Source organism: Lepidochelys kempii, chromosome 2 (assembly GCF_965140285.1).
Source record: "Lepidochelys kempii isolate rLepKem1 chromosome 2, rLepKem1.hap1, whole genome shotgun sequence".
NCBI classification, from domain to species: Eukaryota; Metazoa; Chordata; order Testudines; family Cheloniidae; genus Lepidochelys; species Lepidochelys kempii.
Window position 1 is genome coordinate 159,079,327 of NC_136381.1, and position 143,462 is coordinate 159,222,788.

General features: G+C 41.8%; 5 protein-coding genes across 15 annotated transcripts in view; 4 read left to right on the top strand and 1 right to left on the bottom strand.

Moving 5' to 3' along the window:
* Positions 1–5,901: 5,901 nt before the first annotated feature.
* On the bottom strand, positions 5,902–29,481 carry CCDC127 (coiled-coil domain containing 127). Of its 4 annotated transcripts, XM_073332611.2 has the most exons (5): positions 29,268–29,481; positions 27,253–27,337; positions 26,322–26,393; positions 21,367–21,495; positions 5,902–12,201 (listed from the first exon to the last, which is right to left on the bottom strand). In XM_073332611.2, exons 4-5 carry the CDS (start codon positions 21,485–21,487, stop codon positions 11,531–11,533), a joined length of 792 nt encoding a protein of 263 aa, XP_073188712.1. In that variant the 5' UTR covers positions 21,488–21,495; positions 26,322–26,393; positions 27,253–27,337; positions 29,268–29,481; the 3' UTR covers positions 5,902–11,530. The 4 variants fall into 4 exon arrangements, with proteins under 4 accessions (XP_073188712.1, XP_073188710.1, XP_073188711.1 ...); XM_073332609.2 differs by lacking the exon at positions 26,322–26,393 and having other exon boundaries at positions 29,268–29,478; XM_073332610.2 differs by lacking the exons at positions 26,322–26,393; positions 27,253–27,337 and having other exon boundaries at positions 29,268–29,477.
* Positions 29,466–58,606, top strand: SDHA (succinate dehydrogenase complex flavoprotein subunit A). 2 transcript variants are annotated; one of them, XM_073332602.1, is made up of 15 exons: positions 29,469–29,593; positions 36,449–36,535; positions 36,944–37,105; positions 37,725–37,868; positions 39,711–39,875; positions 41,296–41,444; positions 43,219–43,343; positions 47,644–47,812; positions 48,753–48,948; positions 49,907–50,078; positions 52,540–52,658; positions 54,103–54,214; positions 55,616–55,746; positions 56,434–56,547; positions 57,521–58,606. In XM_073332602.1, exons 1-15 carry the CDS (start codon positions 29,525–29,527, stop codon positions 57,605–57,607), a joined length of 2,001 nt encoding a protein of 666 aa, XP_073188703.1. In that variant the 5' UTR covers positions 29,469–29,524; the 3' UTR covers positions 57,608–58,606. The 2 variants fall into 2 exon arrangements, with proteins under 2 accessions (XP_073188705.1, XP_073188703.1); XM_073332604.2 differs by lacking the exons at positions 55,616–55,746; positions 56,434–56,547; positions 57,521–58,606 and adding an exon at positions 54,912–55,601 and having other exon boundaries at positions 29,466–29,593.
* A 1,667-nt stretch (positions 58,607–60,273) lies between these two features.
* FH (fumarate hydratase) lies at positions 60,274–106,100 on the top strand. Of its 3 annotated transcripts, none has more exons than XM_073332606.1 (11): positions 60,376–60,466; positions 70,025–70,222; positions 70,934–71,068; positions 78,239–78,349; positions 79,558–79,734; positions 82,805–82,987; positions 84,125–84,290; positions 95,899–96,102; positions 97,397–97,524; positions 99,407–99,560; positions 105,909–106,100. In XM_073332606.1, the coding sequence occupies exons 3-11, from the start codon at positions 71,030–71,032 to the stop codon at positions 106,049–106,051; spliced, it is 1,305 nt and encodes a 434-aa protein (XP_073188707.1). In that variant the 5' UTR covers positions 60,376–60,466; positions 70,025–70,222; positions 70,934–71,029; the 3' UTR covers positions 106,052–106,100. The 3 variants fall into 3 exon arrangements, with proteins under 3 accessions (XP_073188706.1, XP_073188707.1, XP_073188708.1); XM_073332607.2 differs by having other exon boundaries at positions 60,405–60,466; positions 70,022–70,222; XM_073332605.2 differs by lacking the exon at positions 70,025–70,222 and having other exon boundaries at positions 60,274–60,466.
* Positions 106,101–109,153: 3,053 nt separating this feature from the next.
* On the top strand, positions 109,154–125,478 carry CHMP5 (charged multivesicular body protein 5). The gene is made up of 8 exons (XM_073332613.2): positions 109,154–109,331; positions 112,806–112,910; positions 114,236–114,282; positions 116,238–116,331; positions 116,411–116,482; positions 119,476–119,584; positions 123,679–123,791; positions 124,332–125,478. The coding sequence occupies exons 1-8, from the start codon at positions 109,263–109,265 to the stop codon at positions 124,380–124,382; spliced, it is 660 nt and encodes a 219-aa protein (XP_073188714.1). The 5' UTR covers positions 109,154–109,262; the 3' UTR covers positions 124,383–125,478.
* Positions 125,479–128,371: 2,893 nt separating this feature from the next.
* Positions 128,372–143,462, top strand: part of BAG1 (BAG cochaperone 1) — a 33,018-nt gene continuing 17,927 nt past the window's right edge. For 2 of the 5 annotated variants that reach the window (XR_012157411.1, XR_012157412.1), the window contains exons 1-6: positions 128,379–128,477; positions 136,492–136,620; positions 137,428–137,510; positions 139,261–139,374; positions 141,656–141,763; positions 141,940–142,091. Coding sequence is in view for 3 of the 5 variants with exons in the window: in XM_073332639.1 (XP_073188740.1) it covers positions 128,435–128,477; positions 136,492–136,620; positions 137,428–137,510; positions 139,261–139,374; positions 141,656–141,763; positions 141,940–142,011 (549 nt within the window). In the remaining 2 variants the exon portion in view is untranslated. Of the gene's footprint in view, positions 128,478–136,491; positions 136,621–137,427; positions 137,511–139,260; positions 139,375–141,655; positions 141,764–141,939 lie in introns of all 5 variants that reach the window. The other 3 variants (XM_073332639.1, XM_073332640.2, XM_073332638.1) reach the window with 3 other exon arrangements.

Consider the following 143,462-nt stretch of genomic DNA (forward strand, 5'->3'; position numbering starts at 1 on the left):
ATAAAACAACACTATCACCCAAGGGAGACAAAAGAAAACCTTTTTTCCCCGCAAAAAAACTACTGCGGTAGCAATTAAGGTTGCGGCTGGACAGAATTCATTCACTCAAAACCTTAAAAGAATGGAAATAAGTTAAAAGAAAAGATTAGTGTTCTTTTCCACTTTCACACTGCCTATACACAACACTGCCAATAACATATGCCCACACTCCACAAAGCTTTCATTTCCGTCTCCAACTGATACCAAAAAGCAATACACACCCAAGCTTCATCAAACCTGCACTCTATTGCAAAAGCTCAATAGGAGCCTCATATGCTTTCACATCAATTCTATCAACAGATCATCATATCTGACTGTCACACATTCCATGCACTTTAAGTTATTCTACCTTAATACTAAGGTTATGGTCATATTTCCTGTTATGGCTAAAAGTTATGAAATGTTAAATAGATTAAACACTACCAATGTATAAATGATGTTCTAGGAATCAGCATCTGAGAAGCAAGTGTCGCCAAAGGGCAGGTCCTAGAACGTTAGAAAATTTCCAAAAATGTCAAAAAAGTATGTGTCAATTTTGGAAATCTATCAATATTTAGTTTATGAATTCTGTTTGATACTGGGGGCTCTTTATTTGTATCTATGTCAGACTGCAGAATCCATTCTGAATTTTTTTTCCTTCTCTGTTGTCCTTTTACATGTATGTTGGACTGTAATTCCAATAGGTAGTGGCACAGGGCTAACAATAAAGTGTTGTTAACTTAAGTGCTCTCCAGTTGAAATGGAACCACCCTTAGACAAAAGGCTGGCTCTTACCCAAGAGAACTGATTTGTCAGGAGAGAAGTTGCCTGCAACAAAGCTATCTGGCAGGGGTCTGTGGTTACATGCAGAGAGGTTGATCAGGAGGTCACATGACAGAGGAGAGTTGAAGGTTCTAAAAGGGCAGGAGTTGCTCTTCCTTGGTTTTTTGGCCATTTTCACCAGCTCAAGGTGAGGAGAGCTGCCATTTCAATGAGGTTTTTACAAAACAAAGGTTCAGAGCTCAAACTGTGGTCCGTGGACCACCAGTGGTCCATGGACAGTTCCCTCTCAGGTGGCTCCACCAATTAGGTGCCTGGACCCTGGAGAAGACGCACATGTAAGGTGAGGTGGTGGCCTTGGGAGGAATAGGGAGTAGGCGGGAGGGGGCAGTGGGGCGAGAAGAGGGGGTGGGAGGAATTTGGGATGTGCAGGGCTGCAGCGGCCAGAGAAATAGGTGACTTTCCCCAGATTCAGGGCTGCAGCTGCCAAGGAGACACGGCCTTCCTTCCCAGCCTCAGCTCTGTGCCTGCTGTGGTGGGGAAGAGACCCCCCTCCTTCCAGCCCCAGCTTGGGGCCTGCCTCAGCAGAGGAGAGAGGGCACATCCATTGCATTAGAAAGATAAGACTACTGATATTAAAATATGAGTTGTGTGCTTTTATCTGTAGAACAAAAGAAGTTAATTATTATTAAGGTTTTTTTAGATAGTGTTTTTATCCAAAGCTCTTTACAATAGTTAGCTAACGGTACAAACAACATTTGGAAAGATCATGAAGTGGTCCACCAAGACACTCAGCAATTTTCAAGTGGTCCGCGGAAAAAAAAGTTTGAGAACCACTGGTTTAGAGCTTCTGTTAAAATTAACTCTAACAGCTGCACCTTAATCATAAAGTCACCGTAATGTCGGACTCGAAAGGATAAAAATAGCTGTGTAGATATTTGGCTTGGAGTCTGAAACCCATCCCCCCAACCTGGGCTTCAGAGCCAGAGCTCTAGCCTGAGCCTGAACATCTACACAGATATTTGTAGCACTGTAGCATGAGCCCTCTGAGCCCAACTCTGTGGACCAGGCCTCTGAGACTTGCAGCCATGTTTTGTTTGTTTGTTTTTGCTGTGTAAACATGCCCAAAGAGGTCTTGCAGTGGGTCTCCCTGTACACCTGTAAAACTGCTGCTGAGTCTGTAAGGGGAATTTTCTCTTCCCAGAATATATTATTCCCATATACAAAGTCCATATACTTAGTCATTGTGCAGGGGGTTGAAAATTTCACTCTAATTGCTTATCTCTTAGAAAATCTCAACTTGGCCAGGGCTATTAATAAAATTCTGCCACAGACCCTAAAATTAATTTCTAAAGAAATCCATGATTTTGGGGAAGTGTCTGGATTTAAAGTAAATTATGTAAAATCTGATATGCTAGCTATATATTTGCCAGATGCTAAAAAGTCATTCCTCTAGAAAACATTTGAGTACACACAGGCAACAAATTTTATAAAATATCTGAAAGACAAGGTGAGTAAGATAGCTTTTATTGGACCAACTTCTGTTGGTGAAAATAGACAAGCTTTTGGGCTTACACAGAGCTCTGCTTCAGTTTGTCTCTTTCACCAATAGAACCAATAAAAGATATTACCTCACCAGCCTTGTCTTTCTAATATCCTGGACGAACACGGCTACAACTACATTGCAAACATAAAATACTTGGGAATTCAAATCTCAAACAACCTAGAAGAGCTCTCTGACTTAAATGTCAAATCACTACTTCTGCAAATGAAAAAAGATCTGGAGTGCTTGGTTGGGAAGAATAACCACTGTTCAAAATGAACATTTTAGCAAAGATACCTTTCTTGTTTCAAAATCTTTCTCTGATCATCCCAGATAAAAATCCTACCAGGATTACAGAGGAATTTATATGGAATAAGAAAAGATCAAGAAAGAGTGAGTGTAGTCCTTTGTGCAGACCCATGAAACAGGGTGGGGATTAGCTGTTTCAAATATTCTATGGTACTGTCAAGCCAGCTACCTCAAAGCACTAATGGATTGCAGGCACACTAACTCAGCCAAGCGCTTCATCTGTATTGAACAAGAAAATTATGACGTGTGTAAACATTGCAAGGCTACCACGGAGTAATAAAAAAAAAAAAATCACACCCTCCAGAAATATATACATATCCTTTAGCAAAGGCTATTCTCTGGGTTTGGGATAGAACTATAGATAATATACATTCTTTTCTCTTGCTAAGGACATCCATTGCAAATAATCTGAAGCACTTAGAGGAGAGGAAAGTGAACAGGAACAGTCAGCATGGATTCACCAAGGGCAAGTCATGCCTGACTAATCTAATTGCCTTCTATGACGAGATAACTGGCTCTGTGGATGACAGGAAAGCAGTGGACATGTTGTTCCTTGACTTTAGCAAAGCTTTTGACATGGTCTCCCACAGTATTCTTGCCAGTAAGTTAAAGAAGTATGAGCTGGATGAATGGACAATAAGGTGGATAGAAAGCTGGCCAGATTGTCGGGCTCAACAGGTAGTGACCAATGGCTCTATGTCTAGTTGGCAGCCGGTATCAAGTGGAGTGCCCCAAGGGTTGGTCCTCGGGCCGGTTTTGTTCAATATCTTCATTAATGATCTGGAGGATGGTGTGGACTGCACCCTCAGCAAGTTTGCAGATGACACTAAACTGGGAGGAAAGGTAGATACGCTGGAGGGTAGATATAGGATACAGAGGGTCCTAGACAAATGAGAGGATTGGGCCAAAAGAAATCTGATGAGGCTTAACAAAGACAAGTGCAGAGTCCTGCACTTAGGATGGAAGAATCCCAGGCACCGCTACAGACTAGGGACCGAATGGCTAGGCAGCAGTTCTACAGAAAAGGACCTGGGGTTACAGTGGACGAGAAGCTGAATATGAGTCAACAGTGTGCCATTGTTGCCAAGAAGGCCAATGGCATTTTGGGATGTATGAGTAGGGGCATAGCGAGCAGATCGAGGGACGTGATCGTTTCCCTCTATTCGACATTGGTGAGGCCTCATCTGGAGTACTGTGTCCAGTTTTGGGCCCCACACTACAAGAAGGATGTGGAAAAATTGGAAAATGTCCAGTGGAGGGCAACAAAAATGATTAGGGGACTGGAACACATGACTTATGAGGAGAGGCTGAGTGAAATGGGATTGTTTAGTCTGCGGAAGAGAAGAATGAGGGAGGATTTGATAGCTGCTTTCAACTACCTGAAAGGGGGTTCCAAAAAGGATGGCTCTAGACTGTTCTCAGTGGTAGTGGATGACAGAACGAGGAGCAATGGTCTCAAGTTGCAGTGGGCGAGGTTTAGGTTGGATATTAGGAAAAACTTTTTCACTAGGAGGGTGGTGAAACACTGGAATGCATTACCTAGGGAGGTGGTGGAATCTCCTTCCTTAGAAGTTTTTAAGGTCAGGCTTGACAAAGCCCTGGCTAGGATGATTTAGTTGGGGATTGGTCCTGCTTTGAGCAGGGGGTTGGACTAGATGACCTCCTGAGGTCCCTTCCAACCCTAATATTCTATGATTCTGTGATAATCCAGATCTGACCCCTAATCATGACCCAGAAAGCTTTAAAAATGGAATATATATGGTTGGTCAGCTATTCAGTAAAGATAATTTTCTAACTTATTTAGAGATCAAAGCTAATTTTAATTGGCCTGCTCACCCATGGTACAAGTACTTTCAATTTAGGCATTATGTTTTTCAAATTTCTAGAAAAACTGAAATACAGAAAAAAATACAGAAAGCTAAATGTAATTGAAGCAAATGTGTCTGGTCAATTAGGAAACAAAAATCTATATAACCAATTTATATCAATCTTTACAGACAACTTTCCTAACCAAAATATGTCCATATATGATACACTGGGAAAAGGACCTGCACAGACACATTACCCCAGAGGAATGAGGAACGATGGAATGATCTGGAAAAGAGGACTAGCAATAGCTGTAGCACAACAACAGAAAATTTCTTAAATTTTCAATGGTGCCTCACACCAGTCAGGTTAAAAAATAGAGAGATTAAATGAGGATAAATGTTGGAGAAATTGTAGCGAAAGAGGAGATTTTATGAATATAAGGTGGACACGTCCAATCATTAGAGTGTATTGGGATGAAATCAGTAATCAAATATCACAAATTGTTCGGTATTTATTACCAAATGATTGTTTAGTAATTCTTCTGGGGTTTTCTAGCAGAAATGGTCACACAAAAAGGAAATGGAGAATTAATCTCTTAGCTGCTAGTAGCTGCTCAGCTACTGACAGCCACTCCTTGGAAAACGAAAAATAGTTAATTGTCTGCACAAGGTTACGCATCTGCTCCCTGATGGTATACGTACAGTTTACTTCAAGAAAGGTTAACCACATTTTCAAAAGCAGCCACCGACTTTGGATGCCCAACATGCGACACCTTGGACTGATTTTCAAAAGTGCTGAGCAAGCACAGATCTGAATGACATCAGTGGGAACTGCAGATGCTCGGCACTTCTCAAAATCAGGCACAAGGTGCCTCAAGCTGGACATCCAGAAACTGAAGAACCTCAAATTACTGGCCACTTTTGAAGATAAGGCTGTGTCAATACTTTGGATTACATGGTCCCCTCTATTACACCCTGTGGAGGGGAGCAAAATACACAGGGGCAGGAGGAAGAGAGCAGTGCAGTGCCTTTACTAATGCTTTCTTTTTCCCAGACCCCACCAAAGCCCTACTGCTTCAACTGCACAGGACTTGGACTCTGTTGCTTTGGAAGCTGGGGTCAAAAAGAGCCATTATGTGTGGTATACTGCCCTTTGGACCAGGAAAAAATCATCAACCTGGAACTTACTGCTGGTGGCGGCAGCCACTGCATTCCCCAGATCAACTCCCCTCACAAGCTGCATCCTCTAGAACTAGCTGGAGAACAATAATTCCATTCACTACAACTTTCAAGGCTTTAAAATTTGTTTTCATTCCACACTGTAATGAAAACAAACCCTTTCAAACATTTTAGTAGAGTGAAATTGTGTTGAAAAGGTCAGATTTTCAATTCAGAGGTCTCCCTGTCTCTCTGGAAATGACCAGAGACTTCTCCCTGGATCTCAAAAACCTTCCCATCAAATCAATACATCTCCATGAAACATTTTAGCTTAGACAAAACAGCATTTTTCAACAAAACCCATTTTGCTGAAAATGTTCCAGCCATTTCTAGCATCCTCCTCTGCAACTGACTCCTACTCATTGCATGGAAGATGTAACTTCAACTTTGGCAGTTCTAACCTGCAGTTTGGCAGTTCTAACCTGGTTTCACCCTCCTATGGTTTGTGTATCATAGAGACCAATGCCAACTGCAGTCCTCAAGAACACCACCAAACCTGGCAAGGTATTCCCTTAAAAATGACCCATTTGAGATACCTTTTAGGATGCAGCCCTTAATGTACATCAGTGCCCTTCTGATCAAAAGCACATAAACTGTTTTTATTTTCCAAGTCTTTATTTACATTTAATAGATGCACACACAGGTAGGTACCAGACAGGCAGAAGTTTGGGACAGCATTGTACACATTGAGTATATTTTCAGTATACACATGGGAAACTAACATTTTTCTAATTATAATACAATGCAAATTTCTGTTGTGGCATTGGGCAGTACTTTTTTTTGTTACCTGTTAGTAGGCTACCTGTGACATAATTATCGTCCTATTTTGATAGGTAAATATGAAGCCAGGAGGTGCACAAATAGATTGTTTTCAGAGACTCAGTGATTCATGAAAGCGAATACTTTGGAAAATCTCCAAGGACAGATAATGTGGAGATGGCACCTGCCAATATTAGATCCTCAAATTTCCTCAGAAACCATGTTTACTGGCTGCCTGTCTTTTTTGGCTATTTGTGTGGGTGATGACTAACCTGTTTGCTGCAGCCCATCCCTTTAATTTTTATTTAATGAGTATATACAAAATCAAAGGTGTGCATGGTAATGTACACAGTAAGTGAAGAAATGTTTCTGACTGTAAACTTATCACAGCTATATATGCTGCAGGGGAAGACAGCACCCGACAAAGAGGATTGCGGAAGGAATTTAAACCCAAACAATATACTTTCCATTTAACTCTGAAAAGAACCCCTCCCTCCCCCCATTATTTAATACATTTCCGTTAATATTTAAGAAACAGACACTTTTGAGCTTGATCTACCTGACAATGTGGCTAATTGTCTTACTTACAGATAACTAACCTATCACAAATAATGATTCACATTTTAAGCAAGCAACCACGTATGACAAGATGTATGTTTACACTGGCTCTCCCTATACCTCAGTCTATCGTACTGACTGCACACTCAGTGACATTGTCTTTCAGCACATGATGGATGCATTCTGGTCTCTGAACTCTTTGGGCCAAATTCTGCTCTAAGTTACATGGGCACTTCCTCTAGAAATCAGTGGAGTGTTCTGTATCATATATTGTAAAATATTAGCCCACCACGCACCCACAGGCACTTTGTTTCAATCTACCTACACTGGTCCAGAAACTATGACAGGGATACAGAAGGATTAGGCTAATGTTGATAGTAACTTCACCTCTAAATCCTCTAAATATCCCCAAACATAAAACCTTATTAAGTTTCAGATAAGGCTGCTGAGTGCAATACAAGAACCAATTAATTCATTCATTAAAAATAACCCCCCCCCCCAAAAAATCACAAGTGAGGGTTACATTAACAATTATGATACCAAATTTAATAGAAAAATTCTGCTCCTCCCTTAGATTCATTTCCAATATTTCACAGTAATAGCTCCTTTCTATAACGTTTTATGGATGAGCGTAGGCTGTGTGTCAAAACATGACTTACAAAGGAACTCTCAATGCATCTTTATCAATGAAGCTGCAATCAGCATCTCTATGATGTATGCAATCAACATACACATATTAGCTTATTCTCACAGTTTCTCTTTGTTTAGCTACTGTTATGTAATTGTCAGAATACTGAGGAAATGATGGAGTGGTGCTGGAGCTACGGACAGCTGGGAAGCTTAGAGGTGAAGACTCAGAGGATCTGGTCACTCTAGTTAGGTTGCATGAGAGAGGAAAGGCGTTAGGAGGCATTGTGGGACAGGCAAAGAAGGGACAGGGCAAGATACAAAAGAGGGCAGCAAGAAGACAGAGGAACTGGTATATTGGGCGAGTGTGACTGAGCTGAAAGGCTGTGGGCACTTTGTGTGGGATGGGTCATGGTGAGAGCCAAGGAACAGAGTATTTGGCAGCCCTCTCTGCCACCGCAAAGAGGCTTGTCAGTTCCCAATTAGACTGTTTTGGCTCACTGAGTCTGACCTTAACTAGGCTCACAGAGGTAATGCGGGCCCCCAAGGAGCCTCTGAACACTGAGGGTGGGTTGGGGTGATGTGGGGATCCATAGGAAGGAGTCAGGAGTATTGGAGATAGCATGAAGGGAGCTCGGGTGTGTGCGATCTTTGAGGGAGCATGGTAGTAGGCAAGTGGATTTATGTAACAAATACACTAACTGACTGGCTGAAGTGTTTTTCTCATGCCAGCTAATGTCATCTATTGGCAGGGATAAAATTGGCAGGGATCAATTTGGTGATGATTATTTGTTGCTTCTCTTTTTGTTAAAAGAAAAAAATTCCAAAGGGTTTTCAAAGTATCCTGTGCACAAGAGTTCAGACCAAACTATACAAGTGTCAATTTGGAGTATAAAAGCCTGTCCTATATCAAGAGATCAACCCCTCCACTGCCCCGCAAACAAACAAACAACCCCATGAAACAGTGCAGCAAAATGTTGATTTTTTTTAACTGTTAATTGAAAACTGTAGTATGACATAGTATGAAATGTTCTGAAAAAGATCTTCTTATACCCTACATTATATTGCAAATCAATTACTTCCCCAGATCAAAATTTGAAGCGCCAGGGACAAAATAAAGCTTACAGTGGAACGTCCAACACAACCTTATCTATTGCGAGAGAGAGAGAGAGTTACAAAAGTGCCTAAGAAATTTAGGAGCACAAGTCCCATTGAAAGTCAGTGGGACTTGTGCTCCTAAATCTATTATGTGCTTTTGGACTTCGCCTTTGAGTCACTGTCATGCCTTCATTAACTAGCCTAATGTTAAACAAATGTAACTATGAAGAATCTTGTATTGACAAAAAAAGCTCTACTTTACTAACTGGCATTTTGATACAATGTTGTGATGTAATCAATGTATTACGAATAAATTAAACAATGCCACAATTTAAATACTAATATAAACTGAAAAATGATTTGCCCTCTCAGCTCTATGTCCTCTTTGTAAATGGTTTTGAGTTGGTATCAGTGATAAAACTATAGAAAAATGTAAACCAAGATGACAAACATTTTTGGCCTTTTTCACAGAGGTAAAACAAATTTACAAAGCTTTAGTGTGTGTATTGGGTGTATATTTCTCATTTTTATCAAAAAAGGGTTATTTTTAACTTTAAGAGGAGAGATACCTACAATTAATAAAAGGGTCACTGACAGGATAAAAATATTGAAAACTGATATCCTTACTTAAGTTACAAATAACATCTTATTATTAAAACACAAAGAATTTTTTTAAAATGACACTTCACTCTTTAACTTAATTTTAAACTCCTCAGGGTGTGGACTGTCTTCATTCTTTATGTACACCAAGCCAAACCAATGGCAGTCTATCAAAACAGAAATGGATGCTCATTTATCATCTTTGTATTTATCTCAGATTTGACAAAAAAGACCTGGGCCCTGTCCTACATGGAGATCTACTAGAGTGTATCCCTCAGCCTGTGCTCTGTGTGGATGCAAGGGTCTGGGATAGTGGGTCCTGATATAGGATTGAGGCAGGCCCAAATCACTTCCACTCTGGATTTTAGTAGTTTAACTTTCAGGTTCTTATGAAGTAGCACAATGCTGTTAATCCATAGGAGAAAATCAAATCAAATTAAAACAAAAATGAAAAACCCACTGCCTGAGTACCTCAGGGGAAGTACAAAGGAAACCCCGGTATAGTGCATTAGCCTTTTGTATTTGCTCTGTCCCTTGGGAGGCAGCCAGAAATTACAGTGGTGTGCACAGTTATAAGAACACAGACAGAACCACTGGCATTTGGAAAATATCCATGGATATGGTCTTAGTTTCTGTAAATGACAGTTGTTACAAAACCTTTATTTTGGGTCAGATTTAGCCCAAGTTTGTCACTTTAGCATATTTCTTTTTCTACCTAACGTTAGACATTATGCTATAATGTATTTAGTCCTAGAGATCAGTAAAATTAATTCTGAAATAATCAGTTATTGCTCATCTTGCTGCAATGTAAACAGTATTTAATAGAAATTGACAATGATATAAACACTACAAAATCAATGTAAATACAGTTACTTTACTTATCAGTTACTGTAGATCCATTTTCCTTTTGCTCTTTTTTATGTAAGTGATTAATGTTTTCTCCCTTTGCAGAAGAGAACAAACATTTCAAGAGGCACTTTAAACAGGACAGACTTGAAAAATGAAAGCCTTTATTATTTTATTTTCTGCACTCCTCTGCTGTTATTTTTATTTGTCTGTGAATACATAATTTCTTCTGTTTAATTCTACAGTTAGGTCAGAATCCTGGGCTGATTACCCCATGACTGAAATACCCAGATGAGGGAAGCTGAGGAGGAAAATTCCATGAGAATTTCTTTTGCTCAGTTACTTCCCCAAAATCAATTCAGGTGATGGTTTTACTCCCTGCCCAACTCCTCACTGTGCATAAGCCAAGGTAATATAATCCCACACCTGATCTGGGGGGACTACTTGTAAGGATAAGAGAATTGTTTAGTCTCTGCATCCAGTCAATCCTTGAAATCTCTGCTGTGTGTGATGATGGCTTTTATGATGTGGATATCTGTCTACTAGAGATGGGCTTAAAATAATCAACCCGTTAGAGATCAGTCAGTCAAAGCAATAGGGCCTTCAGCAATACCAAGGTGGGCAAAGTCCAATCTGGTAACCTAGACCTCAAAGGAAAAATAAGTGATTAAATGTTTTACTTTTCCATTGTATGAATTCCCTTGACGTGGCAACTTTTAGATTACAACTCTTATGTAATCCTGATTTAAGACCAATCACGCCCTCATTTTTATTAACTTCAGTAAGCAGCAGATCAAAGTCCTTGTTTTTATTTTCGTTCTGTATTATTTTAAATAGCATCCTGTCTTTGTATTTCAAGCAAATATTTTTTTGTATAACGTAGCGTAAAGTGACGTATGCACATCAAGCTTGGAAGACCATGCAAATCTAATTTGAAAACATGATTCCACACTTTTTTCATTGGTACAGAGAAAGCATCTCACATCTAAATAATATAACAAGAAATCTCACTGTTACAGTCACTTCCGAGTACTTTCCTGAGAGTTTTGTTGCACTGCCATGCAGGAAATCAGGAGTTGGGAGCACTCTCTGCTAACCTGGCTGTGAACACAAAGTGTATCTTTCAGTTGACACAGTCTCAAGGTAAACTGCACTGCCTAGTGAGCATTTGTTGTTGGCCCATCAATGGAAAGGCACCAATAGTGGAGACACCTTCATGGATGGGGAGTACTGCAAATGTGGCTGCAATGAGGAGGGGGGAAAATATATGAATGTACTACAGGAAATTAGCATCTTTAGAATACCAGTGAGTCATCATATATTACATGTGCCATAGTACATGAAATGCCACTACTTTCCCCACACATCATTTTTCCAACAGGGCTTTCTCTACCCTCTTGAACTTTTTTAATTCAACAGTTAGTTCCCAATATCTGAGATAAAGCCACATTAGTCTTCCATTTTGACGCTTGTTTGTGTTCAGCACATTACCACAATATGTATCATACTTAAAAATATCTTTTAAACCGTTTTCCATTTCTATATCCACAGCAACAGGATCAGTTGCAGCTCTAACTAGCAAATTTTTCTCTATTTCTAGTCGCTGGTTTCTGGGCAGCACAAAACTGCAGTAGATATCTTGTCTTTCTAAAAGTGCTTCTTCAAATTCTTTTATTACAATATTAGCTCTCTTTTGCCATTGTGCTTCTTTTGCAAGACAACTCTGGTACAAGGCACCTGCTGCCCCTGAGCGCCGCAGAACCTGCTTTTCTTGCTCCAACTTTTCGTGTTCCTGTTCTAGAACTCTTCTTTCTTCTACTAATTTTCGACTCTGGGAGATTAGGGCTTCACGATAACTCAGGGTTCTGTTGTGTTCCTTTTCAAGCTCCAACTCCAAGTGAGCAACTGTGCGGCGATTTTCTGTGATTGTGTCACGATATTTTGATTCAAGATCTCTTTGTACAGATGTTAGTCTTCTGTAATATTCTTTTTTTTCTTTTTCTATCTCTTTCTGAGACTCTCTGGACCAGATCCAACCTGTCATACATAAAACAAATTCCATATGTAAACAAAATATGTACAGTATTGATAATCAAAATTATTGAAGTACTTCACAAAGAAGTTCTGTTGCTACTTTTAGTAGTAACTTTATTTTTTTCTCCCCAAAGACACAAAGGGTGAAATTCACTTCAGTTCAGATGTCCCACAAAACTGAGAAGTTGTATGGTCTATGTTATAGAGGAGATCAGACTTGATTATCAGAATGTTCTCTTCTGGCCTTAAAATCTATACATCTACATTTTTAAAACGTAAGAATGGCCATACTGGGTCAGGCCAATGGTCCATCTTGCCCAGTTTTCTGACAGTGGCTGGTGCCAGATGTTTCAGGGGGAATGAACAGAACAGAGCAATTTATCGAGTGATCCATCCCCTGTTGCCCAATCCCATCTTCTGACAGTCAAAGGTTTAGGTACACTGAGACCATGGGATTGTGTCCCTGACCATCTTGGGCAATAGTTATTGATGGATCTTTCCTCCAAGAATTTTTCTAATTCTTTTTTGAACCCAGCCACACTTTTTGCCTTCACAACATCCCCTGGCAACAAGTTCCGCAGGTGGAGTGTGAGTTGTGTGAAGAAGTACTTCCTTATGTTTATTTTAAACCTGCCTCCTATTAATTTCATTGGGTGACTCTGGTTCTTGTGTTATGTGAACGGATAAATAACACTTCCTTATTCACTTTTTCCACACCATTCATGATTTTATAGACCTCGATCATATCCCCGAGTCATCTCTTTTTTAAACTGAACAATCCCAGTCTTTTCAATCTCTCCTCACATGGAAGTTGTTCCATATGCATCACTTTTGCTGTCCTTCTCTGTGCTTTTCCTAATTCTAATATCTCTTTTTTGAGATTGGGCGACCAGAACCGCACGCAGTATTCAACGTGTGGGTGTACCATGGATTTATATAGTGGCATTATGATTTTTACAGTCTCATTATCTATCCATTGCCTAACGATTCCTAACATTGCTAGCTTTTTTTCCACTGCTGCTGCACCCAGAGCAGGCGTTTTCAGGGAACTATCTTTCTTGAGTGGTAGCAGCTAATTTACATCCCCATCATTTTGTCTGTATAGCTGGGATTATGTTGTCCAATGTGCAGTACTTCACATTTATCAACACTGAATTTCATCTACCATTTTGATATCCAGTCATCCAGTTTTGTGAGATCCCTTAGCAACTCTTTGCAGTCAGCTTTGGACTTAACTATCTTGAGTAATTTTGTATCATCTGCAAGTTTATCCTGCAAGTTTTATCTGGAAAAAGGGGTAAACAGTGAGATGGCTAAACTTGCAGACGATACAAAATTACTCAAATTAGTTAAGTCCAAAGCTGATTGCAAAGAGTTGCAAAGGGATCTCACAAAACTGGATGACTGGGCATCAAATTTTCCAGATCATTTATGAATACGTTGAACAGAACTGGTCCCAGTACAAATCCTTGGAAGACCTCACTATTTACCTTTTTCCATTGTGAAAACTGATCATTTATTCCTACTCTTTCTTTCCTATCTTTTAGACAGTTACAGATCCATAAGAGGACCTTCCCTCTTATCCCAAGACTGCTTTACTTTGCTTAAGAGCTTTTGGTGTGGGACCTTGTCAAAGGCTTTCTGAAAGTCCATGTACACTATATCAACTGGATCACCCTTGTTTACATGCTTGTTGACACCCTCAAATAGATTGATAAGGTATGATTGCCATGTTGATTCTTCCCCAACATATTATATTCATCTATGTGTCTGACAATTCTGTTCTTTACTATAGTTTCAACCAATTTGCCTGATACTGAAGTTAGTCTTACCAGCCTGTAATTGCCAAGATCACCTCTAGAGGCATTTTTTTTTTTTTTTTGGAAAAATTGGCCTTACATTAGCTATCCTCCAGTCATCTGGTACAGAGTCTGATTTAAGTGATGTGTTACATACCACAGTAAGTTCTGCAATTTCATATTTGAGTTCCTTCATAACTTGGATGAATACCATCTGGTCCTGGTGACTTCGTATTGTTTAATTTATCAGTTTGTTCCAAAACCTCCTCTGATATCTTAATCTGAGACAGTTCCTCAGATTTGTCACCTAAAACATATATGCTTCTCAGCGTACGTGGGGGAAGGAAGTGATGTTGAGGAAGCAGTTTAGGGTTTATAGAAAAGCTGTTCTGTGGCCCCTAACTTCAGAGCCTGAGGTTGGAGTTTTGTGAGTAAAAAAAACTTTCTTTGCCTCTCAGTGTGAGGTATCAGTTTGGGTCTTGGTGGTTACAGACCTCATCTCTCTCTCTCTCTCTGACTCTGGAGATGGGGGCAGGACGAGACACCTATCATCACAGCAGTAGTCCTGAGTTCTGTCAAGGCATGATGGTAAACAGGAGAAGTGTATAAACAATACCATTTCCACAGGACAGCTGAGAGCCCTGGAAAGAGGCTGTTCTGATAGTCATTCCTGGAAGAGGCAAGTACAGCCACTTTCTTTTATTTTTATGATCCTTTGCTTTGCAATGAATTTGAGGCAGAACAGAGGAACATCTGAATCAATATATGAGGCTGTGAGTATGTACTCCTGCTTTTATGGTCACACTGAAATAGACTCAAAGGCAAAATAACTTTCTGTTCACATTTTGAGGACATGCCTTTTTATTGTTCAGCCTGAGACAATCATGCTATGCTGAAAATTTATAGTTCTCCCCTCAGAAAGTTCATGGGTCAACTGTTCTTCAGTATTAGAATTCTGATCATCAGAAGTATTATCTCAGATATCAGAGATCAAACATAATTCCACTAGACTGATTAACCCATAAAAAATAGCACAAGGTCCAATCTTCCAAGGGGTCCACATGCAGAAGTCCCATTGATTTTGATGGGAGCTACTTGCACAGCACAATTAGGAACATAGGAGTTACCATATTGGATCAGACCCGAAACCCATCTCGTCCTGTATCTTGTCTCCAACACTGTCCAGCACCAGAAGTTTCAGAGGAAGGTGTAAGAACCCCACAAGGAAAACATATGGAATAATCTTCTCCCAACATTAGGTATCATCCTGTTCTCTAAAAGATTTGTTAGCATGATTTATAACACTGGATATTCTTTATGTCCATGTAAATGTCCAATTCCTTTTTGAATCTTGTTAAATTCTTGATCATACTGACTTCCACATACATTGGTAATTAAAAGGTGGAACTCATTGTCACAGGAAGCTTTTTTTATAAGTTTGAATTTGCCACCTTTTAATGTCTTCTTGTTCTTGAGTTATGATACAGGGAGAACAGAACTTCTTGATCTATGCCATTCATTACTTGACATATTTTTATCGTATCACCTGTTATTCATCCTCTTTCTAATCCCAATCTTTTCAATCTCTCTTCCTAGGAGCTTTTCCATGCCCTTAATCATTCTCACTGCCCTTCCTTGAACTATATCTAATTTTGCAATAATCTTTTTGAGATGGAGTACTGCACACAATATTCTAGGTGAAGCCACATCAATGATTTGTATAATGACATTATAATATTCTGCATATTATTCACCATCCCATTTCTTATGTGTCCTAATATCTTGTTTACTTTTTTGACCACAGTTATGCACTGAACAGAGGTCTTAATTGACCTGCCTACAGAGACACCAAAGTCCTTTTCCGGAGCTAATACAGTTAATTTTGAACCCTTTAAGGGGTATGAGTAATCTAAATTTTTCTCCCCAGTGTTCACTACTCGGCATATAGTTACACTGAACTTCATCTGCTATTATGATGTCCATTCACCTTTCTTGCTTAGGTTTCTCTGAGCCTAATACAGCCGTGTTAGTCTGTATTCGCAAAAAGAAAAGGACTACTTGTGGCACCTTAGAGACTAACCAATTTATTTGAGCATAAGCTTTCGTGAACTATAGCTCACTTCATCGGATGCATCTGATGAAGTGAGCTGTAGCTCACGAAAGCTTATGCTCAAATAAATTGGTTAGTCTCTAAGGTGCCACAAGTATTCCTTTTCTTTTAGAGTAAGTAATATGGCTAGTCTTAAAAAGATGATGTTTTGGGTCAATGAATAAAAGGGATCCATAAAAATATTGTCTGTTTCGGGAAGTGTAAGGAGATAGCTTTTTTTCAGGTTCAGCAATTATTGTCATGCTACACTCTTATAGCTTAAAATAAGGTTAAGTTACACGTACTCAAAGTTTGTTTAAAACAAAAGAAAGATTTATATCACATTATTCCAGGGGTTCCCAAACTTGGTTCGCGGCTTGTTCAGGGTAAGCCTCTGGCGGGCCACAAGACACTTTGTTTACCTGAGTGTCCACAGGTATGGTCGCTCGCAGCTCTCAGTGGCCACGGTTCACTGATCCTGGCCAACGGGAGCTGCAGAAAGCGGTGGCCTGGCCTGCCCCGCTTCCCACAGCTCCCACTGGCCGGGAATGGCAAACCGTGGCCACTGGGAGCTGTGAGTGGACGTACCTGTGGATGCTCAGGTAAACAAAGCCTCTCGCGGGGCTTACCCTGAACAAGCCGTGAACCAAGTTTGGGAACCCCTGCACTATTCTAACTTATGATCGTTGTTGGGCAGAGGTCCAGAATAAACAGTTTAGAAATTTCTCTACCTGCCTTTTCAGAGATTATTTAATAAAGGTGACTTGCAAAGGTGACTTCCCTTTCTTAAGGGAATTTGCCCTGTTTTGCTTCCTTCTGATGCATTAAAAAAATGTAAGGTTTTTTTCCTTTAGAAACTAAAGACAGCTTTAACTTTTTTTAACCTTAGAAATATCAGGAGCATCAAGTCTTATTAGCCCTGGAGAATCTCAAGGACGTACCAAGGATATTTATTCTAAGTTTTAACACCTTAAGGATTAATGTACTGAATGTTAACAAAATTTTCCTTTATTTATGCTATTAGTTACTGCAGTTAAGATGGTGTTAAAAACAAAAGTTTTTAAAAAGTCTGAGTCATTTCACTTGCTAAATTTTCACTATCACCATTTCACTAATTTTCTAGTCTTCACAAGAGGGACTTCCAGCCTAGACAGGCCTTGAATTTCTAACATTAACAATTTGCTTGGGGTGGCAGGGGACCTCAGCCCTTCTTCATACATCAAAAGACAGAAAAGGCACAAGTCTAATTTTTTAGCTTTTTGCAATTCCTTCCCTGCTAACTGGGCTGCATACAGTATTCTCGGCAGGCTAGCTATAGAACATTGTCTCCCTTCTTCAGTGAGTTATCTGAAACAGTACAACCACGCTATTGAAAGTAATATAACATATCTTTAGAGCCAGTCCATGGACATACTAGCTCCACCTTTTGTGGGTTCCCCCCCAGCTTGTTGGCACCTTGCTAATGTGTCACATGCTGCTCCATCAGCATGGTGCACTTGCAGAATGGAGCTTACTAAAATATTGGTTAAATTCCACTTGCAACCCTGACTGCCAAGGAACTGAGGGGAAAAATTGCCTTAATACTCTGCCTGTAACTTTCCACAACAGGATCTCATATCACAATACAAATATTGAAGAACTTGAGCATCACACAACCTCTGTGACGTAGTATTATCTTAGATATAAGAGGATGGATTAGATGATCCAGGAAGAGCTTTCTAGCCATAGGCTCTAAGTCTGATAGCTGCACACTCCAGTTTCAGGCTCATATTACTTTAATATCCAGGATTTCTTTTTTTAAATCCTTTCTTTACAAGGTACATACACCTAAAATCCATAGTATATAAATAGCACACATTTTGAAAACTCTGGTACCATTACTTACAGTAACTTATAGTCTCTACAACACTCATTAAAGCACAGTATCCTCAACAGTAAGATCATCATTAACAGACACTTTGGGGCACAGGAAACATTTCTATAATATGTGTACCTATGACAGATTACCTTTGAGGGAATATAAGAGTATTTTGAGCTATTTATTGTCCTTATTCTGATCAATTTACAGAGCCAAAAAGAAAGCAGTTATTTTTAAGCATGTAGGGAATAATCCTGCATTCCTTAAGCACTCAAAACCACCACTCAGTCAAGCAATACAGTACTCAAAGAATGCAGGGTCTGTCCCCAAATGTGAATTACTGTACAGGGCTGCTTAGAACTCTTATACAGCAAGAGACTGAAGTTTTCCACAAACAGAGCAATTTATTAGATAATTTTTCACATTGTAGTTTTATGCATTCTGAAAACATCCAAGATAAGTGCTGTTCACCACAGGTAAATAAGTTTTACAGTCAAACTGCTTGGGCAGGGTATAGCATTGTGTATGTGTCTAACACAATGAGGCTCCCCATCTCTGATTTGGGTTTCTCGGCACTATCACATTCGACTCAAATAGTCTGAAGCACAAGATAAAAATGTTATAACATGGCTCCCCTACACATCATCCACTTCACCAATATCTCAAACCTCCTCACTCAGTTCTTATACAGACAGACAGCTCCACACCATCTTATGCATGGAACATCCTTCCTGAACTGATCCTTAGGGGTTACTAAGCTGTCCTATTTCAAATCCTTCCTCAAGGCTCACCTCTGCGGCAATGCCTAGACGAAAACTGCTAGTTAACAATGGCTAGGTTACGGGACAACTGGTAATAGACTTTAAAGAATACAAATGTATAAACACAGTATTTATAAATAACAATTTTAATTATATTCCTCTTTTCCTACCATTCATGTCACTTCTAGCCCATATCCAATGGCTTAAGGCAGTGGTTCTCAAACTATGGGGCAGGCTTCTAAAGGAGGCGTGAGCTGTATGCCTTTTTTTTTTTTGGAAGAGCTCTGGCTGTCAGACCCAGGTGCCTGGGCTTGTGCACGCCCAGGAGGCAGGGATAAAGGGAGCTTTGCCACCTGGGCTTGGGCTCTCCTCCCTCCCCACCCCCTTACTGCCAGGCAGCCCAAGTTCAGGATCTCCTTCTCCCATCCAATTCCTCAACTGGAGGCGGTGAGGCTCTGGCTGTCAGCCCCAGAGTGGAAGCAACAGTAACTCAGAGGGCATTCTGCGCCAAAAAATTAAAAATTCTGCACACAATATTTTAAAATTCTGCAAATTATATTTGTCAAATAAATGTGGAGGCATGGCATTGGGGAGCACGGGCCATTGGCTGCATAGAGATGAGAGATCACTTTGCACTCTCAGCACTGAGGCTGCACCCAATCCTGATACAACGCAAGTACAGGGCCTGCCCCCAGAAACACCCCAGGGCCCTCCCCCTCTGCTCCAAGTGCACAGGTGGGGGCAGGCAGGCAGGCTCAGCAAGGCAGGATCCAAGTGTGGGGGGTTGCAGGTGTGGGTTGAGAGGGTTCTCAGTGGGACAATCTGGGTACGGGCGGCTCAGTGGGGGATCCAGGTGTGTGTGGGGGATCTGGATGCACAGAGGCTTGTTGGAGGGTTCTGGGTGCAATGGTAATGGGACTCTGCAGTGGGGTCCAGGTGAAGGTGGTTGGGGCTCAGCAGGGGGATCTGGGTGTGGGGGAGATAGAGATCGAAAGGGGGGGGGTCTGGGTGTGGAGGGGTCCAGATGCTGGGGAAGTGGGGTTGAGTGGGGTGGGGATCCAGGTGTAGCTGGTTGGGGCTCAGTAGGGTGGGAATCCAGGTGTGGGTGGCTCACTGGGGTGGTCCAGGTGTAGGGGAAAGGGGCTCGTCGGGGGGGTTCTGGGTGTGGGGTAGGGTGAGGGTCTGGGTATGAGGGGTTCTGGATACATGAGGGTTGGGCGGATGGGGGAAGCAGCTCTCTATATAGGAATCCCTCCCCTGCAGTTGCGGAGCGATGGGTGCAGGAAGTGCTTGTGGGTGGGTTTTGCACAGCTTCCTACAGACAGGGGAGAAACCTGGGGGGTAGGTCTGACCCAGCCCTGGATGCCATGCAGGGAAAGAGGAAGTCCTGTCCTCCCCAACCCAGCCCGGACTAGCAGCTGAGCCCAGTGCAGAGTAGGAGCCACCAGGTGGGTCTTCCCCCCAGTCCCATCCCCCACCCCACAGTGATTTACCTCTCTGCCAGCTGCCCTGGGCACCCAAAACATACTTCTGGGAAGGGTCACACGACTGCTCTTGTGGCTTCCCCATCAGAAAGCCATTTTTCTGGAGGGGAGCAAAGAAATCTGTGGGAGACATAACTTCTGTGCAGAATCCCCCTAGGCGTAAGCAGTGCAGAAGTAAGGGTGGCAATGGGGCACTAAGTCTGCTGTGAAAAGTGATAGTGACAAATATCACTTTTCACGTTGGCACCTTTACTTCTGTACTGTTGCTGGCACTGTGCTGCTTTCAGAGCTGAGCACCCAGCCAGCGGCTGCTACTCTCCACTCTGCCTTCAGAGCTGGTGGAGATATATATCCTGGGGTAGAGGGTGGGAGAGGGGGCGGAAAATACTACAGATACAAAGAAGGGAGGCCTGACCAAATAAGTTTGAGAGCCACTGGCTTAAGGGGTTTTGGACAAAGTCCTTAGACTATAAACACTTTGGGGAACGGACTACGTCTTCATGTGAAATTGCAATGCAACTAACACAATGGTGTCCTCATCTCTATTAGAGCCTCTTAACAGTATTTCAGTGTGTTATCTGATAATAATGAGGAACAGTGAGGTTAAATGACTTGCCCAGGGTTACTCAGTCTATGGCAGAACACAGGTCTCCTTCCTCCAACTCACGTGCCTTAAACACAAAACTTTCCACTTCCCTGAAAAGAGGCAAACTATGGAGGAGTAGAAAGGATGAGTGAGGGAAAGGGAAAGACTACCAGCCTACAATTTTTTTCCCAAAAAAAGAACAAAGGTAAATTAGCTTGTGTAGACAAATGTGTGTACTAGTATTTTTATGTATTAGCCTTCCTTTACCTGCACATACCAGTCCTCCTAAACATACATTCCCTCCCAAATATGGTTACTCACCCAATTCTCTCCTCTTCCTTCAAAGGCTCTGAGATGACCCTCCTCCAGCTAGTAAGGATGGCTGCATTTGGCTTTCCACTGGATTGTGGAAATGCCATTTCAAACAGCTGGACAGAAGAGGGGTTGCTGGAGCAGTGTATTGCTGCATGAACCTTTTGGTCCAGAGAACTCAGCAGCCAGTTCTGACCCCCCACACATGGCAACACATTGTATTTCCACTAGAATGCTGGGCCTGATAAGAAACATATAATTAATAAAAATATTACTTACGAAATGCAGCCAATCCCAGCATTGGAACCAACAAAGCATAATTCCATTTGTTTCCATCACCACCATTTTCCCTTGGATTAGGCTGGATATTCCAGTTTGGAGGATCATTTAAATTATTCATGGAGACACCTTTAGATTCACAGGGGGAAAAAAAAGTCATGTCAGTGGTACCAATGATTAGGGGAGGGTGCTGATAGCAGTAGGTAACATGGACATGTGCACCTATTAAAACCATACCTAATACTTGGTTCAGGATTTCTATTTCAGATTCTGGATCAAACTGGAACTAAAGAGATAGATTTTTAACTGTAAGGGTAATTAACCACTGAAACAGATTGCCAGGGAAGTGGTACATTCTCCATCACTTGGAGTCTTTACAGTATAGTCTACTTCAACACAAGCTATTGGACTCCGTGCATAACCACTGAGCATTCTATTACCTGTGTTATGCATACTGGTGATCAGACTAGATATCACAATGAACTCTTTTGGTATTAATCTTAATCTATCTATTCTTTGCTAATGAAATTACTTCCAGTCAGTAGACAAAGGGCCTAGCACCTCAGAAAGCCAATTTCACTCCTCAAGCATGGAAACAAGTACAATAACTAATCCATAAGGCCAGTACCTGTTCTTTGAGTCCCATTGCTGCTGTAACACATATAAAAACCCCACCAATTAATGATGCCTAAGATGGTGAGCAGGTGGAGATAACCGGCACTTTAGTAATTTTTAAAAACTTGAAAATGTCTTTTGTTGTGCTTTGGAGTAGACAACTAAAATAATGAAGCCTCAGTCCTACTGGTGGTCTCTGGACACTATGTTTGGCACTCTCTACCTCAAAGCAGCACCCTAGAACCTGCATATTCACCATCACATAATTATGATATGTTTTGTACAAAGTATGTCTTGTGAGGAATCATTTTAAAAGTCTTGATCTGTTGAACATTGATATCCTGTTGGATTGTATGTGCTATTATTGTATGTGAGGTTATGAAGTTTTGGTGTGTGTGTGTGTGCACGTGTGAAATATGTTTGAGGTTGGGAACACCCACAACCAGTCTTTCAGGTAAAGCAATGAAGTAGCCAGACAAGCTGATGGCCCATTAAAGAGAATCTACACTCCCAGTTACCATCCCAGAAGACTTCTGAGAAAGAGCATCGTAGGTAATGGAGAATGATTGACCAATGAGGGTGGACCCCCAGTCACAAGCACAGAACTTTCCAACAAGCTGGAAGAAACTATAAAAGAAGGGGAAGTGACATCATGACTTGGCCTCACTCCCCGCACAACTCAACATCTGGAAACACGTCCGGAGGACAAAGACTTTAAAAGCAGGAGGGTGGTCCCAGGCTGGAGGAGAGTTCCAGCCTGTGTATTGAAGTTTCCAGACTTGTTTGTACCATCTCTCAGGATGAGGCACTGCTTGATTCCAACCCCATTTACTTTATAGAACTTAAGACTGTGAATTTATTTTATTCCTTAGGTAACCAACTTTGATCTCTAGGCTTATTACTTATAATCACTTAAAATCTATCTTTCTGTAATTAGTAAATCTGTTTTATATTTTATCTAAAACAGTGTATTTTAGCTGAAGTGTTTGGGAAATCTCAGCTCAGTTTACAATGGCTAGTGTATGTCCTCTCTACATTGAGGGAGGGGTGGACTTGGTAATGAACTTACACTGGTCAGGCTTCTAACCAGGGCAAGGCGGTACAGTTCTGGGGTACAAGGCTGGGAAGCTGGGGGGAACTGGCTGGAGCCTCTCTGTTGTTGGTTCATGAGTGAGTGGGAGCATTCATGTAACTCGATTGGTTGTGTCTGTGAAGGGTAAGTGCAGTGCCTGCCACAGGTTTTAGCTTGCCAACATCATCACAGTGTGAGAAGGAGCCCAGTTGGGGGGGGGGGGGGGGGGGGAGGGAAGCTCAGCAGTCCCATAGTTCAGGCTGCACCCGGGAACCCTGTCATACTATAGTCATATAAATAAAAGTAAAAGCATAAATCCAGATGTTATAAGAGTTGCCTTTAGGTGGAAAACAAACTGGGTTATTGGTTAGTTTTGAGTTGCTTTCTTCTTGTAAGACCAAAAGTTTCAACTATCCACCCACCCTCCCTTCAAAAAACACAAAGCTGATTCTTCCTTTAAGAGTGTTGAAAGTAAGATGTGTATTCCAGGAATAATTAGCTACAAAGAAAAAAAAAATTGTCTATTGGTAAACTTATTTAAAACAGGGCTGCATTTGGCTCTCCATTGCAACACCACTCTTTTAATCAGCCAAACAAAAAAGGGGTTGTGGAGCAATAAGATCCTACCCGCTGCATCTGCAGTGCTCCATGAATCGGCCCAGAGAGTTTCCTGGTACAACATGAAATACAATTTAAAGTAGAATAGTGTGGAAGGAATTGCTTATACAGCGGAAGACCGTTAATTTACTGCTTGTGAAAGATGTGGTCTTAGTGGGAGTCAAATAGACAGGCAAGTCCTTTGTTCATCCGTGGAACAGGTGAGTCGTGGGTACTGGCATGTGAGCTCCTCCCCCCACTCCCCACCACTGACCCAATTTGGCCATTACATTGTACAGAATTATCAAGGGAAAAGAGAAGTTCATCTCCATGCTATTTCAGACCTATGTATTTCTGTGAAGATTGTCAACATGGATCACAACGGTATTACAGTACAGACCTGTTTACATGCGAATCCGCTTAAAGCACGGTAGCGCCATGCCTCCCAGTGCTACCTATTTAACACGCGAGACTCATTAATATGCGATACAGGAACTTGCTACGTTGAGCTACAGATTTACTCATTAACTCACTGACATAGAAATCGACAGGAAGTGCAGAGCAGAAACGTGTTGTACGTCTTTATCGATATTGGTAAAGACGTAACACGCACGCTTAGACATTGTCATGCTAGACAGATATATAATATATATACTACATTAGAAAATTTTAACTGTAGGCCTAATATAATGGCAGAGGGCAAGCGTCAGAGTTCCTACACTGTAGAAGAAAAGCTAGCTGCAACAGATGGAGTAAATAGTGGAGAAACCCAGGCCAAAGTTTCAAAAAATATTGGGATTGCCGAATCTACTCTCCGAGGATGGCTAAAAAACGAATCTAAACTGAATGGCTTTGTACAAAATATCGATTCTGCCATGGGTCTTAAACGAAAACATGTGCGCTATTCAGCAAAACCCACAATAGATAAAGCCATGCACACGTGGTTTGCTCAGAAAAGGCTGAAAGGAATGCCGCTTAAGTGGGCTAATTCTTCAAGCCCAAGAGACAAAATTTGGAAATTTAATGGGGGATGAATCATTCCAAGCCAGCAAGGGGTTTATAAGTCATTTTAAAAAGCGTCATGGCATAGCGCAGGTATCGATTTATGGAGAAAGCCGATCAGCCGATGAATTGGCCGCGAATGCATTTCCCACCGAGTTAAAATCTATTTTACAAAATGAAGACTACCACGCTGAACAACTTTATAATTGTGATGAAACAGCTTTATTTTCAAAACTGCTACCTGATAAGACTTTAGCCTTTAATTACGAGACACAGAAAACAACTGGATTTAAAAAGATTGTGTGACTCTTCTTTTTTGTAGTAATAAGATGGTCAGCCATAAGCTTGCCCCTCTTCTCGTTGGCCGCTTTCATAAGCCTCGCTGCTTTTAATCACCTCAACAGAGCCAAACTGCCAGTAATATACGCTAACAGCAAAAATGCTTGGATGACGAGACATTTTCGACGACTGGTTCCACAATAACTTTGTTCCAGCTGTTTGTAAGCTTCTGTGGTCAAAGAAACTCGAAGCCAAAGCACTTTTGCTACTTGACAATTGTCCAGCCCATCCTCCAGCTGAATCACTGGTATCGAGCGATGGAAAAATTCAAGTGCTATACCTACCATTCAACACAACATCAAAAATTCAACCTTTAGACCAGGGCATTATTCAGAATTTTAAGAACAGTTATTAGTGGGAGATGATTTTGGCGATCGTGTCATGCACGTCTTCAGGCATTTCCGAACTCCTGAAACAGTTAAACATGAAGGAAATTATTTATTTAGATAAAAAAGCTTGGGACGGAATAAAACAAAAGTCCATTGAAAACTGCTGGATGAAGGCTTTCGGTGATGCCTTTTCTGTCAAAGACGGCTCAGACTCGGAAAACTCCAGCAGTGGCACTGATTCAGAGCCAGACTTTGAAGGATTTTCGGAAGAAGACGTCCTACAAACACGCACACAGACAAAAGAGGATAAAGGTAAACTTCTCTTTCAAATGATAAAAGATTTTAGTTTGGATACATCGCTGGAAATCATTACCCGGTGGCTGGAGATGGATGAAGATTGCCCGACTTCAGAATTTCTGTCCGAGGAAGAAATATTAACGGGCTGCAAGGCTACATCGGACTGCGAAAGTGATGGCGAGAATTCTAATAATGCAGGCCTAAATGACAATGACGACGACAATGTCGTTGAAAATGTCAAAATTTCGCTCACAGAAGCCCTTATTGCTGTAGAAACTGTTGTAAGATTTACGGAGGAGCAAAATGCAGAAAATATCGAAATCATTCATCTTTGGCGAAAGACAGACTTCATAAGAAAGAAAAAAAACGCGAGCCAGAAAGAGCAGAAAACAACAGCGTTTTTTTCTAAGTGAATCATAAACACTTTTTTCAGCATGGCCCTCTTAACCCGCAGTCCGTTAACACGTGGTCATGATGGCTTGACTCCCGACAGCCGTACGTAAATGGGTCTGTACTGTATGTGTATTACTATAGCACCTAGGAGCCCTAGTCCTGGACCCCACTGTATTAGGTGCTGTACAAACACAACAAAATGATCATCCTGTCCCACAGCCCATACTGACAACAAATTTTAGATTGTATGTCCACTGAGAACTGGACTGCCAATGTCCATATCTGATAAAAGAAGCTGTGCAGTTACCCACCTCCACTCCTGCGTATTACACAAATATGATGAGTCGTTGTCCTCTCTTGTAAAGATGCCAAAACAAGTACTTCTTAAAAAAAATAAAATAAAATAAAAAAAATCATGTTTAAAAAAAAAATATCTTCAGAGTTTCAGGGGCTTTAAAATGTCTTTAAGCAAGTGTTTACACCACAACTCAGTTATCAAATATATGTTCATATTTTTTATTACTTCAGGAAAAGCAAATATTCTTCATGTTGAAGGACTGTTCTAAAAGATTAGATTTTTTTAAAGAGAAGTTCTATTGGTTGTAGAATATTTTTTCTGCCATTCAGCACCTCTAAAATGCCATACTTACAACACAACTATATTTAAAAGTATTCTACATTTCCTACTTAAAATGGAAAGTGAACTTGGCTAAAAGTGTTGGCACCAGCCAACTTTTAAATACCAGCAACGTTTTGTTATGTTAAATAATCATGATGCCGAAAAATCTTTACAAGGAAGAACTTTAGCATTATAGTATATCAGGGGTCAGTAACCGACGGCATGCGAGCTGATTTGTAATGGCACGCTGCTGCCTGCCGGGTCCCAGCCTCCGGCCCCGCTCAGCCCGCTGCTAGCCCAGATGAACGTTCGGAACCCCAGGCTGGCAGCGGGCTGAGCGGGCCAGCGGCGTAAGATCAGCATTTTAATTTAATTTTAAATGAAGCTTCTTAAACATTTTGAAAATCTTGTTTACTTTACATAAGACAATAGTTTAGTTATATAATATACAGACTTATAGAGAGAGACCTTCTAAAAAACGTTAAAATGTATTACTGGCACGCGAAACCTTAAATTAAAGTGAATAAATGAAGACTCAGCCCACCACTTCTGAAAGGTTGTTGACTCCTGTGGTATATCAAGAAAAAAACGAAAAATACCCCAGAACTTTGAGATTTACTTACCATCAATTTAACAGACTTAGGTACAACTTAGCCACTTGCCTAGAAAATAGGACACTGCAGCTTCTTTATTAAAGTCATTTTAGACCTAAAAATAAAATGATTGCTTTAGTAACCAGTTAATTTGAGAGATTAGGATTTTTAAATACGAACATTTCGTCTTTATTTAAAGTGATAATTGGCGAAATCAGATCTCTCTGATAAGATAGAAGTATAGAACAGGTTTTGCCGGTCTTGACAGAGATGGTACTACCTTTCTTAGAGCTTCAGACCAACAAGTCAGTCAGTCTTTCAGATATTTCAGACCTGTCCCATGATATGGAGTAGGGTCTGATTCTACAACAAATTCCTCTTTACAGAAATGAAAGGAGCAAAAAACCCCGCTGCAAGCAACTATAATTTTGGTTTTCCAAATCAAAGTCTATTATGGTGCAACTCATGTATGCAAGACTTTAGTACATCGGAGTTTGAGGGCTGTCTCTCTAGCACTGGGCAGGGATAACAGAGTTGGGTAGATGGATTTAGGACCTCTCCTCACATTCACCCCCCCCCCCCCCGAGTATAAGCATTTGTTTATTGTGTTAAAATACCTGTGGGCTATCTAGGTACTGATTTGGCCCCATCACTGCAAACCCAGACCACCCTCCACACTTTAAGTTTTCAGGGTAAAAGTTCCCCTCCGCATCTAAATTTCAGCCTCTCCACTTGTGCGCAGCTGTCTGGGCTCTCACCTAAATTCCCGACCAATTCATGAACAGGGAGAAGATTTGCCTTTTGGCGTTCGCTGGCCTATCTCACACACAGGGCCTGATCCTGTACATGTGCTCAGAGGCTGGCAACCACTGTGCCGCCTACATCCCTTGGTTACTCCTGGGGGAATCCTGCGCCACTGCACATGTGCAGAATTTGTGTCCCCTGCAGAAAAATGACTTTCTGACAGGAAAGCAAAGGGAAGCCACAAGAGTGGTCACGTGACAGTTTCAAGCAGTATGTTTCGGGTGCCCAGGACAGTCAGCAGAGAGGTAAATCACTGTGGGGCAGAGGTCAGGACTGGGGAAGACCTGGTTGGTGGCACCTACCCTGCACCAGGGTCAGCTGCTAGCATGGCATCCGGGGCCGGGTCAGACCCACCCCCCAGATTTCTCCCCCAGTTGAAAGAATCTCCCACCTTTCCCATCACTCCTCAGCTGCAGGGGGAGGGATCCCTGTACAGGGAGCTGCTCTCCCATCTGCCCAAGCCCCCTGTACCCAGACCCTCACCCCACCCCCAGAATCCCCCCCCTTAAACCTGGACCACCCCAATGAGCCACCCTACCAAGCCACCTGGATTCCCACCCTACCAAGCCCCAACCACCTTCAGCCGGATCCCCCTGCAGAGTCCCATTTCCATTGCACCCAGATCCCCCACAACAAGACCCTGTATAGCCAGATCCCCCCTGCACCCGGATCGCCCACTGAGCCGCCCGCACCCAGATTACCTCACCCAGAACCCCTCTCAACCCACACCTGTATCCCCCCCCCCTCCCAGGGCCTCCACGCTTGGATCCTGCCTGCCTCCACCTGGCATGGAGGAGTAGGGACCTGGGGTGTTTCTGGGCCAGGCCCGGTCCTTGTGTTGTGTTAGCTTTGCGTGCAGCTATCTAGAGGGGGAGCTGCACAGTGATCTCCCACCTCCGTGCAGCCAGTGGCCCGTGCTTCCCAGTGCCACACTGGAGCCCCCACGTTTATTTGGTAAATAAAATTTGCAGAATTTTAAAATATTGTGCGCACAGAGTTTGGGGGCGCAGAACGGTCCGGGTCCAGGTCCAGTGACGGGGCTGAACAGGCCGCGCGCTCAGAGGCCCACCACGGCCAGGCCGATCCGCGCGCGGGGTCCTGCGACCCCTGGACAGCCCCGGGCGCTCCCGCCCCCGCCCCCACGCGCTGGAGGCGCGGCCTGGAAACTCAGCAGCGCCTCCCGCCCCCGCGCGCCTGGGGACAACCCCGTGAGCGCCCCGGCCGCGGACGAGGAGACTCACCGCACAGACCCCGCCAGGCCCAGCCGAGTAGCCGCCGCCGCCACTTACCCGCCGCCAGCGGGTCCAGCCCCCACCTCCCCGGACCAGCCCATTGGAACGGGAGGGGGAAAGGGAGCAACAGCCGCGGGAGCCTGGTCGCCCGTCACACTATCCTCCCCCGGCAGTTGGTCTCTCCCGGAGGCTCGCTCCGGTAACTGCGCGGCCAGCCCCGCCCCAGCGCATGCGCAGGAAGTGACCGACTCTGCTGGCAGGGCGAAATGGCGGCGTCTGCTGGCGCGGCGTCGCGGGGGTTAGCGAAGCGGCTGTTCCGACCCCCAGCGGGAGCGGTGAGTGCGCCCAGCCTCACGGGCAGCCGGCCCCTGCAGAAGGGCGGGGTGTTGGATCGGCGTCTCCCTGCGTGGGAGCTGGTCAGCCCGAGGGGGCCTCTCAGACGGGTCTAACCCGCTCGCCTAGCGCGCGCGCGCGCACGTGGCGGCGGGGGGAGCCGCGCGCTGCCCCGGCCCCCCCCCTGCAGCTCCCCCGGCCCCCCCCCTGCAGCTCCCCCCTCCCCTCCGGGCAACAGACGCCGGCTCGGCTCCTCCTCCGCCGTGGCTGTGCTGCTGGGGCGGGGGCTGCCGTACGAGCCTCGTGCCTGAGCTCGCCTAGCCTGAAGATCAGACCTGATGTTAAAGCTCCCTCCTCCCCAGCCCCGTTCCCCCTCCGGGTGCCCTTGCAGCGAGAGGGGCCGGCCCAGCAGTCTCTGGCATTGGCTGCCCCCCCACCCCTCTGTTCGCCGCCAGTCTCAGTAGACGCGAACGAGATGGAGAAAGGGGTGGGGGAGAAAAGCGAGGCTCTGAGGGGTGAAGTGACTTGCCCAAGGTCACCCAGCTGGTGGGAGGCAGAGCCTGGTAGGGAACCCAGCCCTGGCAGCCCGCAGTGTGGTGTCCTGTCCACTGGTCCCTGCTGCCTCCCCTCTACCTCCTTTGCCTCTGTTTTAGCAGGTAGACAAGTGACACCTCTAAGGGTCTTAATTTCAAAGGCCTGTACAATCTGCTTCTGTAGTATCTTTTTGGGATTTGACCTCAGGTACCAGGGATTCAGTGGCAGGAATTTAGTTCTTGAGAAGCAGTGTCTTTTTTTAGCAGCCTTATTAAAAAAGTGGGTAGAGGAATACAGTAGTCACGATAGCATGTTAGTAGAAAGGCTTTCAAAGAAACTCCAGTATTCTCAAGGAGGCCAACGTGGCCTGGCTCTTTTAAATAGCCTGGTGTTTTATTAAACAACAAGGCAACGTGTCTGAGGTTTTATTGGAGTACGGAGTATCTCATCCGTTGCTTTAAATGAATTAATAGTATTTTGCTATAAACAAATATTTGAAAGTTACATACATTTAAAGTGTTTGGAGTGGGGTTGTTAATAAATGGACTATGAGCCGATAAAGCAAGGAATTATATATGAAAACAGATAGTTTCAGGGGATCTGGGATGCACAGTACATTTTATGCTTTTCATTCCCCCCTCACTTTCTTTCCTCCACCTGCAGTGAGCTAGTCCTTGTCTTATTTTACTCCATTGTCACACTGAAATTAACAAAGGCAGGGTAATTAGCCTTTTTATTAGTAGAAACTTCTGTAGTGAATGACCACACTATTACTATTTATTACAGTAGTACCTAGAGGCTCTAAGTAGGATTGGGATCCCTTTATGTGCTAGGAACAGTAAGTAACAAGATCAGAAACAGTCCCTGCCAAGACCTATTAACAACCTAAATAAACAGGGTGGTGGGGATATTGAGGCACAGAGAAAAGTGACTTGTGTAAGGTCTCCTAGCTCTCAGGCCTGTGCCCTGACTACAGGATTCTACTGTGTCTCCACTAGCCAGATTAGGAGATGGGTTTGGTAGGAAAGGCTGTTGAGTGTCAGATAGCTTCATCTAACTTTTCTTAAATTGTTTTCTACTCCAAAAGTTTCTAGATACTCTGGTTAACTGAAGATGTTTCAAAACATGTCATTCTGTTGTACCATAAATATTTATTTCAGTGACAGTTGTGGTTCTTGGAATTTCGCATTCTGAACAAGAAGTACAAAGAAGTACAGAGATGATTTCCAAGGGGGAAAAACTGATTTTAAAAAGGCTAAAACGTATTTCCTGACTTAGGTTCTGCCACTGCCTAAATAGTGGGGGCATTTTGCATAGGGATATGTGCTTAATTACAGTTTCAGTTTTGCTTTGCAGTTTTCCTATTGCAGTCAAAACTTCTATACTCACTCAAAACTAATATTGAAAAGAACTGATGGACCTCAGTGAGAAATATTGAAAGTGAGCCAGTGACTTGAATGCATTGATTTTTAAAGGTTTTATATAAAATAAATAGGAAGGAAATATGTGTCTTAATGTAGTGGTCCATAAATTTTTCCACTGAATTTTATGGAATTCCAAAATTTTGACTTAAGAGATATAATAAAGAGAAGCAGGCTGGCCTACAAGTCACTGCCTGTGCCATTCTGCCAGGCTGCAGAGGAGCGCCAAAAAAAGGCAAGGGCATGTGTTAGAACAGGATGTATGTTTCCTGCCTGTTGTTGGAGGATGCTTTCCTAGTTATTGCTGAGGAGTTAGGCTGGTTAAGCAGAGTCCTTTCTCTCAGCTATATGGGGGCAATCTGCCTTTCAGCTTGTCCCCTTCCTCTTCTTGACAGCGTCTCAGTACCGAGCTCAGAGTGCAAAGGACAAGCTGGGAGGAAAAAGTCTCCTGTGTAGTAGCAGGGGCAGCAACTTCCACCACTGGGTGGAACAGGCTGTGAGGAAGACTGTCCTCAGACCTGTTGGGAGAAGGAGGGAAAAAGTAGGCCGTCACATGTGGCAGTGAAAGGAGCTTGCTAGAAGAGGGGGAAAGATTGAATTGTAGTGTTTAGGCAAACAGGAATAATAAAACATTTTCAAGCCTTGCCTACCTTTCTCTAGTTGTTGCAGCTCTGCTGTTTTGAATTTACGTAATATCAAGGGAGCCAAAAATAATAAAAACCACAAGGAGTCCAGTGGCACCTTAAAGACTAGTGGTTTATTTGAGCATAAGCTTTCGTGGGTAAAAACCTCACTTCTTCAGACGCACGAAAGCTTATGCTCAAATAAATCTGTTAATCTTTAAGGTGCCTCCGGACTTGTTGTTGTTTTTGTGGATACAGACTAACATGGCTAATAAAGAATGTTAGTACAGTAAATTGGATACCTAGGGTGTATTGTATAATCTGTTATACAAAAGGTTACTGTATGTCTTAAAATCACAATTGAGTAACTAAATGCTCTTATTTGTACATATAATCTTTTAATTTGTTAAATTTACTTTGTTATAAATGAAACTTTACATAGTTTAATTTTTAAAATGGCCAAAACAAAAAATTCATGGGACATTAAAGTATTCGGTGTAGTGAAAAATGCATATTGATAATACTTACCTACTTCAGAACTAGTATGCAAATGTAACTCATGAAACTGATTATCACTTTTCCTGAGTATTCCCCAGGTATGTCTACACAGCAACTAGATATTTTTCTTTGATGTATAGACATACCCCCACACCCATTTCTACTTGTATGTATGACACACAAAGGCTTCATTATTTGGATTGTCCACTAACTCAGGATTTGTGCAGCCAGTGAATATGAAGTGAGATATTCTGATGAGATCTTCATCCTTGTTCTATAGGCTTCTGTGCAGCATGTTTCTGAACAAAGCCCCCAGTGAATATACTGCAGAAATGTTCATGCATACATTTTGCATCTTAAATAGGAGGAACGCTACCACAGCTATAATTTGTATTCAGAAATCTGAGCTTTAGCAGTTCTGATGAACAGGAAAATGTTGAAAATGAACCTGCTAAACGGTTCATTTTGTTATCCCATTTCTAGAGCCTTCTAAATCAGGGGAAAATATTATGAATGTTTGCAAACCATACAGATGGAAGGTCCCCACAGTGGTTAGGATTGTATTGACTGGCAAATAGTTTGAAAATCTACCTACTTCTGGAAATGCAAACTAAATGTTCCAAATACTACAGTGTGAGCTAATTGGCACATAATTGACTAAAAACTTAGGCCTGGTCTGCACTACAGACTTAGGTAGATGTCAAGGCAGCTTACGTCAACCTAACTATGTAAGCATCTACTACACTACGCAGCTTTTAATGACACGGCTGTGCCGCTACAGCCAAGCTGCGCCACTTAAAGGCGTGCAGCGTAGCTGCTGTTTGTTGGCAGGAGAGCGCTCCTGCCGACAAAGCGCTGTTCACACCAGCACTTTTCGTCGGTAAAACTTCGTCTGTGTGTGTGTTTTAACACCCCTCAATGACGAAAGATTTGTCGACAAAGTTCCAGCATAGACAAAGCCTAAAATTTTGCTCCCACTGACATAACTTACCCACTACTCTGCCTTAACTCCACCTCCACGAGAGCCAGAGTGTCAGTATCAATGTAGTTAGGTCGACACAGTGTCAGTGTAGACACTGTGTTACTTGCATCGACTGTTGCTGGCTTTCAGAAGCCATTTCTCAATGACAAAAACAAGGAGTCCGGTGGCACCTAAAAGACTAACCAATTTATTTGGGCATAAGCTTTCGTGGGTAAAAAAACCCACTTCTTCAGATGCATGGAGTGAAAATTACAGATGCGGGCATTATATACTGACATATGAAGAGAAGGAAGTGGAGATAACTCCTTTCCCTTCTCTTCTTATGTCAGTATATAATGCCCGCATCTGTAATTTTCACTCCATACATCTGAAGAAGTGGCTTTTTACCCACGAAAGCTTATGCCCAAATAAATCGGTTAGTCTTTAAGGTGCCACCTGACTCCTTATTGTTTGTGTGGATACAGACTAACACAGGTAAGTACACGGATACCTAACAATGACAGTTAATTGGTGCAAGCGCTCTTGGTGAGCATGTGCACCACTGGTATGAGCAAAGCGTAGATAAGGACAGGCAATGTAATTAGCGCGATGTCTGTACGCTGATGTAAATTATGTTGGCTTAATTTTGTACTGTAGAATGTGCTTAGTTATTGTGTCATGTAGCAAAGTGTTTCTGTAAAATAAGGATCTTAAACGTTTCAAAACTGCACGTATTGTGGGTTTTTCTTGAACATCAGGATTCCGACTGTTTCCAGCCTGCCCTAGACTTCAATGTTGGATGTGATGTTGTCAGCTAAGCCCCTGATTCTGAGGCAGAAGCTTGTGTTGGGATGTCATGTAGTTACAGTTCATTTGGATGTTAAAACCTCTAAAAGAAAGAAAATAGGTCAGTTAACTTCCTCCTGTGTTTTAGGGTATTAATACATTTTATAGTCTGGAGTCTTGAAAAATATTTGCATGTCACCTTTAGTAAAACAAAGCAAGAAATAAACTGGAATTGCTTGATTGCCAGTTATGAGTTTTCTTTCTATGCAGTAAAGCTGTGCTATCAATCATTCTGAGCAATAAACAAGGTAAAGTTATGTTATCTTTTATCTAAGCAAATAAAAGTACACAATAAAATATAGTGGAATACTACAATATAACTATATATCTGAAGCTAGCTTTTGGAGCAAAGAAAACGGCTGCCCTATGCATTTTACACTGAGAGAGACGGGGTGAGGTAATACCTTTTATTGGACCAGCTTTGTTCTATGAATGCAGAGGTGTTAACTGCCCACTTCATTTTGAATGGTTTCATACAACATGTGTTAACTCTTTATACTTAACAATCCCTGCCACTTTGTATTCAGCTATTCTTTTTCTTTGGTTTGGTAAATCTCAGTTCAGTTGCTTCACTCTTCCAAACCTAAATGACTACGTCTTATAGCCAAGGAACTAGAAACCTTTCATCTAGTTCATTAACATATAGCTAGTTAATGATACAAAAAAAGTGCAGTGACTAATGGGAGTTCCAAAGTTCATCCCCATAAAAATGTTTTTCTGAATGTCTTCTGATGACCTTGAATTTTTTTTTAAATATTTCTTTTACAATTCTTGCCTCTGGTATCAGTACCTCTTACCTTTCTTGTATAGGATGCATGTTATAGTGGCACTGAAGCACTCCTATCATTAAGCTTATGTCATGACATCTGTTTAAAGGTCACCCTTTAAGTCATTTAAATGATTTCACAATATCAGTCCATATTTTGGTTGCATTGTAGTTCCTGCTACTCAACCTCTCCTGTTCACATTGTGGATTGGTTCTGTCTTCCTTTGTGTGTGTGTGTCTTCTCAAGTTTGTATCTTTTGCAAATTTGGGAAGTGTAGAATTTCCACCAAGGAAAAACCTGACATATGTGGTGACTGTATAGGATGTAGAGGTGCTTTGGTTAATCAAAAATACTACTTCTAGAAGGTGGAAAACATAGGAATCTGAGCAGAGCTATAGAGAGCATTACTGTTTGAAATCTGAAATGCTTTGCCTTTGTAACAAAAGGAGATTTGTGGTTACTGATATTGGCATGTCCTACACTTGCCGCTCTCTGCTCCTCAGGTCTCTCTTCAGTAGTTAGACCTCCACTTAACCTGAGCTTGGGCACCCTTTCTTTGGCCAGACCTCATGTATATTACAATATATGCATAATACCTCCTAGTTCAGGTTCCTCCTGGCAAAAAAAACACCCCAAAACCCATTACTGAATAATTTAAAAAATAACCATCCACCCTCCCAAAGGTCTCATGCCTTGCTGTGGCCAACAAAATAAACTGAATTTTTGTTATTCTAGACAAAACAGTTTGAGATGACATTACAAAATAGTTCAAACTAATTTACAAAAGTGAAATAACTGATTTTTTTTTCATACTGTTCAGTCTCAAAAACCTTCTCTCGTTACCCCAGACTTAAAAACAATTGTCTGTCAGAGTATATGCAGATTGGTCTTGTTTTAGCTGGTTAGCATGAGTTGTGGAGAAGTAGGGGTCAACACAGGAATTACAGATATTGCTCTGTTTTTTAAATCTTGGGTAGATTTTGTCTCTGTCACAGCCTGTATTTAGGAACAAGCAGGACTTTCCCCCCTACAAATTATCCTAAAACTATATGAATTCAATATTCTTTAGAGATATGTACTAACAAATTACAGTCAGAAGTAAAGCATATTTGTTTTAGACATTGTGTAACTGGAAATTATGGGAATCTGGCTCATAAAACATCTGTAAAGTAAAACATTTTACATAATTTTGAACATGTTTCAACAGTGGCCAGCAGCTTGCCAGGCTCTTGCACGTAACTTTCACTTTACTGTCTATGGAAAGAAGAATGCATCTGCTAAAGTTTCTGATTCGGTAAGTTCATATTTATCTATGGGACAGTCTTCTTTCCTGGTGGTTCAGTGTATATTCTTAATGTTTCTGGAATTTGGAAGGAGAGACTAGAACGGGATTATCAGAGTTCTGGTTTCATGTATACTTTTTTGTTGAAGAAAATTTCAGTAGGGGCAGTGAATTGTTAAAATGGATCATGCGTTGACTTTAGTAATACGTACTGCATTGATTAGAACCTACTTAAATGATTCATTCACACTATGCTAAGCTTGTGATACGGGTAAAATCAGTGATATGCACAGTTTGAGAAACTTGCTATATATCCTCCAGTATACATTAAAAGAAAATGCATAAAGTAGTTAAACTGACACCCTGCTTGAGCTATAATCATTTGACTTATGATCTTAATGCAGTAATCTTTCTCCTCAGATTTCTACACAATATCCAGTAGTTGACCATGAATTTGATGCTGTCGTTGTGGGTGCTGGTGGGGCAGGTTTGCGGGCTGCATTTGGTTTGTCGGAGGCTGGATTTAATACAGCATGTGTTACAAAGCTGTTCCCTACCAGATCCCATACTGTTGCTGCACAGGTAAGAATTTAAATACAATTATGTTGACATTTAAAATACATAAAATCTGTGTTATGAAAATATTAGTATGGAATATTATGATTCATAAATTGACTAAATTTCAGTCCCCACATTATGATTAGTAAAAATGGAGATGAGGATCTAAGTAAAACAGTTTAGGAAAATTGTATATGTTTGACTTTTATTCTATGGCTTCCTTATTTTTTGTTGTATTAACATGCCACTCCATTTTATGATTTCAGTTGTTAAGTGTGTACAGTGTTGTAATATATTCTGCTGTTCAAAATGTTTTACCCTAAAAAGAATGAGATGTTAACCATTGGGAAGTTGATAAAGATTTATAATTTCTACTTTATAAATGAGAGACAAGGTGGGTTAAGTAATCTCTCTTATTAAACTAACTTCTTTTGGTGAAAGAGATGTGTTTGAGTTTACACAGTTTCTTCAGGTTTGTACGATGTATAAATAGCACAGCACATAAATTTGATTTTCAAGTAATTTGTCCGTTGTCTTAAATATTATTTAATATTGTGTGTTTTAATGGCATTGAGAAATGAACTGGCTTTTGAAATTGTGCATTTCAAATGTCACTTTGGGGAAATATATTTTTCATTTTCAGGGAGGGATCAATGCTGCTTTGGGAAACATGGAGGAAGATAACTGGAGATGGCACTTCTATGACACTGTGAAAGGATCTGACTGGCTGGGAGACCAGGATGCCATTCATTACATGACTGAGGAGGCACCTGCTGCAGTTGTAGAGGTGAAATTATTCATATTGAAGTTTATTTGAATTATAATTATCTGCAACCCAAATCAGTATCCATAGTGACATTTTAATGATACAAAAAGAAAAGGAGGACTTGTGGCACCTTAGGGACTAACCAATTTATTTGAGCATAAGCTTTTGTGAGCTACAGCTCACTTCATCGGATGCATGCAGTGGAAGATACAGTGGGGAGATCTATATACACAGAGAACATGAAACAGTGGGTGTTACCATACACATTGTAACGAGAGTGATCAGGTAAGGTGAGCTAGTACCAGCAGGAAAGCGGGGGGGTTGGGGGGAACCTTTTGTAGTGATGATCAAGGTGGGCCATTTCCAGCAGTTGACAAGAATGTCTGAGGAACAGCCCGGGGGGCGGCCCACGGGGCACGGAGAATAAACATGGGGAAATAGTTGTAAGAACGCTTGATAGAGATCTTGAAGGTGTTTCTCTGTCTGAGGGGTTGGAGCAAATGTGGTTGTATCGTAGAACTTGGCTGTAGACAATGGATCGTGTGGTGTGGTCTGGATGAAAGCTGGAGGCATGTAGGTAGGCACAGCGCTCAGTAGGTTTCTGGTATAGGGTGGTGTTTATGACAGGTTTCAGAGTGGTGTTTATGTGACCATCACTTATTAGCACCGTAGTGTCCAGGAAGTGGATCTCTTGTGTGGACTGGTCCAGGCTGAGGTTAATGGTGGGATGGAAATTGTTGAAATCATGGTGGAGTTCCTCAAGGGCTTCTTTTCCAGGGGTCCAGATGATGAAGATGTCATCAGTGTAGCACAAGAAGAGTAGGGGCATTAGGGGTCGAGAGCTGAGGAAGCGTTGTTCTAAGTCAGCCATAAAAATGTTGGCATACTGTGGGGCCATGCGGGTACCCATGGCAGTGCCGCTGATTTGAAGGTATACATTGTCCCCAAATGTAAAATAGTTATAGGTGAGGACAAAGTCACAAAGTTCAGCCACCAGGTTTGCCGTGACATTATCGGGGATAGTGTTCTTGACGGCTTGTAGTCCATCTTTGTGTGGAATGTTGGTGTAGAGAGCTTCTACATCCATAGGGGCTAGGATGGTGTTTTCAGGAAGATCACCGATGGATTGTAGTTTCCTCAGGAAGTCAGTGGTGTCTCAAATATAGCTGGGAGTGCTGGTAGCGTAGGGCCTGAGGAGGGAATCTACATAGCCAGACAATCCTGCTGTCAGGGTGCCAATGCCTGAGATGATGGGGTGTCGAGGATTTCCAGGTTTATGGATCTTGGGTAGCAGATAGAATACCCCTGGTCGGGGTTCCAGGGGTGTGTCTGTGCAGATTTGTTCTTGTGCTTTTTCAGGGAGTTTCTTGAGCAAATGCTGTAGTTTCTTTTGGTAACCCTCAGTGGGATCAGAGGGTAATGGCTTGTAGAAAGTGGTGCTGGAGAGCTGCCTAGCAGCCTCTTGTTCATATTCCGACCTATTCATGATGAAAATAGATACAGATATTAGACTGGAATGGTAAACTTTGTATAAAGAGAAACTCTTTTCTTTGTTGCCTTCTTGAGCGTGAGTGATAGGTTTATTAGTGTTACAAAGCAGCCATAACAGTAACTAGGGATGTAAATATTGTTTAAAAAGTTAACCGTTTAAATGATTAAAAATATTTCGTTACAACGGTTAACTGATTAAAGGGGCTGCTCTGGCTGGCCAGTTGGCTGGCCCGCAGGTTAACAGTTAAGGCAGATTACTTGGTAAGACTAATGCTTATTGGTTAACAAGTTAACATTTTACATCCCTAACAGTAACTTGCCTGTTGCTGAAGTCCACAGTTATATCTCTAATACTTTGTTTGGGCTCAATAGCTGGAAAATTATGGAATGCCGTTTAGCAGAACAGAAGAAGGAAAGATCTATCAGCGTGCCTTTGGTGGACAGAGCCTTCAGTTTGGAAAAGGGGGACAGGCTCATCGATGCTGTTGTGTCGCGGACAGGACAGGACACTCACTGTTGCATACACTGTATGGCAGGGTAAGAGACTGTGAAATGGGAAACAGAACTTGACTTTCATTTTTAACTAATGGCTACTATAGGGATTTAAAAATCTTGTTAGAAGTAATAGTGCTGTTACTTGTGGGCTCTGCTATATATGAGTTTAGAGTCAGCAAGGAATCCAGGAAAATTCCTAATCTTGATCCCAGGCCTCCTTTTTTCCCCTGGCATGCCTCTGCTTGATATCAGCGTGACAGAAACAGAAGAAGGCTGAAAAAAGAATCTGCTTTTCCTGCACTTCTTCCTGGAGAGAATGCATAGATAGTAAGCTCTGCTAATTTTGTGGCCAGAGGAAGCTCTCTCTTCCTTTTGCTGCTATGCCATGACACACTCACCTACTGCCCCTCCCCCCACAACCACTCATCCGGCCCTTGGCCAGTACCAGGAAGAGTTCATCTAAACCTTCTCATGGGCCAAGAAAAAACTGTGACAGAGCACCCCAACAGGGAAGTAGCAAGTAAGATCAGCCTCCATCTACCCTCACAGCAAGTATGGGAAACTAGGAGGGTAAGCGTGGTTCTGGAAATGCAAAAGTGCTACCATGAAGCTGCCTGAGCTTGTCTCATCAGCCTCTACTGGTGACCACAGCTCTACTTAATAGGTCCTGTCTATCTCCTAGTGCAAGGCCATAAAAGATGGAAATATCCAGAGTATCATTAAGAACTAGTAAGTGGCCCTTAGACCTAATTTCAGTAAGGACTTAACAGCCCATGTACTTTATGCGCTCTTTACAGAGGCTTAGCTAATTGTTCATCTCTATCCTGAGTGAGGCCTGTATGTGGAACCATAATATAGATAAATAGTATAGGGGCTGAAGAGAGATGGGGCACCTGCTTCTAGGTGCTGTCTGGTTCTTCCAGAGATGAAGAAAGCTCCCATAGTCCACTTGCCCAGCTGCTGGTATCTTTGGCCCTGTTAACACCTTAATATAGTGCTTGTAGTGTGACGTGAGCTTTCTCCAGGGTATTTGTGGGGTAATATGCTAGTGCATGGGACAGGAACTGAAAGAGATCAGCAAGTGAGACTCACCATATACCAGGTATTGTCAACTACACAAAGTAAACTGAAACATGGACTTTTTCTCATCTACCTTCGTTGTTACTTATACCAATGATAAGTACAACATTTTCAGATAAATTTGATGAGAGACTGTTCCTTTAAATGGTTTGGTAATTAAGAATGGCCTGTCCAATCTAAATGTTCTGTATTTTCTAGAATACCATTATCCTAAAAGAGCCGCAGACTTTCTGCATACAGGCTTATCTGGATAATAGTTTCCATGAGAACTGGGTCTGATTTTATTCCTATGTAACTAGGCACTTTTTAACAAGGCTGTGGAAAAAAAATTTGTTTAGCTTTTGCATGTTCCTTAACTATTGGAAAAATTTTTCTTTTCTAGTCCCTACGATATGATACCAGCTATTTTGTTGAGTATTTTGCCTTGGACCTCCTGATGGAAAATGGAGAATGTCGTGGAGTTATTGCACTTTGCATAGAAGATGGCTCAATACATCGTTTAAGAGCAAAGAACACTGTTGTTGCCACTGGGTAATGTGATATAAAATTATGCTGAAGTAAAAAAAACTAGAACCTAGAGGAGAGGATATGGGTGTCTGGAGACAAGGGTTTGAGTCCAAATTATGGTGTTGGCACACTGACCTTGCACAAGACATTTCATATGTCTCCATTTCCCCATCTGTAAAAGGGGAATAATAATCCTTCTACTTAAATCACATTTTACCTTTTGGGTGCAAACAGTATAAATGCAATTTAATTACTCCATTTAGGTTTAGTTCCATGCTTTAATATACTGTATTTATTTACTCAACCTTAACATTAATACTTTCATAATGTAAATTCACTACCCTGAGTTTAGCTTTACGTTCCAAAGCAATACTATAAAGCTAAATCTAGGGGCAGTTAGTGTGGGCTGGGAAGTAAGGGATAATCTTTAAAATATTTTAAAGTTGCATTATACTTTCGCTTTTACTTAATACTAGATGTAAACTGGCAGTGGCAAGACAATGTATCTATAGGGCCTACTGAGTAGTCCTCCTCCAGGAGATTTTTGTGCGAGGTAAAGTGTAGCCGCTCCCAGTGTGTCAAAATATATTCAGAAAATACAAACAGAAATGGATTTACTGCAGGGTAACCCAGTGGATAACTAAAAGACTAATTGTGGTAACCCATGTAATTTTGGTGCAACAATTACATGTGATCCTAATTTTGGGTAACTGATCTTCTCTGCCCTGTCCTCTTTTGTCGGTCCTGCCCTCTTCTGCATTAGTCTTTTATCTCCTTGTTAGATTTAGATCAGCAACTCTAGCATAAATGGAATAATACTGAGTTTGTGCAGAGAAGCACAGTTTGTGTTTGGTGGCTGCATAATGTGGGTGCCTTATATTAGGCCCCTAAATAAGTGAATTGATTTTTTTCAGAGATACTGAGCAATCACAATCCTGTTAAAGTCAATAGGAGCGCTGTATGCTCGAATCTCTGGAAAATCAAGACTTTTTTTTAATGTAAAAATGAATTTAGGTGCCAGAATTTATGCAATTGAGTTTAGACAAAACTTCCAAACTTTATTTCAAGCTGTGAAAATTGCACCTTAGATGTACAATCCTGGTTTTACATTATTTTTATCTCCCTTCGGCATTGTAGTATGCTGTTCCTGCCAGAAGTTGCTAACAGCACTGGTCTCATTAAACTTGTGCACTTGAGGTAGTGTCATGAGAATAAGAAACAGAGGAGAAATAACTTATCTTCCTGAAAGAATTCTGCATGAAGAAAGGCACCGTTTTCAGAAAAAAACACAGTTCTGGTATTTAATTGAGCAGAGCCAAATCACCTGACCCAAAGTAAAACAATGGGTGTATGAGGGGAAAATGGCATGTGACTCCTCTCTCAAAAAATTGACCCCATTAGTGGGACATAATTCCACTGACAACTTTTGAAAAGACCCCTAGTTAGCAATTCTAGAGGAAGTGTGGTGCTATTCCTCTTTCACCTACTAGCCTCAAGTTATTTTTCAGATATTAGTTGAGCTAGGTGATCCTCCACTTGATCAAGTTGCACAGCACACAACCTATCCATTTTGTTCACATTAAGCTTCTCACAAATTTAATTTAACCTAATGTGTGTGATAAATGAGTACAGTGGCTGACTGAATGCTATGCATAAAGTCCTCTGCTTTAGTTGAATTGTAAATCTGCCATTGTGCAAAGAATAAGCTAAACATCTTAATGAAATCTTACTGCTTCTCTACTGATTTCTTAAGGAAAATATTGCAGACAAATTTTAATTTTTGAAATGTTTTCTCTAGTGGGTATGGCCGCACCTTCTTCAGTTGCACATCTGCTCATACCAGCACAGGTGATGGTACAGCTATGGTCACACGAGCTGGCCTTCCTTGCCAGGACTTAGAGTTTGTACAGTTCCACCCTACAGGTACAGTATAAGACTAGAAAGGCACTCTTCGTTTTCTAGGAATTTGAAGTATTCAAAAAATAATATCTCTGAAATATTAAGCCTCACAGTTTTATAGTATTTAAGAGGTGTAGTATCTTAAGCAGGTTCAAAGCTTTTCAGCTCACCCTTAACATCCAGTTTCAAGTTGCAGGTTCCCCTGCAACATTTAGTATTGCAAGCAACTAAAGGGAGCAAGGAATTGACATTCATTAAACTTTTATTTAGATGTTTTTGTTGTCTGCAACTGTTGTAGGGAAAAATACAGAATCCTGAATTCAGGAGTCTTATGAAATAAAGTGGGAGATGCTTCAACTGTTGTATAAAAAGTACTTAAGTTGTACATTTTGGTATAAACTTACATGCAATTAATTTTGGGCTTTAAACACTCTACCAAATATAGTTACTTTATAAAATTTAGGTTCGTGTTTCAAAATTGTAATCTAATGCCTCCACTTGTCTCTAGCTTTAAAATAACAAAAATGAATTATTCCTTTAATTTTTTAAATCTTAGGTTGTACACTGCATTTGTTTCTTAATCCTGGGAAGCATTAGTGTCAAGAAATCAGTTGATAATTCCGAAAGAAATAAGATTAAAGTTCAAAAATACAGTATTGATTAAAGACATTCTAATAATTGAAGTCAAGATCTTCATAGTTAAGGATCTGCACACAAGTTTGCCTTTGATGTAGTGTCCATGCTCCTCATGATACTTGACCAGTGAACTGAATGTATATAAGCATACTTGACAGAATTTGATTTTTATTGTTTAAGTTTTGACTATTAATATCAATTTTTATTTTTAAGCACTTTTTTGATATTTTTTTAACAATTTTCCCAGTTGTGGGAAATTAAGGAGAGCCTTAGGTTTTGGGGTTAGGCCAGGGCTGCAGGTGGCTCTCTATGTGGCTGAGGGTTCAGAGAGACCCAGGTAGAAGGTGTAGGGGAGTCTGCGGTCTTGGTCCGGGGAGCAGAGATCTCTGTCCAGGGATGTAAGGAGGAGGTTGAGCCCCCTGCTGTAGGGAAGGCCTCACCGTTGCTGAATGGCTCTTGCTGGGGAGAGCCCTGCTGCCTGCCAGTGAGTGAGCAGGGCAATGACAACAGAGCTGCAGAGGGCTCCCCACAGGGCCAGTGACACTGGATCCCTGCCGGTGCAAGGTGCAGAGAAAGCTGTGATCCTGGCAGGGAGAGCAGAGGTTGCTGGCTAGGGCCATGACGACCAGCCCCCAGCTGCAGGAGAGGCCAACCCAGCTGCTGAGCGGTTCCTGCCTGGGAACAGCTTCTATACTCCTAGGTGAGAGGGTGCGGAGCCATAATAGCAGGACTGTAGAAAGCTGCCTGCATGATTGCGGGCTCACGACCTGAATCCTTGTAGGTCAGGGGTGAGAAAACTGCGGCCCATGGGCCGGATGCGGCCAGCCAGCCGTTTTAAGCTGGTCCTCAAGCTCCCACTGGGCAGTGGAGTCTGGTGAAATAAACGTTTACTGTGTGTCAGGTGAAATAAACGTTTACTGACAACTAACAATTTAAACTGAATCCTGCCAAGCCTGTTACAAGTATATTATAGTGCAGTCTTTGTGATTTCAGAAGGTGCAGGGACATAACTACTGTGTTAATTGGTTTGATATGTGAATTGCAGTGTGAGTGGGAAGGGGAAGGTATATTGAAATATTGTGGAGTCTTCCAGCAACTGCATTTTTCGGGTAGATGGAAATCTATTGGGCTGCCTCTTATACTGGAATTGTAGAAAATGTTTATGGAAGGTAAGAAACTAGCTGTTGGTGTTGAAGTGAGGGACAGTGTGTCTTTGGGACTATTGGTTATATGTAGTCATGGACCTGTACTTAATGTATGGGTAATGAAGGCTTATGGAAAGGTGGATGAGGTATGGTTACTTGGTCATAGCTTAGTAAAATGGTCATTCTTGGATATCTGGAGTGTGGGTGTTAAGTTTTTCTGGATCTTTGAATTTCCTAACTTTAAAAGGTGTGTTAACTATAATGTTATAATGAGATTTCATTGTGTATACATATGTTATATTTACCATCATTTATCACTTTAAGGCTTTTTTAGTCAAAGAATCTTCATAGTTTATTTAAGTTATTGAATTATCAATGTCAGTATTCCTTAAATTTGTTAATCAGCCAACACTTTCACTTCCCAGGATCACCCAGAGGAGTGAGATGATCAAGTGGGTCTTGCTAAGTTTGGGGAAAGAAAAGACAAGACTCACTAAGCTAATCTTTACTTCCTGGGTGACCCAGGGAGCCACAGAAGCATACCTGACAGGTTTCAGAGTAGCAGCCATGTTTTTCTGTATTCGCAAAAAGAAAAGGAGTACTTGTGGCACCTTAGAGACTAACAAATTTATTTGAGCATAAGCTTTCGTAAGCTACAGCTCACTTCATCGGATGCACTGATGACTGAATGCATCCGATGAAGTGAGCTGTAGCTTATGAAAGCTTATGCTCAAATAAATTTGTTAGTCTCTAAGGTGCCACAAGTACTCCTTTTCTAGAAGCATACCTGTTGCACTCCTCCTCCTTCCTTACAGTCGTAGTAGTGGAGGAGCAAAGATGTGGAACTGCAGACAGTCATAAAATCGTTGATCGTATGCAGCATGGTTTCTGAGTTAAGTCCTCAGACAACAAAGTGTTCAGAAACATTGAGACCTTGCAGAGTTTACAGGCTCCACTGAGACGCTGCAGATTTCTGTGTTTCACACGATCATAGTGAGCAAGTCCCAAAGTAACCACCCTTCCAGGAAAAGTGTTCAAAGGTACTAATTGCCTTTTGGGACAGATAAATAAAACAATTTGATTTTAGACGGTTTGAGGGATGATGTTCACAAAGGTCAAATTTAACAATTGAAAAGTCTCTGTTGTAACTCTTGTATGTCCAAATCCTGGCTTTTTTTAACTTTGCATTTGGTACAAAAATCCTTCTTTGGCAGGAGATCACAAATGTAAATTTTAGACCGTCTTTTTGAGGAGGAGGATTGAGGCCCAAGTGTGGAATATAATAGAAAACAATTTAAAACATTAACTTTGGAGTATTCAGTGGTGTGACTGTTCTCATGATAACAAGGACTGTGGGTCACCTTCTTACTCCCTGCCTCCAGGGAGAGGGAATCTTTCTTGTTTTGCTGGGTGTTCGCTCCCTGACACCTCCAGACTTTCAACAACTCAAGCACTCTTCTCTGTGCTGTGTCAGCCCTGTCTTCGCCTTGCAGGTTAATAATAGTTGCACTCAAATCCCAAGGCCCTTTGAATTTTTCTCCTGTGATATCCAGCTCCTGACACTGGTTACTCTCAGAAATTCTAGATTGTCTGTGCCCAAAGGTGCAATATATCCCAATTTACCAGTTTTACATTAAACCACTGCTTCCTGTAAACCACACAGCACTTGTGAGCACTTTCAATACAATGAGATGGTAGGTTTAAGAAAATAAGAATTTAACTAGAAATGAGAGAGTGGTGAAAACAAGTAGTTACAGTACAAAACAAAATAATAAAATGCTAACCTGGATCACTAGTGTATTTTCCCCCAAAAGTTCAGTCTATTATACAGCTGGGAGCTGGCTGGGTTCCCAAGAACCCATATCCAAACCTTCATGAAAGCAATCCAATTCAGAGGTTTTCCATAGTGGATTGGTCCGTAGCGACTTTCCCCACACACCGGTATACTGAAAGTCTTTTATCTTTATTCATAGCCAGGGTGATCCCAAGGCGGCTATAATGTTCCTTCTTACCTTCAAGTGGTTTCAGTCATTTGCAGTAGTCTTTGATAGTGGTTTTTTTTTTTTTTTTATTGACTGTTCTGGGATGTGGCAAGGGTAGACAATAGAACCTTGTATTACCTCACTGACTGACTTGGTAGGATGACAACTTCCTCTTGCTGGAACGGGTCATCAAGGAGACACATTACCCCTGTGACTAATTTTTACTCCAAGTCCATGAAGCATACTTTCAGTATAAATACGTTATTCTGTAAATATTATCTTTGTATACGTCTCAGAGTGATTGAGTCTTGACAAGTTACAAGCTTTTTATAGCCTTTTTTATGGATAAACATCCTGTAAGACATGTTTGATGTAGTGAGTTTGTCAGGTCTGAGGTGAGAGCTGTTTGCAAAGAACAGGGGACCTTATGCCAAGAAGTCTGTGTGTCATGGATGGGTCCATAATTAAAAAATACTTGTGTTATACTTCCATTCTTACAATAATTTGATTATAAAGTTGTCATGTAAGTATTTTATAACATTGCTACTTCCTGCTTTGCAGGTATCTATGGTGCTGGTTGTCTTATTACAGAAGGTTGTCGTGGTGAAGGAGGTATTCTTATTAACAGTGAAGGTGAAAGATTTATGGAGAGATATGCACCTGTTGCTAAGGATCTGGCTTCCAGAGATGTAGTGTCTCGTTCTATGACCATTGAAATCCGTGAAGGAAGGTTTGTTTAATTTTTCAGTGGCATTGTGATATGAATACATCTTTACATTTGGTTAAAGCAGATAGGGAGTTATATGATAGTTCATGGAAGTCTTTTGATCATTTTGAGCAGCCAGTTTTAATTGGTAGATTGCTGAAGATTTTACATATATTTCAGGCAAAAATCTTGAATTTGAAATCAAGCTCCCTTTTAATATGGTAATCAGAAAAGATCTCCAGAGTCTTTTTTGTTGAAGTCAAATTAAAGCGTTTAGGCCAGATTCTCAAAAACACTCAGGAAGCAGCAGCTCTCATTGAAAACAGTGGGAGGAGCTGTTGTGCTCTTGAAAATCTGACCCATAACTTTTTGGTATTTTGCTGAAGTCATAAGATACCACAGATGTTCTTAATATTCATTAGATAATTCATTAGATAATTTCTAAATGGTATGGTAATTACTTGTAAATTGCTATATCACCAACATCTTCGGAGGACGAGAAGACTTTATATTGAAGTTTTCTGAAAACTTGGTTTAAAATACACGAGTCTCATGATTATGGTAGGAAAGACAGTGGAGTAAGGGGAAAATTTAAAGTGGACACAAGTTGAGGAAGGATGTCAGTTATTTTTTTTCCTCTCTTCTGTGCTTCCAGATGCATCAGTTTTTCTAAACAGGATGCATAAATAGACACACAAATTTGGTCATGAATCAAATCTTAAGTTTTGAACTCCCAAACGATTACTCGAAACAGAATAGAAATAAAGTGACTTAAATTCTGAATTTTTTTTTTCTGGTGTTAGTGCTTCACATCACCATGCAGATGACTCGTTAAGGTCAAAGTCTTCCTAGATAGTTTTTAGATAATATGGTCGGGGTGCTTTTGAAATGGGTGCTTTTATATATAGAGAATTCTGCAGAGGCCAGTATTCTAACCTGCAACTCATGTTTCCTTTTACATTAGGGGCTGTGGCCCTGAAAAAGACCACGTATATTTGCAGTTGCACCATTTACCACCACAGCAGCTAGCAATGCGCCTCCCTGGAATTTCAGAAACAGCTATGATATTTGCTGGTGTGGATGTCACAAAAGAGCCTATTCCTGTTCTTCCTACTGTGCATTACAATATGGGAGGTATTCCTACTAACTACAAAGGGCAGGTAACTACCATAGATCAGTATTGTGAAACCATTTTTCTCTAGTAGAAAGGAAATGTTTGGTTCCTTGTAAAATTAGTGTGAACTGAGCATGCTATTAGATTTATATGTACAAGCATGTTAAATTACATAACCTTAAGAGTAAATGTTAAAGGAAAACTTGCAAAATATCATAATTTGGTTTGTCCTGTAAACAAGTTGTCAGAGTTCTCAGGTTGTTTGGGTGGAGCTGGAACCCTGTAGACAGTATGCAAAATATGAAATGTATTCTTTAAATATGCATGAAATCTACAGAATTTCTTTATATTAGCCATGTGAAAGCTTATCCAGATGAGGGTAGTACTGTATAGTTAAAAATGGATTATAGCTGGGCCTGAACTACAAATCATTAAGGGTTTAGGTTATGTGGATTATCTGTGCCACTGCTGCAATTCCTGCACTAAAATTGGTTACTTCAGTTTGCTGCTGTTTAAATGTCAATTTTAATGGCAACCAGTCCCAGCGTCAGCCAGAGTGAATCTGTGAATGGACCAGTCTGATTTATTGGACTAGTTCCTTTCAGTCAGTTTTTAAAATAGCTATAAAATCCTGCCTTGTGAATGTGGCCTGGCATTATAAAAGGTCCAGTGTTCTTCCCACTCTACTCAGAATTTTACTACAGAAATATTTTGGTGAATTGTAGTACTTTGTGTCTCAGAGATGGTGGCAAAACATAAGAATTAAACTGTTAATACTACATTCTTATATAGCACTTTTTTCAATTAATAAATTTTTCTCGTAGAGTCTTCCCCCCTTTTAAAATCTATCACTTACTATTTGGATTTCTTTGACTTCATGCTTTCAGGACAAATAAGTGACATTCAGAAACATTCAAATGAAACTTTGACACTGTACTACAAGTGATCTTTATTTTACAAATGAATTTGCAAACATGTTGAGTGAATTCCTTCTGAAATGACAGGTAATTACACATGTGAATGGCAAAGATCAAGTAGTACCTGGCTTGTATGCTTGTGGTGAAGCAGCCTCTGCATCTGTTCATGGTGCTAATCGACTTGGAGCAAACTCTCTTTTGGACTTGGTGGTCTTTGGTCGTGCTTGTGCTCTTAGTATTGCAGAATCATGCAGGCCTGGTAAGATTCTACAAGTTTAACTTAAATTGTATCAAGATGCATTGTTATAAATTCTCATCCTTAGAACACTCTCATATCTTTAACTCTTAGCAAGTAATTATAGGGCTATTAGCTAGACTATTAGAAAATTGCAGTAGCTTTTTTTATAACTGTTATACATAACATGCAGTGTTACTGACTGTTCAAGAAGTCACCATACTGTATCTAATTGCAGGAAAATATAATTCTGCCAAAGCAGCTGGAAAATACGATCAAGAAGCTTTTATCCCAAACCAGAAAAATTTAACATTACTAACGTTATCACAAGTTTTAAGAAACAAGGCCTTGCAACATACTGCATTTTGAGGTGGATGGTACAGTGCAGACTCATCTTATACTGTTTATTCTTATATTAAACTAGTCTGAGATGATGGCATTTGCTGTAGCCTTGCACATACAACATGTTAAATTTTTAGCGTTTAACATAATATCCGTTCCTTCGGGTGCATCTCAGTTTGCAACATAACTGAGAATTTGGAAGGCAATTTACAGATTGACTTAATACCTAGAACTTTCCACTGTAACTTCTATGATTCTATAGTTTGATCTGAAAGCAAATAATACATTCTAAAACTATTAATGCAGGTTTTGATTTTAATAATTTCTGATTTTGGGGATCAGAAGAACACTTTCATCTAGTTTCTTTAAAAGGATTAGCACAGTGCCCTTTATTTCTGGTTAGTTTACATGTGTAAACATACAAAAACCTGTAACTGAAATCACATCTACTGAAGTAGTGGGCTGGAGCTGAAGAGGGGTACATAGGCCAAGCTACAGAAAGAATGTGCACTCAAACTAGAAATCTGATTTGGATTAGCTCTTATTAAAGAGGCTTAATTAATACTATCCAGGGAGAAGAAATGGGATTTAAACATGGTTGTATGGCAGGCTCACTTCCTATGCTTCCCTGAAGTCTAGGACATTGTATAAATCCCAGCCATAAAACTCTGAGCATTAAGGTTGAGATTAAGTTAAATGCTAATAGAACACTTCACATTTAAAAACCCAGAACGTATCTAATCAAATATATCTAAATTAAGTCAAGAAATTCCTGTTAGTTCACAGGACCAACACTGACCTTAATTGTTGTCACTCACCCTCCCCATTGATAACTCTCCAGTACAAGCTGTAACTATTTAGAACTGTACCTGTTTCTCTGAGAATTCTGAATCCATCTACCATCTATAGGCTGGAGATCTGACTTTTCCCCACATGTTTCTTGTCAGCAATGATAACCATTGCATCTTCTCTGTATGGAGTAGAGATGACACTCTATCCTTATCTACCGCTTCAGTTTGGGCTATACCTCTCTTGCTCCCTCAGTATGAGTTTGAGACTTCACCAATCAGTTATGTGCTAGAGATCAGTTTGTGCCCTTATGTGCCTACATGTGGGTCCTGGAGCCCACAATAACTTATAAACCCTGGGAAAATTTGACCTTAGATTCCCCCTTGGGACCCAATACAGAATGTGAGTGGAGGGATGGCATACTTCTGTAACACTGATAAAACTTGGTTTTTCCTTTGTGACTATTGGTGAGGTGTTCTCTGACAATATGTGAAGTGTTATGAAGGATGATGTGGCCTTAAAGGCTGGAATTTTTACTGTTGTCTTTCTTCTGAGCTTAAGTTATATATTTTTTCAAACTTATCGTAGAATTGGCACTAATATTTAAACCATTTTCAAGCTGTAAAACACTGCATACTGAGTGGTAGTATGGAAAGTCTGTTTTGAAATGTTTTAGTTCATCTACACATCTTGGTTTATCTCCTGCCAAAAGTTAAAAATGCTATGTTTGACATCACAGTTAAGTTTAATACGTTGCAGTCTTAATTATTCCTTTGTATCTCAAAGTGCTCTATAAATGTAAATGAACTGAGCCTCTCCATCTCCATGAGGCAAGTAAGTAGTAGCTGCACTTTACAAATGGGGAAACTGAAGCATCGTACTGACAGGCTGTAACTTGATTGAGGTCACACATTAATTTAGTGGCAGACAGGAATGGAACACAAGTGATCTCACTTCACTGTTTCTAGTCACTAAACATGATTCTAACAAGTTCAAATGGAGAATAAACATAGGTAATTGATGTATCCTGAAGTTGTGTTTTCATATAAACATCCGAAGTAATACAAGGAAAGATATTATATGTGTGTGTGTGCATACCTTCTCTCAGAATAGAAGTGTGGTTTATTATTTTCCAGATACTGTCATCAGCAGCTTTTAAAAAAGACTAAGTTATCCTTGTCTATCAAGAAACAATGACAGGCTCTCTTATTTAGAGATAAATATAAAATAAAATATAAAAGAAGCAACTAAAAATAGTTATTCCTGTGTAAAATTGCCACAGGCTGAGGATCATTAAATCTTGATTTTATTGAAATAATTGCATAAGAAAACTGAAGATGTTTACCCTTAATAGGAGAATCGGTTCCCTCAATTAAACCAAATGCTGGAGAAGAATCTGTTGCAAATCTTGACAAACTACGATTTGCCAATGGAAACATAAGAACATCAGAACTAAGGCTTAATATGCAAAAGGTAAGGATCTCACTACCAATGACTGTAGCACAGTATCTTGAGATGAGGTTGATATTAAAATATACTATAGGTGTTTATGAAAACTGAGTTGCTATTTAGTAGAGCTGATGCTCAAACTTAGGAAAACTTTTTGACTGTATCAAAATCAACCTTTTTTCCATACAAAGATCCTTCTGCTCCAATCAGCTGCCCAAAAGATCATCTTTTTTCTTTAAATTAGGAATAAGAAATGCCACCTCTCTCCATTTGAAACAGTCACTCCTGACCTACTTTTTGTCTGTGACCTGATAAGAGAGAGACCTCTTTCTAAATGAAATACTTTGTTTACCATGGAGAATGCTCTGTTCTCCTCTTTGGCCCATGCTTCAAGCTCAGCACCTGATGGCAAATCCTAGAGCTCAGAAGTTCTGAATTGTTGTGTTATCCATAAGGGGTTTTCTTGTGTGCTCATCACTTAGTTTGGGCACCCAGAACCTAAATTCTTGTATCCAGAAGCCAAATCTATAATCATGTTTTGTAAGTATGTTCAGACAAGACTTAATTTGCAAAGCAGTCATATCATACACAGCTCTGACTGGTAGCCAAGAATGTTACTTCCTGTAGGAAATGCCCAACTAAAAGTTAAATGTAGACAAGGTGGGTGAGGTAATATCTTTTACTGGACCAACAAAGACATTACCTCACCCACTTTGTCTCTCTAGTATCCTGGGACTGACACGGCTACAGCAACACTGCATACATAAAGTGAAATGTAGTAAGACAGCCATTTCAACAGTGTTAGGAACGTAGGAACTGTCATACTGGATGTGACCTGAGGTCCATTTAGTCCCATATTCTGTCTCTGACCATATTATACGATTCAGAGGAAGGTATAAGAACCCTGCAGTAAACACATGTGGTATACTTTCCCTCACCACATTAGGTCTCATCTTGATCTCTACTAGAGATTGGCATAAGACCTAAAACGTGAGATTTAATATCCCTTCCAAACTTTTTTTTCCTATAAGTGGATATTGTTATCCATACATATATCCTATCCCATTTGGAATCTTGCTGGGGACAGGACTGGAGCAGAGCTTGGAGTGGAGCGGGGCTTGGTGGCACTCCCTCCCTTCCCCCTCGGGGGGCTGGGCTCATGCCCTGCCATGCCCCTCTCAAACATTCCTCTGTGCCCCCCTAAGGGGACCTCTGCTTTAGGGCCTGCAGAAGTGTATGAGGAGGGGGGATATTTGGCCCTTAGAACTATTTCAGACTTCCTGTTCAGGATGACAGTATGGCATTACTACACATACAGAATATGTTTGCAACCATAATGACCAGAAATTTTAAAAGAGCTTAAAATTCTGCAGAAATTGGTGAAGTTACAAGAGAAATTCTAATGGCTTTCTTGAAACTTCGTACAGTTTTTGGAAGTATACTATTTCTTAATTTTGATGTGTTTCAGACAATGCAAAGCCATGCTGCAGTGTTCCGAACAGGCTCAGTACTACAGGAAGGCTGTGAGAAACTCAGCCACATTTATCGTGATTTGGATGATCTGAAGACATTTGACAGAGGTAATGAGATATCGTTAGAAAATACTTCTACAGTGGTTTGTGTATTTGAGTATTTTCATTTTGTTACCTGTGGGTGTACTTATTTTCCAAGTGTTGAGACTGTGTGTGTGTGTAGTTCTACGTTGAAAGGTATTTTCAGCTAAAAAGAATTAGGTATAAAAATTAATTAGCTTGAGCCACAGTTTCAAAGCATTATTTGGTTGTCTTGACCATTGTGAATTTGCATGAAACATTTTAAAGAGATTTCGTTTAAATGTTTTAAAGAATGTGTGTGTAGATTAGAAAGTCAGGTGTTCATGAATGTGAGATTTTTGTTTTCTACTTTGTGTAGGCGAGCTAACACTTTTCAAATTTGACTACAGAAAATACCATTACCTCCCAGGGGACTTGTGTACCATTTTTTACCTCAAATACACAGAAAGCTATTGGAGTCTTCTCAATTTATTATAAATAAATCGTGAAAACGGGGTTTTTTCATGCAAGTGTAATATCAACCTGTTCTTATAACAATGTTCAGGTATATATGTATTTTAAAAACAGACATTGCACACACAAATCCAGTTTTGCTGAACTCTCTGAGGATTTAACCTTTTTCTTTTTAAAACAAATAGGATGAGTTTATTAAATAAAATGACAAGACATAATCATCTGTAAATTCTTTTTTTCCCCCTTTTCTGCAATTTGTCTCTTTCTGTAGCTGCTTTTAGAGATGTGCCTTAAACTGAATATTCGGAAGTGGCCCTCTTACAGGCTGTAGTGCTTGCCAAACACCAAGAAGAGGAAAAGCCTGATGTAGAACTTAGAACCTAGGGATGAGTGGCATGATGCCAGTGCATCTGTGATCCCTGCAATTGGATTGTACAGTATCCTAAAGAGAGGATGGATACAGGATGGATAGAGGATACCAGTAAAATTCTGCTGGAAAAGCTCTTTTGCCCAGCTACCCCCAAGGATTTTTTTTAAAAATGACCTTAATTAATTTTGCAGCCAAATCTTGTGATCTGAAACAAACTGCTTGAGTGTGAGGACAGAACTGTGTTTTGACACATAGCGTGCAAGATTCTACCTTGTTTTTGGTACACTCAGTCTTGAATAGTATGTCTTTTTGACTCAGAGGTAATTGAGTTTGGTCTCACAATTGTCTCTAGTAGTCACAGGCACATATCTCAAAGCCCCTATATACTTTTGCACAGTTAAGCAGGATTGTCAGTTTATGAAAGATGCAATACTGGAAGAGAGAGCTTTGCAGGCTGTGACTGAGATGTGCTGATAATTGCATAGTGAAGCTTGCACTGTGACTACAGTGCTCTGTTTCCTAAGTACCAACAAAAAGAAAAATTGAGCTGAAGTTCTTACAATTGTTGCTAGAATATTTTTCAAATTAGTGTAATATCTTGTTAGGTATTGTGTGGAATACTGACTTAGTGGAGACCTTGGAACTGCAAAATTTGATGCTGTGTGCTATGCAAACTATTTATGGTGCTGAGGCTCGGAAAGAATCTCGTGGTGCTCATGCCAGAGAAGACTACAAGGTGCTTATGTACTTTATAACTTCATAAATATGTTTTTCATACATGGGACCAACTTTTCTCAACAAACAAATATCTCTTGGTCTTGATCAATTGTACTTGAGTTTGGGGGAGTGATTTTTTTGTCAGTGTGCATTGTTTATTCCTAAAAGTCACATAAATTAGACTCTTATTTAAGAGAGTGTTTGTTTATTTTTAAGTGTTCCTAATGTTGGCTTAAAGCTTGTGATACTAGTTTGTGGTCTGAATTATGAGTAAATCCAAATGACCCTTTCACACCCCTTGATCCAGTAACCAGAGTCAGCTGGGTATTGATGTGATGAAAGCACAGCTCCTAGTCAGTCCTATTGAATCTTACTGTTGAAGTACTGATAAAGAAGATAAGAACAGTAATGATTTGGTCACTGGATACATAAAAAGGATTGAAAACCGTTAAGCATTATATGCAGACATCACTCTCTAGAATTTCCACAAACTTCCACAATCCTACTTAACTTGCTGAAACTCTGGAAATGATTTTAAAATAAAAGCAGGAACTGACATAAAATTTAGTAAAACAGCTTAATATTAGCCTACACTTGGTAAAATGCATTATAATCGGAAGAGACCTAATCTTGAAGGATATTATTAAATGCATTTGCAAACTGCAATTTCTGGTCTACAGCATGATACTTTCTTTTTACTGCTTAGGTAAGAGTAGATGAATATGATTTTTCCAAGCCAATCCAAGGGCAACAGAAAAGACCATTTGAAGAGCATTGGAGAAAACACACCCTTTCTTATGTGGATGTCAAAACTGGGAAGGTATGTTGGCTCTGGGCTTGGAGGGGTTTTTGTCCCATCCTGTTGCTGTCAGTGGGGTGGAAATTGCATGATTGCAGTGGAAATGAGTTGAAGTTTCTCCATAAAGTACCACATTCAGTTTTTCTAAATTACAACACTTCTGCTTTGAGTATATGAAGAACTAAATGTACAAGATGGTACAAGAGCCATTCCTGGTGACCATCACTGAATTGCTTTTTAGCAATTGACTTTGCACTTGGAGTAGGAATTGGAATAGTTTTTCAGCTTAGAACAGACTAGTTCAAAGTTCTTATCATTACGCACTGGTAATACATGTTTTGATGCTTAGCATAAATCATTTATGGAGTCAAAAAGAAATGTAATAAAAATCTGTGGTCTTACAAACTCCCTCCTGAGATGATCTACAGTATCCCTCCAATGTGAAATACTGAGGATCACCTCCCCCTCCAAGTGATTAACCTCTTTAGTTGGCCAGAAGGGTTATTGTTGAGTGACATGAGGCACTCTTCCCCCAAAGACACTGTGCCTCCAAATGCTCCAAGACCCTGCTGGCTCTGGAGGTAAGAAGGGAACTAGAAATAAATCTTGCTTATTAGAGCTGCTCAAAGTTTTATTTTTTATTTTATTTGAAACACTTTGATTTTAAAACATTGCTTTTTCACTAAACTCTTTTTTGCAAGTTTTTTTTTCCTTTTTAGTCAATTTTCTAGTTTTGATGCAGTACAAGAAATGGAAAAACTAAAGTTTTGTTTGTCAAAAAAATGTTTTTTGAGAAACTGTAGAAATTTGTTTTCTAAACTTTCCACAATACTGGCAATTTTTGACCAATTCTATTTTTTTTTATATTAGGGCAGTTCCAATTCTTTTTCATTATTGGGATTTAGCAGTAATTATGAATATTTTTCATGTTATCTTCTGGATTTGATGCAGTGGTTTGCTTTGCCTTAATTAAGACACTTTCTTATATTTGTAGGTTACTTTGAGATACAGACCTGTAATTGACAAAACTTTAAATGAAGAAGACTGTGCAACAGTTCCACCCGCTATTCGTTCCTACTAATGATGGTTAGCTATGTAAATCAGCTTATGTAATTATGTATATGTCTGCCAAAGCTTGCTGGTATACGTGAACATATTAAGTGTTCTCTTATTCAGAAAGCTACTGTTATGTTAGTGATGATTGAAGAATGCTGTCTAGAGATTTCTCACTCATACTCTGCTCGGTGGCTAGGATATCCCATTAAACCAAAGTGCACAAAGCTGTACGCTGATACTCTTTCATCCCTCTGTCAAAACATTTGAAGTGAACATACAGAACTAATGCCAAAATAAAATCTAAAACAGCCCTGCCTACTTTTTATAGTTTTTTTAACCTCTGGAGCTCTGCACATCAAAATAAATGCATAAAATTTATTTAAAAAAAGGGGCTACTGTAATGTGCTGCTTGAGACTTGCATTTCATGATTGGGTTGAGATTTAAAGTTCAGCTTCTAGGACAGTAACTTTGCCCTGTTACACATTATTTATTTGTTATAGTTGTGGGAACTGTAACTTTGAATTTCTAAACCTATGATTTAAAGCATCTATTCTGCTTGATTAGTGCACAATAGGGCTTTTTTATTTTTATTTATTTGAAGAAACCTGATTATTTTACTACAGTGCAAATTGTTTCCTTTGAGCAAATATTCTCCACTCAGAGGTAGACTGAATAATAAGCTGAACATATTCTTAGTCAAGTCAAAACCACTGGAAAAATTAAAGATTTATGGAATATTCCTATGGGGTATATATCTATGAGGATGGATAAATTAGACTGAATTCCCTAGAAAAGGACTTTTTGCTTCCTCCCTACCAAGAAATAAACAAAGGATAAGATTTATAGAACAGGGTTCTTCATAGCTTAACGTTGCTACAAAACATATACCATGCTTTATGTTAACAATATAAAATGAAAAACATACACTACAGAATTTCCTTAGTACACAAAAACATCTTGTCTGCTAATCTGGATGGGGATGACAAACATGAATATTGTAATTAAATACTGTTATGTATTCTGTATTTGCATGAAGAATTTCTTTTCTGTTTACTGACAAAAGGACTGCAGTGCAGTATATGTAATCCTTTAAAATTGAGTTATGAAACACTCCTTTACTCTTGATCAGCAGTTTTCAAAACTATGGGGTGGTCCTCTCAAGGGTGGGACGAACTGTGTGCTTTTTGTAAGAGCTCTGGCTGTCAGCCTGCGGTGGGTGGGGCTCATGCAGGAGGGCTGTGCACATCTGGGAGGTGGGGATAAAGGGACTAGTTGGAGCCCCACCACTCAGGCTCAGACTGCCCTGATCCCCACCCGCTAAACAGTTAAGTTATATGAAATAGATTATTTTCAGGAATATTAGCAAAATTTTTGCTACAACTGAGAACTTGGTAAACCCTGGAGCCCTGCCTCCTCTTAATTTATATTCAGCCATCTGTCCTTATCAGTACATATCAAATTATTCTAGTATCATGTGTTACAAGCACTTCCATTTTTTTAAATTGATTTTTACTATGATCAACATGGAAATATGTTGCTTGAAAGAAGGGATGATTCATCATAACTTAAAAACTTTTAAGAAAAAGGAAGGACCAAAGCCTTCTTTCACTTGCAGAGGTTAACTGTCCTTTACTCAAAGCCCAATCTTAAACATGAGACAGATTTTTTTTTCTACTTAATATAGTTTTTGCCTGTTGTCTAGCTCTCACTGGTTCCCTTACTGTGGCTGACATGCTGTCTAGTCAGATGTACTTCGCTTCTCATTGCAGCTCATGAAATGAACTATCTTGAGTTACTAGGTTATCTGTGCACATGGACACGTTGGCAGCGGGTCTGTGTATTGACAGGACTAAGATTTAATGAGTGGTCATGAAATGAGATTAATGTTAAAAGGAAGGGGCAAGTACACCCCGGGTAAAAACAAATGTCAATAAAGCAAGGCCATGTATACGACAAGGCACGACTGAGAAGAAAGACAGCTTCTTCTAGGTGCGTTACCGGGATGAGGCAGGAGATGGTGGAGGTGGTCAAAGGATCAAGAAAGGATTTATCGTTAGTTCTCTGAGCGCCTTAAAATTAATCCTCAGTAGCGCTCGTTGGCCATGGGACGCGGTGTCTTCATGGGAGAGAAAGCGCGAAGTTGCGATCCAGCCCTGGCGGTCCCGGCACCAACGCAGGGCTGTGTCCGGCAGAGCCAGGCGGCGGCGGCAGCTGCGACCGGCCCGAGGCCCCAAGCGGAGCCCTGGTGACCGTTGTAAGGGCGGCGGGCGTCACCTCACCGCGACCCGCCTCAACAGGCCCCGGCGCTGCTCAGGGGTGGCCTGCGCGGAGGCGCCATTATTTAATGAGGCGAAAGAGTCCCGTTCCTCGGAGCCTCATCACCCAGGGGTATCGTCAAGCGCTCGGTCCCCGGCGCCCTGCCCCGGCCCGCGCACAACGCCCACGCGCCACTCCCACACGCCTGTCGCGAGCGCTGCGCATGCTCAGCTTTCCTCAGACATGCGTAGTAGCCCTCCAAGAGCTGCCGCAGAGAAGGGGGGAATTGGCACCGGCCCCACCCGTTGTTGCCCTTGTCGCAGCTTGGCAATTGGCTTCCGCGTGGTTGAGCCCGCCTCCTGGTGCCCGCTCCCAGCTGTTGATTGGTCCGCGTAGAGGCGGGCCTTCCTTTCCCAGGGCACTCGCTGTCAGAACGTAGCTGTGCCCCGCCCCTTTTCCGGCCCCCGTGTCACGGCTTCCGTGCTCCCGCTCGCCATGTACCGCTCACTCCGGCCCCTTCAGCGCCTAGGCAGCGCGCGGGGGCTCCTCGCGCTCCAGCTGCCGCCGCGCGCCGCTCTCCTGTGCCAGCCTCAGCAGCGGATGCTGCCGCCTTGCGCCGCCGGGATGGTGAGGACGTGTCCGGGTCTCGCGCCGGGCACAGGGGGGAGGGGCGGTGACCTCTAATGGGGGGGAGGGATAGCTCAGTGGTTTGAGCATTGGCCTGCTAAACCCAGGGTTGTGAGTTCAATCCTTGAGGGGGCCATTTAGGGATCTGGGGCAAAAATTGGGGATTGGTCCTGCTTTGAGCAGGGGGTTGGGCTAGATGACCTCCTGAGGTCCCTTCCAACCCTGATATTCTATGATTCTAATTGCTGCCCCCAGCCGCCCCTCGCCTCCGGGCTGTGCGGGTGTCGAGATGAGGGCAGCCCCCCCCCCAGCATTGGGCTACGGCGCGGGGCGGGTCTGGGGGACCCGAGTTTGACCCTGGGCCTATTAACCCCCCCCACCCCCGCTGAGCTCGAGTCCCGCCGGGTCCGACACACCGGGCTTGGGAGAGCTCGGCTGCCGCTGGCGGAGCCTCGCCCTGAAGCGCCGGGACCCCACGGTGGTGGGCGGCCCGAGCCGCGCCCGCGTCCCATCACCGCCGAGCAGGACGCGGGACCCGAAATAGCTCGGCTGGGTGGGCCTGGTGCGCGCATAGGTCTTGCACCGCTGTTGCTGGCTCCGGCCCTTTCATCTGGCCCCGGGACATGGCTGGGAGAAGCAGGTCGCCGTGAAGATAGGCGTGGATGGAAAATGCGCTCATGTCTTTAGTAGCTCTTCCTGGGGATGGGGCACCCTCGGCCACTGAAAACCCTTTGAACTGCAATGCTCACCCCAAGCTGATAGTCTGTGCACAGTCGGTTGCAGTAAATGAGGGCTATGCTGCAGTCTAAAAACACACAAACTGTGCAAATCCGGGTTTCAGAGTAGCAGCCGTGTTAGTTTGTATTCGCAAAAAGAAAAGGAGTACTTGTGGCACCTTAGAGACTAACCAATTTATTTGAGCATAAGCTTTCCTGAGCTACAGCTCACTTCATTGGATGCATTCAGTAGAAAATACAGTGAAAACGGGTTTGTAAACCTGTCCATTAGAATTCTCTCCTGCACCTCCGGTTTCAGCTTCCTGTAATGTCACTTTCCAGATCTTCATAAAATTGTCAAAAGCTTCCAGGAAAAAGTGGGGAGTTAGGATAGGACATTTTTCCTAAAACAGGCTTTTTAAAATGTTGATTCTGTGTTTTTATGGTCTAATGGAGTACAAAGGACCAAACTTCCAAATTAACAAACCAAATGACAATATTCTGGACTGTGGGGGAACTGGAATTTAATCTTTAACTTAAAACAAACAGACATGTAACTAATAAACCACTGGCCTATTATCACTCTGATAATTTTGTTTGTGTATCCCTCCATATTTTCCTAGCATGTTTTTTTTTGAGTTAATAAGATCTAATAAGTAATATGCATCCCCTGAGCTGTGCCAGACAAACATATGACTTGTACTGTAAGACAAGCTTTTAATGTCATTCATGATATAGTTGACTGACAATATTTAAACTCTTATTAAACAGTGAGTGGGAGACACCAGTTGTCCAAAGCTCCATTCTGATTGGACCTTACTGTTGTCACATCTGTGCTCCAGCTCACAACAGGGTATGCCTGGGACCTCATCCCTCAATTTAAAACTTAAGTTTATCCCTGTTCCTGTGTTCGTTCTTGGGTAAGAGCAAAAAAGGACTAGTGTAGTTAAAATAGACTGTTTGTCATAACCTCTGGTTTGAAGTAACTAAAAAAAAAACCCAAAACACATACAGGTTTTAGCTGAAAAACCAGTTAGTTCTGTAATCAATATTCACTTCTGCCTTTCCCAAAACTACTTTTTCTCCTTTGTTTTTTGCTGCCTAGCTGCCTGAGGAATGGAAGTACTGTGAAAACCCATATAGCTCGCTGACCCTTTTTGGTAGAGGGTAAAACTATGTTAATGAGAATACAGTAAAATCTAAGAGTTTGGATGTCGTTTAATTTTCTGATAACTAAGCAGGAAGTTACAAAATAACTTCCTCACAAAAAGTAAAAGTGGAGGAGGAGCTCAAACAGCCTTCTGAGTGTGAATGGAAAGCTTTGTTGTTTTTGCTGATACAGACTAACACTGCAATCACTCTGAAACCTTTGTTTTGGTTTGTTTTTTACCCAAACATTTCTTGTAGCAAAGGTCTTCTGAAAGAGCACACTTCTTCAATCATAACTGAAGGGTTTTCACAAGAAGCACTTTGTTTAGTCACCTGAAGATAGTAATAATCATCCAGTTCTTGATTCCTTCCTTACACTGCAAAATCATAAAGATGTGAAGTAAAACTTAAGGAGCAGAAAATGTCTTTAAACTCTCAAACAAGTTGTATCAAAGATGGATAACTTCTCATAAATCACCTTTGCTAACTTAATTCACAAAAGAAAGTATGGAAAAATCTTCAGGGGCATAAGTGGAGCTAATGACATTTAAATATTCTTTAATTCTCCAAACTGTCACCTGTGATTTAGGACAGAAGAGAAAAGGTGTATATAATGGTTCCCTATTTTTTTCATTATTGGGAGCTACTTCTTACGCTGGAAGGATACATTGCAAACAAACTGCACTTTGTAAAGTTTTTTTTTGGGGGGGGGGGGGGGGGGGATGGGAAGGGAGGAATGAAAAATCAAAGAGCAGATACAAACCACTTCGAGATGTGCACTTTTCCTGGTGTCAGAAGACATGTACACCAATATACCTACACCCTGCCATGACTTTCTGCTGTTTTGCTACCATAGAGCTAAACTGCACATCATTTAAAGTGATATATTTTAAACTGAGGCAGGAAATGCAGCATTCCTTCTCTCCTCAGTTGAGTGCTACAAAATATACCTTTCTGGTTTCCAGACTTTCAAAAGTTGCAACCTGATAGTTATAATGTAAGCAACAAATAAAACTAAAACTTTGAAACCTTTTCTGTGTCAGAAGAGCAGTTTTTTTATTGTGCTTTGCTGCACAAATGCAGCATAAATGAAATGAGGTTGAAAGAAATCTTTCTAAAAACTGCTGCTTGTTGAAACGAATAGAATTTTTCACAGTAGGCATTATTGCGATTGTCCTACCCTTTTGAGTTCTCCATTGCATTATGGTGCAATAAGTTTTAACATCAAAATAGTTAGTCACTAGCTAAGAGCTAGAGGTACAGTTATGTTTACTTAGATTACTTAAGCTCTGAACTGTGTTTTTGGCCAGAGGACATGCGAGTAGGACTTTGACAAGCTGGGCTTTATTCTATAGGGTAGAGAATGTCAGTTCTGAGCTGTGCCTTGTAGGAGGCTTAACGCAGCAGGTTTAAACCTCCGTGACACAGAAAAGCTGGAGTAGGACTGATTTTAATCCTGAGCAAGGCTTGGTCTACACTACAGAGTTAAGTACAAGCATCTTACATCTACCTAACTCTAAGTGTCTACACTACAACGTTGCTCCCACCGATGTAAGTCACCCACTACACTGACCTAATAACTCCACCACTGCAAGAGGTGTAGCTCTTAGATCCAGTGTGGATTTGATTTAATCATGGATTTCTACATAAAAGTGCATTCTTTTTGGTTGTTATAATCTTAATACATATTCTTCACAACTTCACAAGATGTATGTTTCATTTTTAGAAGATACACACTGTACATTTTAAAGTGATTTATTTTGAAAACTTTTCAGGTTAGTTTTACAGCTATATCAGAAAATGAATGATTGGTTATTTCATTTACCAAAGGTAATTGAAGCAGATATTTATGAAGTAATTGGGAGGTGAACTATCTCCAATTCAACAGGTTAATCATTAATATTTGGAGGATTTTCTTGCCATGCTGTATTAGGAGGAGAACATCACCAGACAGACACTTAAATTGTTTTAACTAACTAAAACAACAACGTTATGTATTCTGGATTGTTTTTCAACAGCAAACATATAATATTTTAACAAAACAAGCATATGAATTTTTGAATTTAGTTAAACATTCAAGTTTTTTAAAATCAGGTTTTTGTTAACTATTTTAGTTAAAAACAATTTTAAATGAAATATTTTTTTTTTAAAAATGGACTGTCAGCCAGGTCAACATGAGAAACTTAAAATATTGGCTTCTGCAGCTAACTCAGTCATCTTCACTTGCATTTTCCTGTTTGTTCATAATCTGGAAAAGAAAAACAAGCTTTCCTGCTGTTTCAGGTCTCAAACAATTTCTCCATTTGGAATGAATTAGTCCAAAGGAAGAAAATATTCTTTCTACCACAGCAGAAGAAGCTACTGCTGTTAAAAGTGAGATTATCACTTCAGTCTCTGAATCCAAGTGCTTAAGTGACTTCCACCAGTTCACTGGTGTGACTTTCTTTAAAACATCATCAGCAAACATATATTTCTTGAATGGTTCACCCTTAGCTCTGAAGTTTATTATAGTTGGCATGATGGAGGGATAATTGCTGGATGTTCCTGTCATAGTCAACTCCTCTTTTTCAGCAGTTAAGGTTTGACCCTGGTACCAAGTATTGAGAATATTTGCAAGAAAATGAGCTAGAGATAGTACTCGTCCCATTCTTTTTTGTAATGCTTGTAATTTAACTCCGTCATTGCATATTTCTCTTTTTAAGATCTCACTCTGTTCCTTCCAAATTTCAATGGCGTCGGCAATAAAACAGCTATTTCCCTGCATTTTGTTCAAGGCTACAGAAATAGGCTTCAGGGTACTCAGCATGTGTTCGACGTTTCTCTTAAGCCCAGTGTTGAGAACTTTGGCTGTGACAGTGCCATCTATTTTTTCACGATTTTGTTCACAAAGTGTCATCAGATTAGGCCATATCTTGCTATAGTGCTCAAAACAGTCCACTACTGAGTTCCGTCGCACGTCTTGTGGGAGAGTTAGCTTGGTTCCTCCCACTTTTTTCAGAGCAGCTGCTACAAAGTGGTTGTTACAGAAGTATTTTGCAATTTCAGCATCAACCTTAGCCCTTCTTTCTGGAACACTGAAGTCTTTGGCTAGGAGGTGCATCAAATGAGCACTGTAACCATATATTATTAGACTGGGACTCTCTTCTAAATAATTTCTTCTCATCTTGGATACATTTGCAGCATTGTCTGTGACCAAGCTGCGTACTAGACATTTGAATTTTTTTTCAGTTTGTGTTAGCTTTTACTGCTACTTCTTGTAAGTATTCTGCTGTGTGTGCATTTCCTGATGTATCGATTCTTTCTGTAAGAAAGACATTCCCTCCTTTTGTTGTTACACAAGCACATACAACAGGATCGTTGTGGACATTGCTCCACCCATCAAGACTCAGGTTAACAATTTCACCCTCTAGACCTTTTGCACACTGCTCAATTTCTCTTTCTTACACTTATCCAGCAATTAGCAGATGTCACAGGCACTGTTGGGTGGACTGTATCCTGGTCTTACTGACTGAACCATGTTAGTGAAGTGTGGGTTCTCGATCATATGGAAAAGAGAGTTTGTTGCATAAACTAACTGAGCAATTCTTTCATCAGTTACCTCTTTTTGTAATCTCCTGGTTCTTATCACAGACTTATCTATGGTTGTTTCTAGATGATGGAGATTTTTTTTTCTTTTTGCTACAGGTGATATACTGTGGCTATGTGACATACATGATGTGGCTGAAACACTGTCATTGGCATTTAACTCTGAAACTATAGAAAATGATGGTGACCTTGAAGGTGGATAGTCTTCAGAATCCTATATGTTGAGGATGGATTCTCTTAATCAAAATAGGTCAATGCAGTTATTTAATTCTTACCATACTGCTCATTTAGTATTACTCATTGCATTCACTGACACTCAGTACTACTTTAAAGGTGAAATTGTAAAAGGAAGCTCTGCCTATTTCAGTTATTTATTTTTATCACAACTGCATCTATAATGATAGTACTATAGAGTAACTACTATATGTTTTGCTCAAACATGAGAATTCAAGAATAGTCCAGAAGGAAGACAGGCCGTGCTTAAAAAAGAAGTATGAAATAAAAAAAAAAGACCAACCTGAAGATCCTGCATGTTCAGACGTGTTCCTTTCATCATCTTCAACGCAGCTTCCTCCTGAGAAGGAATACTTCTCATGATGTTGTTTCATTCAGGCAACTGGGCTTTGCATTTCTTTGTTGCGCTGTTTGTATTTTGCACTCATGCCTGTTTTACCCACTGGAAGAGGAACTTCATTAAAATATTCCCAAACTGGGTCTCTCTTATGGCCGCTGCGATTATAGATTTTCCCTTCTAGTGAGAGAATGGTATGGTAGATCTCAAATCAATGAAGGCTACACTCAGAAAGACCTCAAGACTTCTGGAATATGCTGCTGAAACAGTTTCACTTTTGTTTCTACTGCCTGTCCTTCCCTTCTCACATTTATCTCCAGACTTCTTCTCCTTGTCCAGATCTATTCCGCCCCCAACAATCTTCTGTTCATTGAACTTTTTGAAACTTTGCACTTTTAGAGAGGTAAGGGATTCACTTTGTGTACACAGATTAGATAGAAAGATTAACCTAAATAATCTATACAGAAGCCCCTGGAACCCCATAAGATTGGGTCCCTAATCCATGTACTATTGGAACTCATTTACAAAACTTTTCTTAAACATGACATGAATATATTGCCTCATACTATAGAATTAGAATTTATATCCCCTATTCCATGATGAGATATCTTTGAGCTACTGTATAATGTATCTTAATTTAAACTATTTTTAGATCGGTTTTTTCCTCAAAAAGCATTTTATCAAAAAATCTGATTTAAGTGAAAAAAATTCTTTTTTTAAATCAATTATTTTTATCCACCCTGCTTAAATCAATGTGATTAGGGTGACGCAGATGTCTGTGTAGACACTGTGTTTCTTACATCTCCTGTGGTCTGGGATCCCTGTGTGGGGTGGGAAGGGGCTACAGCTGTCAGTGCCTCACAATGCCCCACACAGTTAAGGTGGCATAGTGTGAACATGAACCACTGCAGTAATTACTGTGGTGCCTGTACATTGACCTAACTTCAATCAACTTAATTTTGTAGATCAGACAAGGCCTAAATCAGCAAGCAAAAAATCTTGTTTTAAATAATGGATTTTAATCTTGTTTTATGTTTGCACTTTTTAGTTATTTTTCTTAAAGGAATTAAGACACTTTTAGATAAGTAATTATATAGCTTCACACGTGTATTCAGATTCTTAATTTTTATATTTGTATTATCTTAGAAAATGCTGAATGATTCATTTCTTATTTACTAGATTATTTTTCTTGTGATTTGTGTAAAGCTGCATTTGGATGGAAATTGGAAATCAATTAAGAATACACAAACAGTATTCAAAAAAATGCGTTGGTAGTTAACTAAAACTACCTTAAATGTGCTGGATGTATAAACACTTATTCTTATCAAAACATGTCTTACATTTAAAATTAACTGATTTATTAAACATATGAAGTATTAACGTAGTCAGTTGATTTTTTTTTCCTGTGCATCGTGTCCTTCAGGATTTTAGAAGTAGTAGATCACATTCTTTCACACCTCATTTTTATTCATAGATTGGAAGAGGAAAGCAGTTTTTCTGCTTTTTCAACTCCCCATTAGTTTCTCAATTTTGAATGAACTAGTAATTGAACTAAACTAGCTGAATAAACAGAAATGAAGAGAGTATTCTGTCTTTACCTGCAGAGGAGGCTATTTGCTGTCAAAAGCTGGTTTAGCATTTCAGCAAACTCTGGTTTTACATGCTTAGCCAGTGACTTCCACCAGTTTGTTGATTTGATATTCTTTAATACTTGACAGCAAATGTACTGCTTGAATATTTTTATTTAATTGATTTTAATATAGTAAGTTTAAACCTTAATATATGTTGGTCATAATTTCAAATTTAGTTTCAAATAGGTTTATTTTTAATAACGTATTTAATTTATTTAAATAAATAAAAATAGCATTTCTAATTTTTTTAAAAGTTACCGAATCTACTCGTTCATAAACCGAATATTTTTGGTAAAAAAGTGACGCATCAAAGAGCGGGGGTCAGCTTATAAACGGGTCTACATCAAAATTTGATGATTTTAAACTCTATGAAATCATTGAATTGAATATCTAATACATTGTCATTTTGTTTACCTGGAGCACCTGCAGGCGGCTCCATGTCTGCAGACGCTCCATGTAAACAAAACATCCTGACCTGCCAGCAGCTTACCCTGACAGGCCAGGAGCCAAAGTTTGCCAACCGCTGAAATATAGGGTCGGTTTATGAAAGGGTCATACAGTTTTTATTATTTTTATCTATCCATCTTGGGGGGTCGGCTTATAAACGAACGGGCTAATGAACGAGTATATACGGTAATTAATTTTTATCCATCCTGAAACAAATCACCCCAGCCATGCTTTTGTTATACCCTAACACAGAAGGCTGTTTGGCTCCCTTATGCCACTGAAGAACTGTCAGAAAAGATATAGTTGGGAGTGGGATCAGGACCTGAAGTTCTAAATAGTAGCATGCAGAAGGATAAACTAAATACTGAATGAATGAAATATATATAAATATGTTTTATACACCATGTGTATGTAGCCTGTGAAATTCACTGAGACAGGTTGCAGTCACACAGTGGACTTCTTAAAAACATTTACATTGCTTTAGGTGATACCATTTGTAGTTATACAAACATTAGGTTAATCCAGATTAACTCAGGAAGAAATTCTGTACCCCACCTCTTACAGATTTGCATAAATGAGTGTGCAAAATGGGGCGTTTTGCCTGTCTGAAGCATCTGCTGGATATATGGGGTACTGACTTGATAGACCAATAGTCTGGTTATGATGATACTTATATTTTGGAACACATGATAAAATTAGTCTTTGAATTGTTGAAGGCTGTTTGTCAAAAATGATAGAGTTAAACACTGGATGACACTTAAGTCAAAGAACTTGCTCCTTCAGTTATGATTTCATAAAAAACATATTTTTATTTGTGAAATGTGCATCTGATCTCAGTGATGGTTCATAGGTCAGTGGCCTGTTGGTTGTGGTCAGTCTTAGTTGTTAATTTTAACTTTCCCCATTGTTGACACTGGAACTTTGCAAGTTTTGAGAAATAGGTTCTGCCCCAGTGGAACTTGCAGTTCTTTATTTATCTAAAAGGTCATTTAGTTTAAATGACTTTACATCTTTGAGTATATCTGTTTCTGGTGACTAGCTGTTGGTATAGTGGTGGTTTCAGTATTAGATCTATATTCATTTCCATCAATTTTCTCGTGGGGATAAAGTTTCAAATTTGGCTGCTTCAATTAGGTGCCCAAATAGCATACCTGGGTATTTATGGAACTAAATACCAGTTAGAGATACTTCAGAGCTGAATTGAATATGCATGCCTGGCATGTGTATCAATACAGAGGATGAGTTTGGTCACTGTCCAAGTGAAGCGTTGGCTGTAGTAAGACTAAATATAGAAAATGTTCAGCAGATGATCGATCAAGCATGTATGTAAATGATCTAGGCAACTAGAGTAAGATAAAGAAAACAGAGGAACTAGTTTATACATAAAGTAAGAAGCATGAGTCTTCTTTTACATTTTCCTCAATAAAGGATTCCTTTTTCTCCTCTATGGCCAAAGAAGAAGTCAGGCATTATTGATTGAAGAGGATGGATGGTGCTTCCTTCAGAGAACATTACTGCTGTTCCTAGCTGAACCAAAGGAGTCAAATTGTGCCCTGCTTTACCTGGTGGAACCCCATATGGTTTTGGTCATCTCCCCAAAATTGAACGTTTAAAAAAAAACAAAAAAAACAACTTTAACTCTTCAATATACAAATAGGTCAGCTAAAATGTATTTGCTCCTGGCTACATAAAATATTGTAACAGAAGCATATTATATGCATTGAATGTTGTATGAAAACTTTGTTATGGACATTTTCCTCTTACTGTACAACTATTATTGTTAACAATAATAACATGCCTGTCTTAGGGCTTCAATAAAAATGGACCCTCTTGTCCCAGAGCAATCCTATTTTTTAGTCTGAGTTTTCTCTAAATACATGTCACATACACAGAGATCTGGATTTTGTACTTTTGTACTTTCTGCTTTTTTTAATTGAAGCCAACAAGACAGGTGATTATGCTTTGTGAGGTGAATTGGTAATTTGTTGACAAGAAGCAGATGTGTTCTTGGCTGAAAGAAACTGGATGCTTCATAAGGATGAATTATTCCATACAAAAGGCAGGAGAGGACTTGTCTCTCTCAAACCACTTACTACTGGTTGACAATGATCCAATATGGAATTATGGGATTAACCATATTAACACTTGTGACTCTTCTCTAGTGCAGTAAAGAGTGCTTCAAAACAAGAAAAATGTTAATAAAATTGCCTCCCAGTGGTTTCCATGTTAAAAAATATTTCATGGCCATCTGTGTGTGTCTGTAGCATTTCCCCCCACCCCCATTTATGGGGTTACCTTGTTTCGTTTTACTAGGTATTTATTTTCTTTCTAAATAAATTTGCTTACCTGTATGTTTTTCCCTCCTCAGGCCAGTCAAGACTCTTTTAGAATAGAATATGATACCTTTGGTGAACTAAAGGTCCCAAATGACAAGTATTACGGTGCCCAGACTGTGAGATCTACAATGAACTTTAAGATAGGTGGTGTTAGCGAGAGGATGCCAGTAAGTAACTTGAATCTACATTGATTTTTATTTTTTACAGTATAAACTCATTTAAACATAAGAATAAGTCTGTTTTCCTTATAGTCTTGTTAGGAACTAGTTAGGAATACAAGGTTAACAGTACCTTTCAGTTATGATTGGAAGGCTCAATCCTCATGTCAAGGTCTTGTTCGTCTTTGAGTGTTTGTGCATGTCTGTTCCACTGTAGGTGTGTGCACTCCTCATGCTCGGGTGTTAGAGATGTTTTCCCCTCAATGGTACTGGTCAGGATGGCTCAAGTTCCCCCACTGCTGCTGTCATAAATATAAAGGGAAGGGTAAACACCTTTAAAATCCTTCCTGGCCAGAGGCAAAACCCTTTCACCTGTAAAGGGTTAAGAAGCTACAATAACCTGGCTGGCACCTGACCAAAATGACCAATGAGGAGACAAGATACTTTCAAAGCTGGAGGCGGGGGGAGAAACAAAGGCTCTCTCTGTGTTGATGCTTTTGCTGGGAACAGAAAGGAATGGAACTTAGTAAGTAATCTAGCTAGATATGCATTAGATTCTGTTCGTTTAGATGGCTGAGAAAATAAGCTGTGCTGAATGGAATGGATATTCCTGTTTTTGTGTCTTTGTAACTTAAGGTTTTGCCTAGAGGGATTCTCTGTTTTGAATCTAATTACCCTGTAAGGTATTTACCATCCTGATTTTACAAAGGTGATTCTTTTACTTCTATTAAAATTCTTCTTTTAAGAACCTGATTGCTTTTTCATTGTTTTTAAGATCCAAGGGTTTGGGTCTGTGTTCACCTATGCAAATTGGTGAGAATTTTTATCAAACCTTCCCCAGGAAAGGGGGTGTAGGTTTTGGGGGGAAAGACGTTTCCAAGCGGGCTCTTTCCCGGTTATGTATCTGTTAGATGTTTGGTGGTGGCAGCAATAAAGTCCAAAGGAAAAAGGAAAATAGTTTGTACCTTGGGGAAGTTTTAACCTAAGCTGGTAAAAATAAGCTTAGGAGGTTTTCATGCAGGTCCCCACATCTGTACCCTAGAGTTCAGGGTGGGGAAGGAACCTTGACAGCTGCACACCACTGTATGCTGGTATAAGAAGGCAGAGCCACCACTGAGCCCAGTCACTTCCTTCTTACTGCCAGTAAGGATTGTCTGAGAGATCTCAGACTTGTTAACTCAAGTGCTTCCCTCACTTGTTGTAAATAGTTGCAGTTAATTATTGTAAGTTGTTCAAGAGTTTCTCAAGTATGTTAGTGTTAGGTTTCTGTTTTTGTGTTTTTTGGGACTGTTTTGTTTCTTTCAGTACTAGGCTCCATACTGAAATGATGCCTCACTTCCCAGGCTTTGTCTTGCAGCACATATTCAAAGCCCATGCCAGTCAATAAACCTCGTCCTGAAGCACCTGAAGTGCTTCGGTGAAGCCCACGTTAGTGACAAGTGTCATTTTCAAGGGCTTCAAACCCCATTTGAAAAAGGCTAGAGCAGCGAGGTTTAAGTGCTTGCTTATGGAAGCAGTTCTTGGTCTCCTAGCCGAGTCACCTCATGGGAGGAGCATCTCAAGTATTTTAGCGTCGGTATGGAGTGCTCCAGCAGATGTATTTTTGTCTCGTTGATACTGATTCCCAGTACTGAAGAAGAAACCCAGACATTCCTTGGGCTCAGGGTCTTGTTCATCAACCTTGGTACTGAAGCTAGAGGCAGGTGTGTGGCAGAGAGCCACACCAGAAGCCTCGCCTCATAAGAGGGGTTTGCTGCCTCCAGAGCCTGTGCCACGTCCATCAAGGCTGTCCTCTGAGAGACATTTAAGGAGCAAACAGTCAATGCCGTTCCCATCTACTCCAGAGGCATATGCTTCCGCAAGAGACTTGCCTAGCCTCTCGGTACCAGTTTCATCAGCACTGGAAATCATCCAACCAGTTCCTGCTCCTGTGGCTCACCCCTTACCGCACTGAGAGCCCCCGGTACCACTATCTAGATTTCCTCTCAAATCAGTTTTGTCTAGAGGGAATACTGCCATCCCCGGGTTCAGGATACCCCGCTCCAGTATTGTCTGCATCAGATCCTCCATTTTCGGAAGCCTCTGACTCCTTGTTCACGGACTTGGAAGTGTAGGCACTTACCCTCCTTCAAGGTCTGGGCTCCCTGGAGTGTCCTAGGACCTCACGTCACCATCTTGACAATCACGGGGAGGTCATTGTACACAACGGCACTGGGAACATAATTCACAGATACCTGACACTGAGTTGGGTACCAGGCGCCGTGAGCTTCCGGTACTTCACAGCCAACCAGGTCCTTCTGAGTAGCTTTTCCACTATAGATTATGGAGTTGCCACCAGTTGCTGGTTGCATCCTTGTCTTTGCACCAGACAAAGCTATTGATTCAGTGAGAGATTCATCTCCTCTGGAAGACCCCAGGGCCCTCCAAGACTTCCTGAAAAGAGTGGCCTTGGTGCTTGGCATCCAGGCAGAAGAGGTACGTGAGAGTTCTCACAAGTTGGTGGACATCCTAGTGTCTGGCACCCCAGTTAAGGTTTCTCTGTCAATCAATGAGGCAATAATGAAGCTGGTCAAGACTCTTTGGCAGACCCCTTCTTCCTTGGCTCCCACAGTAAAATGAGCCGAGAGAGAAGATACTTCCTTCCCTCCTAAGGGGTATGAATATTTTTACACTTGCCCTTCAGCTTTTCTTGTAATGGCAGCCACCAATGGGTGGGAAACGCAGGGACAACAAGCCTTCATGCCTAAGAGTAAGGACTCAAAAAGGCCTGACTTGCTTTGCCGCAAACTTCATTCCTCAGGGGGCCTGCAGCTAAGGATTGCATACCAGCATGCACTCCTGAGTTGATACATACATGCTCTGGGAGAACATTGCTAATTTCAAGGACAAATTACGAGAGGATTTCAAGCAAGAGCTCTCAGTAATGTTGGAGGAGGGTAAACTGGTCACCTGCACTGCCTTCCAGGACAGTCTGAATAGTGCAGGTTCGGTGGCTCAAACCATGGCATCATTGCTGTGAAGAGATGTTCATGGTTACAGTCTTCCGGACTACTAGCTGAAGTCCAACAGACCATATAGGACGTTCCTTTTGAAGGTCCTACTCTGTTCTCCGAGAAAAATGACGACAGGCTTCACAGCCTTAAAGATTGCAGGGCAACATTCAAATCCATTGGAATCTACAGTCCAGCAACGAAAAAGTATTTTTATCAAGAACCCTTTCAACCCCTTAGCTTTGCTCCTTGTTCCCAAATCCACCTAAGAAAAAGGGAAGGAGTTATAGAAGGCACCCTCCACTACCCTCCTGTTAAGTATCAATAAGTTCATCCCATCCAGCTGCCTCTTTCAAGCAGGCATTTTTATGGGGTTACATACCAGCGTCATCACTTCCATCTACTCCCCATTTTTTATTTACCAGTTGCTTGTCCCACTTCCTAAGTGCCTGGACCTACATAACATCAGTCCCAGTGGGTCTGCATATTAACCCCCCATAGTGGAACAGCGGTATGCCATCCAATTTCCTTTAGCCTTTCTTCCCCACACCTTCTCCACACTCCTCTTCAGGGTCCACTCTCACAAGATTACTCTTCAGTGGGAGGTCCAATCTCTTCTTCAGACAGGGCCCATACAGTAATTACCGTTGGGCTTCAGGGGAGAAAGCTTCTATTCCCATTATTTCTGGATTCCCAAGTCAAAAGGAGGTCTCAAGCCCTTATTAGATCTAAGAGAGTTGAATAAATTCCTGAAGAAAATAAAATTCCTCATGGTTAACCTAGCATCAATTATCCCTTCCCTGAAACAAGGAGACTAGCATGCCGTCCTCGACTTGAGGGATGCTTGCTTCCACATCACAATATGAAAGTTTCCCAGGTTCCTGGCAAATGGTCAACACTATCAGTTCACTGTACTTCCGTTCGGTCTGGCAGCAGTTCCACAATTATTCACATAGTGCATGGTGGTGGTAGCAGCTCACCTTCCAAAATTAGGTGTCCATGTGTAAGATTCGTTTAGCAGAATCTCAGATCCTGTCCAGCATATCCACTGCTCTATCCACAGTCAATGCTCTGGGTTTCCTAGTGAATCAAGAAAAATCAATACTGAGGCCTGTACGGACAATAGAATTAATTGGAGTCGAGGACTGCTCTATGAAGTCTAGGGCTTTTTTGCCACAAACCAGATTCAAAACCATTTGAGATCTACTACTTTCCCATTCACAATAGTGAGAAAATGCCTCAGGCTGTTAGGTCACGTGGCAGCACATACCTATATAGTGCAATATACCAGACTGTGACTTGGGATGCTGCAAACATGGCTTGCATCAGTATATGCCCCAAATTGTCACCACTTTGTTCAGGTGGTTCGAGTGGTTCGAAGCTAGCACTGTTGTCTCTGGATGAGTGGACAGACTCTCTAAAAGTTTGCATGGTAATTTCCTTTCTTCCCACACTGCCAAAGCCCTAGTTATGGATGCATCATCTCTAGCTTAGGGGGCTCACACTGGGTCCCCGAAGACTCAGGGTCTTTGGTCATCTCAAGACCTAGAGGCTCACATAAATGTCAGGGAGTTAAGAGAAATATGTTTAGCCTGATCATCTTCCTTCCCCAGGTAGCCCGGGCCGGGGGAGGGGGGCGGAATTATTGACTGACACATCTTGTCGACCATGTTTTACATAAATAGGCAAGGAGGGGCATGGTCAAACCAACTCTTCTAGGAGGCATTTTGCCTTTGGGACTTCTATGTAACCATTCAGTTCACCTCAAAGCTGCTTACCTCCTAGGGAAACAAAACACACAGGAAGATCAGCTGAGCAGGTCCTTCACCAATCAACACAAGTGGTCATTATGCCCATATGTAGCCAGATCCATCTTCCAATTCTGGGGATTCCCCAGGTGAACTGTAAAGGAGTCCCCTGAGGTTTGTGTCCCAGACAATGGAAGAACCAAATCATACCCAGTTACTTGCACTGGGTGGTTCCAGCAAAGGCCCTATTTTCTTCTTGCAGGGGGCCCCTACCCCTTCAGGCCTTCTTAAGTCTCTCCCTGGGAGTTCGCTGCACTCCCTGTAGGGTTGGGGTGAAGATCTCCTGGAGTGGAGTTCCCCCCGTGGTTTGAGGAGTTATGCCAGCAGTCTGCTGCTTGGCGATCCTGCTCCTTCCTCATCAGATGACTGCAGTTTTCTCCCCTTTAAATGCCTCCAGCCTATCATATGTGATTGACAAAGCCAGAAGGACAGGGCATATTTACCAAGCTATCTATTTGTCCACCTTTTTTTCCAAAACCTGATCACCATAAGCATGAAGAAAGGCTTCATTTGTTGGACATGAGAAGAGAATTAGTTTTTTACCTAGAGCATAGTAAATCGTTCTGTACTTCTACCCAGCTTTTTGTTGCAGAATTAAGGGCAATCCTGTTTCCTCTGGAGAATCTCCTCCTAGATCTCTTCCTGCATCCGTTTTTTGCAACCAATTGACTAACATGACCCCGCTATCTAGAGTACTTGCGCATTCTGATAGAGCACAAGCAGCTTTTGCAGCTTTCCTGGCTCAAGTACCAATTGTCGACATTTGTAAAGGAGCAACTTGGTCTTCAATTCACATCTTCGCTTTCATTACACCATTACCTGTCAGTCTAGAGACTATGCCAGTTTCAGATGGGTGTTTTACAGTCGCTGTTCAGGTAGACTCTTAATACCCCTCCGTAGCTGTTTATGGAGCGTCACAGTGGAATTGACATGTGCAATCACAAGAAGAAGAAAAGATTACCTACCTTCCTGTAAATTGTTCTTCAAGATGTGTTGCACGTGTTCATTCCACAACCCTCCCTCCTTCCCCTCTCTGTTGGAGCACATCCAGTATGAAGGAACTGAAGGGGGTTGGAGGTGGCTCTATGCTCTTATCCCAGCTTCCAGTGGTGTGCATCAACAGGGGGCGCTTGAGCCATTCCGACAGGTACCACTGAGGGGAAAATATCGCCAACATCTGTGCATAAGGAATACACACACCTACAGTGGAATGGACATGTGCAACATATCTTGAAGAACAACAGTAATGGAAAGATAGATAATGGTTTCTTTCATGGAGTGAACTGTTAAATCATTGAGCCTGCCCATAAAGAAATTACTGAAAAGCTATGTAAAACTTTTTTTAGTGATTTTTATTGTGGTACTTACCTCTAAGGATTTTTTAATAGCAAGTTTGAATAGAAGACTGGTTTTAGTTTTGCTCCAAATTTGTTTTATGGATTCTAAGCTTTATATAAGGCAGCGGTTCTCAAACTGTGGGTTGGAACTCCAAAGTGGGTCGTGACCCCCTTTGAATGGGGTCGCCAGGGCTGGTTTAGACTTGTTGGGGTCCGGGGCTGAAGCCTGAGCCCCGTTGCTCAGGGCCGAAGCCAAAGCCTGAGGGCTTCAGTCCTGGGCGGCAGGGCTCAGGTTGCAGAACCCCTGAGTAGGGGCTGAAGCACTTGAGCTTCAGCTTTGATCCCCCTGCCCAGAGTGGTGGGGCTCAGGCTTTGCCCACTCCCCCAGGGCAGTGGGGCTTGGGCGGGCTCAAGCTTTGGTTCCCACTCCTGAGGTCATGAAGTAATTTTTGTTGTCAGAAGCGGGTCATGGTGCAATGAAGTTTGAGAACCTCTGATATAAGGTAAACAGAATTATGCATAGTACCAGTTACCTTTATTAAATAGCTGGTCACTAAATAAAATGAAGTTCTTGTCCTCACTGGTTTTGAAGATTGCCTTCATACTATAAATCAATGTAGGTTGCCTCATTTTCTCTGTAACTGGACAAATTGAAACAATATAGTGCTAGGGTACCACACTTTTTCAGGTATATACTTGCATATACTTTGAAGTGAAACCTGTAATAAGACCCATCTCCAAGAAGGCAACTGATCCTCTCTTTCTGATCTGTAGGTATGAGTGTCACTTCAAGACACACTATATATCAAAACAGACTTTAAGTACAAAGGGAAAAAAATTGCAAAGTACTTCTTTACAATTTTTTTCTGCACTGCTTGGTCAAATTTCATTTCAGTGCATGTTAGCCATACAGCATATGTTGTCCTGTGGACTGCCTGATTGCCTCCTTGCTAGATTTAGCTTTGGGAGTTATACAAACGTTGTGACTTCCTGTATTTTCTATACCTAAAAGGTTCACATCTTTAAACATATTTGAAATTTCAGGTTCAAGTTATAAGAGCTTTCGGCATCTTGAAACGAGCAGCTGCTGAAGTAAATCAGGATTATGGTCTTGATCCGAAGATTGCGAATGCCATTATAAAGGCAGCAGATGAGGTAGGAGGAAAGTGTTCAAAACATCAGGCCTATACATCAAATTATTTCAGTGTAAAATAGCTTTCCATAGGAACAGATGATTCTGAAAAAATGCATGGATTCCAAAGCCAGAAGGGACCACCGAGATAATCTAGCTCGACCTCCTCAATAACACAGGCCTCAGACATTCCCCAAAATAATTCCAATAATTCCCCAAAACTATCAGGTCTTGATTTTCAAATTGCCAGTGATGGAGAATCCACTATGACCCTTGGTAAATTGTTCCAGTGGTTATTTACCCTCACAGTTAAAAATGTGTGCCTTATTTCCAGTCTGAATTTGTCTAGCTTCAACTTTTAACCATTGGATAATGTTTTACCTTTGTCTGGTAATCTGAAGAGCCCATTATCAAATATTTGTTCTGCTTGTATGCACTTATAGACTGTAATCACCCTTAACCTTCTCTTTGTTAAGCTAAATAGATTAAGCTCCTTTAAAGCCTGTTTTCTAATCCTTTAATCATTCTTGTGGATCTACTTTGAACCTTCTCCGATTTATCAACATCTTTCGCTTCCAGAATTGATATGGTAAAGCATCAGTATTGGCAAAGGGTTTTCTTCACAGGATTTGTGAAGCCACCTGTCTGACAGAAAGGAGAAGCTTTAGCTAGCAAGTGACACGTGTTACCAGGCTACTGATGTTGGGACTAATGTTCATAGTATGCCTGATTCTTTCCCTCTGTAGAGCCATATCACTAGGCCTTGAGGTTTCAGTGGAAGCAAGCAGCACAGGATCACTTGTGTTGGATCTGGATGACTGCTTTTCTGGCCTGATGCCAGTATAGAGAACTAGAAACTGGCTTCCAAATGCCTCCTATCCAAATTATATGCTCAACCTGGAATGTGCGAGCCCATGTAGAGGGACTGTACACCCATGAAACTTGATCTCTAGAAACAGCTGCATATCAGTATTTTGGAGATGATGATCCTGAACATGCTCAGCACCACTTGTGTCCCAGGGATGTGTTCAGTTCAAATGGGCAGTCAGGCCCCCAAGAGTGAATCAATCCTGTGATAAATCTTCTCACTAATTTCTGAATTGGGTAGTAGCTGATCAGATTATCCTTCAGTGGGGGATGCCTGGTTTGCCTCTAATCTTAACAAGCATCTGGGGGAAGGAAGCTCTGGTTGTATTGTTATAGAAATTAACACATTCTTATTTTTCTATAGGTGTCTGAAGGTAAATTAAATGATCACTTTCCTTTGGTGGTGTGGCAAACTGGATCTGGAACACAGACCAACATGAATGTAAACGAAGTCATAAGCAATAGAGCCATTGAAATAATGGGAGGTAAACTAGGAAGCAAGGATCCAGTGCATCCTAATGATCATGTTAATAAAAGCCAGGTCATTATACACGTTTTCAAATATTTTGGGGGGTTGTTTTGCCAAAAGTAACCCTTTCAAGTTGTGGTTCTTACTATAAAAATCCCAAAATTCTTCTGAGGTTACTATTTATTTTTATTTTTGTGTATTTGATACACACATGGCTTGTTCGGGTCTGAAGTTTTAGACCCATTCTTTGAAGCTTTTATTGAATTAAGTGGTGGATTAGCTGGATGTTAAATTACTGCTTGTTTGTACTTATAAAAACAGAATCCCTGTTCTGTGCATTTTGTTTTTTCCTTGTATCCTCTTTACTCCCACCGTTTTCTACTCCTGGGGGAATTCTCTACCACTGCACAATGTAGAATTTGCTCAGGATTAATGTTTGGTGCAGAATTGGTGCTGCAGAGCTGCTGGCTGCTGCTAGGGGCCACTGGACCCAGTAGAGCCCAGCTCACAATGCAGCAATGGGGGAGGCGCAAGTGGGCTACGGTTCCCAGGTTTGCTGGTCCTGCTTAGTCACGTGGTGTAGCTGGGCCCTCTCCCTGTGTGGCAGCTGCTAAAGCCCATGAGCTGTGCCCTTCTGGGAGAGCCAGGAGCAACAGCTGGGAGTTGCGGGGGGCACCGCTTTCTGGAAGCGGAGACTGAGGGGGAGAGGGAGGCCTGCTGTGGGGAGGGCGTGACTCGAGCTGTTCCAGGGGCAGTTGAATCTTTATATCATGCCCCCCAGCTAACAGCAGGTACAGGATGTCTCTGCCCAGGGGAACAGTAATTAAACTGTGTGGTGCAGAGCATGTGGTTGGCCTCTGGAGGAGAGGAGGGTGCGGATGTCTGGGCCGGGGGGGGGTGTTCCCGTGCAGCCCCCTCCAGCACCCCCAAATACCTCTCCCAGTACATACATCCCTCCAGCACCCTCCAACTGTACCTCTTCCCCTCTCCCTCTCCCCCCCGGCAGTGCCCTCTATTTGGGAACCTGAAATATGGTAATCCTATAGGGGCAGGGCAAAAAAAAAAATGACTAAAACAACAGCAGGGCAGAGTTTTCCCCCAGGATGTGCCCAGCTGGCATGTGTGACACACCCAGACTGAGGTGCCTGACAAAAGTATAACAGAGAAATGGAAACTGGGTTGTTGCAGAGGTTTCTTTAACTCTCTACTTCTGGGGGAATTTTTTTTGTTGTCCATATTGTTAGACATATTTGCTGATAGGTGTTTTGAAATTAATTACCAAAATAATTGTAACTGGTGTGATTTACATTGTATTCTTTTGACAAAATATGCAAAATTCTGCAGAATTTTAAAATATTGTGAATTTTAAAATTTTTTGGCATAGAATTGCCCTAGGAGTAATATTCAAAGTTTGTGTCATACTTGATTTCAAGCAAGGATAAACTCTGTTGGGGCAAATGTTAGCTTGACTTGTCTACGCTTAGGGACCAACAGCAATGTGGTTACCTAGATTGCTAGCCACCAATGGCTCAGACAGGGCTAATCCCAAGTATAGATGATCTGAAGTGATATTCTCTTCGGTAACCCCAGTAGAGAAGGACTGGAAGAGAATGGAGAATAAATTATTCATATCCCTTAGGTCTAGGGTTGAGCTGCTGTACATGTTGCATCTTTTCTGTTGATTATAGATGTAGGGCTTGAACTTCCAGGGTTGTTAGATTTTGTGAGCTTTCACATGCAGCTATGCTTGAATAATGATTAACTGCAATCAGGTTGCTAGCTATTTTGCAGTTGCAGATTAAATAAACTCTCAAGTCTGTAGGTCAGTAATTTGATGTCACTCATGCTTTGTCCTAGCACTTTAGGTTAAATTCCATGGCCATGAAAAAGTTGGCCCTTTTTCAATTGGTGTGGTGGGTGTAGCTAAGATAACTCCTTTGAGAGTTAAATATAATAGTGTAATGGATTGACAAAAATATCAAAATGTTGCTGTCTTATGGCTTTTTTTTGTTTATAATATTTCTTTCTTACATTGCGGTTTGACAGCTGCTGCAGAGAGGAGTCTAACGGTAGACTTATAGCAGTCAACTGTATGTAGATATTATGGAGGTCCATTACATGGTCCTTTCTCTCCATTCATATATTTTGGAGCAATGAAATAATTTAACAATGTTGACATTTGACATACAGTAGTTGACATCTGAGTTAGAAGCAGTGAAGGGAATGGGTCAGTTCATACCTCAGCTATTTTAGGCCATCTGCACACTGACATTGCTGCTTTGGTTACACTTTGTTTCCCATTTTGAAGGTTTTCTTAACAATTGTTGCAGCTAGAGACTTCTTTTAAATGAAAGCTGATACTTGGGAGAAAAGTTGAGTGGTGTGTCTGGTGTCTCTTCTCCCAATGAACTAGTTCTGCAGGTACACACTGTGCTTTGGGACAGACTGTGTTGTCATAAGAATACAGATTATTTTTTTTTAAAGTTACTGATAATTTTTAATCAGTTCATTGCACTTGTTACATCTTTTCTTCTGTACTAGTTTAAGCTACTACAGTAATTCTTTCCATTTCTCAATTAACTTATATTTGTGAACCATATTTAATAGCCACTTAATTAATTTTGCACTTGCTTTTTTTAAGAAGGAATTTCTTGGATGGTCTTGTGGCTAAGGCACAGGACTGAGATTTGGGAGGTCTGGGTTCTTTCTTGGCTTTGTCACAGGCTGACTTAAACACATCATTTAATTTCTCTGTGCCCCAGTTCCTCGTGTGTAATGAGGTTACTACTTTCTTACCTCATGGAGGTTTTGAAGGTAAATCCACTGAAGTGTAAATCTATTATATGAGCCACCCAGGTATTATAAAAAGAAAAGGAGTACTTGTCGCACCTTAGAGACTAACAAATTTATCTGAGCATAGGCTTTTGTGAGCTACAGCTCACTTCATCGGATGCATTCAATGAAGTGAGCTGTAGCTCACAAAAGCTTATGCTCAGATAAATTTTGTTAGTCTGTAAGGTGCCACAAGTCTTCCTTTTCTTTTTGTGAATACAGACTAACAAGGCTGCTACTCTGAAACCAGGTATTATAATGAACATTAGAGAAAAGCTTGTAAATAATCAGACTTGAACTTCCTTCACAGAGCTCAAATGATACGTTCCCAACAGCAATGCATATTGCTGCTGCACAAGAAGTTAATGAAGTGTTGTTACCCGGACTACAGAAGCTACAAGATGCACTTGAAGCAAAATCCAAAGAGTTTTCCCAAATCATAAAAATAGGGCGCACTCATACACAGGATGCTGTTCCACTTTCTCTTGGGCAGGTATAAAACACTAAGTAATATATAACTTTGTACAAAAATGTTATTCACTTGTTTGAAGCATTGTTGTAAATTAATGGAGGTAATTGTTAATTTTCATCATGGTACGTACAGGTGAAAAATTTGCTCAGCAATTGAAGACAAAGTATTGAAGGTCAACAGAATCTTAGTTCACAATATTTTATTATAGGTTCATATTTACTGAAAGTTAATGCACAACATTTCTTGGGTGTTTTGCATGCAGGGCTTCAAGAATTTTCTTTGATCATTGTGTGTTCTTTTAACCAGTGGATTTAAAGAAAAGAAATCACTTTGAGTAGACTATATCAAGACTGCACAAGTAAATGTAAAATATATTTAAAATGATAAAAGTAGACTGTCATATGGGTATTACGTATGCTTCTTTCTTTTCAGCCAGATGACCAATATTATTGAAGGAGTTTGGCTGGATAACTCATTAATGCAAATGTAACACGATCTGCAAAAATTCAAACTGAAAAAAAATAGTACAAATCTTTTTCTAATGTTTATGGTAGTAATAATAATGTTCAGAAAAGTGATTTTTTTTCAGTTGATGGTATCCCTTTATGGGAACAATGTCAAGCTAAAAATTGTGTTTGCAGTTATTTCTATTGCAGTAGCATCCAAAGGGTCCAGTCAGGTTTAGGCCTTATTCTGTAAATTCATAGAAAGACTGTTCCTATCCTGTACGCTTGCCCTTGCTGAAATAATTATTTAAACCATTTTCAGTTAAACTGATTCAACTTTGTGTGGCAACAAGTCCTAAGACTCCCTGATCTTGTAATCCAAACCTGTGTGGAATATGCTGACTCATTGCACTCTCTGAGTTGATTACAGGATCAGGGCCCAAGATAAGCAACCTCCAAAAGGTGAAAGGAGAGGGAAAGAGACAGTCTCTATACAGATGTATGCTGGTTGGATCTCCACATTTAGGTGCAGAACTATTTCCAGTACAAGAGCAGTCTGTTAACTTAACCTACTCCGTTTCATAGTAAAATTAGATAGACTATTGCTTAGATTTTATTTTTAAATAAAAGTGTTGTGATATTAAATTACAAAATACCAATTCTAGTCACTAATTCTTGGTTTTCTGTGTTTTGTTTTTTTTCCCTTTCAAAGGAATTCAGTGCTTATGTGCAACAAATTAAATATGGTGTGGCTAGGATTAAATCAGCCATGCCAAGAGTCTATGAGCTGGCAGCTGGTGGCACTGCAGTTGGTACAGGATTAAATACCAGGATTGGTTTTGCTGAGAAGGTTGCTGCTAAAGTGTCTTCACTGACAGGTAAGGATGACACAAAAGAAGAGATTCTTCTTCAAGTGATTGCATATGTGCATTCCATTCTTGGTGTCTGTGCACCCAGCACATGGCTGTCAAAAACTTTTTCCCTCAGCAGTACCCATTAGGTGGCTCGAGTTCCCCCTTTTTGCTGTGTGCCACTGCATGCAGGTGTAGAGGGCAGAGTCAACACAGCCCTCCTCATTTTCTTCTTACGGCCCAGAATGGTCATCGGAACCCTCTTCGATAGCAGAACAGCGCGCGCTCTCTCTCTCGCGCTCTCTCAGCTTTTGTGAATAGTAGTGTACATCATATAGTTAATAAATTTTAGTGATTTTTTTTTTAAAAATTCAGATTGTTTTTGTTGTTTTTCCCCATTTGAGGATTTTTTTTTTTCTGCATATGGTACCCAGGTCACTAGGATTCAAGCCATGTGCTTCTTGCTTGAGGCCTGTGCCAGTGAGCGACCCTCACAATAGCTGCCTGAAGTGCTTGGGTGAAACACACGTTAAAGGCCAGTGCCCCATTTGCAAGGAGTTCTAGCCTAGAGTGAAGAAGGATAGGGAGGCTAGGCTGAAATTCCTGCCGATGGAGGCGGCACTCAGGCTACTGTCAGACCTGTCCCGATTTGACTCTGTTCTGAGTGCTGCAGCTTTGGTGAGAAGCATACTTCTAGCTTCAGTTGTATCCTGGCACCAATCTTTCACTCATACTGAGGAACAAATATGAGACTTCCAAAGAAGACCTGGTTGGGGCAAGGTCTTCACTGTCTAAGTCTACTAAGATGGGCAAGAAGGTGTTGAGTAGAGTGCACCTGAAACCTCCTCCAAATCGGTGCCTTGGTTGAGACAGTTGGCTCTGGTGCCTCCGAGAACACTATAAAGCCTGGTGCCAGAGGTGGCACTGTCATCATCTTCCGTCCCTCAGGAGACTGTCTCAGTGCCGAATACCCTGGAGGCATTTGTGGCGGCAAAGAATCTGCTCTGCCTCTGAGTTCCAGTGTCACCATCATCCCAGGAGTTGGATCCCTCAGCACTGTTGTCCTATCTGGAACCAGTAGTTCAACCTTTGGTACTGCAGCTGCCTGCTTCCCGCACAGGTGGCCTTTTGGTACCATCCAAGGGGAAAGCCACAGTGACGACAGTGCTCCACTCATCACCAGGTTCTTGGCACCAGTCTCTGGCACTCACTGGATCAGCTCCTCTGTGATCAAAGGAAAAGAAGTCTTCGTCATTGGATTTGGAGGTGGGATTGTACGTCTCACAAACCAGAAGCAGGACCCCTGGTCTCCTCACAGATCCTCTCTCCCTCCTGAAGGCTCGCAGCGGTAAGCTGGAACTGCCATGAAAATGTGGCCAGGCCAGTGGGCTCACCCTGTATCAGTGGCCATCTTGGAACCCTTAGGGTTTTCCCCCACCTTCCCGATCTTCCCCTCACCGTGCATACTCAGTCCCCTCATCTAGAAGGACAGCGTCTGTGCACCAGGGAGCTCCATGTCTAGAGTCCAGTACCGAGCATCAAGAAGTCGTCATGGAGCCAGAGCAACAGCCTATAGAAAAGATTCTACCACCTCCAGTCTTGGCTTCCTCTTTGTCCTCTCCAGATAAAGCGTTTTTGTCAGGCAACTTCACCTCCTCCTGATGATTTTAAAGTTTATCAGGAGCTGTTGAAGAGCATGGCTGCAGATTTGGGTGTACAGGCTGAGGATGTCGGGGAGAATCATCACATTACCCAGTTGGCATTTTATCATCTGTTGGTCCCTCCAGGGCAGCTCTGCCAATTCATGAGGCAATGCTAAAGCCTATAAAGGCTCTATGGAAGATTCCATCTTCATTGCCTCCCACCTCAAAAAGGGAAGAAAGAAAATATTATGTACCCTCCCCAGGTTTTGAATACCTTTATACTCACTCACTAGTGGGCTCATTAGTTGTGACAGCAGCTAGTAAGAGCGAGCAACAAGGGCGCTAGTTTACCGTCCCCAAATCAAAAAATGCTAAAAGGCTGGACTTATTTGACGGCTTATTTTACGGCTGCATATTGGTAACCAATTGGCTCTGCTGGGATAGTATGTTTTTAATTTGAGGTTCCATGGAGATGTTCAGAGAGCTGCTTCTAGAGAATGCCAGGCAGGAGTTCTCTTCCCTGGTCAATGAGGGCAGACTAGTTGCGAGAACATCACTCTGGGCAGAGCCAAATGCAGCAGACTCAGCAGCTAGAACCATGGCTTCCATGCTCACCATGGACATCATCCTGATTGTAGCTTTCTGGTCTTCCCTATGAAGTCCAAAATACAATTCAGGACTTACCATTTGATGGTCCTTTTCAATTTTTAGACCAGATGGACAGCAAGTTTCTTGAACTTAAGGACTCTAGTGTCCTTGGACTTGTACACACCTGCCCCAGTCAGAAAGCACTATTGGCCCCAGCAGATGCACCCATATTCTGGTCCACCTCCTCAACAGGAGTTGTCCAAAAAGAGGTCCAGGGGTTATAGGCATATGCATCCCCTTTCTGCTGCTTCAGCTCCAGTTCCAGGCCCTTCAAGACACCCAGGAAGTACAAAGCATTCATTTTAATGGGCTGGTCAAGGTTGCCATGCCAGTCTCTGTGTCTCCAGACCCAAACTCCCTCACCTTCACAAACCATCTGTCCCGCTTCCACAGTGCTTGGTCCCAAATTACTTCAGATTAGTGGGTTTTGAACTCTGTGGAGGGTAGAATACACTCTACAGTTTGCTTCTATCCCTCCCTCTCCCTCTTCCGAGACCATTCTCGTGAGGAGCCCCTCATTCATCTCTCCTTCAGTTGGAAGCCATAGAGCGGGTTCCACGTGGTCTAAAAGGGAAGGGTTTGTAGTCTAGCTATTACATAATCCCAAAGGTGAAGGGGGCAGGGTGTCTCATACCAATCTTAGACTTGTGTCAACTCTGCAGGTTCTTGAAAAAGATACTGTTCCGCATGGTCAGCACAGCTTCTGTTGTTCCCTCTTTGGCCTGTGGAGAATGGTATGATTCCCTCAGCTTAAAGGATGCCTACTTCCATGTGTCAATCAAGCCCACAAGAGGTACCTCCAATGTCTGGTAATTCAAAATCATTACCAGTTCATTGTACTACTTTTTGGCCTGTCAGCAGCACCCATGGTGTTCACAAAAGTTATAGCAGTAGTAACTGCATTCCTCTGAAGATCAGAAGTTCACGTTGATCTCTACCTGGAGGACTGGCTTTTCGTGGGCTGGTCCAAACCGCAAGTATGTAGCAGTGTAACCCTGATTCAGTCAACATTCAATGCCTTGGGACTATTAATGTAGAAAAGTCCCCCTTCTCCCCAGTCCAGAGGATAGAGTTTATAGGGGCTGTACTGAATTCATGACAAGCAAGGGCCATTCTTCGAGACTCCAGGTTCCAGGCAACTTGATCATTTGTTATAGGTTTGAAGTTTCACCCATCAGAACAGCACGAAACTGTTTGAGACTTCTGGGACATGCGGCCTTTTGCACCTATAGTGTTTCAATATGCCAGACTGCACCGAAGAACTCTGCAGGGCTGGCTGGCATCAGTCTAGTCAGCAAACCACCATCAGTCAGCCTTCATGGTGAGGATGCCATCCCATGTCCTCACCTCTCTAGATTGTTGGACAAATCCAGCTAACATATGTGTGTGCATTCTCTTTGCCTGCCTGCAACAGATGCTCACACTGGTGACAGATGAATCTGCTCTAGAGTAGGGAGCCCACGTGGGTTCTCTGCAGACGCAGCTCCTCAAAAGATTTAACCTTACACATCAGTGTCAGAGAACTAAAAGCTGTCAGATGGGCATGCAAAGTGTTTATCACAGATCAGGATAGTAGCCTGCTAGGCCTCACAGACATGTGGTGAGTGTTCTACCTCTACTCTTTCAGGAGGCCACTCTACTCTAGGAGCCCTGTATTGCCAACTCAATAGATCTAGAAGCATTTTACCTGCTGGGGGTATGAAACAACCTAATGGACCAGCTGATCAGATCATTTACAAGTCACCACAAGTGGACTCTTCATCCAGATGTGGCCAGATACATCTCCCAGCAGTGGGGGTTTCAGTGCACCTACTGTTCTTGCTGTCAGTGGTGTCAGGAGGCATCACCCTTCACTTGAACTGGCTCTCACATGTACTGGTAAATTTGTTGCTTGTCCCCAGCTGCTGATACTTAGTACTTTGGTTGAGCTTTTTCACTAAAAGGCTCACAGTATAGGAATTAATAATTACTGCTGCCTCTTCCTTACATCAGCTGCTGCATCTCATGGTGGCTTTCCATCTGCCCTGTGCATGCTAAGCCTCTTCCAGATCTTACTGTTTGTTGAGAACAAGAGAAGGCCTCCCTAAAATTAACATACAATCTGAAAAGTAACTAACTTGAATTGTTAAGAGGGAAAAATACACAGATTAAGGCTGAATTGTAAGAGTTTCTTTAAATTGGCAAAGTTGTCTGGGACGAACTGATAATGCCCACGCTTCATTACAATGTTAAGGTTGTGAATTTTAAGTACTCAAAAGGAAATGTAGAGTGGTTGTAAACACTTAAATATCTTACTCTTGTACATAATGCTGACCTTAGATGTGATAGTCTTGTTCTTTGGGTGTTTGCATGTGTGCGTGCCTCGTGCACGGTTGTCGGAGAGCTTTTTTCCCTCAGCAGTTCCTGTCAGGGTGATTCACGTGCCCTCTGTCACAATGTGCTACTGTGTGCTGGTATGAGAGGGTGGAACTGCCTCTGAACCACCTTAGTTTCTTCTTACCTCCACTGACGGTTGTTCGTAATTTCAGACTTTTTGTCATAAGCTTCCATCACTCCTTTGTCTGTATGCCCTGTTATTGTTAGGAAGTAGTTAGTTAAAGTTAAGTTAGTTTTAACTAGTTTTAGTGATAGATTTTAGTTTTACGTCTTTTGGACTAATTTTTCATTTTTCAGAACTGGGATCAGTACTGAAGTGATGCCACAGTCACCAGGTTATAAGACCCATTGTACATGCACTAAGCCTATGCCAGTGAGTAACCCACACCCAGCCTGTTTTGAAATGTTTGGGAGAATCCCACATAATTTACAAATGTTACTTTTGTAAGGGACTAACAGTATGTACGTACAGAGCTGCACTGCTGCAGCCCGTCTGGTGAAGACGCTCTATGCCTACAGGAGAGAGCTCTTCTGTTTTCATAAAAAAACCACCTCCATGAGCAGCATAGGTTATGTTGATGAGAGAAGCTCTGCCGCCGACATAAGTGTTCATATGCACGGCGCTATGTCAGTGTAACTTATGTCGCTCAGGGGTGGAATATTCACACCCTCTGAGCAACATATGTTATGCCAACATAGGCTAAGTCTACACAACAGACTAAGTCGTGCTCAAAGAAAGAGTGGTGTGGCTCAAATATTTGCTCATGGAGGCAGCACTTTGCCCCCCATCAGACTCGTCTCATGCAGAGTGCGCCCCGGATAAATCGGCCTCCATACGGTGCACACCAGGGATGTCTGCAGCCTCTTGGTACCATTCAGCAGTATTGCAGAAAAGTTTTAGACTCTCCTCAGGCTCGATATCTTGCTCATGAGTGTTGGTGCTGAAGCCTAGTAGAGGCAGAGACTTTGAGACAGTTGAGGGAGAGTCTCCTGCTGGAGCATTCTTCAGCTAAGAAGAAGGGGGCGCTGCATCTGGAGCCTGTGCCAGATTTGTCCAGCACATCCCCTGAAAGGTCTCTGAGACAGACCTCTTGGTCATTGCCGCTTCCAACCACCGTGAAAGCATGTGCAGCTACAAGAGACCTCCTTAGCCAGTCAGTACTGATATCCCTGGTTGTGCAAGAGGGTTTGCACTCAGTCCCAATGTTTGTGGCACCTATCTCTCCACATCAGGAACTCACTGTACAGTTACCTCCCAAACTTCTGCAAAGGCCAGTGCAGTCGAAAGGCAAGCCACCTTTGATATCTCTGGTACCACCGTCCCTGGGCCCAGGCTACCTCTCTCCAGTCCCAAATGGTTGTGCCCCACTGATGTTGGACATTTCAGATTCTTCCTCTTCAGATTCAAAGGTGGATTCATCTGCATCTCCATCACAGATTTGGGGACCACAGGTCATGCAACAGTCACAGCACTGGCCACCTCCTTTTAAGGAGGAATGGCCCGTTCAAGGCTGGGTCCCAGGCCCATATCAGTGGCCATTCCAGACACCACAGGACATCCCTCTAGGACCTCCCACAACTGTCTCATTCATTGTCTTCAAGACCGCTCAGGGGGCATTGGCACTGGGAGCATCATACTCCAGTAACCAGTACCAAGCAGCCAGAAGTCACTCCCCACTGCAAGTCATGGAGCAGCCACCATCTCAGAATCCTGTGACATCCTCTTCCTCATGGCCGGACAAGGCTGTTGAGGTGGCAGGCCATTCACCAGCCCCAAAGGACCACTGGGCTCATCAAAATCTATTGAAAATGGTGGCCTCTGTTCTTGATATTCCAGCAGAGGAGGTGCGTGAAAGTTTTAACTAGTTGGTGGACATTATGATATCAGCCAAAGTGACTGCCAATTACTGAAGCCATTATGGAGCTGGTCAAGGCACTGTGGCAGACAGCATCTTCCTTACCTCCCACAGCAAAGCAATTTGAAAGGAGGTAATCCGTCCCCTCAAAGGGATACAAGTATTTCTGTTCTCACCTTCAGCCAGGTTCTTTGGTGGTGGGTGGCGGCTGCTAACGAATGGGAAAGACAAGGACATCAAACATAAGTACTGAAAGGCAAAGATGTGAAGAGAATAGACTTGTTTGGATGCAAACTTTATTCTATAGGGAGGTTTGCAGTCCTGAGCTCTAGACAACAGGCACTCCTGAGCCACTGACTGCATTCTCTGAGAAAACAATATAACATTTAAAGACAAGCTATCAGAGGACTGTAGGCAGGACTTTGCCGTAATGGTAGTTGAAAACAAGCTGGTTGCCAGAATTCTCCAGAACAAGTAATAGGATAAGACAAGTAATAGGCTCCATAGCCTAAAAGATTCCAAGGTGGTGTTAAAATCTCATGGAACCTATACTCTAGCAACAAAGAGGAAGCAGTTTCATTCTCAACAGCCTTACAGTGCTCCTCCACCCTCTGTCTCAAGATCCACCAAGGAGAAAGGGCAGGGGTTATAGGAGACATCTGCTGCCCTTCTCTTCAGCATCAGTGGGCTCATCCTACCCAGCCACCTCACCCAAACAGACATTTTGATATGTTGGTCAAGGGCAGTGAACCAGTGACTCTAGTTCCTTCTGTTTCCACCCTTTGTTTAAAAATAGTTTATCCCATTTCCTAAGTGCTTGGGCCCATGCAACATTGGATTGGTGGGTCTTAAGCACGATGGAACTGGGGTATGCCCTCCAGTTCACTTCTCCTTGTCGTTGTCGTCCTCCTCCCAACCTTTCCCATCTCTCTTCAGGAACCACTCTCATGAGATCATCCTTCACCAGGAGATTCGATTCACTTCTTCAGGCAAAGGGAAAGGCTTGTTCTCCCTCTGCTTCCTGATCCCTGAACAAAAGGTTGTCTTGGACCTATTTTAGATCTAAGAGATTTGAATGAATTCCTAAAGAAAATAAAATTCTGCATGGTCACTGTCAAGGTTCCTTCCCCACTCTGAACTCTAGGGTACAGATGTAGGAACCTGCATGAAAGACCCCCTAAACTTATTCTTACCAGCTTAGGTTAAAAACTTCCCCCAGGTACAAACTTTGCCTTGTACTTGAACCGTATGTTGCTTCCGCCAAGCATGTTAACAAAGAACAGGGAAAGAGCCCACTTGGAGACGTCTTTCCCCAAAATATCCCCCCAAGCCCTACACCCCCTTTCCTGGGGAAGGCTTGATAAAAATCCTCACCAATTTGTACAGGTGAACACAGACCCAAACCCTTTGATCTTAAGAACAATGAAAAATCAATCAGGTTCTTAAAAGAAGAATTTTAATTAAATAAAAGGTAAAAGAATCATCTCTGTAAAATCAGGATGGTAAATACCTTACAGAGTAATCAAATTCAAAACACAGAGAATCCCTCTAGGCAAAACCTTAAGTTACAAAAAGACACAAACAGGAATATACATTCCATCCACCACTGCGTATTTTACCAGCCATTAAACAAAAGGAAATCTAATGCATTTCTAGCTAGATTATTTACTAACTAACAGAAGTTCTGAGGCTGCATTCCTGATCTGTTCTCAGCAAAAGCATCACACAGACAGACACCCTTTGTCGTCCCCATCCCCCCCCCCCCCCCACCAAGCTTTGAAAGTATCTTGTCTCCTCATTGGTCATTTTGGTCAGGTGCTAGCGAGGTTATCGTAGCTTCTTAACCCTTTACAGGTGAAAGGGTTTTGCCTCTGGCCAAGAGGGATTTTATAGCACTGTATACAGAAAGGTGGTTACCTTTCCCTTTATATTTGACAGTCACCCTAGCCTCGATTTATTCCCTCCCTGGAACAGGGGGACTGGTATGCTGCCCTCGACTTAGAGGATGCTTACTTTCATGTCACAGGTTTCAAAGTAGCAGCCATGTTAGTCTGTATTCGCAAAAAGAAAAGGAGTACTTGTGGCACCTTAGAGACTAACATTTATTTGAGCATAAGCTTTTGTGAGCTACAGCTCACTTCATCGGATGTATGAAGTGAGCTGTAGCTCACGAAAGCTTATGCTCAAATAAATGTTAGTCTCTAAGGTGCCACAAGTACTCCTTTTCTTTTTGAGGAATTCGTGTGTTTCTGTACCTGGGTCACTGGTTGCTCAAGGATCGGTCTGAGGCTCAGGTGTTAACCAGTGTATCCATCGTCCTGTCCACATTCAATGCATTGGGGCTCCTAATAAATGGGGACAAGTCAATTCTAAAACCAGTTGAGAGAATGGAGTTTTTTGGAATGGTCTTAGACTCCACAAAGGCCCCAAGGCCTTGCTACCACAATCTAGGTTTGAAGTGCTACAGGGTTTGGTGCTATGACTGAAGTGTATCCTCTCACCATGGTGCACAGCTGCCTCACTCTTCTAGGTCACATGGCAAGCGTATACCTATGTGATTCAACATGCCAAGCTGCATCTTAGAAAGATGCAGGCATCAGTGTATGCCGCAAGTTGTTGTCATTTGGAGAAGGTGGTTCGAGTACCAGTGTCAGTTTTGTCATCTCTGGATTGGTGGGTGGACGCTCTGAAAGTCTATGGAGTTCTCTTTATCCCCCTCATTACCAACCCTCACTTTGATACAAACACGTCAACCCTGGGTTGGGGAGTTCATTTGGGGTCCCTGCAGACTCAGTCTCTTGTCATCTCAGGATCTAATGACTCATATAAATGTCAGGGAGTTAAGAGCTGTGTGACTAGCCTGTTCAGCTTTCTTCCTTTATATAGTAGGAAAGAAGTTGTTCATTCTGACAACTCTGCAACTGTGCTTTGTAAACAGACAGGGAGGAGCATGGTTGACCCAGCTATGCTAGGAGGCAATTCGCTTCTGGAACTTTTGCATAACCAATTCAATTAATCTCAGTCCTGCTTACTTTCCAGGGAAACAGAACACTTTGGGAAATCAACTGAGTAGGACCTTCTCTGATCACCACAAGTGGTCTTTATGCTTGTACATTACCAAATCCATCTTCCAGCTCTGGGGGACTCCCTACGTGGATCTGTTTGCAACAGAGTCCAACAGAAAATGCCGTTGGTTTTGTTCTGAGGGAGGTCTTAGCCCAGGCATATGGACACATGCTTTTCTGATACCCTGGAATGACCCCCTCCTGTCTGCCTTTCCTCTGATTCACTTGCTGCCCAGAGTCTTGTTCAAAGTCAAACAAGACCACGCTCATCTCATCCTCACAGCATCAGTATGGGCTTGACAACACTGGTACTGAACCCTGCTGATCTTGCCAATCAAGCCTCTGCTGCCTTTCCTGTTGGATACAGATGTGATTTCTCAGAACCACGGCCGCCTGTTCTATGAGACTTACACCTAATGGTTTGGATGCTTCATGGTAAAAGCCTTTGGAGAGATCCTATTCTAAAGATGTCCAGGAAATGCTTCTGAATAGTAGAAAACCCTCAATTTGGAGCATTTAACTGGCTAAATGGAAAAACCTCTCCATTTGGTCCTGTCAGACAGGCATATCACCAGAGCATGCACCTCTGAACCTCATACTGGACTATCTTCTGTACCTAAAATGTCAGAGTTCAGCAGTTAGCTGCCAAAAGTACTTTTACAGAGTTATCTTAGCTGTCCATACCTCAGGGAATAGTAGATCCTTTTTCTCCAACCCCATTGTTGATAGATTCCTAAAGGGCTTGGATCAGATAGGATCTTGCACATGGGAGTACAGTCTATCCTTGGGATCTGAACTTGGTCCTAACAAAGTTAATGGGACCACCATTTGAATCCTTTGCAACTTGCTCTCTGCTCCACCTTTCTATGAAGGTAGCATTTTTAGTTGCCATTACTCAGCCAGAAGGGTGAACAAGTTGAGATTCCTATTGTCAGAAATTCCCAATACAGTGTTCCATAAGGATAAGTTTATCTTCTCCCTCACCCAAAACTTCTCACAAAGGTAGTCTCTAATTTTCACATTAACCAGGCAATCTGTTTACTGACATCCCATGAGCATAGAGATGAAGAGGTGCTTCATTTATTAGATGTGAGAAGGGCTTTAGTTTTCTACCAGGAGTGTACTAAGTCCTTTAGATCCTGCACACAGTTGTTTTGTTGTGGTTGCGGACAGAGATAAGGGCTGACCAGTTCCCACTCAGAGAATTTCATCTTGGATCTCTTTGTGCATTTGTTTATGCTACCAGTTGGCTGATATAGACCCACCAGCTAGAGTATTGGTGTATTCTGCTGGAGCACAAGCAACTTTGGCAGCTTTCTTGGCGCAAGTGCTGATCATAGAAATTTGTAAAACAGCAGCTTGGTCATCAGTCCACACTTCTGCTTCTCATTATGCCATTTCCTTTCAGTTCAGGGATGGTGCCAGTTTCAGACAGGTTGTCCTGCAATCACTGTGCAGGTAGACTGCAAGTCTATCTCCATGTTTGACTGCCTGAGAGTCACCTGCAATAGAATGGACATGTGCAAACACTTGAACAAAAAAGTTACCTACCTTTCTGTAACTGTTGTTGTTTGAGATGAGTTGTACATGTCCATTCCATGACCTACCCTCCTTTCCCTCTCTATCAGAGTCTATTAGGTACGAAGGAACTGAAGGGGGTGATGCAATGCCATGTGGTGACAGGGTGTTTGAGCCACCCTAGTGGGTACTTTTGAGGAGAGAACTTTTCTGACAGCATGAGGCATGCACGCACCTACCGTGGAATGGACATGTGCAACACATCTCGAACAGTTACAGAAAGGTAGGTAACCGTTTTTTCCTCAAACAATACCACCATGATAAGAACTTTTCTTTAGGAAACTTTTGGTTGTCAGAAGTCTGGAGAAGAAAACATTCTGCTTGACTTGGCTGCTTAATATTTTTACTTCTATATTCTCTATTATGATTTTTGTATTAACTAGACAGCATTTCAAGAGCTTTGGCTAAGGGCATGCTGCTTTAACTAATGATTATGCCTCAAAAACCTTTAATACTCATTTCTCCTTAGGCTTGCCTTTTATCACTGCTCCAAATAAGTTTGAAGCTCTTGCTGCTCACGATGCTCTAGTTGAACTCAGTGGGGCCATGAACACTGTGGCTTGCAGTCTGATGAAGATAGCTAATGATATTCGTTTCTTGGGTTCTGGACCACGCTCTGGTCTAGGTGAACTCATCCTGCCTGAAAATGAACCTGGAAGCAGCATCATGCCAGGTAGTGTATCCAATAACAAATGTCAATTACATTTGTGTGGAAAAGTAAGAGTAATTATTAACAGTTACATGTAGAACTATATCACAGAGTTCAGTGGTAAAATGGTATGAAGCACTGAAATGATGCAGTTTTTGCCAGCCACAAATTCTCCATTTTTGTCCACAAAAATGTGTGTGTGTAAAATTATTTGCTTTATAGTGTGTGTGTGTGTGTGTGTGTGTTTTGGAGAGATGTGGTATAAAGGTTTAGTTGGCATGAGTCTGGGAAGAGCACATTACTTATGATTGGTAAAGCCAACATTTTTTATGCAAAGGTTTTTATTGTCGCAGATTTTTAGATTTACCCTCTGAATTCAAATAGCATCTGTTATTCAACTTTAACAAATAAGGGTAGATTATCTTGGGGACTGTGGATAAAATTTCATCCCTCCCTCCCAACTAGTGAAGATTGCATGAGGAAGAGGAGTGAGGGAGCGGAATAAGGACTTCGAAAACTCTTCTTCCTCCCCTTTCTAAAAAGTAATTCAAAGCAGGCCCTTCATGTGTTTAAGTGAATACTTGCAGATGGAATGGGTACTTGTGTGTGTGTGTGTGTGTGGTGTGTGATCTTTGTCTGTTTAGTTCCACATATAAATACAAACTATTGTGGCAGCTTGTGGGTTTTTTCTTCTGCAGAATATTTTTAAATGGGAGGGGTTTTAGGATTGAAACATGCACATAAATTTTCTGATCCAAATGGCCTTTGATTCTGATTTCTTTCCTCTGAAGTAAATGAAGTTTGTGCAGGTCATTTCTCCATATTGAGATAAGGGTGGAAGCCAACTGCCCAGTTCACGTGCTCCTGGAAGGTTGCCAGTGCAGCCCTCATCTTAAAGTTTGGACAGCCCTGCTTTAAAGTGTAATCTTGCAGCTCCTCCTTTCCTCCTCAAAGAAAGGGGAGAAATGTAATTTTTAAAAAGTTTTGATTGTTTTGTGGGAGCTACGAAGGGGTATAAGTTTCGGAATAACAACCTTTGTCTTGAGTAGCAAGGCATTCTGGGAGGCAAACAGTTGTCAAGGACATACAAGGTAAATGTCTGACAGGCTTCTCACAGCATAAACAAATCCTAGTTGTTATCAGAAAAGTGCAGTGGGTTTAATAAATCTGTGCCTATATGTTGTTCACTGCTTGACTGCCGTTTCTTAAAATCACATTTACCATTTCTGAGAATTTAAATTCAAAAACCAAAAACTGGAGAACTTGGTTTTTTTTCGTTCGGTTGGGTTATTTTTAAACACTTTCCCCTCCCCAACAGGAAAAGTAAACCCTACCCAGTGTGAGGCCGTAACCATGGTGGCAGCTCAAGTGATGGGAAATCATGTTGCTGTTACAGTGGGAGGCAGCAATGGACATTTTGAATTGAATGTTTTCAAGCCCATGATTGTAAGCTCAAAACATTTTTTTAAATTAAAAAAAACAGTTATCTTACTGTATATCCTTAGGGAATAATTTCAGCGATTGCTTGGACAGCACAAGCCCTAGAGAGGCAGAGAATATGAATATTAGAAGAATCTTAAATTCTGCTTGATGATAAATAGCTCATCATTTTGAGAGAGAACTGGCTGTCCAATATGTAAGAATTGAGTTTTTTTAGTACTTCGTCATAGAAATGCATTATAAACTGTAATTATCATAGTGCCCCTAGGAGAAAAGGGCAGATGGCAAAACTGAGGCAGCAAGAATAACTTGTTTAAAGCCAAAAAGGATCTGTGTCAGAGCTGAGGTTTTGAACTGAGGAATTCCTAATTTCCATTCCAGTGCGCAAAAGACTTCGTTTTGTTGTGCAGTCCCTTTGGCCTTCCTGCAGTACTCACCCCAATTGCCTGGCAAGCCACTTATTAAATTAATTAACTGTTCAGATTTACATTACAAATGTTTAAAATGTAAATTCAGAATAATAATCTTGGGTTCGAGGTCCCTAAAATATTTATCTTATGCATTTCCTAGAAGGAGACATCAGAATCTTAATGTGACAGTTTCCTTACTGTGTTTAATGGCAGATGCACAGCTGAGCACAGGAGTATATAGCATACACAGTTAATCACTTTGACAGTTGAAATTTCAGGCTAAATCATACCTATATTACTTCCAGTAAAAATTTTGAGAGAGTTGAATCCACATGCTGTCTGATTCATTCTGCTTCTGGGAGGTGTCAAGGCAACAAGTACTTCATTTGCACACCTATCTTGTCTGGGTGCTTATTTTCCCTCTAGACTGGATTGTGCAGGGCATGGAGGAATAGAAGGAAACTTGTTTAGTGTAGGTGGAGAAAGAAAACAAAGGACTAAGGGGGCGGCCTTTCTCCATGAAGGGAGAGTTAGGAAGAGGAGGAATGCACAGGGGAGAAATTGTGGGAAAGAATAGAGACAAAAGCATAAAAACAGGGAAGTGTGGTGAAGGAAGACCAAAAAGTCAAAACGAGAAGAAAAAATAAAGTAGGAGATACAGCAGGAGAGATCATCATGAAAATAACAATAGGGCTGGGCTTGCAGAGTAGGCTACATTATAGCAGAAAGGTCAGGGCAGTAAAAACAGTGAGGGGCATGTAGGAAGCAATATTTTGTTTTCTTGCACCTGGCCATTTACTGTCTGCAACTTTCTTCATTTTTTCATGCTGTTTAAGGGTATTTTAAACCAAATGAATAGACTATTAAAAGCGGTATGTACTTGTCTATGAATCTCCTAAATAGACCTAGTAAGGAAATTGTTTTCATTTGAATAAGCATCTTTCTTCAAAGTCTCTAACTTTGACAATAATAATAGCATACTGAACAGCTACAGTAATATTCCCAATCGGAGATATAGGTGTCCCTTTCCATTATTATTCTTTACTAAACTTTGGCTTTAGTGCTATAACTGGATGCTGTTTCGGGGTAATTGACTGCCAGAGGGTATGCCAATTGTGCATCCACTTAATAATTTTAAATATCTTTTATTGATGTGTTTAAAATTCATACTTCTCTTTCTGAAATCACTTACATAGCACATGTTTAATCTATTGATTTCTAAGTAGTTTACAAACATGCTTTGCTTATATATTCAATGGTACGGATAATGTCTACTGCTGATGTCTACTAAGTGTTCTTCAGGATATGAAATGCTTCACATAAAGTGCTTTTTTTAAAATATCAGTGACTCAATTTATATCGCAAAAGGAAGAGTACAGTACAGGACACAATCCTTTGCTAAAGATGTACTGTAAACTGGATGGATATTATAAGGCTTTTAAGAAATGATGTATCTAATAACTTTCTGCATTTTTTAGATTAAAAATGTATTAAACTCTGCAAGGCTCCTTGGAGATGTCTCTGTTTCCTTCACTGACAATTGTGTGGTCGGAATCCAAGCCAACACGGAGAGGATCAACAAACTAATGAACGAGTCTTTGATGCTGGTGACGGCGCTTAATCCCCACATAGGTAAAAGTCTGAGGCTGATATCTATTCATTAGAATATATAAATTTCTCAAAAAAAAATATAGTGAAAGTTACTGTGAATAACCAAGCAGTAGATTACTCTGCTTAACAAGGTACAATGTTTCAGACTTCTTATATTTTGTTCTTTGATCAAGAATGCACTCAAGTGCTTGATCAAAAATTAGTTTTTTCTTTGTTGACAAACTGAATTAATAAGAGAATTCATTATGGCCAGGTAACTTTTTGTTTCTTTTTTTTCCCTTTTTTTCATAAGACTATTTCTAGTTGTTTACCTACATATTTCGAAAAATTCCATCACGTTGTGATGTGTTAGAAAACTAGCGCAGACAATTACACAATCAAGGCCCTGTGTTGGTAGGGGAACCTGTATATCCCAGACTCATGAGTAAGGCTAAGTTTTTTGTCATGGATATTTTTAGTAAAAGTCAGGGACAGATCACAGGAAATAAACAAAAATTCATGGCAGCCCGTGACCTGTCCCTGACTTTCACTAAAAATATCCCTGACAAAAGGGGTAGGTGGGTTCAGCACCCACTGCTGTTGGGGCTCCTGGGTTCCCCACTGCTGCAGTGTATGGGAGCTCTGGGGTCCCCCTGCCCCGGGGCTGGGCTGCTGCGGGTTCCCCCCGCCCTGGGAAGCTGGTAGCTGCAGGGTCCCCCAGCCGTCCACCAAGGCTGAGTAGCTGAGCAGGGTCCACGTGCCCACTGCAGCTGCATAGCTGTGCAGTCACCCCACCAGGTTGGGGGCTGGGAGGTGCGAGGGCAGGGCTAGCTGGGAGCTCCAGCCCCAGGGCAGAAAATATCACGGAGGTCAATGGAAGTCACAGATTACGTGACATAATCGTAGCCTTACTCATGAGTAGGGTGCCTAGGTCACTCTCTTCTAGCCATACTCTCATTTTGTACAGATAACAGTATTATAAATAAAACAAGTACAAAATATGAAATAAATGAAATACACCTTGTGATGTATTATCCTTTTTTATTGTTTTTTGTTCACTCATAAAATTCAGTAGTACTCAGTGTCTTGCATTTGAGTCTACATTAGTGAGGTTGTGCTTTATCTTGCACTAGATCCTGCCTACCTGTTTGCCCTATCCATCCACACAATAATGCCTCTTCTATCTAGTTTAATCACACTGTACACACTGAACAGCATATATATCCCAGAAGCTTTTGCGTCAAGCACTATTGATGAAGGTGAATGTAAATACTGCTGAGGTGTACAGATGTAGAAGCTGGCTAGCATGCTTCATCAGGCTGCTGGCAATGTCAGCACCAAAGATCAAGAAACACTCTTACAGGCTAAGATATGGGTGGGATTTCTTGTCTGCAAGGATGCTGGAGAAGATGGAGGAAAGGGATCTTCAAACTTATCTAAGTCCATTTCTACAGCTTGTCTTCCCCGGCCATATAAACTATACCTGTTATCCTCTTCACAATTTTATGAACTAATATTATTGTATAAATATTAATAACTACCACAACCTTTACTTAATCGGAAGTAGATAAAGAGCAGTTCTTTGAGTGGTTACAGATGTGTATTCCACTCAAGTGTGCACATGCCAAGTGCACGAGAGCTGGAGAACTTTGCCTGTAGGCAGTGCTGCGCTCATGCCTCTGGCCTTTAGCCGCTCCCCAGGCTATTTAAGGGTCCTGCCACCCTGATCCCCCTTTGTCCCTTTACTGCCCGCAGCTACAATCAGAGCGTTTGGTGTGGTTGTTTCTGTTTTCTAGAGTTTTATTGTATGTACACCGGACCCTCACTAGAACGCGAGATTTGGGATCCATGTGCAGTACCGTATTAACGCGGGGACTGCGTTATAGCAGGGACCGCGTTAAAATGAATTCCAATTAAAGTAATTAAATTTGGGATCCATGGCTGCGACTGCGTTATATGCAAATTCGCGCTATATAGATGCGCATTCTAGCGAGGTTCCAGTGTAGTTTAGTAGTACCCCTAGGTTTAGTTGTATTAGTAGATTAAGATTGATTGATATTTACCCTGGGTGATGCCCTCAGTGAGGTTTAAACATTGTCCATCATGTGGGATGTCTATCCCCAAGTGACCCCACCCGTGGTGTGTGTTTGTGCACAAGAGAAGGTCAGATGAAAGAGGTGCTCCATGTTGTTTAAAAAGAAAATTCACGTGGTGAAGGACTTGTGTCTGAAGCAGCACCTCTTAGAGCAGGCCGTGAGGCCTGCTTCAGCACTGGGGACCTCTGCAGATTGCCTGGACCTGCACTCTCCCTCAGAGCTGGCCTGGGATGTAGCTCCCAGCTTGGGGTCTGGTGCTTTCCCTAATGGGAAGTGGGATTGTTCTCCTTTCTTTTGTCCTCCAAGAAAGAGGTCTCACAAGATGAACCAAGGCTATCCAGGACTTGGTGAGAGGCCTTCTTGTCTTTTTAAGAGGACTACTGACTAGCATTGTATGCAAGATGGAGCTGGGCCACCTAACTGCTCCCTGGTACTTCCCCAGGATCCGTTAGACATTGTACCATTGGCTCGGGTACTGGCCTTGTGAATCTGAGTTAGGTATCAACAACATCCTGCATCAGCACTGCCTCTGTCTATGCCATTGGTCTACCAGGCAGCGTCAGACCTGCTCTGCCTTTCCATTCCTGCCCTAATAATTCCATTCCATTCCATTCCATGCCCTAATAATTCAGGAGCATTTGCCAGCAGGGGCGACTGCTGCTTTTGCTGTGCCCTCGGCATCATCTGGTTGGGTTGCAGATTCTCGTTCCTTGGCACTGTATTCTGTTCCACCTAGGGTGACCAGATGTCCTGATTTTTGGGTCTTTTTCTCACATAGGCACCTATTACCCCCCCACCTCCTGACCCGATTTTTGACACTTGCTATCTGGTCAGTCTAGTTCCACCTGACAATCAGTCTTGCAGTCAACATCCTGTTTGGTACTGAGGAACCCATCGTTGCAGATGCTGTCTTTGGCACTGACTATATCTTTGCTGCAGACTTTTATCTTTAGGGTTGGTACTGACTTCTGCTCAAGGACTGTTTTTCTCTGGGACCATGTGGAACTGCAATGCCTCTTTCAGTACTGAAGGCACCAACTTCTCATTCATCCTCAGTACTGATACCATCTCCTTACTGGTTTTTGGATGAGGCTTGTTGCTTGCCTGCTTCTTTGGGGGGTGGCTTCTCCACTATCACTGGATGACTACTGGAGGCTTGTCGAGATCGAGGACATCTTCCTCTTCTTTGCTGTCCAAGCACTATTCTCAGCAATCCTGAAGACTGTCCTCCCATCACCATCAGTACCGAAGATCAATGCTGTTACCGCAGTAGGGGTAGGGGTTACTGGCCTAGTACCTACTAGCCAACAATGCCTTATTGTTATTAACAATGCCAGTGGCCCCCTTGAAACTCTTGGGATGTGGCAACTTGTTCTCTCTCGCCTATGCCAAAAGACAGCATTTCTTATGGCATTAACTTCTGTGGGAAGAGTTACTAAGCTGTAGGCTCTAATGGTGGGCTTTCAGTATATCCAGTTTTTCAAGGACACGGTTGCCTTGAGATCTCATCATAAATGTCTCTCTAAGGTGGTGCCACTATTTCATCTTAACTAGACAATTTACTTACCTATATCTTTTCCCCCAAACCTCATTCAAATGCTGATGAACAGCATCTTCACTCCTTAGATTTGAGGTGATGCTTGGCATTTCACATAGGAAGAACAAAACCATTTTGTTCACCACCTTGTCTTTTTATTTCCTTTGTGGATCACAAGAGTGATCAAGCAGTCTCCACACAGATAATTTCCAGTTGGTTAACATCCTGTATCACTGCAGTTTGAGATAACCGCTGTGGAGGTGGAGTCTGAGTTAAGAGCCCATTTGACAAACTGCTCAAGCAGTTTCAGTCACTTTTCACAGTGATATTTTTATATTGGACGCTTTCAGGGCTGCTACTTGGTCTTTGGTACATACTTTTACCAAGCTTTATACTTTTATGTCTGCATCCTGATCCGATACAAATTTTGGGAAGGCAGTATTGCAGTCGCTCTTTAAATAGACTCCAAGCCCCACCTCTTTTTGGTACTGATTGAGTCACCTGACAGGAATACACATCTGCTACTCAAAGAAGCAAAGACTGTTACTTACTGGTATTGTAACTGTTGTTGTTCTTAGATGTGTGTGCAAATGTGTATCCCATGACCCACCTTTGGTCCCTCTATATTGGAGTCTCAATTCTTGGCATTCTGTGCAAGGGATCCGAGGGGAGTTGGGGTAGTGCCACCATTAAATAGCGTGGGGAGGGGCTCAGGCTCTGGAAACACAAATGCTGACACTATGGCTACTGCTAGGCAAATTTCTGACTTTGGTGCGCTCAGCGCATGCACACCAGAGTGTAATGCATGTCTGCACCCATGTCTCTAAGAACAACAGTTACAGTATCGGCATGTAACTGTCTTTTTCGTTTTTTTTAGTAAAACTTGAAAAATTATATTCCTGACATCAGTCACCTATTATATTGTTCCTTTTGTATCTATTTCTTTAATTTCCTATCATTACTTTCTTTGAGGGCAGTGCATTTGTCAAGGCTGAATCCTAACTCTGTCACTCCAAGTGTAGAAGTGGGGCCCACGAGGATTTAAAAAAATTAATACTTGCCACTCCAGGCTTGTATTAAACTCCCAAGCTTACAGCTTTTCTCTGACCTTGGCTTGGTAAACGCTGCCACCACCCAAATGCAAAAAATACCCCAAAAACCCTTCGAACTCAGGAAGGAGCACTTGGGAATTCCGCCCTGTGGGGGTACCCTTAAGCCCCTCTCTCTCTCACGCACACACACACACTCACACCCCGCACACACACTCACAGCCCCAGCTAATCAAACAACATACACAAACCAATTAGGACACCAAAAATCCAATCCTGTTCTTAAAGAAGGTAAATTTTATTAAAACAAAAAGAAAATACATTTGGAACTTAGGCTTTTGCTAGATTTTAAAAGAGCAATTCCAAAAAATCAAGCACCCAAAATAGCTTTCTTGGGGTTAGCTTAATAGCTTAAAAGCTTAAGCTTTCAGCTTAAAGGTTACAAGCAAACAAAAGCATCTGGGGTTAGCACAGAGGAGTTCACAAGCCAATAAGAAATAAAAGAAATAACCCTAATCACATCTAGCTAAACATTCTGATCTACTTACACATTTGGAGTTCAGATAAGTAGTTCTAGGCATGATCTGATGATTTATTATCCTACCTATCTTAAGCTGCTTATAGCATGGCTGCTCTGTCCCTCCAGCCCAGAGAAAACAGACAAAGGGGAAGTTTCTTTCCCAATTTTAAAAAGTTCTACATTTCCTTTGGTTCTTTTGGTCAGGTGCCCATTTTTTTTTAAACCTGGGGGACTTTTTAACCCATTACAGGTAAAGCAAGTAAAGAACAGCTACAAAGAGGCATTTTACAGATAACTGGCTGGCTGTTAGCTAACTGGCTGGCTGGGTGTCCATCAAAGGGAGCTATCCCCCCATTTATATATCACAGCATTAGTTTTATTCAGTTTGGTTTATTTGGTGTTAAACTTAATGGGATTCAGTGGTGAAATTATAAGTCTTCCTACCTAAGAGTTGTGCTTATCACTGAATATTATTTTTAATATAGATCAACTACAGAGCTGTTCAAGGCACTAGGTAGCAAAATTTGTCTGTTAAAAGTTGGATTACCAAGAGTAATACATCCCTTGCATGACTATTCTGCTATACTTATATTTTATATTTTTAAATGTTTGTTCATAGAAGCTCTTTATAAAAAAGACACAGAAAACCCAATCATTAACTGCATTCTTGTGTGTTCCAATTAACTAGTTCTTTCATTGCATGTGGAAATGAATTTACTCTGTATAACGTCCCAAAGAGTAGACAGACTACCACTGAGCACAGTCAGCGGACAAGAAATGCCCTGTTCGCAATAGCCATACCTATATGCTTTTTTGAAAATACTGGTCTCTAGATGTTAAAATTTCCTAGCAAGAAAGTTGGCAATAGATGATCATGAAATGTTTAAGGAAAGTCATTGAACTGAGTGGCAACAAGCCTAATTTAATTTCGTCACATCAAATTTACCTAAATGGTTAATGACCAGAATATCTTTTAATTTTGTGGATTTTTTTTATATACTGCTTTAAGCCAACATTCGAGGAAAAATTGGTCCAATGTATCCTTTCATATACCCTCGTGACTTCAAATTAAACAAAATATAGTAGCAGTAGTTTCTAATAGACCAAGTTGTCGTCTTTAGCAGGTGTTCTGAACACATAGTGGCCAAACTCATGATTAATCTGATGTTTCTTTTGTTTTAATGATAGGATATGACAAGGCAGCCAAGATTGCCAAAACAGCACACAAAGAAGGGACAACACTAAAAGAAGCAGCTATTAAGCTTGGATTCCTTACATCAGAACAATTTGATCAATGGGTGAAGCCTAAAGATATGCTAGGTCCTCAGTAATTTTAACAAGTGTACTTAAGAGGAAAAAATTAAATTGTATAAAACAAAATATTTTGCAGCTCACTTTGTTTTTCATGGCCACTTACATCATGATTAAAGTGCTTTTTCTATATGGGGCATAAGGTTATATTAGAAAATTGTTCTAATATAATAAATATATACAAATATAATAAATATTCTAAAAAGATTGATTCATCCAACTGCATCTCATTGCCAGAGATACCTCATTATTATTTATGTAGTTTAGGTGCATGTCCTCAAAAATAATTGCATTCTTGAAAGGATGGTGCTACCAGAGCAATATCTATAAAATTAACACTCTGTAATAAAAGGCAATGCATCTTTTATTATTAAAACAAAACATAAAGAAATAATGTAAATTACTTCCTTTATAGATCATTTGATTAGCTAATTTAAAGTATTGGAGCCTTCTAGTACTGGACTGCCTGCTTTAAACCAAAAGGAAACTTTGTTCAAGAATAAACATGAATGAGTAATTTACTAGATGTCCTTGAAAATGTATTCATATTTTGAAGAATGTAATTTTAATATTTGTAAACCAAGCACCTGCATTGTCAATGCCAAGAAACTCAACTTTAAATTTGCCTTCCAATGTTTTACCTGACTAATTTCTCAAAAATTAAATATATAAAAACTTTCTTGTGTATCCTAAAGGACCTTAAATTTCAGACTCTTTTGTTCGCAGCCTTTATTAAATAGTGAAAGTTGCAGTAGCCTGATCTAGTAACACCAAGATATCTAACCTCACCCTTCAATTGTGTGCCAAAACAACAAATGGCAGACATACACCCTCAGCTAAAGAGGTAGATATTTTTGTCAGCTGGAGCCTAATATCTTACCCAATGCTTGGCTGAGGGCTAGCTAACAGACCTCGTTGGATTAGTTGAAATGAAGACATAAGGCACATTGAACAAGATGGGACATTGCGGAACTGCATATGGTGGGGAAGTTCTGTGGCCTCTGTTACACAGGAGATCAGACTAGATCAGAGGTGGGCAAACTATGGCCCATGGGCCGCATCCAGCTCACAAGCCGTTTTAAGCCAGCCCGCAAGCTCCTGTTGGGGAGCAGGGTCTGGGTCTTCCCCCGCTCCAGCCAGGTCGCTGGGTTGGGGGCCGCACTATGCGGCTCCTAGAAGCCGTGGCATGAACCGTGGCATGGCCCCGCTCCTCCTAAGCACTCCAATGGGAGCTGCAGGGGTGGTGCCTGCAGATGGGGCAGCGTGCAGAGCTGCCTGGCTGCACCTCTGCGTAGGAGCTAGAGAAGGGACATGCCATTACTGCCGTGAGCCACTTGAAGTAAGCACTACTCGAAGCCTGCACCCCTGAGCCTCTCCCCTACCAACCCCCTGCCCCAGCCCTGATCCCCCTCCTGCTTTCCAAACCCCTTGATCCCAGCCTGAAGCACCCTCTTGCACCCCAAATCTCTCTTCCCAAGCCCCACCCCGGAGCTCATACCCCAGCTGGAACCTGCACCCCTTCCCGCACCCCAACCCCAATTTCGTGAGCATTCATGGCCTGCCATACAATTTCTATTCCCCGATGTGGCCCTCAGCCCAAAAGGTTTGCCCACCCCTAGACTACATGATCACAATGGTCCATTCTGGCTTTGGAATCTATGATTCTATAGCACTCTCAGGAGAAATAATTGCCCACTGCCTCCGTTTGAGAATGCATGGCAAAGAAGGAATTGAGCCACAAAAAAGTAGCCCTGGCAAATCTTGCTATTGTCTACAGGTGATTCAGCAACTGGTGACCAACGGTACTGAAGGCAGTTGATAGATCTGATAATATCAGCATGTACACCTGGTCTTCATCAGCAGGAGCAGATCACTAGTGTGATCTGCATTCCATAACCAAATCTGGTATAGTAGAACCTCAGAGTTACAAACTTACTGGTCAACTACACACCTCATTTGGAAGTGGAAGTATGTAATCAGGCAGCAGCAGAGAGAGGAAAAAAGCAAATACAGTACAGTATTGTTAAAAATAAAAGGAAAGTTTAGAAAAAAGACTTAACAAGGTAAGGAAATTGGCACTTGCCCCCTATCCACCCACTTCCCAGCCCCTGACTGACCCCCTCAGAACTCCTGACCCATCCAATCCTCGCTGCTCCTTGTCCCCTGACTGCACCCTCCTAAGACCCCCAACCACCCCCCAAACCCCACCCCCTATCCAACCCTCCCTGTCCCCTGACTTCTCTGATCCCTAACCACACCCCTGCTCCCTGACAATGGCTAAGTCATTATGCAAGGTAACCTATTTCCCCTTGTTTTTTCCAACCCCCCCCCCTTAGACATTCTTGTTAAAACCTGGATTTGTGCTGGAAATGGCCCACCTTGATTATCATACACATTGTAAGGAGAGTGGTCACTTCAGATAAACTATTACCAGCAGGAGAGTGGGTTTGTGTGTGGGGGGAGGAGAAAACCAGCAGGAAAGTGGGGTGGGGGGAGGTATTTTTTCAAGCTTTGTGTGTATAAAAAGATCTTCTACACTTTCCACAGTATGCATCCGATGAAGTGAGCTGTAACTCAGGAAAGCTCATGCTCAAATAAATGGGTTAGTCTCTAAGGGGCCACAAGTCCTCCTGTTCTTTTTAAATTAAAGCGTCATCTTTAATGCCTGGAGCCTCCCGCACGATCCTAGAGCGCGAGCAGCCTTCTGGACCGGAGAAGCGCCCCCCCCCCCCCCCCTCAGGCTGTGGCAGGGGCCCAGCCGCGCTCGCAGCCCCCTCGCCCGGAGCGGGGACTGCCAGTAGCCCCAGGGCCTCGGGGCGCTGCCGTGGGGTCCGTGGAGGCTGAACTCGGAGGCCCCGGCCCTCCGCGAAGGAGGATTTCGCTGCCAGGGGCTGAAGAGCGGCGCCCCCTAGAGGCGCGGGGCGCGGGCTGCAGCGGGCCCTCTGATTGGTGCCTCTGTTCCCAGCTGCTCCTTTTAGCCCCGCCTCCACATCCAGGGCCAGGCGCTGCTCACGCCGCTGGGCGGAAGAGCAGAGCTTGGGGGTTTCCTTCGTCACTTCCGCCCTTTTCCAAACGTGTCCCGCCCTCTGCCATCCCGGATTGGCTGTCGGGTGAGGCGTCACTAGCGCCGGCGCAGAGCGAAGGGCAGCGAGGGGAGGAGGGGCGGCGGCGGCGGCGGCGACGAGACGGAGCGTTTCCGGGTTGTGTCTGTCCCGTTCTGAGGCCGCCGCGATGAATCGATTCTTCGGGAAATCGAAGCCTAAAGTGCCGCCGCCGAACCTGACCGACTGCATCGGGACGGTGAGTGTGTGAGTGGGGGCTGGGCCAGGCGGGCCGCCCCCCCTTCCCCCCCCTCGCCCGGCCCTTCCCCGAGCCAGCCACACCCATACGCAGAGCCACGCCCCGAGAAACACACCGCGACCCGAGAGAGAGAGAGAGACACAGCCCCCCCCCGCCCCCCAACGAGAGAGAGAGAGAGAGAGACTCCTATGGAGAGAGCGGGAGGGCACCTGACACCCCCCCCCAAGGGCTGTCACCCCCCCCCTCCTTTCTTTTCTTGCTCTCTCATAACTCTCCACTGCCTGCCAATCCCAAAGTGCACATTGTGGAAAAGATGGACTGGGCCCAGCGGGAAGCCCACACCATGCAGTTCAAAGGCTGGCCCGGTCACATGAGTACCATCCTCAGGCTGGTGAAGAATGATGGGATTGTTTTTAGCACAATCTCTGCCACAGACGAACTTGCTGCAAAACAGAGTAAAGGCATACAGAGATGTTATGGGCTTGTTTAATTGTCCTTTGAATATGTAAAAGTTGAAAAGTATTAATAGAGCAGTTAAACATGCAGTTGAGTACCTGACTGCTGTTGTAATGTTATTCTTGCAAGAACACTTAGGAAGATATTTAGGCCGTCAGACCACATGATCTGGTGGTCCTTTTGGCCCTTAAAATATATTAAATGCAATCTTCCAACAAACTTTTGCTTTAGGGAGCATACCTTTAAACTATATATTAAATAATTAAAAGATGAGGAAAATAATATGGTGCTTTGAGGTATTTGTCTAAGTTCTTGGAAGATTTAAATTATGCAGCATTTGTGATTTAACAGCAAAAGTCTAAAAACAAATAGACTTTTAGCCCTTATGGTGGCAATTAAACCTTCCAAATGTGAACTGTAAAACTAATTCACAACTGTCTTCTGGAATCTGCAGACTGTCTGAAACAATTCTTGTAAACAAACTGCCCCATTCATCTCAATGGGTTGTTACCTTTTCAACCTAATGATGGTCCTATTAAGAACAGAATTTAGGCACTCAACTGTGCATAACATGCAATTGCATCAACTGTGTGTGCAAATCAGATAATTACATATGCTAGTGGACAAATAAACAAATGGAAGAGATGATCATGATCAGTGTCTGGGATAACTTTTCCTACTGAGTGATGCTCCTTGCAATTACTTTACTAACTAAAAGTGCTTGGTCTGATTTTTAGTGGTACTCTGTAGAATTATTCTTTAAACAGTAAATCTTCTCCACTCTTGAAGAGAATACATTTGCATAACAGAATATTTAGTATGTACATAACAGATTCCATAATAAGGAAGGAGATGATCTAGTGGCTTTTTAAGTGGCCTCAAAGTGTCACTATAGAGAGCAATGTACAGCAATGAAGATAATGTACACATTGTGAGGTTCTCAGAATTACCTAGTTTAATGCATATAAATATTTAAATACTACATTATCAATTTTGGACACTCTTCTTTACACCATTTGATGGATAGTCTTAGCTGCTGCCTCAGTCCTTTTCACGTTTCTTTATGTTTACGTTTGTTCTTTTCTAGTTGCTCAGCAATGTATGACAACTGAACAGGTGTCTGTGGATGATAAACTGTAAGGGTACAGAAAAAAGGAGTATTTGTGGCACCTTAGAGACCAACAAATTTATTTGAGCATAAGCTTTTGTGAGCATCTGATGAAATGAGCGGTAGCTCACGAAAGCTTATGCTCAAATAAATTTGTTGGTCTCTAAGGTGCCACAAGTACTCCTTTTCTTTTTGCGAATACAGACTAACACGGCTGCTACTCTGAAACCTGTAAGGGTACAATTAGTGACCATGATTAAAATTTATTAAGAGTTGATCAAGACTTAAATACCATCTCCTTTTTCAATATAAAAATAATTCCTAGTGCAGCATAGACTACAAGTAATGCGCAATAGAACAATCCTTAGCAAGTTCAATTATGCTGTGATATACTGATAAACAGAATGCAAATTATTGAGGGAGGTCATTCAATTTTAAGTTAAGTCAGGGTTCATCCCAAAACAGTTACTAAAAATGTAAGAGTGCTCTTCACCCTTTTCTTTTCCTGACAGTTTATATTAGATTGTACATTGTTGTCTCTTATCAGTTACTCCTGTTTGGTAATTTAATTTTTTAGGTAAAACAACAGAAATTAGTCGTTTACTTCAGACAAGTAGTCAGAATACTTAGTTTGGGGCGCAAGAAGGCATAACTAGAATCTTAGATATGTCATGAGAAACAGAAGTTTAATATTTTGTTTTGGAATAAACTTGTTAGCTCTCACCATGGGCCTTTTCTCTGGAGATAAATGCAGTGTTTCTGTGCTTGTATCATTCACTTGCGCAGGAAAGAAAGTGGTTTAATAATGAAACCCATTTCTCCTTTGTGTATGTTAACTGGGATTCCCCTTAGATTATGTGGAGAATTTTCTCCTACTTTGGACACACAAGCTTTTTTGTATAATAAACATAGAATTTAAAGACTCTGGACTCAGAGGTTTAAGTCCCAATACAGCCAGGTCATTCCTTTGGAGGCAGATAAACTGAGTTACATTGCAGAGTGCATGGAGGAATCTTTCCATCATCACTGTAGAAACTGAAGTTCTGTCTGTTCTGTGTACATTAATTATGTATGCCATAGAATCTAGACTAGGAGGGTCTGCCTCAGTGTCTTATTTACAATCATCCTGTTATCCAGAATGATGCGCGCTAGTTGTCCAAATAATAATTGCCCTCCCGCCCTTGTGACGGTTGGGTAGATGGATGTTTGTGGAGAGCTTTAGGACCCTTTAAGAGTTGTTGCAAGGCTCCATAAATGTACAATATTTTAAAAATATTGTACAATTTATTTTCTTTTTTTAGTAAAGCAGCTGGCATAGTGGAAAGCTTAAAGTAAATCTTTCAGTGCCAGCTGTAACCAGGCATTTTGTCCCTAGTGTGGAGTGAGCTGATATCAATTGCTCTGCATAGAAAATGCCTCTGGCAATAGTATATTATCAGTGTCCTCCTCCAGGCTGGCAGACCCGTTTTTCTCTAAACAAAGAGACGGTATATAACAGAAGGATAAATGCACCAGAATTAAAATGTTGACAGATTACTTATATTCAGATATTATGATACAAATTGAATTTGCAAATTTAATGTCATACCAATGAGTAAAAATGTAGTATGATTGTGTGCCCCTCTCTAGTAGTAATTCACAGAATGAAAAGCGTAAGTTTTCTTTGAGACACTTCTCTGAATACATATAGTCAATAAAGTCTAGTTTTTTTAATTAATGCTGCTTGGAGGAATCTTTGCCACCTTTTGTCATCTAATTGTCCTTTCCAAAAACCTTTTGACATTTTAATTCTAGTTTGTATAACAGCAAATCTGTATATGTGAGCACATTTTACTTCAAGAACTACAAGTGCCTGGAAAAAATCTTGAGTGTTAGCAATGAATTTTTTGTCTGTCTTCCTTGTACCAAAGGTGGATAGCAGAGCTGAGTCAATTGACAAGAAAATTAGTAGGCTTGATGCAGAACTGGTGAAGTATAAAGATCAGATGAAGAAAATGAGGGAGGGGCCTGCAAAGGTAAGAATCCTATTTGGTGTACACGTGAGAAGGTGAAGTGACTCACACTTTCAGTCTTTCACATAATGGAGCAATGTCATAACTAGTTCTCCAGGTTCTTAGAAGTATCATTACACGTGCTTCCTGCAATCTTGGAGGGGAGTGGGCTACTGTAAGCTTGTTTGTATTCTCAGCTGTTTCCCAGATCTGTGCCATATCCATTGCTAGTCTTGAAATAAAGTTGCATTTTCATAATGCTACTCTGTGTAAAACTCAAAAATGTGGCTAAAAAGTCAAATACTTTTACTACCTCCTTTTTATATCTACATCAAGCTGTTCAAGATGGTAGGCCACTCTGGCCACCCAGTCACGCTGTTAAATTGGGTCTTCCTCTGCACTAATTGCTGTCTCTCTTTTTCATAGTTGTCACAGATTTCACTAAATTGAACACCTACAATGGGAAACATTAAAATGTCAGTAAAAGACTAAATGTAAACTGTCTTTTTTTTTTTTTTTCCTGAGAGATGCAAATGAGATCTCAGAGTGGTTAGGGGTAAAGATGAAAGTGGGACCAGTTTGCTTACTTTAAGGCTCTCTCAGGTAGAGCTTGCAAACCAAAATATGGAGAACAGTGGTGTGGGGAGGGGAGGAAGCAAGGAGAAAATGCAAGAACTTAGAAGTACAATCTGGGTATCCCTGTGAAACCATTAGGCTCCCTTGGGAGAAGGGAGTCTGAGTTCCTTTTCTCGCTTTCTCTTCCTCCTTCCCCTGTGGCTCTGAGGTCAAGTCTGCAGGCAGTCTCCTTGGTTCAGTTGCGTGTGGAGGAGGTTCCAAATCTTTCAGAAATGGATGGGGGGGGGGGAACCCCATGAACTTGAGAAACGGTGCAAACACCTAAAGGAAACAACTGTTAACAAAGTTTAGTTTATTTTGAATTTTAAATTGAATGGAAATTCTTCATGCATGTAGTGAAATACTGATAGCACCTTATAAAGCATTAGTTGGTTGATACTGACCATTGAAATGTTTTTGAAAGGTAATGTTCAGAGAAATTTGCCATTTATTTGAGTATGTTCTGCTTTTTCAGTGTGTTTTTCCTTTATTTAAACAGAAGTTATATGGGGTTTCATTATTACCAACATATAGATATGCCTGTTTCAATCCTGACTTTGAGTATTCATTGTGACTGTTAACTGTGTTTAACAGCTCTCACAATTTTAAAGAAAGGACCTCTCACAGTAAAAAAAATTAATATTATGCATTAAATATTGTAATAATATAACCCAGAGCAATTAAATTGTTACCTTTTTGTTTTTACTAACATCTGGCTCTCATGTCTCTTTCAGAATATGGTAAAACAGAAGGCTTTGAGAGTATTAAAGCAGAAGCGAATGTAAGTTTCAAAGTCTCTTCATCCTTATTTAGTGAAATACTGTTTGGTTTGGGGAGGATTGGCACATTTTGCACTTCCTCTTCCATTTCTGTGCCATTTCTTGTGAGTATTCTTGCAAACAAATCATGGAAGAAATTGCAGCCAGCTGTTTATAAACATCCAGTTTTAGATCTTGAAGTATCAAAGCTAAAAAATGTCAGTGTTAGCATTATTTGTATAACAATATATAAATAGGTTTGGTATTTAATGTACACATAATATTATATAACGTGCAGTACTGTACACCTGGAATTAAAACAAAATGACTAGGAAATCCTGGGAAATCACTGAAGTTACACTCGAGTTTCTGTCTTGCTTATATATAGGTATTGCTGCATGTTATATACATTTCTACTTTGCATGCATGAATCAGCATCACAGTAAATTCTTTATATGCACAATCAATAGCCCCTTGGGTCTTGCTGGTGTTCTTAACGTTCCGGTTGGACCCAATCAGAGCACACTATGGGTGAACTACGTTTCACCCATATTGCTGTGCTATTAGTAAGTACAGTAATTCCTCACTTAACGTCATCCCAGTTAACATTGTTATGTCGCTGATCTATTAGAGAACATGCTCCTTTAAAGTTGCCCAGTGCTCCCTTATAGTGTTGTTTGGCAGCTGCCTGCTTTGTCCACTGCTTGCAAGAAGAGCAGCCCGTTGGAGCTAGCTGGTGGGGGCTTGGAACCAGGGTGGGCTGGCAGCTCCCCTAAGTTCCCTGTGTAGCAGCCGCCCAGCAGGCTATCAATTTTCGGGCAGCTCAGCTCCCCCCACTGCCATGTGCTGCTCCTGCCCTCTGCCTTGGAGCTGCTCCCTGGAGCCTCCTGCTTGCTGTGCAGGGGGTGGAGGGAAAGAGGGGTGCTGATGTCAGGGTGTCCCCCTCCCCCACTCCTGTACCCCATCTCTACAGAGCCGGGGTGGGAGGGGGGCATGACAGGGCTCAGGACAGAGGGAGCTTGCTGGCAGCAGCTGCTGTCTCAACTTGCTGATCGACTTGAAAAGGCAGTGTAATTAAAGTAGGGTCAGCATACTTGAATGGGCAATGCGCCACTCTCACTCACACACACCACGGCACTTTGGGGAGTGGTGCACTCCAGTGGGATAACATGCGTTCATCTTCAGTTTCCGCAGGGGATGTTTGCAGGTCTATTGTGTCTCCTCCCGCCATTCGTACTGTCTTGTAGAGCGTGAGGTTACATTAACAACAATGTGTTAACCCTTGAGGGCTCAGCCGAGTGCTAGTTCATCATTTACCAGCGAGGCATTCCCTAGGAAATATCCCACCCTCTGATTCCTCCACCTCAGCTAAGCTTCACAATCATCATTGCTGTATACAGTATTAAATTGTTTATTTAAAACTTATAGTGTGTGTGTGTGTGTGTGTATATATGTATAAAAATAAAATGTCTTTTGTCTGGCGAAAAAATGTCCCTGGAAGCTAAGTCCCCCTATTTACGTTAATTCTTATGGGGAAATTGAATTTGCTTAACATTGTTTCGTTGAAAGTAGCATTTTTCAGGAACATAACTACAACGTTAAGTAGGAGTTCCTGTAATGCACTCATCCCAAATTTGTCAATTTATATCCCAACCAAGCACAGTATATAAAACTGTGTAAACATGGGCATGCATGCAGCCATCTAAGGAAAACGTTTAATTCTGCATTCAGAAATAGCTTTATCAAGTAACAGACATAAATACATAGTCATGTTCAAGGGCCCTTAGAACAAAATTAAAATGACTATTACTGAATACTATTTACAAATAAGTAAAGAGCAGAGGTTGCCTTCTGTTTTTGTTTCCAAGTTTGAAAAGTACTGTTTCTCTTAGGTATCTTGTGAATTTCATTAGGGTTACTTACAAATTGTATGACATACAAATGCTGTATTTAAAACATTACTGTAATACTTTAACAGGTATGAACAACAGCGGGATAATCTGTCACAACAGTCTTTTAATATGGAACAAGCCAATTATACCATCCAATCACTTAAGGACACAAAGACAACGGTATCAGTTCATTCATTTCAAGTTTACTTTATTTATAAGTGCTGCAGTAGATACAAGCATCTTGTTTGACTCTTTCTAGGTTGATGCTATGAAACTGGGGGTGAAAGAAATGAAGAAGGCTTATAAGCAAGTCAAAATTGATCACATTGAGGTGAGCATTTGTACTGCTTGCTACTAAGCTATCTAAATATGCTGTTAAAATGCTAAATAGTGGCTATTACCATGCACACACAGTTTATTTGGAATTAAACATTCATTGCCTATACCAGAGAGAACAGTGAAAATGAGCTAAATGCACAGCTGATTGCTTCCATCAGAAATGGGCAGCTTTACAGCTTTTGCTAAAGATGAAACTGATCTAATTTTCTATATGCTGCTAATCCTCATCATGTGGATTTTTAATTCCTTTGACTGTACAACCCAGCACTTGGCTTTCAATTCCTCTGAGTTATCCCGCTGGAACTACATCTCTGCTCCAGCCACTTTTTCCTCCCAAACTTTATGATGATCTGCTCTGGTTATGTCCTCCTCCCACTTTTGTTTCCTAATGTTCTTCCATGTTAACTTTGTTACTTCCTGTTAGGATATAGATATTCAGGCCTGTCTGTAAAGGCCTATACCCTAAGAATTTAGGTACTTGGCTTGTTATAGAGGTATAAAAGAGAGAATCAAAATCACTGTCTGCCGGTGTAAGAGCCTTCTCTTACTGTGACAGTCTGAGGCCCTGTGCTTAGGCTAAGATCTCTGGCTAAGCAGCAGAGGCAGCCATAAGCTGGGAAGCGACTGGTCACCTCCTCACATTCCAAACTAGTCACATTGAAAGAAGGTGCTATTGGACTGTTAGGAATACAGTCCTGTCGTGATAATGCCTATCGCCCCCAGAGAAAGGGGAGTGCTTAGAAGATGTAAAAGGAAACTTTTAGTTTGATAGCATCCTGTCTGGCAAGAACTCACTTACCAATAGCTGGATGTGAAATCCTCACTTCTGTATAGTTTTGTCATTATAGTTCCCACTTTGCTATTGTTTGTCTGTATAATCTCTGTCTGGTTCTGTGATAGTTTCTGTCTGCTGTATAATTAATTTTGCTGGGTGTAAACTAATTAAGGTGATGAGATATAATTGGTTACATAATCATGTTACGATATGTTAGGATTGGTTAGTTAAATTTCAGTAAAATGATTGGTTAAGGTAAGCAGAACTCAAGTTTTACTATATAGTCTGCAGTCAGTTAGGAAGTGGGTGGCGGTGGGAATGGGGGTGGGGAAATTGGAATCATGTTTGGCTAGGGGCAGGAATGGGAACAGGGACGTAGGTGTAAGGCTCTGTGGTGTCAGAGCTGGGAAGGGGGACACTAGGGAAGGACACTGGAATCATGCTTGCTGGAAGTTCACCCCAATAAACATCGAATTGTTTGCACCTTTGGACTTTGGGTATTGTTGCTCTCTGTTCATGCGAGAAGGACCAGGGAAGTAAGTGGGTGAAGGAATAAGTCCCCTAACACTTCCCTCCTTCCAAATCGGTTCTCCATGTTCCCAACCTCTCCTCCTGGTACCTTCTGAAAACATAATTCCAAGAGGTCTATAAGGCCTAGTCCTTCCCTAAGAAGTTTTTTACTAAATAACTATGACTTTGCCCCAAAAATAAAAGTGCAAAGGTTAAAACACATTCTAAACGTGGCTGCTACATCATCTTTTTGGTGTACTCTATCACCGTTTCTTTGTTTAGGTACAGTGTCTACATTGTAAGCCCTTTGGGGGCAAGGCTTGTTGTCTTATCTGCATAAGCATTTAGTGTAAGATTTACACTAAAATCTGTATTTTTTTTTTTTTTTGTAATTGATTGACTTCATCATGGCACAACTCAAGTTAGTCCTCATTCTTTAGAACACCCAGATAAGCTTCTGGCTTCCTCAAATTTCTGTACTTGAGGTTGATTCTTTCCAGGCCTCCCAATTAGCGTCTTTAATAAGTGTTAGTTACAAATATGGATATATCCTTAGCACTGAACATAAATGTGTCTATGGCTTTCAATTTTGGGTCTCTTCTTCCTTGTCTATAAATTGTTAAAAACCCAAGTGTCTGAGCTGAAAATATTGATAAAACAAGAGTTTGATATATAATACTGTACTTGGAATTGTGGAAAAGACTTCATTGTCTTCTAACGAGACAATCATCCTAATGTGGAACTACTTCCATCTTCTCAACTCTGTTATTAAATATAATAATGCTTTGGATTGTCCCATAATGTCACTGGGCTGATCACTTTGTGTGTGGCTTTTAATATCTGACCAGATGTAGTATTTTCTCTGGGAACATCCATTCCCAAATCTACTGGTTTTTGGTGTGTTTTGTGAAATCCTATCTAATCACATTTCCCCATTCTTCCTATCCATGTTGGTTCTGTCACTTCACTCTTTCAACTACTTCTGATCCCGACTTCCCCCCTTCATCAGTGGCATGAGTTTCACAGCTAACATTCCTGCTCTGATCTCTCATGCTTTAAATGTCCTTTCAGCCCATTCTAGATGCTTCTGACCCCATTCTAGAACGTCCAGCCATCTAATATGGCTTTGCCATTGATTTTGACTGGCTTCATTTGCAGTCTTGGAAGTTTGTCCGTTTTTAGTACGCAAAGAATCTATTAAGCATGCCAGGAGACTTTCATCATTTGGTATGAATGTAAGTGAGGAAAAAATGGTCGCTGCACTTCCACACTAGAGTTCAGTGTATGAAATTTAAAAAAATATAGTTTGGTTTTGCTTTTTAGTATGTGCCTCATGTCTTCCTTCTGCTAGCTAATACTAGATTCTAGTTTAAGTCTTTTAAATTCACTCTGGAGAAGTATAAAAGAACCTGCTACGTTCAGAGATTTTGGTGCCAGTTCCCCTCCCTCTATTTCAGTCCATTTATATTTTATTTTTTTTAACTGCTGAGAACCCAGAGGGTTACACCAAATGCATAGTTAACACAATATTCTATTATAACAATTTCAAGCAGGATTTATAAATTAAAATCGCCCAGCAGAGGAGCTTGTTCTGCATCATTAGCTCCTGAGTCACTTCTGAATTTCAGTGTATAGTTATAGTTGAATCCGCTTGTAACTCTGCAATTGGGACAAGTGTAACTTCTTTGTTGCTACTACAGGACATACAAGACCAATTGGAGGATATGATGGAAGAAGCCAGTGAAATCCAGGATGCACTGGGTCGTAGTTATGGAACACCAGAGATTGACGAAGATGATTTGGAAGCAGGTTAGTGAGTATAGGGAAATTCAGTGGTACTGTTGTTTTCTGCAAGAGCACAATTTCTTGCCCGCCCTTCCACCCCCCCTCCCCACCCCAAGGAATTAGTGGTAGCCAGTTATTTTTAACTCAGAAGCTGCACAGGCAAAAGCACAAGTTAATGTATTAAATAACTGACGTTTATAGAATTCTGTGGTTACTGAAGAAAACTTTTCCATGGGGTTAATTCTAGTTTCTCTCTAGTGCTTTTATGTATCACTAATTGTCTTGTTAAGTAATTTGTTGGCTCAGATATAGATGGTTGTTGCTTCTTTATTGGAGCAGATTCCCTCTCCCTCAGCTTTCTGAATATGAATCCCCTCTGCATTGTCAGATGTTGCTTAGTGCACAAACAATGCTCCACCATCCCTGTCGATCCTGGGCCGCTGTTTCCATGTCCTCTTTGTTGTGAAGTCCCATAAGTTTTCATTTTCAGAGTAGTATTTGGTGGAGGGATTCTGTCAGTTGGCCCTGTGACAGGATCCCTGGGGTGCAGCCTGGGTGCACAGATGCTGACTCAGTCATTCTGTCCTGGGCATCCTCTCCCAAGTGATCAGTGAGGAGACATTTCTGTACTCTCACTATTCCTTCCCCAGTTTTCTCCTCTGGGCCCCTCCCTAAGACACATTGCTCTGTGCTCCCTAGGAAGGGGTCTATCCCTCGTTCAGCTGCAAACTCTGCCAGCTGACAACTGGGACAGTTTCTTTAGCCATTGACAATACCTCTTCTGCCCCCGATCCTGAGGGTATATTGCCTTCTGCTGGACAAGAGCTAATCTCAGCCCCTCCTATACTTGGAAGCATGTGGCTGCCCTGTGTTACAGAGTCACGGGAATCCTCACCCAACTCAGTGGTTTCTGAGATTCCCTGCCCCATCTTTGGGCTGCCCTCTGGGACACATTTATCTATGCTCCCTAGAGCTGGATCTATCTCTGGTTCAGCTGCAACTTGCTGGCAACTAACAACCTGGACAGTTCTCTCCCTGGCAGGTATTACACCCCCATCCCTTCCTGATGTGGTGTTGCCTCCAGTTGCAGTGCAGGAACTGGTCTCAACCAGCCTCCCACCTGGAAGCATGTGGCTTCCCCCTGCTGCAGAAGAATCAAGGAGACTCTTTCCCATTCTCTCAGCAGTTCCTGAAACCTTACCCTTTCCCTCAGGAGTCCCAGCATAAAACTCCCTCCTGCTGCAGGCAAATATTTTCACTTGAGCTACACGGAAAAAATCATTACCAAGAAGCAGGTTGACTAGAAGGTGTTCCATTACCCCCCACAGTCAAAACACTTTCCAAACCTTCCCATGCCACATGGATTTTGGCTAGTGGTACGAGGAATCTGCTTTTGCCCACCCCCACAATCTCTGCCATTTGGCCAGATAACATAATGGCCCATACTCTGCTTAGCCAGAGAGATCTGGGCCCCTGTATTCCTTTGCCCTAAGCATTCCTTGCCATTAATTTGGACAAGCGAAACATGCTCCATATCTGGTTCTGCAGAAGCTAATCTCACAAAATCAGTATGATAGGTTTTGATTGCCTGGGGGGTTTCTGTATGGAGGACAGCAGAACTAACATGAGCTATTGGTTGCCTGTTTCCTCTTAGCATAGGGCATTTATTCCTCAGATGATCAGTGGAATTGCACTGATAGCACCTTTTGGGCTCTTCTGTTTTTACAGGAGATTTGGGATGAGGGTTAGAGGAATGGTTTTGGGGAGGTGAGTACCCAGACTCCCATCCTCTTGCTGGGGATAAAATGGGATCTTCCCTTTCCACCAGCTTTAGACACCTCTTTCAGTGGTTTGTTTTCAATAGATGCCTGGGTCTGTTCAAAGGCATCAGCTAGAGATGCCATCTCATCCACAGACTTTACATTTTTGTCCCATTGACACCGCTTTACATCAGCCTTGTATATGACTAGGAAATGCTCTTGAGCCACAAGATCAAACATTCCCTCAAAGCTGGGTGACACCTTTGCCCCTCACCCACTTTCCCATCACATCTTTCATTTTGTTCACATGTTCCCCATTACTCATACCAAAATCTCTCCTAAGAGTCCTAAATTTAACTCTATATGTTTCAGGGTTAATCTGAAACCGTTGCAAAACGGTGTTTTTAAATTTACAATAGTCTAAAGCATCCTCAATAGGCATTTCATTAGATACATTCAGAGCCTTACCAGTTAATTTTGCAATCAGGGTAGGAACTCTCTTGGCATCAAGGATTTCATGCACTGCCTGCAGCCTTTCAAATGTGGTCAGATATTCAGCAATATAATCTGCCTCATTGTATGCAAGACATAAATGTCCCAATTGTGGATTTGTAGCGTGATGAGTATTGCTGGGGTTGGTTGGTTCTGCTTCTCTAGCAGGTCCAGTTGGTGTTTTTGCTCCCACTCTTTCTTTTTCCTCTCGCTTCCTTTCTCTTTCTTCCCGCTTTTCCTTTATCTCCAGTTCTTTCAGTTCCAATAATCTCTGATTCTCCCTCTGCTTTTCTGCAACCTGCAGCTTAAAAAGCTCCAACTTCCAATTGCGTCACTGCTTTCAGTCATTTTCCTGCTTTTCTGTCCCTACGTCCAAACAGAAAATAACAAACCGGTAGCTTCCTCCTGACTGTCGTTAGCCACCATACGTAAGATCTTTACACCAGTGTATAAAATGCAAATCTTGCTCAGTACAACAAGCTGTGTATTTCACCCTGCTCGCCGCGCCACTGGGATGGGATTCCCCAAGGGTGCAGCCTGGGACTGTGGGACCGCTGTGCCCCCTTAACCCTCTTTAGCCTGGGCTGTGTCTCTCAATGCCTTGCTAGTGACCAGCAGCAAACCCGTCCAGGTGCTGTTATCACTCAGGAAAACCGCATGTGGAACTCTCCCACCCAGCTAGATTGCATGAATGCTCCCAGAGCCACTCATGAATCACACAGGAAAAGGCATCAGCCAAATCCCCCTAGCACTGTACCTCAGGAATATACTGTCTTGCACTGCTCAAGATGGGCAGTGCAAATTTATTAATTGGTTCACCACTTCCACAATGGAAAGTGGACACACACCAGCCTTTGCAAATCCTGAGCAGATTTACCACACACTTCAGGCAGACTCACTGGTAAAGATAAACAGTAAAACAAATTTATTGACTACAAAAGATAGATTTTAAGTGATAGGCAAAAAGTCAGAGTTAGTTACCAAAATAAAATGTAAGCATGCAATCTAAACTCTCAACCTTATTATACTGGGCAACAACTAGATTAAACAGGTTTTCCTCACCCCGCTGGATATTGCAGTTCATGGTACACAGATTTCACCCTTGAAATCTGAGCCAGTCCCCTCAGTTGGAGTCTTCAGAGTGTCCTTGTTGCTTGCAGTGTAGGTGGGTGAGGGAGAAAGGCCAAGCATGGGCCCCCTGTGTTTGATTTTATACCCTCAGTCCATGTGCTTGTAGAACACAAGTCTGGGCATGTCTGGGGGCATTGCTGAGTCTCCAGGCAAGGCTGAGGAATTCCCCTAGTGTGGTCTCATGCACAGGAGTCATTGAATTGTAGCTCCCTTGTGGGACGATGGTTGTTGATGGGTTGATTGATACCCCGCCTGGTGGTTACTTTCCTTGCTGTTGCCTCTGGGGAGCTAATATGTGGCTGATTCCCCAACTTACAGCATGTTTTAGTGACAGCCATACAACAGAATTCTCATAACTTCATATGCATTAATGGTATACATATATGGATAGAGAAATGACTTTCAGCAGATCATAACCTTTCCCCTGATACCTTACAAGGCATGCTTTAGATGTAAGATCATGATTGTATAGAAATGAGGAATATGGGGGTTACAGGGTGCTCCCCCAAGGCATAAAATGTCACAGGCCCCTTTTGTGTGTTCCTCCAGCTGCCCTATGGCACGTCTGCCAGGGCAGATGCTCTGGTTTTGTTCTTAACACATCCCCCAGTAACTTACTTTACATGTGTTTTTTTCCTTGCAAAAGAAATCCCTTGCTTAATTTAACATCACCATGATCAATCGGTCCTTCAGCCCTTGTATAGCTATAACATATGTAATGTAATTCAATTTCAGAACTGGATGCCTTAGGTGATGAGCTTTTAGTTGATGAGGACAGTTCCTATTTAGATGAAGCTGCATCTGCTCCAGCAATTCCAGAAGGCACCCCTACTGATGCAAAAAACAAGGTGGGCCTTTTCCCTCTCATTTAATAAATGTACAGTAAAACTTGTTTTAATCAGTCACTCATGAAACTGATAAAGCTGTTGCTTAATGGAAAGCCTTAAAGGTGGAGCAGAATTGTGCTTAGCATGTTTGGAGATGCTTAGGATAGTCTCTTGTATAGATTTCCCTTGTATGCTTTGGGGGGCCAACTTTATTGTACAACCTAATGTCTTTCTGCTGTAAAAATCTATTTCCCCATAAGGTCCTGACTGTAATTATTTGAAAGGGCTGTCATAGTGTACTTAGCACTTTTACATGTTTTTTCAAGTAAACCTAAACCAGCATTTCCCATGCTTTTCCAACTTTTTTTCACATGGCTTTTGTATGTAAGCATATGTCAGCTGATTGATGTTCAATTTTCACTTTTTTGGGCTATAATAAAATCAGTAAATGAGGTTGGCTACAGAAAATACTGATGCTCCTATTTGGTCTTGTAACTCCTACTATAAAGTAATCTTAAAGACTGATACATAATTGATTAAACTATATCTTTTTTTCCATAGGATGGTGTATTGGTGGATGAATTTGGACTGCCACAGATCCCTGCTACATAAACATGCATTTTTAGAGCACATTGGAAATGGCAAGTTACTTCTTACAAATCAAATTAGCAAAACAGTTTTTGAAATCCTGGAAAACTTGCCTTTTCAGTATAACCTTAATATCACTACATCTTAAAATGTAATATGAATGGCTGGTGGTGTTTCCTTTCTTGGAAGAAAGTTGATATACTATTGACTTTTCTATTAGAGGAGTAAAATTGGCACAATTTCCTTCAGTGGATGCATTCAGTCTACTAGGTTTTGAGTATCCGGTGTTTTATGGAAGAAGTAGTACATGAAAAATAGTGGTGGCTGTTAATAGTTGAGCTTTGTCTTGATTTGATTTGTATTACATTTCTGTTTTCTGAAACAAACTAAGGCTATGTGGCTGCTTACCTTCTGTAAGATAGCTTCCTTATTACTTACTGTACTGATTTAATAACCAATGGATGCATTTTTAAGAATACTTCAGTTCTGAGACTTGATATTGTATTTGTAACTCTTAATTATAACTGTAACAAATAAATATATACAAAGGTTATCTTTAACCTTATGTATTCCATTTTGACATAAAAGTTTATACCATAGAGTAGCTTATCCTCTTGTGTGGTGTTTTTGGTAGTAGTTTTAACCTGTCCCTTGTTTCCATCAGTGTCATTCAGCATTTGAGCATGGGCCCTCCCTTAACATGCTTAGTCTAAAGCTGGAGGTTGGTTATGATCCTCAAGTTTCTCCACCCTTTCACATATCTCCCTCTTGGAATTCTAAAATAACATTTCTTTAAGACCATTGCTACTGCTGTGCTTCTCTTGTCATGAGTCGAGGCATTTCTACTTTCTCTATTATTGCTCTATAGATTGTCTAGCAAAAAGTGGTTATAGAACAAACGGCCATCTTCCTTTCTTTGGACCCATTGGCCAGAAGAGTGAGAGTACTCTCAAACTCAGATCTCCTCTACTGAAGGTTGTATTGCCAAGTCTTGTAACAGACTGTCTTTCAGTCTGGCCCAGATAGTTTTCCACTTTTATCAGGAATGAAGTATACAAATGTTTGCTGTACAGAAACTGAAACTTATTTATGCTTAATAAAGATATTTTTCCAACATAAATTTTAAGAACACATCCCTCCTTAATTGAAATGAACAGTTTGGTTTAAAAAAGTAAACGTATTCATATGTAATCAAAAATACAAAATAGTTTACTTGTAACCTTAGTTGTTGCTAGTAAGTTTTCCTTCAGCTAAAGAAGCAAGACATTAACAATAATAATAAGCCTTAGAACTGTTAGCTGGTTGGGAACAGAGAGCCCTCCATTAGTAAACTTGTACATTAGAGAAATGTTGCCTGGAATAGTCTACACATATGTGACATTTTCTTCTTTTCTTTCTACACATATGTGACATTTTCTTTCTGAAGGCAAAGAAAAGAATTAGTTGCAGTACACATACCCTTCCTAAATCGAAGTGGTGATGAACATAGCTAAGTACTGTACCTAGTATAAAGCAGAATTTTAAATGATCAGATTTCAAAATCTGTTTAAAATAACATAGATGGAAACTGGATTTTAGATCAGATTGTTTTGGACTTGTATACAGCATTTTATGTAAATCATCTTTTGTTAATTTAACCTAAAGGAATGTAAATAAAACATTGTATTACAGAATTGATATTTTTAAACTATTCAGCGTGGAATCAAATATTTTACACAGGTTGTGAAGTGACAACAAAAATTAGATCTCTTTAGGATCACTGTAAATATGTATTCCCATTGCATTAGTTGTTGGCGAATTCCAGTTTACTGTGCATGAGAATCCAGTATTGTCTGGGCAGGGGAAGCAAATAGTTTCTTAGAATATTGCCCTTTGGAACTGTTTGGAGATTGTTTCTAATATATTTTGAGACTTAAGTCATAAGTTAGAGAAAGAAAAGAGCTATTAGGCCATAGAACCCATCTCCTCCATTAGAGGACCCATCAGAAACTAAATTGAAATTGTATACGATTTTTAGCTAAATACCCAAGAATAATTTTTTTACAGTGAGCAAGGCAAACTTCTGTTTGAGACATCTTAGTAATTGGAATCCCAGGCTTTCTATCTTTAAGTTAATTACTAGAGTTGACCTAAAAATATAAAAGCAACCAACATTTCCATCCAACATTTTGATGGAAAAACAATTTCAACAGAATTTTTGTTCCATTGTTGACCAGCTGTATTAATTTCCATATTTATTATGGAGACAGGGAGGGGAGATAATTTTTTATTGGAACAACTTCTGTTGGTGAGAGACTATTCATTAGCTTGTATCCCTCACTAAAAGAAGTTGGTCCAATAAAAAATCTTTTCCCATCTTCTCTCTAATATTCTGGTTCCACCACAGCTACAACACTGCATACAATGCATTTTAATATGAACATTTCCTTCTTATATTTATAAAGCACTTTCCCATTAAAGTAAGTAGCAGTATGGGAAATGTTCCCTGCTTGCCCTAGTTTAGTGGAAAAAGAAAACTCTGGTTTAGATTTTTAACAGTAAATTTTAAAAAAAATAGAGGGCTTTTAACCCCTCCAAGGTGCAGGGCATAAACTAGTTTCTGACTACGGGGCTTAGGAGGAAACCTCCTGGGGACATGTTTATAAATGCCAACTGCAGGGTTTCTTGTACCTTCCTGTTAAGTTGCTGCTACTGCCTGCTTTGGGAGACAGGATATTGGACTAGATGGATTGCTGGTCAGATCTAGTGTGATATTTCCTACGACTGCTGACAGATCAGGTTCCTTGGTGTTTTTCAAAAAGTTATCCATTTGTTGTAGTTTAAGTGCTAAAATAGTAATGTCAACATATTTTTTCCCAAGTTGCTATGAAACTGACTGTTGGTGTAATAATACTTGCACTCATACTGCAGATACTCCGAAGTGCTTTTCTTGTCTGTAAATGGAAATGCTCCTAATAATGAACATGCCTGTTTCCTCGGGGCAGCAATGAACAAAAGCAAGAAGTGTACAATTACATATTCCTGCCATTTAAATTTTATAGTGGCTCTCATTCAATTTTCAGATTTGCAGATGCATAATTCTTTGCATTGATTTTTAGGTTGGCATAGGGTACCCTTTTGCTCTCCTAGTTAGGTGTATCTCAGCCTCCCTAAAATGTGAGTCTCCAGAACTTTTTTATAAAATTGATTTACACTTTTTGTGGACATTTTTCCAATTTTATTATTACAGTGGTATTAACTCTGTAAATGAAGATTAGAAAAATTATCAGTGTTACAACTTCACCTTATTTGAACGTTTCCTGTACGCTGCACTGATAAAATACAAAAAGATCTACTAGAGAAGGTACCAAAGGGGTCTCTGTTCACAGAGTGCAACAACCTTAGGATGCCAGTTCTAAAAAAAGTGCAGAAAACAAAAGTTTAACATTTGTAGGCCACAGCTCAGGCAAGCGCCCCCTGAACTTTAACTACAGCCTGATCTATCAGCCCTGGGGCCCCAATCCTGTAAAGATTTAACCCCGTGAGTGGTGTCATTGAAGTGGATAGGATGACACCATGTGCACAGTAACACCCCAGAATTGTTGCAGGACTGAGGCCTCGCTTCCAGGAGTCCTGGGGCCTCTAACGCGGGGCTAGAGCATCCCCCCGCCCCCCTCCCCTGCTGGGGCCATTAGCCGACGAGCAGCAAGCGGAGCTGAGGCGGCCTGGGTACGTGCGCGCCCCGCGCACTCGGAAACGGAGTCAGGCGGGGCCCAACGCATCAGGAGCTGAGCGCTAAGAGGGGAGGACCCGATTTCCACCCCGGAGAGCCGGGACCGCCCTGGGCCGGCTCCTGCAAAGCCCCCCCGCGCTGTCTGTGCTGGTGGGGGCGGTGACGGACCCGGAAGCGCACCGCTGCCCGAGGGAGGCGGGCCCGTGGTGGTGGTGGCGGGGGGGGGCCGCGCGCGCGGACTCCTTTCCGGTGGCCCCAGCGGCGGCTTCTGCTGTTTCCCCGCCTGCGCCGCAGCGCTGTTTCCGGCGCGCCCCGGAAGCACTTGGTGGCGGCGCTTCCCTGGGAAGGCGGCGGCCTGGCGGAGATGGCGTCGCCCGGGAGCCCGGTGACCGTGACCGTCACCTACAGTAAGAGGCGCCCGGGGAGCGCGGGGCTCAGAGGCCGGGTCTTTCCTGGGCGTCGCTGGCTGCGGGCCGGTGTCTCTGGGGAGCCGCCCCGGCCACTCCCCCCTCGCCCGGCCCGGCCCGCTCGGGTCCTGTGGGGGGGCGAGTCCCGCCTTCGTGGCCGGGAAGGGGAGCGCTCGCGCCCCGCTGCCGCAGCGGCCTCCCCAGCGCTCAGGGCCCGGGGCCGGCGATGCCCGTTCCCCGCGGGTTGGAGCCGGGAGCTGTGCGCCCCCAGCCGGGTCCCGTGTCCCTCGGGACACATCGCCCCCAGCGATCAGCGCCCCTCTCTGGCTCAGAGTATCCCTTGCGTGCGTCCGACCCCGTGTGCCCGGCCTGCTTAAACGACAAATCCCGCAACCCCACAAGGGCTTTGAACCAGCCGCAAAAAATCCTCTTTGCTTTGCCTTGATCTGAATAGCGCAGTGGCAGAAGCCCAAATTTGGGATCGTGGTTTCGTTGTGTTAGGTGCTCTGTACTCAAGGAGGAAGAGAGAGTCCCTGTAATAAAGATCTGAAACAAAACTAATAACCTGATCCTGCAGACTCTTCTGCCCATGTGCAATCAAACTAAACTCAACATAGGTAACATGGGAGTTAATGCTCTTTTTTCTGAATATATGCCTAGGCAACTGACAAAAACAAAATCAAGATCTTTTTGGAAAATGTGTCAACAGTTTTGATGTATTTAATAAATACAGGGAGGCCATATGGTCTTGTGGATACAGCAACAACTACCTGGGTGAATTTGAGTATATTGCTTCACCTATCTACCTGCGTTTCATTGTCTGTAAAATGAGGATAAAGATATTGATCATCCTTTGTAAAGCTTTTTTAAGAGCTATTGATGAAAAGTGCTATATTATTATTACCTATACTGTGAAATACCTACACAGGTAAACAGTACTTGATTTATGGTAGAACAAGAAATCGGACGAGAAAAACTCATAAACTTCCAAGAAGGCTGATGTTCCTCCTGACAAAAAGGATATAGTAGTTCATCATTGTAGTACAATTGTGCAGTGATCTAGATATTTAATCTATTGACAGGAGCTTTTTGCTGCAGTTTCATTCTTGTTGACTTTACCTCATGTTTACAAAGTAGGGCCCCGATCCTAGTGTTGTAGGTGTGTGTGTAAGTGTCTGACAATAGCAATGTTGTGTTTCTCTCCCTGCCTTTTATTTGTTTTTAAATATCCTGGATTATAATCTGTCTAGGGCAGGATTGACTCTCTCTTTGTTTACTGCCCAGAGTAATAAGGCACAAATTCTGATTTAGCATTGTAACGGAATGGTGAACCATATTATACTAGTCAGCCACGAGGAGTATTAAAGGATCTTATAGTGAACATATCTGGTGTGTATTTCTGAGAAGTAAGCTCTCTAGTCAATATATATCTGATACAGAAGCCTGACCTTCTAGTAGCAGCCTTGCAACCTACCATGTATAAGTACATGGCAGATGTCAGAAGTAAACTAGTGCCAGAAGAGAACAAACAGAAGGAATAAAGCAACAAAGATTTCGGAGAGCAGGAACAAAGCAACAAAGGTTGCAGGATCTCATCAGTATGGCTCTCTTCAATGCCTCACAGAGCTTCTGCTTTGACAGGCCTTCACAATGAACAGTCTGGAAGCAGCATTTTACAGGATTTCAGATTGCTGCAGACCTCCACCAAGAAACTAGAGCTATTCAGTTAGCTTCTTTAATCTGTGCGATGGGGAAGCAAGCAGAACATATCTTTAAATCCTTTGACTTTACTGAAGACCGTCACAAAGATGAGTGTGAGAGGGTTCTGGCTATGTCTGATGTATACGTTGTACCTCAAAGAAATGTAGTTTATGGAAGAGCATGTTTCCACCTGAGAATTCAAAAACCAAGGGAAAATGTTGAATATTTCATAAGAGCTCTGAAACTGCAAAACTTGAAAATATCAGAGACAAGTTGTTTTTTGGGTTAACAGATAAAAATCTTTCACAACATCTACAATTGAAGATAGACTTCACTTAGTCCTAGCCACTGCTATGTAGATAATAAAGTAGCCTGAACTAATCAAACAGCAGAACAAAAGGCAGGAACAATTTCAGAACCTGAAATTAGCTTAGAAGCTGTAAACAGACGCTTGAGTGCTAAGAGTCATTATCATAAAACACCTGAGGAAAGGGGAGAGAACTCGCAGGCTAAGGGGAACAAATTCCAGCCTACATGCACAAGGCCTGGAAAAAAACGTATCTCAAACTGTATATGGAAACTAATTGTGAGTTGTTTTTTATTTCTCCTTTTTTCCTGGGTGGGCAGGTTTCCCTGTAACATTAGCATGTTTGAAGGCAGGCAGTCAAAGCAAAAGGCTCCAAGTTGAATGTAATATCCCTACTGATCAAAGTAATGATCAACAGATCTTGTTAATTACATGTTTTTTATTATGGAATAGAGAATGGCAAGAAAAGGGTATTAAAGAGTTAACGAGTGAGTTAGTAGGAAAAGTGTGACTATGAGAGAGCAGGAGGGGAGATGAGATGAGGCGCAGAAGGATGGAGAAGAGCATGGAGAGTGAATTTGTCAGCAGGGACTTTGAGGAAGTTGGGCAGAGATGATTGGAATAAACAGCTAATCAGTAGACGGAAAATAATGTGCAGAGGCCAAGTTGTAAAATACGATCTACTGACATTATTGTGTGTGGTGGGTGAGACACAGAGGCTCCAGTTGAGCCTCTCCCTGTATTGCTGATGCCCTGTCTATTAGCAGCATAAGTGTCTCTTTGTTCCCATGGGCTAAAACCCTTGATCTACTTCTCCCAATCCCAGGTAACTGGATGTGGCTTTTTGGGGACTCTTGCCAGTCAAGTCTGGATGAGCCTTGACCACAGTCCTCTGCTACTCTAGGTCTTAAAATTGTGTTTAACATACGGGAAATTCAAGCAATTCCCTGATCATGGAGAAATATAGAAATTGCCAGGCTGGATCACAGCCATGGTCAAGTTAGTCCAGTATATTGTCTCTTGACAGTGGCCAATACCAGCTATTTCAGAGGAAGATACAAGAAACTTTCCAGTAGGAACTTTAACATACATCTCTTCCAGGGTATGAATATTGCTGTCTAATCCATGTTTGGTTGGCTCTTATTTGCTTCACCATTGTTGTCATTATTTTAAGAAATAGTATTAGAATTAAACTGACTCATAAAATTAAATGGTAGATTTAAAATAACCTGTGTTAAATTTGCTCTTGTATCAGTCCAGCCAAGGGGAATTAACTTTATAGCCAACGCTTTTTACATCTGTTACCAGGCTAGTATCTAGTTTGCACCTAAAAATGGCTTGTCCATAATATGTTTCAACAAAAATTTAAATAAAATACAAGTCACTTGTCACGCATCTTGAGTCTTATCCTGCTTTTAACAAAATTAAATCATCCTTTCTCAGAATAGTTGCATTGTGAAATATAGTAGCCCTTTAAATTGTTCTTACCTGTAATATAGAGGAGCAATTCGTAACTGCACAATGCCCTTGCTTTCAAAAATTACACTGCACTGAAAACAACCAGAGGTCAGCCAATGTCTCTGACCACTGCAATCACAAGAAATTGATTGTGCAGGATATGGCCAATTTCATTTTAATTACACTCACAAAAACTGGGTTAAATGGAACCTTATTAAGGTTGCGAGGTAAAGCACTCAAAAGTAAGGAATGTCAGAATTAAGATTGCCTTATTTTGTTGCCTTGTAAGTATGCATTTTGATAGTCTTTAATTACATTATCACATACTGTTTTTTCTCTACTTGACCCGTGCCTCCTTCAGTGCACAGGGTGGACATGATCTGGAGATAAATCGGGGTTCTTTAGTAAAGAAGGCTGTTAGCTACAGAATCACTGCCACATTTGTTGCAGAAATTGGAAGGTGTGTACGTATTGTGGAATTGGGGGGGAAGAGAGGGGATGATGGTGGGCCTAAGCCTGACCTTAGCTAAAGGCTCTCCCCCTCATCTGAGGGGAGGGACCAGTGGACACGGCCACAACTGAATACTGGAGAAAACAAATGGAAAAAACAAGGATGGGAGTGAAGGTTGTAGGGAAAAAAATCAGGTAACCAGAAGGGGACACAGAGCAGAGATCCCCCCACAGTACTCACTGCTCCAAGGCATCCAGAGAGTCAGTGGATACCACCCACAGGAACTCTGGTCAGAGGTGGAACTGTACAAGTGAACGGAAATAGGTCCCACAGTTGCAGAGCACCCCCCTTGTCCAGCTTCCTTCACCTGGTCGCCAGCAGGAGATTGATAAGGAGGTCCTGCGAGTTTGTGGGGCCACAGATGTGGTGTGCAAAGATCAGGAGGTATGGGGAAAAATGCAGCCAGAGCCTCAGTAAGAGATTCTGGAGGAGCTGGAAGAGCAGCTGTAACCTGACACACTCCATATGGGTGTGCGCCAAGGTCTCCATCTTGCCACAGAAAGGACAGGTGTCAAGGGAGTTTGTGAACTGTGCCAGGTACACACCTGTGTTTATGGCTTCATGAAGGAGCCACCAGTTGATATCCCCAGTAGGCCATGGGACCAGCATGGTGTACAGACTGCCTCACTGGCGTTCCTCGCCCTCCTTAGGTAGCAACAAGTCCCGCCATTTGGTGTTAGGGTGGGACACGAGGGCAAGGAAGTGAAAGTATGAAGCATGAGCACATGGAGATGTTTCCTAGGCATGGTTCAGAGGTGGATTTGCTGGCTGGTGTTCAGACAACTTAGGTTGCGTGTCTGGGGCGGCCTGGGAGGCTTGTGGGGCAGGGGCCTGATGACAAGTTCCAGAGGGCCTGGGGTGAGAGGCAAGTGGGGAGCAACCTCCTGCAGGACCTGCTCAAGGAAAGCAAGAGGCAAAGCTGCCCTCACCGCCTGGAGCACACGACAGGTGACATAGGGTGGACAGCCCCATGCAATGGCTAAGCGCTATCAGATACCTTTGATCATAGTCCAGGAGGTCTCCAACTTTGGTACCAGCGAGGACCAACTCCAGCGCACCAAGGGGGTCTTCATCACCTGCACACACAGGAAATGGTGCCAAAAACAGAGACTTCCTACCCTCCCAGCAGCCAGGAGGTGCAGGAGTGAAACAAGAAAACAGAGATTGATATAAAAGACAGAGCCACCAGGAAGGAACTCCAGACAAGCACTCTTCCTTTTCCCAGCAGCTGGGAAGTAAAGAGTTGGCTTCTTACTTGGGCTTTACCCTGGATAATTGTGTCTCCCTCATACTTCACAGTGGACTATGACTAAGGTCTGTGTCTTTCACAGAGGTCGCAGAAGTCACGGTTTCTGTGACTTTCCATGACCTCTGTGACTTCTGCAGCGGCCAGTGTGGCTGCTCAGAGGGTGGCCCCAGGGATAGCCACATCGGCTGCTGTTGGAGTGGCCCTGGGGACAGCCACACTGGCGGCTACTCAGGCGGCCCCGGGGACCACCCAAGCAGCAGCTGATGCAGATGGCCCCAGGGACCACCTGAGCAGTGGTCCCGGGGGTGGCCGGAGCAGCCACTGCTCGGCGGCCCCTGGCAGTGGTCCCGGGGGTGGCCGGAGCATCAGCAGGGGGGTGGCCAGAGCAGCTACTTCTCGGCAGCCCTTGGCAGCTTGTGCCACTGACCCCAGGATGCCCCCCCTTGAGCAGCAGGCCCTCTGGAACACCCCACTCAGCAGTGCCTCCCCTCCCTCTGTTAAGATTTAGTCAGGAATGTTTATGGTATAAGTCATGGACAGGTCACTGGCAATGAATTTTTGTTTATTGCCCGTGCCTTTCCATGACTTTTACTAAAAATACCCATGACTAAATTGTAGCCTTAACTATGACTATCAGGTTTAGTCCTCTGGTTGTTAGGTGCCTGGTAAAAGTTAATGTGAGGGAGTGACAGAAGGTATGTATGAAGGTGTGTGCACACACAAGGGCATAGGACGGGCATAGAAACTGATGGGATAAAGTAGAAAAGAGGTATACAACACAATGTATAAATTATCTTTTGATTTTTCCATCTTGATGCATCACTTTGCATTTGTCCATCTTAAAATCCACGAGGCATTGCCTAGATCTAATTTCTTAGTATTTGAATCTTTTTTTTTAAGATAACTACCATTTAAGGTGTGAACAATTTGAGAATCATCAGTAAATGTTGCGACTCTACAGGGACAGCTGTACTTTAGGTAATTAGTAAACAAATGGACAAGCAATAGCCCCAGTTTTAACCCAGGTGGTATTTCACCTAGTCACTTCTCTCCACTGCAGCCTACTCCCATTCACAGTGAATTTATGATTATAGCCATTTAACCAATTTGCTGCCCAATATGGTATGGAGTGATGATAGTTGCTAAGGTCTTGACTGCATTTCCATTGTAAGCCAAAATTTAGCCATTGCCCCTAACACCCACAAAGGTAATTTTGGCCTAAAACAAGTCAGATCTGGAACCAAGCTAGACTTTTTTGACTAAATTTGAAATTACCTGGAAAAAAGATTCCTTAATTTGATAGACTTTTTGAACACCTGTATTTTTAGGCTATCTTTTTTACTACTTTTTAGCAAATAATTGGCAAAGAAGGCGAGAAATAGAACTTATTTTACTGGATTCCCTAGCTGACACCACAACCCAATTTTGTGGGTTAAAGTCAAATTTCAAAAGTTACCAACTTTTTATTTTGAGAATGTTGCTGGGGTTTGCGAGTAAATAACTGCTGAAGAGACCACTTTTCTTTTAAAATAAAAAAGCAAATCTTTAGCACTCTTCCTTGCAGAGGTAGATCTAAACAAAAAGTTTTACCTAATGAAGTTAATTGTGGAGATGGTTCCTCTCTTTCTATAGATCTGTAGAAGCCCATAAAAAGGGAGGAAATGCCCATCCTGATTTTCTCCCAGGCCCCTGTTTTAACCGATGTTCACTCCCTGTGAACCTCCTGACACCGATGGGCAGGGAGTTTTGTTCTGCAGACCTTAGAATCTAGATCCATGAGGGTGGAGGGTTGGAGAAAGCAGCAAGTATGGAAGAGGAGAGATTAGGGGGCATGTTCCTCCTTCCTGAGGATTTGCTGAGGTTTGCAAGAGATGAGCCCTCTGAGAGAGCCAGAGATACCCTAAAACTTTCTGAGCCTTAGCTGACTTTTAGTCCCCTATTTTGGGATTGGCTAAGGAGCCTATGTAAGCTCATTGGAGCCTTCTAAGATTTTGAGTGGGGCTTGATATGTCTTCACAGCATTGCAGGGGTGGACTTGGGTAAACCTCAATGGACCTTATATGGATGAGGTTTGCAGTTTTTCACAGGTGCTGAATATGCTGCTCAGGTTCAAGGGGAAGGAGTGTGTCTGGGAGAGTAAAGGAGGGAATCTTCATTTCCTCTTCTAGGTGGAGCAGCCAGGGGAAGTGGGGAAGGAGGTGATTGCTCCCCATGCATGAGGGCTAGGGAGCAGTAAAAGGAGTAAATAGGTTCTTCTTTGTTTTACTGATTCCCCAAGCCTGTTATCAACATTTCCTCCCCTTTTTGTAGACCGTAAGAGACCCAACAGGTTTCTGGACATTACAAAGCCTGCTGAAAAGGAGCTATATTCCTGTGCCCTTCCTAACATCTGAAGAACAGTAGCCATGATTCTAAAGACTACTGAGGTTCTGATGGGTATGACGTTAGGAAGTCTGAACTATCAAGGCTCTCTTCTGTGGGATGGTGGCTGGGAAAAATATTTAGCTGGAGACTTTTGACCTGTAGAACAAAGGTACATTGTCCCTCCCCATCCTGTGGACCTCCTCCTGTTAGCAGGAACAGGGCTCCTCACTTGCACAGCCTATGATCATTTAAAAAAAATGGAGAAAATTCAGATACAAAACTTCATGAAGTTAAGGCTGTAGACAGGTATTTGTGGTTCCAATGAAAGTTGCCTTTCAAGATTATTAAAATTAAATATTAGACTCATTCAGCCTCATATTTTATAATTAAGGTTAAACTTAATTGTGGGTTGTCTTTTTTTCAGGTAATGAAAAACATACTGTTCAGATTTCTTCTCATCAGGAAGACAGTGAACCAACACTTCAAGACATGGCTCTGCTTATTGAACAAGTCACTGGGGTTCCAGTTCTTTTTCAGAAACTGATATGCAAAGGTAGCTAATATTTAAAAATGTTTTTCTCAGGTATCCTAGATTCAACATTAAATGCCAATTTTAATTCAGATGGGGATTAAGTTACCTATCTCTTCACTGTTCATTATATTAATCATATAACTTTTAATTCTCTTGTCAGTCCTAGAAATGGCCATGAATAATATACTGTTTTGACATATTAGGTGAATGGATGAGATGGGATGGAAGCATAATTAATTATAAGACTTCTGGATTTTATTTGAGTAGGCTTTTACCAGGAAATCAGTGTTAAAGTCAGTTTCATACTTACTAGTATAAAATGAAACCTGAGAATTGTTCCTGCTGCTTTCAGTCTCTTTGCCAAGTCCATCAGCTGTGAGCCAGTTTCACATCTACGAAGCAGTGTGACTCATGGGAAGGGGTGGGTACATGGATCATCCAAAATACTGAAAAATAACCACTGGCAAAAAACGAAAGGCTTAATGAATATTTATTTTGTAAATTTGATAGTATAAATGGAAATCCCTGGAAAGCAAAATAAATATTTTCTCTCCTTACTTCATTTGCTATGGTACTTTTCATCTAATTCAGCTTGAAGTGTACACAATTTGACTCAGTTCCTTTAAAAAGCATACTAAAATGTTGGAATTTTTTTATTCAAAATGAGTAGCTTATTTCAAAAGCAATTACTGAACAGTGTTAAATAGTCATTTATGAAACGACAAAGCATTTTGGACTTCATACCCTAAAGCCAAGTTAAAAGCACTACTTCTCGTTTTTCAGATGGCTTGTAATTCATAAAAGAATAATTGTTTCCTTTTTCCCTAGGAAAGTCCCTGAAGGAAATGGAACAGCCATTATCAGCACTTGGAGTTAAAAATGGTTGTAAAGTTATGCTGATTGGGAAAAGGGTATATGTCACCTTGTGAAGTCTCTTCCTTATATCTGTCGATATTCCTGTTCAAGAGCTTAATTGCTGCTTATGGTGAATCTGCTCAAAATGAGTATCAGTGTAATGAAAGACAAGTGTACTGTGTACTTACGTATTTCAGTGTGCACTCTGTGTGTGCATCTGGCGGTACACACGCTTCTTCATTCTCGTGTCCTACAACTCATAACTCTATGCACCCTGCGCATTTTTTTGAAGCTGCATCATATGTAGGGCCCTACCAAATGCAGTGTCCATTTTGGTCAATTGCGTGATCATAAGGTTTTTAAAATAGTACATTTCATGATTTTAGCTATTTCAATCTGAAATCTCACTGTGCTATAATTGTAGGGGTCCTGACCCAAAAAGGAGATGGGGCGGGGGTTGCAAGGTTTCTGAAGGGGGGTTGCAGTACCACTACCCTTACTTCTGTTTTGCTGCTAGTGGTGGCACTGCCTTCAGAGCATGGTCTGGTATTGCCACCCTTACTTCTGCTCTCCTGCCTGCAGAGCTGGGCCCTTAGTCAACAGCTGCCATTCTCTAGCCTCCCAGCTCTGAAAGCAGCAGCGCAGAAGTAAGGGGGGTATGGTATTGCCACCCTTACTTCTGCGCTGCCTTCAGAGTTGTGCGCCCGGCCGACAGCCCCCGCTCTCTGGCTGTCCAGCTCTGAAGGCAGTGCAGAAGTAAAGGTGGCAATGCCTTGGCCCCCTAAAATAACCTTGCAATCCCCCGCAACTCCCTTTTGGGTCAGGACCCCCAATTTGAGAAACGCTGGTCTCCTCTGTGCAATCTGTATAGTATAGGGTGAAAGCACCCAAAAGGCCAGATTTCACGGGGGGAGACCAGATTTCACCGTCTGTGATGCGTTTTTCATGGCCGTGAATTTGGTAGGGCCCTAATCATATGGTGAGCCCCTGCCTAATTTGTCATTCTACCAACATTCCTCTTCTGGATTTCTGCTCTTTTCTGCCCTTATTGTTCAGAGCCTTTGTGCAGAAAACTAGCTGTTGGTATTGACTCTGCTGTCACACATTTAGAGTGAATAGGGATATGATTATGTCACAGTGGTCACCACTGTCATAGAACCCATTAATTTTTCCATTTATATGATCCCTGATGCTGCATTTTAACAACCTGTTAGTTTGCATTGATTAGCAGTTGCTCATTAATCATTTGTTAATTTGCTTTAACCTAGCCATGTTTCAAAGAGGACTAGAACAAAGCGAACTAATGAACTGGTAATGCGTGGCTGCACCATTCACATGGATGCACCATGTCTGTGCTATGAATTATGCATAATTTTACCATGACAAAATCATATCCCTAACAATGAAGTGGCACCTGGCTTTGTTGTTGTCACCAGCAGCGGGCAGGAAAATTGTTGATAGTAAGGAAGTTAAGCTTTATCATGAGGCATTAATATTAGTAAAAACTATAAATTCTTTGATCCTTGGTTGGTCTTTCCCTTCAAATTAGTCTCTTACTGTATTTATGTGCAATATATCCATTGCAGTAGTGAGTATATTCATAATTGAGCATTATAAACTGAGTTTATTTGATTGACTACTCAAAGTTGGCAAGTTGATGATGCTGGACATATGACAATAAGAGATGTTGAAAGCGTTAGTTTTTACGTTAAATGTTATCCCATTATCATTTAACTCAGATAGGTTTGTGACCTGATTGATTTCAAGGTAAATATTTTATTTTGTCATTTTTTTAAAACTATGCAGAATAGTCCAGAGGAAGAGGTGGAATTAAAAAAATTAAAAGATTTGGAGAAGTCAGTGGACCAAATTGCTAACAAATTGGAGGAAGTTAATAAAGAGTTCACAGGCATCCAAAAGGTAAATTATTTTCTTGTCCTTGCGTCTCATATATTTGTATAGTATACTCTCCCTACTTCAGAAACAACTACCATGTAATGTATTCTGTCTTTCCAGTGATGTTTTGGTTTTTCACCTCTTAGCTTCACAGGTGACCTGTAGAAGTTTTCTAAATGCTATACTTATTTCTGTGTTCCCAAAAGAGGGGAAAATATGTAGCTATTGTTGGAAAAAGTAATTAGTACTGTATATTAAACAAATTATGTCCTTTAGATCCAGAGATATATGAGCAATAATAATACTTAGCTCTTCTGTAATGTTTTCCATTCAAAGCAGTTTTTCTGATTCCTTTGCCACTGAGTGACATCACAAGTACCAAAAAGAGAGGGAATGAAAATATAGGTGCAGAAATGATTGATTCTTTCTGACATCTGTTTAAGTTGCTTGTGATGTCACTGGCATAGAAACCAGAAAGTCTGCTGTTCAGATTTTTCAGGATTTTAAGAAAAGTGGTTATTAAGTGGTCTTAATTTTGTTGAAATTAATTAATTGCAATTTTTTTAAGTAGTGGCATCAGGTTATTTTTATTGTACAAGTCCTACAAACCCTGACTGAGTTTGGGGGTCTATTGTGCTAGGACAGGGGTCGGCAACCTATGGCACGGTGAAGAAGCTTGGTCCTGACGGTTGCTGCTGCAGAGCAAGCAAGCTCCCCCCTCCCCCGCCTCTTCCCCCAGTGTGCTGGGTTCCTGCCCCTCCTCCTCTCCCTCCCTGCCGCCGATCACCTGATGGCCCTTGCGCGGGAAGGGGAGAAGCAGAGCCGTAGCGCGCTTGCTGCTCCGGGGAGGAGGCGGAGAAGAGGTGGGGGTGGGGCCGTGGGGAAGGGGGGTGGAATCAGGGCATATTCCCTCCTGCCCCCTGCCATGAGCCGCTCGGGGCAAGGAGCTGAGAGCACCCCCAGCCCTCTGCCCTGACCTTTGCACCTCCCCCCACACACCCAGCCCTCTGCCCTGACCTCTGCATCTCCCCATGACCCCAACCCTGACTCCAGCACCCCCACACCCCTTTCTCTGACTCCTGCACCCCCTCACATGCCCTCTGCCCTGACTCCTGCACCCCCCACACATACCCAGTCCCCCCACACCCCATGTCCTGACTCTCTTTCACCCCCACATTTCCACCCCCACCCTGAGCACCAAATGGGAGCTCCTGCACCCCACCCGCCCACACACACACACACATTCCCACCTGCACCCCTCGCACTAAATGGGAGCTGCCCAGGTAAGTGCTCCACCCCCAAACCTCCTGCCCCAACCCTGAGCCCCCTCCCTCATTCTAGCTCCAGCCAGACCCTACACCCCAACCCCCAGCCTGCTCCTTCATCCCCAGCCCTGTGCTCAGTGCACTCCCACCCTCAGCTCAGTGCAGAGAGAGAGGAAGAGAATGGACTAGAACCAGGGAGAAGGTAGGTACCCACTCTATATGGACAGGGCCGGGATCCCAGACAGGCAGCTGGCTGAGTGGGGCTGGCAGCCGGGACCCTGGCTGGCAGGAGCCAGCGGACGGAACCCCAGACTGGCAGTGGGCTGAGCTGTGGACTTGCAGTGGGCTGAGGGACAGGACTTGTCCTTCTCTTGCATGGCAGCGTAGGGGGTGGGGGAGATCAGGCCCGCTTCTGAGTGCCTCCCACTGCTGGGTTGGGACCTCCATAGTTACAACACTGTGAAATTTCAGATGTAAACAGCTGAAAATGTGAAATTGACCAATTTTAAAACCCATTAAATTTGATAGGGCCCTATTCATGTACTCTGGGCAAAAGTTGGCAAAATAATGAGAACAAAGTGGTGTGTGGATTTAGTTGCATGATTTCTGTCAACAATTCTGGAAATCATGTGGCTTCCTGCACTGCACGGGGACAAACTTAATATCCAAACTAATATTTGGCCAGACCACTGCTTCATGAAAGCTATGGTAGCTATGCTGTTGTTAAAGTTTAGGGTCATTATATTGATTCACTTGTTTTGATGTGGGTTGTTTATTTGGGAGGACATATATAGAACAACATTAATATTTGAAAGGGGTATAAGGGAGAATGAAAGGTAGCCTGCATTTTGGGCCTTCTACTTTCCCTTTTATTTTAAAAAGGGTCACTCTTCTTAAATTGAAAGCTTTTATTCCTCTAATGATAAAATCATTCAAACATCTAAATGAAAATTTTTGCACCAGAATTTATTTAATTCATATTTAAATAGCAGCATGTATGTTCTTTGGAATATAAAGTAATTGTTTTTCTTTTCATACAGGGCTTTCTAGCAAAAGATCTTCAAGCTGAAGCTCTTAACCACCTGGACAAGAGGATAAAAGGAACTGCTGAGCAGTTCATGAAGATCCTGGAACAGATAGATGCCATTGTGAGTAAATAGTCATACAAAGGGGTTGTATATTCCTTAAAACAAGCTTTTGGTTTGTTGCCTTTTTTTAAGAACAGTTTGTTCTCTATATATTTTTAAATACTAACAACAAATTAAATTTGGTTTATTTTGAAAAACAAGTTAATTGGTTTGCTCCCTTTTTCTTCAATATCCAGTTCTTTTTCCTGTATGTCTTCAGTGACCTCTTCATTTTGGTGTCCATGGCAACTCCGATTTCTAAATGGTGACATTAATGCCTATGTATGCATCCCCATAATACAGAAGAGCACCATATTGGGCTGCAGCCTGTTATGTCCACATGAAATGGGTATCCTTTACTCAAGTTTTACCCTTTTTCATTTGTCCTGCTAAAGCCTATTAAATTAAAATATGTTACAGTAACATTAAGGGTCCAACAAAAACTAGGAAGACGCTCTCCTCCTAATGCTTGTTTGGTGGTAGGGAAGGCACAAACAATGGTGAGCCTTCTGGTTAGTCAAACATGGATTTATAATTTTTGTATTTAAGACATTTGCAAACTAGGACTGGACTGATTTCTTTGGACTATATCAAGGTACTTGTATAGCTCATCGTTGCAGAATCTGAGTGTCACACAGCCATTTATGGATTTTATCCTTACAGCACCCCTGTAAGGTAGGAAGTACCGTAGTATACCTTCACCCTTACAGATGGGGAAGTGAAATACAGGGTAGACTAAGTGACTTGTTCAGGGCTACACTCTGGCTGAGCTGGGAATTAGACACAGGTCTCTTAATTCACAGTCCAGTGCCTTATCCACTGGATCATGCTATCTGGAAGAGTTCCCTTCCCTCATATAACTGTATTGCATACCATATCTATTGTCACCTATAGTGTGTTTTGCGATGAATTTGCACAGGGTGGGCCCTTACACTCACACAGAGCCCCATCCATTTAACAAGGGCTCCACGTGAGTCTAGGGTTCTCTGCCTGTGTTGATCCAATTGCAGGATCAGGGCCTTAGTCTCTTTGTAATAATGGGTTGCTGGTGTAAAGCCTGGGAAAGAGAATCCACTTTAAAGAGGTGCTTTAATTTGGCCCCCACCCTAATTCTGCCAGCATATGTCTGTTGTGAGGACTGAATAGGATTTTTAGGAAACTGATTTTTAGGTGACCTTATTTATTGCTTTTGTACTGCCACAACTTTAACAGAGATGTAAATTTTGAGGTTTTGTTACCAACGGCATAGTTTAATTTCTAGTACACCACAAAATGATTATTAACAGTATTAAGTACACTAATTTCTTTCTATAACAGCTAAAACATTTAAAACTCAAAAACCAAATCTCCATTTTTTACAGATTCTTTTATCCCTTTTATGTGTAGAATCTTCCACAGGGGAAGAACCTTGGAACAGGGAATCAGTTTTAGGTGGCAGATTTCAAATCCTATAAATCCCCAGGTCTCAGTATCTAGTGGTGATGATGACAATGACTATAATTAAGTTAGTCAGTGAGTTGATGTTGCTGCTGTCGTGCTTTTGTGCCACGTTCATAGCTCACTGCCATGCTAAGTAAGTTGCCAGGTGCACATCCAGATAAATTGGCAACATTGTCCCATCAAAGCATATTTCTGATGGTCTATATATAGACAATGACTTCTGTTTTAAGTAGATTTTGGGCTATTGCTGAACTAATTCTGTCCCCTAATCAACAGTTTT

Excerpts from the sequence above, each read along its gene's own strand:
- CCDC127 (XM_073332611.2), bottom strand. The coding sequence starts at position 21,487 with ATGAATAATTTAAATGATCCTCCAAACTGGAATATCCAGCCTAATCCA. Across the intron at positions 12,202-21,366 it reads GCTGGGATTGGCTGCATTTC|GTTGGATCTGGTCCAGAGAG; the intron begins GTAAGTAATATT and ends TATGTATGACAG.
- SDHA (XM_073332602.1), top strand. The coding sequence starts at position 29,525 with ATGGCGGCGTCTGCTGGCGCGGCGTCGCGGGGGTTAGCGAAGCGGCTG. Across the intron at positions 47,813-48,752 it reads ATTGAAATCCGTGAAGGAAG|GGGCTGTGGCCCTGAAAAAG; the intron begins GTTTGTTTAATT and ends CTTTTACATTAG. Across the intron at positions 55,747-56,433 it reads ATGCCAGAGAAGACTACAAG|GTAAGAGTAGATGAATATGA; the intron begins GTGCTTATGTAC and ends TTTACTGCTTAG.
- FH (XM_073332605.2), top strand. The coding sequence starts at position 60,335 with ATGTACCGCTCACTCCGGCCCCTTCAGCGCCTAGGCAGCGCGCGGGGG. Across the intron at positions 60,467-70,933 it reads CGCCTTGCGCCGCCGGGATG|GCCAGTCAAGACTCTTTTAG; the intron begins GTGAGGACGTGT and ends TTCCCTCCTCAG. Across the intron at positions 99,561-105,908 it reads GGCGCTTAATCCCCACATAG|GATATGACAAGGCAGCCAAG; the intron begins GTAAAAGTCTGA and ends TTTTAATGATAG.
- CHMP5 (XM_073332613.2), top strand. The coding sequence starts at position 109,263 with ATGAATCGATTCTTCGGGAAATCGAAGCCTAAAGTGCCGCCGCCGAAC. Across the intron at positions 114,283-116,237 it reads GTATTAAAGCAGAAGCGAAT|GTATGAACAACAGCGGGATA; the intron begins GTAAGTTTCAAA and ends ATACTTTAACAG. Across the intron at positions 116,332-116,410 it reads TTAAGGACACAAAGACAACG|GTTGATGCTATGAAACTGGG; the intron begins GTATCAGTTCAT and ends GACTCTTTCTAG.